The sequence below is a fragment of the Mustela erminea genome, chromosome 7, assembly GCF_009829155.1.
Source record: "Mustela erminea isolate mMusErm1 chromosome 7, mMusErm1.Pri, whole genome shotgun sequence".
NCBI lineage: Eukaryota > Metazoa > Chordata > Mammalia > Carnivora > Mustelidae > Mustela > Mustela erminea.
In genome coordinates this window covers 21286672-21429495 of record NC_045620.1, presented here as the reverse complement: position 1 = coordinate 21429495, position 142824 = coordinate 21286672, and the positions used below count along the sequence as shown (strand labels likewise).

Genomic DNA, 142824 nt, shown 5'->3' with positions numbered 1-142824 from the left:
TCTGGCAGGCCGAGAGCAGGGATGGAGAGTGTGGAGCTGCAGGGCCATGGGAGTCCCGGCACCCTGTGTCACTCTGGGGCCTTCCTTGGGCTTTGTCCTCACCCCTTGGGTTGCCCCATTCATGTGTCCACCGCAATGCACGCGAGCATCTCGTGTCTGGGAGCCAGGGCCCATTGGCTCCATCTGAGGGGAAGCGTGTGTGCCCCCCACCCCAGCCCCTGCTCCCTGAGGGCTCCGCTCCCCTTGACTTCTTAAACTTCCCTTTGACGTACCACCCCCTCCTCCTGCCTCCGGCTTCCTCTCCCTCTACCACGCTTCTCGCTCTCCAGAGGCGCCTTATTGAATTGTACTCTGTGCGTCATTCCTGCTGCGTGTTATTCGTGTTTGTGCGTGACTGCTGCCTGGTCCTCACCTTTCTCTCCTGTTTCTGAGGCTTATAGCTTTTCTTTCTCTGTGCCTTACTCTGTGTGTGTGTGTGTGTGTGTGTGTGTAAACTTGTGTGTTCATGATTATAGTTGGTTTCCACCTCATCTGTCTCTCCGGCTGTTTGTCTGTCCATTATTTTTCCCTCTTTCCATCCCTTCACCCACACATCCCTCTGTGGAGGGTCTGGGCCACGATCTGTCTGTGTGACCTGTTTCTCTTCCTGTTCTTAACTATGTTTCCTCCTCCATCTACTTCACACCTGGGCAGGGGGCGGGGTGTCTCTGGTCGCTTCCTGTGTGCTCCCCCTACTCTGCACATGTCCTCGGGACCCCCTTGCCGATGCCGGCCACACCCTCCCACTCTGCTCCTGGAGATCTGACCCTCTCTGAGCCAAGACCGGCTGAGACCCGCCCTGGTGCCTTGAACCCAGAGCACCACCACATCATGTTGGGACCCCAGTTGGGTATCTCCTTCTGTTCTTACTAGTGCTGAATGTCACTCCCCTCCTCGGAGCCCGACGTCATCCCTGACTCCCCCTCCTCCTGCTCATGACCCATCTGTCCCCACTTCCTACCAAGTGACCCTCAGAGAGGCTGCTCAGGATGCCTGCCTAACTCCTTAGCCCAGCCCCGGCAAGGACCCGGGGTCTGTACCTTGATGACGTCCATCCACCCACCCATCCCCCTGGCAGACATCTGGCACATGCGAGCGGAATGCCCCCTGTGTGCTCGCCTAAGGGCAAGGAGCCCAAAGTCCCAAGCTGTGAACTGAAGAGACAGAGCAGGAGAAGATGAGGAGGCTGATGAAGGCTCCCCAGGGTGCGGTCTCTAAGCATCACACTTAGGGGGGTGTGTGTGTGTGTGTGTGTGTGTGACCTTTCTGCATTGCCCACCTCTCTAGACCTTCTCCCTCCTCATCCCTCCAGTATCGGTTGTGTTCTCCTCTTTCCGCTCCTCTCCACTGACAAACCCCTTGGCCATGCTGCTCGCAGGTGGGGCTCTGAGACCCCCTTCCCTCAGGTCTGTGTCCGCCCAGGCCCTCCTGTTTACACCGCAGGCCCATGTATCTAACATGCTTCCTCTCTACCTGGACATCCCACCAATGCCAGGGCTTGGGACATTCACACCTTGGCCACATCCAACTGTGTCTGTGGCCCAGCCTCTTCCTGCTGAGCTGGGGCCCCCACAACCATCCTGCCGGGGTGGTTCCTTGGCATGGCCACCACAGACATCCTCCCTTCCCCTCTCATCCCCTGCCCAGAAGACCTGTGTCCTCCCAACCGAGGTCCCTGCTGCTCCCCGAAGAAAGCACCCCCATGGGTGCCTGGAAAACTTGGGCACGTTCAAGTTTGCGTCTCTCTGAGTTTCTTGGGGCCAGATCTGCATGCCTGGGGTCTCAGCCAGAGGGGCTGGCCAACAGCTCTGGCTGGAGGAGAGGATGAACAGACGGACAGACAGAAGCTGGGTCTGTCTACGCGGTCTCTCTGCTTCCTTCACTTCGCTTGTCCTTTCTGCCCTTGCTGCCTCCCCTCCTTTTCTTTAATTTTATGTTTTTAAAATTTTATTTTATTTTTTAAAGATTTTTATTTATTTATTTGACAGACAAAGAGCACAAGTAGGCAGAGAGGCAGGCGGGGGGTGGGGCAAGCAGACTCCCCGCTGAGCAGAGAGCCCGATGCGGGGCTCGATCCCAGGATCTTGGGGTCATGACCTGAGCTGAAGGCAGAGGTTTAACCCACTGAGCCACCCAGACGCCCCTCTCCCCTCCTTTTAAAATTAACATTTGACTACACAAATGACATGTGAACACATCATTTTTGTACAAAGTATAGCATCGCAGATACAGTGAGGGGCTTCCCTTGGACCGTCTTCCTGTCTGTTCTCAGGCTACTTCCTCGGGGGGGAACCACAGTAAATGCTTCAGCAGGACCGTCCCGCACTGGATGCTTACACTTAGATACACACATACAGACCCTCATACATATGCATAGAAACTATAACATATGTACATATAGGTGTACTTTTTCCAGTGGAAATATAAAGTGTTTTTAGTAAGTTTTGATTTACAGTGTTTCCCCCTAGACATTATATGGAGCTATGAGACCTTCTCAAAGGTTGTGCAGAGGGATTTTTGACTGGTTTTTCGAGATCTCTTTCCATCTCAATACTTAAGGATGTACAGTATCAGGTTTGTTTGTTTGTTTGTTTGTTTTTATCAGCTGGGTGGTATTCCGTGAAGAGCAATCACAGTTTATTTCGCTTTCTTCCAGTAACAGACACGTAGATGATTTCTACTCTCTTGCTATTCAAACAAGGTTGCCGTAGATTCCTGTGTCTCTGCAGCCTTCCATCCGTGGGTTCCTCTGCCATCTCCCCGGCTGGGACTCCGAACTAGTCTGTCTTTTCTTCCTTTTCTCCTCCCCTCTCAGCTTTTCATTGTCCTGTTCTTTCTAGATGTGGTTGTCATTCAGTGTGTATGTGTGTATGTGTGTGTGTGTGTGTGTTAGTCAGGGCCCCAACAGGAAAGACATGGAACCATTCAAATTGGGAACATTTGGGAGTATTTCCCTCAAAGGCACTATATTGCAAGGTGTGGAGTAGAAAAACCCGGAGGGATTTCGCAGAAATATGGGGCTAATAGTGGGGAGCTTGTGACCACCTCTGCTACCTAAGGGATGGGGGGGTGGTGGCAGTAACTACCAGATCCTGGAGTCACAGAAGGGCTTTGCCCTGAGAGGAGCTGTAACCGTCCGTTGAAGGACCATCCAGCCAAAGTGGACCCAGGGGTCACTCTCCTTCCCCACCTATCTCCTGCCAGGGCATCCCATTGGCCAAACCCAACCGGAAACCAGAGGGCAGGGAGCCTACTGATGGTACTCCATGTAGTCAGGCTTTTGGCACAGGGAGGTGTGGAGGGAGACCTAGAGGAGCAAGAAAAAGGCATCCAGAATATTCTCTGCCTGGGCTCTCTATCAGGTTTTGTTTCCAGCTCTGGGTTGTTTTATCCGTCTACCCATCGAACCCCTTCCACACATCCATGCATCCACACATCCAGCCAGCCAGCCGATTGCACAAGCTTCTCCCAGGTGCCCTGTGCGGGGGTGGGCGCCTGCTGAGGGATGTGTGTGCACACACGTGAGCCCGCGCCTCGGTCTCTGCTTGCCTCCCACCTGTCTGCCTGTGGGTCTGTCCGCCCCTGCTTCTTTTCAACTTACTTATTGACATGTAATCCCCCTTCCCTTCCTGTATCTGACTGTGTCTTGCTCATCTCTGCTCTTTCCCTCTCTCCAGAGGAGAGTTATTGAATTTTGCTCTGAGGCTGTGCGTCATTCCTGCTGTGTATGTGCGAGTGTGTGTGTGTGTGTGTGTGTGTGCTTGGGCTGTCTGCCCTCCCCCCGTAATGCTCTCTTTTCTGGGGGCTTGCAGAGTTTGATTCTACAGCCCTGAAACTCTCTTTTATTCCCCTGATCCTGGTTCCCACAGCTTTTCCCCATAGGACATCTCAGGGAGGTGACCAGCAAAGTAGTCACACATGAGTCTTTCTCTTTCTGGTTCTGTTAACCAAATTTATTCTTTTTCCTTGAGTTTTCTACCCATCCATCCATCCATCCATCCATCCACCCACCCACCCACCATCCACCTGTCCTCCCTCCACAACCACACAACAGTCCCTGGGTGCCAGAACCCGTGTCTTTTCTTTGTTCCCTCTCATCGTATGAATACATGTGGCTCACGTCTTTTCCTCCAAGGTGTGACTAGAGCTGGTTCCCACCCCCCTCACTCTCCTTGCCTGTTTCCCTGCTTCCTCTTCTCTTCTGCATGTCCATAAACTGCTTAATTAGTTCAATGTCTGCCCTGTCTCTCCTCCTTTCCTTCCCCAACTCTGCTCTTTCTGTTGTCCCGGGTTCTCTGCTCACTATAAACACATTTCCTGGTCACGCTTGTCCACTGCCCTCTGTGCTGATGCCCACATGTGCCTCCTGAAGCCCAGACCCTCTTTCCTCCAGCCACAGACTGGAACTTGAGGCCACCCTTACCCAGCTCCCCAGTCCTCTTGAACTATTTCTGTACCTGCTGCATGTCTTTCTGTCACCATTCTCGTCAGTGCTTACATCCCTGGTCCCCACTGGCTCCACGGACAGGAGCCCCTAGTCATCTCTGGACACTCTTACTCCCACCTCCGTGGCTGATCCATTCTCCTTCCTGCCAAGTCTTCCTCCAAGGCACAGGTCAGGACCCTCTCTAGCCTTTCAGTCCCTACATCAGCTCGGACTTATGCTTGCACCAAATATATCCACCTGTCTGCCCATCTGACGAACATGCGCCGAGCCCCTACCGGGTGCTTGAGACACACACCCCACCGCCCAGGCTACAACCTGGTGGAGCTGAGTCCATAGGGAAGTGGTTAATGAGACTATGGGGGTAAGTACATCCTATGTTTTTCTTTTTCTCTGAGCAACACATTGTGTATGTCAAAGAGGGAGATTCTCCTAGTTCTCTAGGCTCCCTGGCTGAAGCACCATGTGTCTTACCAGGCACCCCACAGAGGACCCAATAGCATCACAGACTCACCAAGTCCATGTCCAGCTCTGTGTTTCCCCCAGTTCCCAACACCAGAGCTGAAAACATAGATTAGCTTCTTTCCCTGGGTCCCACTTCCAACTTACGGCTGGTTCTTCCCTCCAAGTCCTATCTTCTCCCTACTCCCAGTCCACGTGGTTGCCTTAGCAACAGGGGTCCCCTTCTTTCTCCCTCCCCTGGGCTCTGTCAGCAGCTGGAAGTGCCCACCTCCCTCCCACCTGAAGAGCTGAGTTCTCCCTTGGCCTTTGGTTCCTGTCTTCCTCCTGTCCTCTCTCTTCCCATCCGCAGAGCAGCTGGGGTGGGACTCAGCAAGGTCAGCGTCTACCCACTCCTTCCCCAACCCACTGTCCTGCGCGGCTCTCCACGGCAGCCATTCCAAGCCCACCAGGGTGGCTGGACGAGGCTTCCAGACCCCGCGGCCCATGTCTCTCCTTCATGTCTCATCCGTCAGGGGCTTCTGATGCCAGGGGGTCCACCCGTGGGACTGGACTCTCTTACTTCCTCGACTCCCCTTTCTTGGGACATCTCTCTATTTCCTTTGTGCTCACCCACCGGGGGCTTCCTCTTCCCTCTTCCTACTGCTCTCTCTGCTACCCTGCATGGTCTCCCCTGAGAGCCTGGGCAACCTGCGTTCCCCATCCGGACCATCCCACCCCCCAACAGGCTGTGGGTTCCTTGAGGGCAGGGTCCACAACGGATTTCTTTCTACTTTTCAGCACAGAGCAAAGAGGGGGGAACACTCTGGCTGAGGCAAGGATGGATGGACAGACAGAAGAAAGGACTGGCGACCTCTTCCTTCCCCTCCTCACTCTCATTCTGCTCCCTTTCCCCTACAGGTCCCCCCCCCCCCGATTTAAAAGAATGGTTTTAAATTATACACATGACGTACGAGGACATTCTTCTTGCAAAAACTTGCAGCGTGACAGAAAAGACTCAAGTGTGTTCACCCCTCCCCCCATTCCTCTTTCCAACCCCTCCCCCACGCCAGGGAACCACTGGGACCGGTTCTGTGCGAACCTGTCCACACCGTCTGTACATGTCTTCTCATCTAGGTAAATACACTTGCTTTTTGCGGGGAGCGGAGGGATTTATGTTAAAATGTAAATGCTGTTTACTAGGCACAGGTTTTGCCAACAGGCTTTTTGGCCCAATGGTGAGTGTTAGAGCTCTTTTCACGAGCAAGTCCACACGTGGCCATTGCCAATCACCGGCTTCTCTGCCCAACTCCATCCACTGAGGCTGCACGGGGAGCTCGGAATTGGCCTTGGTGGTAGTATTTATGCCACAGAAGTAGGCAAAAGATATAAATTGGGATGTTTCCCCCACTCAGAGAGCCCATTTGCCAGCACACTGGCAGGACGCACCCTGTGTTAAAAATCAGCTCCAGAGTATATTCTAGAATATAGTTGCGTGTCTTTCTGCGGGCGCACACATAGACTGTTTTCTCTTTTTCATTGTGACAGGTAAAGGTACGTCAAATATCCATGCCCAGCCTCGCCCTTCTTCCTTTTTCTCTTCCGAATTCTGGGGAGGCCTCCAGAATGTGTCCACAGCGTGGAGGTTCTCTTCCGTCTGTCTGTCTGTCTGTTCAAGATTTGCAAAGGCTGTCCCTCCAGAGCTCTGAGGGCTGCCTGCTGCCCCCTTCAACCTGCCTGGTCTCCTCCCTTCTTGCTCCTTGCCCCCAGAGTCATGATGGATGTCTGCCTCTGTGTGGACAGGCTCTTCTTCAGGTTTCTGCCTCCCCTGCCTCCCCCTGCCTCCCCCTGCCTCCCCCTGCCTCCCCTTGCCTCCCTAGGCCTCCCTCCCCACCCTCCTGAGTATGTGCACATGCGCATGCGTGCCGGCATCTCTGCATCTGCCTGCCTCTGCCTCCCCGAGGGTCCCTCCTTCCCATCTTTGTTTTATTTTTTAACTTTATTATTGATGTCCCCCCCCCCGCCCCCACCTCTGTCTTCATCTCGCTCCGCCGCGCTAGCTCCCGCTCTCCGCTCTCCAGAGGAGCTTTATTGAATTCTGCTTCGGTCCATGCGTCATTCCTGCTGTGCGTGTCTGTGTGCGCGCGTGCCCGGGCGCCTGTGTGCCTCCAGCTTCCCTCTCCGTCTCCTTCCCTCTCTTCCTGGGGCTTGAGGAGTTTTGCTCGTTCCCTGGGTCTCTGGGCGTGTGCACGTGCATGCGTGTGCTCGTGTGTGTGCGCTGTGTCTCTCCGAGGCATGGCCGCGGCTGGTTCCCGCCCTCTCTATCACTGTTGCCCTCGCTTCATCTGTGGGTTCATCCACTTCCCTGTCCACAGAAGGCCTGGTGGGCTCTGGACAAGGGTCTGTCTGTCCTGTCTCTCCTCCTTTCCTTTCCTGATGCTGCACCTGCTCCTTGCAGGAATTTCCTTGCTGCCCTCCTGAGAGCGTGCCCAATCTTCTCCTCCACCCTAGAACCCAAACCAGCTCATTGTCTCCTGAACCGAAGCTTGGAGCCCATGTTGACCTGCCCCCTCCACCGAAGCCTGATGCCTCCAGACTCATCTCGTTGTCTCCACACCCGGGACCAACCCCTTTCCTCTTCTCACTAACCCAGAGCATCCCTGCCTTGTCCGCTGTGGTCCTGCACCCGGGAGCCCTCAATTATTTCTGACTATTCCTGCTTGGCCATCCATAGCTCATCTGTTCTCCTTCTTGCCAACTCTTCCTTCAAGGGGCTCTAGAACCTCCCACCCCCTCGGCCACTGCTGTGTGGTGATGGATGAACACACAGCCATACCACGCACCCAGCCACCAACCAGGAGACATCTGCAGGGTTCCTGAGTGCTCTACTGAGGAGAGGGGCTCCAAAGCCGCCGGCTGAGTTCTAAGGAGTCCAGGGGAAGAAAGACCAATTATCACCCAGTTACCACAGAGTGAGGGGCTTCTGAAGACTCCAGAAGTCTCTGAGTCACCCTCGGCATCACTGCGTGTGCATGTGTGCAAGTGTGTGGTCTGTCTTGCCTATCTCTTCAGAACCTTCTCTCTCCTGCTCTTCCTTAGCAGAGCCCCCCAGGGCTGTGTCCTCATTCCTGTGACTCCTCTTGCTCCATACGTTCTCTCAGGCCACGCTGGCCACCCCAGGACTTCAGGAACGCCCTCTGCGCGAAGGCCCCGCTAGTTTCTCTTCTGGCCTCCGCCTCCCACAACCTTCTTAAGCACCCCCAACCCTGCTGTCCTCTTGCTCAACCCCACTCAGTGGCACCACCAGCATCACAGACTCACTGAGCTAGACCCAGCATTGCCCTCTCTACTCCTGGTCTGTGCTCCCCGTGCTCCCTCCCCAGGGCCAGCCTCACTCCCCGCCTCTGGTCTCTGTGCCACTTCTTCCTCCAAAGTCTTTCATTGTCTCTTTGTTCCCGTGGTCGGTCAGTCTGGTTGCTTTGGCAACAGCTATCCTTTTCCCTTTTCTGGGGTCCGTTTCTCCAGACACACAGTCTTTCTCCCTCTGTCTCCGCCTGCCTCTGTCGGTCCACAGAAGAGCTGGGAAGGGAACTCTGAGCTTTGGTTGTCTTCCTTCTCTCTCCCACCCACCACATCCTTTGCAACTTACTGACCACATCCACCCTGAGTCTGCTATGGTTCTTGAACTAGACCTCCACTGATCTTCTGCTTGCCATATCCTAGGGCTGCTTTTGCCCTCTCACCCCTACTGGCCATCAGAGGCCTGACTGTGGTGCCCATCCTTGCTTCCAGATACCCTGTCTTCCCTTAGTACACCGGGTGCCCCTGGCTTTTCTCCTATCCCTTGGATGGTTCCTCTTGATCTCTGTCGCAGTGCTGTCACTCCCCAGGGCCCAGCCCTTCTCTTCCCCCCCTGCCTACTGCCCTAGGGTGGCTCCCTTCCCTCCAGGACATCTATTGCCATCACTGCCCTTGTTGGGCATAGAGCTCTTTCCTGAACTGGGATCTGTGTGTCCATATATTAGAGCTGGGGACTAGGGATCAGTTGTCTATCCCTTCCACAATGGTTTTCCCTACCCACCTCTCACCTACCGCCCAGCTCCTTGTCCCTGGTGCAGGTGGACCAAGCTCCAGGCATCTTCTTGACTCTTTCTGGCCACACCCAGTCCCACCCAGGGCTGTCAGGTCCCCTCCAGGACCCCTAGGAACCCTCCTCTGCCTCCAGCAGACCACCACCGTCCCATCTGGACTTGACTGCTAGTCCCCAGTCTGTATCCTCCACACCTAAGAGGTGTGGGATGCTGCCCACACCTCCTCTCCAAGTCTCCCATCTGGTAGCTCACTCCGCTCGGCCTCCTGGTAAAATTGTCCCACAGTCCCCCGAGATTTGATCCTCACACTGTGTCAGGGTTATGTCTGTGTGGGTTCCTTTTTATCTTTTTCATCAGTCTAATTCACATCCGCTGGGGGACTTCGACACATCCGCTGTCCCTCCTGATCATTCCCCTGCCGTAGACACTGAGCATCTCCCACGTGTTGGAGCTGAGGTTGGCTTACGTGTGTGGGTCTATGTGTGTGCCTCTCCCCATGTGCTGTATCAGTCTCTGCCCATCTGGGTGTCTGTCCCTCAGAGTCCACTTCCTGTCCTCCCCTCCTCTGGCTTTCTCTGTCTTCATCTCACTCTGCCATGCTTCTTCCCGCTCTCCAGAGGAGCCTTATTGAATATGCTGTTTGTGCATCATTCCCAAGTGTGTGTGTGTGTGTGTGTGTGTGTGTGTGCATGCACGCACGTGTGTGTGTGTATGTGGACATGCCTACCGACCTTCCCTTCACTCCTTGTCTCTCTCTGGGGCTTGTGGACTTTTCTCTGTGTGCTCCAGTGTGTGCGTCCGGGTATGTGTGCACCTGTGTACATGCACGTGGGCCACCTTCCTCCGAGGCACCGTCTGCAGTGGCTCCCACTTTCTCTGTCACTCTCACTCTCATGGACTCTTTTTCTGTCTGCCCAGCCATTCATCTGTCCACAGTGTTGGCAGCGTCTGTCTGTCTGTCCTGTCTCTCCTCTTTCCTTCCTCTCTTCTCACTACCCACACACTCCCCAGACAAGCTCACCCCTACCCTCTGTGCTCACACCTCCTCAACTGTTTCTGCAGCCAAGACCCCCTCTTTTGTTTCCTTTCCCTCCAGCCATAGATTTTGAGCCAGCATTGGCTGGATCTGTCCACAGGTGTCTCAAACCCACAGCATCGTCCTCATAGCCTGAAATGTGTTTCTATTCCATCTATCACTGAGCATCACTGCATGCCTGGGGCTATGGCCCAGGACCCCAGTCATCCCTGACTCATCTTGTCCCATTGCCCATGGGCTATCTGTCCCTACTTTCTTCCCAGTCTGCCTCATAAGGGCTGCTCTGAGACCCCTCTAATCCCAATCCCTTCAGCCTGGAGCCTCTGGCCGGGGCCCAGCATCATGTCTGGTTCACTGCAGAGGCCTCCCCCGGTCCTCTGACCACCCTTTCATCCTTCATTAATTTCCAGGAGGATCATGAATCTCCTTTGCTCAAATCTTCCTGTGGCTCCTGTGTCATTCAGAGTCAAGACTAATGTCCTCAGCATGGCCCACAGGCCTTCCATAGTCTAGCTCCCTGTTACCTCTCTGCCTTCATCTCCAACTCCTTTCCCCAGGCTCATGCTTCTCTGGTCTCCTTAGTGTTCTTCAAACAGCCCATATGAGGGCTGGAGACCATGGTTGCTTTGGCAACCTGCCTAAGGGTACCCCGCTGAGGGGGTGAGCAAAGGTCAAATCCAGTCCTTATTCTATTCTCCTAGGCATGAGCTCTGGTTTGGAATTACTTTTGCCTAGAAGACAGATTGCCTTTTTCTTTTAAATACACAGATACAAAAGCCCCTTTAACATTCATGCCTTCTTTGTACACCATCTCTGTTGTTTTTCAATCTGTTTCTGTCTACTGATTATTCTTCTAGTGGTGGGTCATATTCTTCTGTCTCTTAGCCTGTCTAGAAATTTTCTGTTGGGTGCTGGATATTGTGAATGTTATACTATTGCTGGTCTGGGTTTTGTGTTTTCTCCTTTGAGAAGCAACATGCAAGTAAATTACTTGCTAATAACGTTGATCTTTTCAAGGCTCATTTTTAAAAAGAATTATTTATTTATTTTGAAGAGAGAAGGTATATGCAAGTGGGGGGTGACGGGCAAAAGGAGAGGGAGAGAGAATCTCGAACAGGTTCTGCACTGAGCACAGAGCTTGACATGGGGCTCCATTTTACGACCTTGAGATCTTGACCTGAGATGAAATCAAGAGTCAGACACTCAACTGACTGAGCTGCCCAGGTGCTTCTTGAGGCTCATTTTTAAAGCTCTCTTAGGGTGAGTTCACAGTGGCCTTCACTCATGAGATAGTTTATCCCTCCTGCTAATAGATGATTGAATGACCCAGATTATCATCAAGGAGTCAAGCTCTAGCTATTCAACACTTATAGGCATCCTTATCCTCTGTGCACTCTGGGAATTGTTCAGCTTAAAACTCCCCAGTCTTTCTTTGCACAGCCTTGTGGGGTTTCATCCTACATGTGTACAACTCTGCATTTACTAATGACTCAAGGGAACCTCCCTCTAGGTTTCTGGAACTATTTTTTCTGCATAGCTTCTTTCATTCAGGTTCTCTGCCCCTCAACTTATGGCCCCTTCAGCCTACCTGAACTTTGATTTTGGTCTCAAAGATCAGTTCACCTCAGGGCTCTTGTCTTGACTGTTCCCTCTATTGGGAACACTGTTTTCCCTGATATCCTTGTGGCTAACTTGCTCACTTCCCACATGTTCACTCAAATGTTACATTCTCAGTGAATTCTAAGTAGATGGCTGCCTACTTAGAATCACAGCCACCCCATTTTAGGCCAAAGACTATAATAAGAGACAAGGAAAGACACTATATCATACTCAAAGGGTCTGTCCAACAAGAAGATCTAACAATTTTAAATATCTATGCCCCTAAAATGGGAGCAGCCAACTATATAAGCCAAATAATAACAAAATCAAAGAAACACATCAACAATAATACAATAATAGTAGGGGACTTTAACACTCCCCTCACTGAAATGGACAAATAATCCAAGCAAAAGATCAATAAGGAAATAAAGGCCTTAAATGACACAGTGGACCAGATGGACATCACAGATATATTCAGAACATTCCATCCCAAAGCAACAGAATACATATTCCTCTCTAGTGCACATGGAACATTCTCCAGAATAGATCACATCCTGGGTCATAAATCAGGTCTCAAATGATATTGAAAGATTGGGATCATTCCGTGCATATTTTCAGACCAAAATGCTCTGAAGCTAGAACTCAATCACAAGAGGGAATTTGGAAAGAACCCCAATACATGGAGACTAAACATCATCCTTCTAAATAATGAATGGGTCAACCAGGAAATTAAAGAAGAATTGAAAAAAAATTCATGGAAACAAATGATAATGAAAACACAATGGTTTAAAATCTGTGGGACAAAGGCAGTCCTGAGAGGAAAATATATAGTGATATGAGTCTTTCTCAAGAAACAAGAAAGGGCTCAAATACACAACCTAACCCTACACCTAAAGAAGCTGGAGAAAGAACAACAAAGAAAGCCTAAACCCAGCAGGAGAAGAGAAATCATGAAAGATCAGAGCAGAAATCAATGAAATAGAAACCAAAAAAACAAAAACAAATCAACGAAACTAAGAGCTGGTTCTTTGAAAGAATTAATAAGACTGATAACCCCCTGGCCAGACTTATCAAAAAGAAAAGAGAAAGGACCCAAATAAATAAAATCATGAATGAGAGAGGAGGGACCACAACCAACACCAAAGAAATAGAAACAATTATAAGAACATATTATGAGCAACTCTACGCCAACAAATTTGACAATCTGGAAGAAATGGATGCATTTCTAGAGACATATAAACTACCACAACTGAACCAGGAAGAGATAGAGAACAGTCATCAAAAATCTCCGAACAAACAAAAGCCCAGGGCCAGGTGGCTTCCCAGGGGAATTCTACCAAACATTTGAAGAAGAATTAACTTCTATTCTCCTGAAACTGTTCCAAAAAATAGAAATGGAAGGAAAACTTCCAAACTCATTTTATGAGGCCAGCATCACCTTGATCCCAAAACCAAATAAGGATCCCATCAAAAAGAGAATTACAGACCAATATCCTTGATGAACACAGATGCAAAAGTTCTCACCAAAATACTAGCCAATAGGATCCAACAGTACATTAAAAGGATTATTCACCACAACCACGTGGGATTTATTCCAGGGCTGCAAGTTTGGTTCAACACCCGCAAATCAATGTGATACAATACATTAGTAAAAGAAAGAACGAGAACAATATGATACTCTCAGTAGACACTGAAAAAGCATTTGACAAAGTACAGCATCGCTTCTTGGTCAAAACTCTTCAAAGTGTAGGGATAGAGGGCACATAGCTCAATATCATCAAAGCCATCTATGAAAAACCCACTGCAAATATCATTTTCAATGGGGGAAAACTGAGAGCTTTTCCCCTAACATCAGGAACATGGCAGGGATGTCCACTATCACCACCACTATTCAACATAGTACTAGAAGTCCTAGCCTCAGCAATCAAACAACAAAAAGAAATTAAAGGCATCCAAATCAGCGAAGAGGAAGTCAAACAATCACTCTTTGCAGATGATATAATACTATATGTGGAAAACCCAAAAGACTCCATTCCAAATCTACTAGAACTTGTACAAGAATTCAGTAAAGTGTCAGGATATAAAATAAATGCACAGAAATCAGTTGCATTTCTTTACACCAAAAACAAGACAGAAGAAAGAGAAGTTAAGGAGTCAGTCCCATTTACAATTGTACCCCAAACCATAAGACACCAAGGAATAAACCTAACCAAAGAGGCAAAGAATTTATACTCAGAAAACTATAAAGTACTCATGAATGAAATTGAGGAAGACACAAAGAAATGGAAAAATGTTCCATGCTCCTGTATTGGAAGAACAAATATTGTGAAAATGTCTATGCTACCTAAAGCAATCTACACATTTAATTCAATCCCTATCAAAATCCCATCCATTTTTTTAAAGAAATGGAACCAATAATCCTAAAATTTATATGGAACCAGAAGTGACCTCAAATAGCCAAAAGAATATTGAAAAAGAAAACCAAAGTTGGTGGCATCACAATTCAAGCTCTTTTACAAAGCTGTCATCATCCAGACAGTATGGTACTGGCACAAAAACAGACACATAGATCAATGGAACAGAATAGAGAGCCCAGAAATAGACCCTCAACTCTATGGTCAACTAATTTTCAACAAAGCAGGAAAGAATGTCCAATGGAAAAAAGACAGTCTCTTCAACAAATGGTGTCGGGAAAATTGGACAGCCACACACAGAAGAATGAAATTGGACCATTTCCTTACACCACATATGAAAAGAGACTCAGAATGGATGAAGGACCTCCATGAGAGAAAGGAATCCATCAAAATCCTTGAGGAGAATACAGGCAGCAACCTCTTCGACCTCAGCCACAGCAACTTCTTCCTAGGAAAGTTGCCAAAGGCAAGGGAAGCAAGAGCAAAAATGAGCTATTGGGACTTCATCAAGATCAAAAGCTTTTGCCTAGCAAAGGAAACAGTTAGCAAAACCAAAAGACAACTGACAGAATGGGAGAAGATATTTGCAAATGACATATCAGATAAAGGGCTAGTATCCAAAATCTTTAAAGAGCTTAGCAAACTCAACACCCAAAGAACAAAGAATCCAGTCAAGAAATGGGCAGAGGACATGAACAGACATTTCTGCAAAGAAGACATCCAGATGGCTAACAGACCTGAAAAAGTGCTCCACATCACTCAGCATCAGGGAAATACAAATCAAAACCACAATGAGATACCACCTCACACCAGTCAGAATGGCTAAAATTAACACGTCAGGAAATGACGGATACTGGTGAGTTTGCAGAGAAAGGGGAACCCTCCTACACTGTTGGTGGGAATGCAAGCTGGCACAACCACTCTGGAAAACAGCATGGAGGTTCCCCAGAAAGTTGAAAATAGAGCTAACTTACGACCCAGCAGTTGTACTGCTGGGTATTTACCCTAAAGATACAAACGTAGTGATCTGAAGGGGTGTGTGCACCTGAATGTTTATAGTAGCAGTGTGCACAATAGGCAAACTATGGATAGAACCTAGATGTCTATCAACAGATGAATGGATAAAGAAGATGTGGTGTATATATACAATGGAATACTGCAGCCATAAAAAAAAAAAATGAAATCTCACCATTTGCAACGACATGGATGGAGCTAGAAGGTATTATGCTTAGTGAAATAAGTCAGTTGGAGAAAGACAACTATCATATGATTTCCCTGATATGAGGAAGTGGAGATGCAACGTGGGGGGTTTGGGGTGGAGGAAAAGAAAAAATGGAACAAGATGGGCTTGGGAGGGAGACAAACCGTAAGAGACTCTTAATGTCACAAAACAAACTGAGGGTGGCTGGGGGGAGGGGCATAGGGAGAGGGTAGTGGGGTTATGGACATTGGGGAGGGTGTGTGCTATGTTGAGTGCTGTGAAGTATGTAAACCTGGCAATTCACAGACCTGTACCACTGGAGCTAATAATACATTATATGTTTATTAAAAAATTAATAAAAAAAGAATCACAGCCACTCCAATTTATAATCCTCATAACCTTGTGCATCTCTCTCCATGATATATTTATTTTTTAATTTGCTCATTACCACTCTCTTTCCACTAACATCGGAACTAGACGAGAGCAGGAAATTTTGTTTACTTTTCCCCGCTGCAGCCCCAGTGGTGATGGGAGAGCACAACTATGGGGCTCGTAGGAGATTTAAGTTGAGCTGAGTTTGTGAGAGTGTCCAGCACATCCCAGAGCAACAACTGGTGCTGGTCAAGGTGAGGGTGGGAAGGGGTGTTAAGGCCTGACCAGGCCCTAAGTATCTCACTGTCCACACCTGTGCTAACGATCTCATTTTCCATCTGTACCCACTGTCCCTGACACTTGGCAACATCTGCCCTCCTTGGCTTAGCACATGCTGTTTCCTCTGGCCAGAGTGGGATTCCCTGACTCAGCCACCTGGCACAGAGACCAAGCTCCAGAGTCTCTGCCTCTGTCTAATGTTCTCTGGACCCCGTGACTTCCAATCCCTTTTCCACTGTGGGACCAAGAGACTCCTTCCAATGCTCAGCCCTTTCCATGTCACTCCCTTTCTCTAACACCTTTCAGAACTCCTCAATGCCCTTAGGAGAAATTCCAAACTTCTTAATTTGGTGTCATATCTTTTACTACATAATAAATTACCTCCAAACTAAGCAGTATAAAACAACAAGTATTTGTTCTTTCACAGTTTCTGGGTGTCAGAAATCCAGGAGCAGCCTGGTTGAGTGGTTCTGGTTTAGGTTCTCTCAGGAGGTGTGGTCAAACTAATGGCTGGGACTCTGGTGAACTGAATGTTTGGCTGGAGCTGGAGGATCTGCTTCCAAGATGGCGCACTGCTTTTGGCAGGAGGGCCCAGTTCCTCACCATGTGGACTCTCCAGAGGGCTCCTGAAGTGTCTCAGGACACAGCAGCTGGTTTGCCCCAGAGGAAGTGATGGGAGAGAAGGAGAAAGGGAGAGAGAGAGAAAGAGAGGGAGAGAGAAGAGCTGTAGTGTCTTTTATGACCTAGTCCTCAAAATCCTACACATCATCTCTACTTTATTCTATTGTAAGAGCTGAGTAGCTAAGTCCAGTTCACACTCAGAAGAGGGGAATTAGGCTCTGCTTCTCGAAGGGAGGATGTGAAAGAATTTATAGATATATCTTAAAACCACTATACTTGGCATTCAAGACCCTCAGGTATTTGGCCCTGACTAGCCTTCCTGGGTTGGATCAAGGTCTTCAGAGGCTCCAAGATTATGGCTCTTCTACTTCAACAATAAATAAAAACAATTGACAAACCTTAAAGTAAGTATAAGGGAAGTCCACAAAGTTCTAGTTTTTCTCATGATGACAATTGTAATAATATTTAAAAATTATCATAGTGTAACTTATAGTGAAATGCACCCACTCTAAGTGTACATATTGATGAGTTTTGACAACCTCCACAGCAATGTAACCACCACTACCATCAAGATATAGAACATCCCATTTCCCCCAGAAACTTCCCTCCACATCTCTTTATAAGCAATCTCCATCCATTCCCTGCCCGAAGTAACCAGGAATCTCTTTTCCATCATTGTGGATTAGATTTGCATTTTCTTGAGTTTCATATAAATGAAATCACATAGTACACATTGTTTTGCTTCTGGCTAATTTTGCTCAGTATCATGTTTTTGAGTTTTTAATCCATGTTGTTGCATGTATCAGTAGCTTGTTTTTTTTTTTTAATTGCTGAGTACTGTTCTATAGTGTAAATATATAAAAATTTATTTATCATTGGTGAACATTGGATTTTATCCCCCATTTTTTAGGCAGTTGTGAATAAAGTTGCTATGATGTTTGAGAGCTGCTCTTCATGGGAACATACGCTTTCATTTATCCTGGGAGAATGTAGAGGAGTGGGATGGCTGGACTGAATGGTTAGTGCATGTTTAACTTTATAAGAAACTTCCAAGATGTTTTCCAAAGTGGTTGCACCATTATATACTCCCATTAGCAATGTATGAGCGATGCAGTTGCTATACAGTATTTCCAACATTTGATATTGTCAGTCTTTTTAATTTTAGCCATTCTGGTGGGTGTACAGTAGTACCTCATTATGGTTTTAATTTGCATCTCCTAAATAACTAACGATGTTGAGCATCTTTCCATATGTTAATGCCATTCCTACATCTTCTATGGTGAAGTATTTGTTCATACATTTGCCAGTTAAAAAAAAAAAAGTCAGGTTGAGTATTGAGCCCAGCATTGACCCCTTCTTTATATGTTCTGGATACCGTGTGAGGTCAGTAAGAGTTCAAATTCACTTTTTTCCCTATGGGTTTCCCATTGTTCCGGCATCATTTGAGGAAAATTATCCTTTCTCCGTTGAATTGCCCAGGCACCCTCGTCAAAACTCAACTGACCATAGATGTGTGGTTCTATTTTTGGACTCCATATCATGTTCCATCTCTCCGCAGGCCAAAACCACATTGTCTTGCTTACTGTAGGTTTTAGTAAGTCTTGAAATTAGATAGTGCAAGTCCTCCTACTTTGTTCTTCTTTCTCAAAACTGTCTTGGCTCTTCTAGTTCTTTGCCTCCCTTTTCCCCTTTTCGAGTCAGTCAGTTCTACAAAGAGTCTACTAGGATTTTGACTGCAATTGTGTTGAATCTCCACATCAATCTGGGGAGAACTGACATCTTTACAGAGCTGTGTGACCCTGAACCAGTCATGAGCCATCTCTGAGCCTCTTTTTCCTCCTGGTCCCTCTTGGAGAGGTTTTAGTGAGCAGGCAAGCTGAGCAATTCTGAGAACACAAGGCAATGGGCTCCATAAGTATTTGGGTTGGGGGGCAAGGGGGCTGCCATAATGCTCTTGACCAGTGTGTGCTGGCAAAAGTTTGCAGGTCCAAGGGGGCTTCCCAGGAAGAAAGTTCGGTTGCCACTGACTTGTCGCAATGCCTGGGCATGTGGTTTCCCTCCCTGGGCCTCAGTTTCCTCATCTGTGAGAGGAGGCCAGCTTTGCCGGGCAGCCCAAATGAGGTGGTGGAGGAACAGGAGCTCGGCAAACCATCTGTTTTCTCCATTCTGCCTCTGGGCTGCCAAGGGCAGCAGGCAAAAATCCCATCACCACGCTGATTGGCGCCAACACAGATTAATTTCCTTCAACCTCAGCTGGATCTTAAATGCAGCTAAGCAACCCCTCCAGTGGTCCCCAAACTCTTTCCCATACCATCCTACAGCAGCTGTTCCGCCTGAGCCCCCTTCACCCCCTGTTCCCCTGGGCCAGGCAGGCGACCTGGACCCTGCTCAGTAGAGAAAACAGAGGCCTTTGTGGGACACTGGCTTCTGCCCCTGCCCGCCTCCCAGCTCCGCAGTGATCTGCCAGCCCCTTCTCACGTCTAAGGCCAGCTGTCCCTTGCCTGTCTCCTCGTGGGCCTCCCCCCCCTTCTTCTCCTTCGTCTGATTTCTCCTTCTCCGCTGGCTCTTTTTCCTCTGCCCATAACAATTTCAGCTACTCCCAACCCACCACATCTGCCTCGACCTCCCTCTATTCTCCTCCCTGGGCTAGCTTCTCGGTCAAGCTATCCCCCTTTCCCCAACCCTGCCCCCATCCTCACTCTCCATGCCCCAAGCTGGCTTCCAAAAGGCTCCCAGAGTCTCGCCTGCCCACTCGCCCTCTTGGGGACTTACAACATTGGCCACAGTTGAGTTGAACAACGGCTGGGAACCCCGGGGCAGGAAGCAACCCGCCCTCTCCAGGAACGTTTGGGACCCCATGAGGTTCGCCCAGGACACGGGGATACAGTTACCCGCTGAGGACTTAATTAATTCACCTCAGGCAGCTGAGCCCAACACTGAGGTATTGTTTAAATCTAATCCTTCCACTCGGCCTGGAACCTGTCAACGTGGGCCTCCCCACCCCAGCCTGTTTCTTCTTTCTTAAAATACCCTCCCTTCCTCCTCCGCCCCTCTGCCCACAGTCCTCCTCCTTCCCAGGCCTGTCTCTGGCTGCCCCTCCTGGTCTTGGTCCAGGCCCTCTGGGCAGCCGCAGCATCCCTGGCCGAGGACATCCGGGTGTTCCATGGGTCACTGCCAGGAGCTCTAGCCTGAAGGAGTCAGGGATCACCGAGCGCCTTTCTTCCTCAAATACATTTCTCCCGGTTCCCTCCCTGTCTCTGGGCACCTTCTCCTCACCTTTGGTGACTCCTCTTCCCTGGGCCCTAAGCCTCTGAGATTTCCCCTCCCACCTCCTCCCTCTTCTCTTTACCCGACCTCCGGGGTCCCTCTCCTGGGCGCCAGGCCTGTCACCCATCACCACCTCAGAGTCATCAGGCCCCAAACCCAACTCGATCTTTCCTACTGAACTGGCTCTTCTCGTGTGTCCTGCCTCAGTGGCTTCTGCCACTCCTTGCATCACCAAGGACTTAAGGGACATCTGCTAGGTGTCAGGCACTGTTCTAGGTGCTCAAGACAGTGCTGGTCGTGGCTCACGTGAATGCTCTGTGTTCGTCCTTTCAGCTCCTTTTTGGCCAGTTTTCTCTGCTCCCCCAACCCCATTTTTGTTCTGTTTAGTTTCCTACAACCAGCGCCTGCAGCTGTTTTATGGAGGACTATTCTTGCACTCCAGAACCTTCTTTTCCGGCAGGTTTTGGGAGCGAGAAGTGCGTGGGGGGTTAATATCACCCCCCTCCAACCCCAAGATGTGCCCCTAGACACTTTTGCCGATGTTGGCTCGTGCAGGAGTGTGCAAGCCCAGCTTCCTTGCTTCTAGGAAGAACAACTCAGAGGGGCCTGACCCTCCAGAGCTCCTTGTGGAATCAGGCTGGCGCTACCCCCTGCAGGACCTTGTCCACCTCCTCCTTCTTTCCTGTCTGGCTTCCCCATTCCCTGACCTGTTTGTTTTGGAGTCACTTCTTTAATAAATCTACCACCTGCACCTCAGTTCTTGTCCCACAGACTGGCCCTGTAGACCCCAACCTAAGTCAGCAGTGAACACAACAGCCAAGCCTTACCAGCTCCTCCTGAACACCTTTGGAACCCCACCCTATTCAGATTCTCTCACTTGCGTCCTCAGGTCCGCCCCTGGAGTAGCCTTGTCACAATGCACCAAGTTCTTCTCAGATCCCAGGGTCCAGGCTCATCCACTCCGGTACCCTCTTCCCTGGCTCCGCCCCAGCCAGCCCTTGGACATACATCTGATTGTGCCCTTTCTCGACTCAAAACCCTTCCAGCTGCCCTGACAAAACAAGAGCATAGTAGCTGAACTGCTACATACTCACGAGAGTGGCTAAAATAAAAACAAAATAAAATGCTATGAAGTGCTGTCAGGGACGAGGAGCTACTGGAACGCTCGTCTGTTGCTGGTGGGAGTGCCAAACAGCAGAGCCTTTAAAGCTGTTGGACAGTTCCTTGTAGTGTTAGACCGTAGAACACACAATCCCCTCTTGGGCATTCAACTAGAGAAACAAAAACTTTCGTCCACGCACACATCACTACGTGGATGTTTAGAGCGATTTTATCCACAGTTGCCCCAAACTGGAAACAATTCAAATATCCTTCAATTAATGTAGAGGAAAAGTGCCAACCCAAAAAGGTGGCCCAGCCTCACGGCAGAGCAGCTCTTGGCAATAGAAAGGAACGAATACCGAAACCCACAACAGCGTGGGTGAGTCTCAAATGTGTGATGATAAGTAAAAGAAGCTGGACCTCAAACACTCTGTGATTCCCCTGATATGACATTTTGGAAAAAGTGGAAATGTAGGGACAGGGAACAGAGTGGTGGTGGTCGGTGGTGCCCGAGGGAAGGTTTTGCAGTGATAGAAACATTTTCTACCTCAATTATGGAGAGAGTCATGCTACGATATGCCTTTGTCAAAACTGCCCACACCAGAAAGAGTGAAGGGGATGCCTGGTTGGCTCAGTCGGTTAAGTGGTTGCCTTTGGCTCAGGTCATGATCCCAGGGTCCTGGGATCGAGTTCCACATCGGTCACCCTGCTCAGCGGGGAGTTTGTCTCTCTCTCACCATCTCCCTCTGTGGTCTCCCTCCCTGCCCCCTTCCCTCTCTCCCTCTCAAATAAATAAAATCTAAAAACAAAACAAAACAAAACAAAAAAACCCGCAAATGTCCTCCTATGTAGATTATACATCAATGAACATGACTTTTCAGAAAACTTACCCTATTGGGTGTAAATGGATACAATCACCTTGGAAAACTGTTGGGCATATCTACAAAGGTGAAGCAGACACCTGCCCTCTGACCCAGATGGTCTACTATGAGGAATACCAGAGTGGGAGGTAGTGTGTGGGTTCCCCTACAGATGTGCACAGAATGCTCACAGCATCTTTCTCTGTCATCACGGAAAACCAGAAACAACTCAAAGGTCCATCAACAGGAGAACAGACAAATAGATCCAATGATGGCATATTCCTATAAAGGAACACTCCATGGCAATGAGAAAGAATGAAGTCAGTCTACTTGCACCAACGTGGGTAAATCTCATAGACCTATGTTTAGTGAAGGAAGCCAGAGGCAAGGAATACACCGATTCCGTTCAGATGAAGTTCAAGAACAAGCAAAACCACTCGTGGGTGATGCACGTCAGGGTAGTAATCACTTCTGGAGGCTGGGTGCCAAGGAGCTTCCAGGGGATGAAATTGCTGAGTGTCTTGATCTGGGGGGCGGTGACTTTGGTACGTGCGTCGTTAAATCATCCTGGAGCTGCACACTCCAGACCTGCGCATTGTGCTGCTGGCATACCAGGCTTTAATGCAAAGCTAAGTATACTCAGCACTCATCAGTTTCCCTCAGCATGGCAGGTGAGGGTAGAAGATGAGCAAGGATCCCCATCCCAGGCTAGAGGCAAGACAGAACTCGTACCCACCTGGATTTCTATCACCCATGGAGGGGAATGCAGGGGAGTTCAAGTTACTCAGGAGAGGTAGGCAGTTTAATTACATCTTGTTTAGCCTAACATGCGTCTGTCTGCACCCTTGGCCCCATCCGGTCACTAGTTGTCACACCTGCCCTTGCTCCACGACGTCCCTGCTGCATCCGCTCAGAACACCAGCATCGCCGGATCTGGCACTGGAGAGTGAGTCTCATCCTCCCTGCCTCCCTTCTCTGTCTCCTTCCCCTCCCCTCGCAAGCAGTTGGCCCGGGCACTTCTTGCATGGAGGGTGCTGATGGCTTTCCAGCCGCCAAGCCTCACCTCCATCCCAGCCTTTGCCATTCACAGCCCACAGGTGACGGCTCCCACCTTCTGGACACCCTTAGTCCTTCTGCGGGTGGAAGTCCTCTCCTGCTCTCTGGCTTTCTTGCACGTCTCCTCCTCAGTCCTCAAAGCTTGTCCTGTTTCCCACTGCATGCTTGCTGGGTCTCCTCCCTTCTCTGGTTCAGAGGACCGCCACATCCATGTTCGCTCTGTGCTGGTTACTTCCCACGCAGCAGCCAGAAAGATCTTTACGGACGGAAGTCCTATCTCAGACTCACAGTGCTCCCCACCGCACATGGAGCAAATGCCACCCAGGCCCTGTGTGAGGCGCCCACCTGTCCTACCTCCATCATACCGCTCCCTGCCCCTCGTTCTGTCTTGTACCCACATAGGCCTCTTTTACTGTTCCTGGAACACACCAGGCTTGTTCCTACCACCGGCCTTTCCTCTAGAGGCTCTCCATTATGGGCTATATTTCCTCAAATTCATATACTGAAGTCATCACCCCAGTAGCTCTGAATGTGTTTCTTTGGAATGTTTCTTTGGAATGTTTCTTTGAATGGTTCTTTGGAAAGAGGGTCGCTGCAGATGTACTTAGTTCGGTTAATATGGGGTCTTGTTGGAGCAGGGCGGACCATTAACCTGATAAACCCAGTGTCCTTATAAGAAGGAGAAATTCAGACACACGCTCACACAGGAAGGACATGGGAAGATGAAGGTGAAGATCAGGGGTTGCATCGACAGGCCAAGGGAGGCTGAAGATTGCCGGCAACCCACGGAAGTTAGGAGAGAGGCCTGGGACAGATTCTCCGAATGGCCCTCAGAGAGCACCAACCTGGTCAGCGACTTGATCTTGGGCTTCTGGCCTCCAGAGCTGTGAGCCAATGAATTTCCATTGTTCACTTTTGTGACACCTGTTACAGCAGCCCGAGAAAAAGAATATCCTCCTTCTGCCTGGCAGGCCTCTTGCCCCCGTCCTCACTTAACTCACTCCCTCGAGTCACTTAGGTCTCTGATAGAAGGTCTTCTCTGACTGTCCTGTCTAAGGAACCTGGCCTGCCTCCTCCCCATGGCAAGGAGAGGCTCTGGTCACCCTTAAGCCCTTTGCCCTCCCCCTGCATTTCTGTCATCCCACTCCCAAGCCCTGAAAGATGAGGATGGAATTATCTGTGCACCTGCGGGTTGTCTGTCTTATGAGCTCCACACAGGCTAGGGCTTTCGGCATCCTCTCCTGTATCCCTAGTGCCTGGGGCTCGGGTTCTGTCACTTAGTATCTCTGCCTAGATGCTTTTAGCCCATCAACACATACTTAGTGAGAATCCTTGATGAGGACCCAACAGTGGCAGTCCCTGTCTCACATAGCATCCCATTTGCAGGTGAAAGGCCCATATCTATCAACAAGCAATGTCCCCCCAAAAAATAAGCTACAAGGGAGACAGACCTGGTGCTGGCTAGGAGAGTGTAATGGTCTTCAACGAAGACTGCTCTGAGGAGAGATGTTTGGGCAAGATCAAATGGCAGTAGGCAGTTTGAAGAAGAGGGACGCATGTGCAAGCAGGAAGCATGCTCAAACACGTGCAAAGAGAGGTCAGGCTGCACGTGCAAAGGCCCAGAGGCAGGAAGAAGATAATGTGGGAGGGATGGTGGGACTTGTGTGGTTGGAGTATCGTGAGTGGAGGGCAGAGTGGGAAGTGATGAGGTTAGAAAAGAGGGAAGAGGTCAGAATTATGCAGTATGGATTTTATTCTAAGGGCTGTGGGGAGCCACTGATGAATCCAAGAGGTGGAGCTTGTTTTAAGCAAGAGTGGACCTGGGAAGAAGAGGCCCATCGTCCTGGGCAGAGTGAGAATAGCCCCCGGACCAGGGAGGCAGAGGGAGATGGAAATGGGTCTGAGAAGTATCAACAAGACCAAACACATGCGCTGTGGTTCCGACTCTTGGGAGAGGCGAGAGAAAACAACCACATTTTAGCTTGAGCAAGATGGCGAGCTGCTGGGTGAGCACAGCCATGAGGATGCAGAGCCCAGGGCCAGGCAGAATGTTTGGAGGTCAGAGGCAGCAGCGCACAGATGGCACCTGCAGTGTGGGTGGAGAGGGTGTGCGTAAGCAGAGGCGAGGGTTCTGGGGGCACAGCGAGCCCATGAGGGCTGGGCAGAAATCCCGGTAAGGGCCATGGGAGAGCAGCCGAGAGGCAGGGTGGCGAGGGAAACAGGAGAGGGTGGCGTCAGGGACTGAGATGAGGCTGTAGATGGGGCAGTGGTCGACGGTCCTGGGTGCAAGGAGATGCGGACTAAGCGCTGAGAGATGGCACTGCGTTTGCCAGAACCTGGCTGAGAAGGGGCTCACAGTCCCAGGGGCACTGGACCTGGCTTGCAGTGTGGGGAGCCAAAGGGGAATTCGCCACAATGTTGAGAGAGGCAGGAGCTGGCAGAACGTGGGGTCCAGGGAGCATGACCTCAAGCAGGTTTGGGTGGGCATGGGGTCCTTTGCTGAGCATGTGAGGCCTTGGAGACCCAGCCAAGGGGAAGGGTGAGCTCAGGGAAGGCCGGAGGCAGGCGGAGCTGAAGCTTCTGGAAATACAGGCTTGCTGGTTTGGGGTAGAGGGGTGGTTCCCACTTCGGAGTGGATGGTGAGATGTGCCTGGCCCGTCTGCTGTGCCAGACAACTTCCTGCCTGACCTCTGGGCCTCCCAATGGCCAACGTGTCCCAACCCAGCAAGTTGTCTCCCACCGAGAATGTTCTTTACAGATTGCTGTTGTGGGAACCCTGTGAACACTCACCAGCTCTCCCGGGTGGGAGCCTGGGCTCAAGCACCCCATTGGTCCCCGGCCTGCCACCCCCACGTCTGATGGGTAGACTCTCCTGTGCACCCCCAGTCCCTCTCCTCCACCCAGGCCCCCAAAGGCCTCAAGGATTCATAACAGCCGGGTGACAGGTGTCCTCTCAGGAAGGAGACTGGGCCCCTTACCCCAAATTGTCAATTAAAATGTCCACAAAGAGTTTAATGCCTTGGAGCAGTCCCGGGAAGCCCCTTCTCTGGGGTCACAGCACTTCACAAGGCTGTTGAAGGCCACTTTCCAAAAAGCAGCAGGGACAAGGGCTGGGTGCTGTGAGGGCGGTGGCAACTGCGCAGGCCAGAGCTCTCCCTGTGCGTGGAGCTGTGTACTGCTGACCTGTGAGCTGGTGACCTCCCCCTGGCTCCCCAAGGATGTACCACCGAGGCTCAGGGGGACCCTAGGGCCCAGGTCGCACTCCTCCAACTGGCTAGAAGCTTGTCTTCAGGTGTACCACTGACCTCACAAGCCCCTGCTCTGGACCCATGACGCCAGTGCGTGCCAGGCAGTGGGATCCCTTCAGGCCGGTGGATGGCGAACGGGGTCTGGGGTGGCTGCAGGGGCATCACGACAGATAAGGAAGGTGGGTCATATGTCCCAAGAGTCCACTGAGGTCAAGCCCCAAAATGGCGCAAGCAAGGACAGGTCGTCCCCTGCAAACTCTACCTGAAACCGTTTCATTCATGTCTACAGACAAAGGGACCCAGGCCCAGAGAGAAGGGCCGGTCGGCCTGGAGTCACAGAATGAGGCAGGGGAAAGGCACAGGGGAACACGGTGACCCTGACCATAAGCCCAGCCCACAACGCCTTGGGCTTATTCTTCAGTCCAGCCCCTGCCTCCTTGCGGGGGTCAGGGAATGAGGCAAGAGGGGGGGCAAGCTCCCCTGACCAGTGGTGAGGGGGCCCCCAGCTTCCCTGGGAAGGATGGCAGCTTCTCTTCCCCAGGCCGCAGACCCCAGAGCTCAGGGGCCCTTTGCCCAGTCTCTGCCACCCTTCCCTCCACCCTGGAGCCTCCATTCCTGTTACCTCGACGCTCCCGTTGGTTTCAATAACTAAAAATAAAAAATAAAAGACGGAGCTGCCTTTTAGACATTTCGTGTCAGGAGACCCTTCCTCAGCAGCCACTGGGATCGATGTGGTGGCCGGGAGTGGAGGGTGATTCAAAGGCCACTGGGTCCAGCTGTGGGACAGGTCAGAGTCCCCAGCATGTGAGCTGTCACCGTGGCCTGGCGGCCGAGGGGGCCCAGCACACTGAACTCACCATACTTGGGACTTGGTAGCAGGGGGACAATATACTTTTATTCCACACAATGAAACACCAGTTCTTGTCTACAACTAATGTCCCACCTCCCCTGGGGACCCCCTGTGCCTCCAGCTTGCGTGTCCTGTTCCATCACTGGCTCTGTGAGGGCTTCTTCCCCAAAGAGCTTCAATGTTCTGAAATTTATTTTCTGTGCATTTACAGAAATCAGAATTCCACATTGTCAATTTGTATTTTCTGACTCTGGGAGGATGCGCTGGTTGCCTTCAAGAAAGGGACTTAGGGGGCGCCTGGGTGGCTCAGTGGGTTAAAGCCTCTGCCTTCAGCTCAGGTCACGATCCCAGGGTCCTGGGATCGAGTCCCGCATCGGGCTCTCTGCTCAGCAGGGAGCCTGCTTCCTCCTCTCTCTCTCTCTGCCTGCCTCTCTGCCTACTTGTGATCTCTGTCAAATAAATAAATAAAATCTTTAAAAAAAAAAAAAAGAAAAAAGAAGGGGACTTAGGGCACGGGGTTGATGGGGGCAGGGAAGGGCAGGAGGGAGACTTTGTGCTGGACGTTCTTCTGTAGGTTTTGAATTTTGAACCATGGGAGTGCATTTTTTGATTAAAATTTCTTATTTAAAAAGATAGTTTCCATTTAAAAATAGTACCTTTCTGGACCCTGTTCTCCCCCTTAGCACTTCTCCTCCCTTTTCCCTATATAGCCAGACTCTTGACTGCCTCCTTTTGGGGTTCTTATCTCTTCCCCTGAGGCTGCTCTGGTGCATGGGCAGTCACTCTCCTGCCCCAACCTCTTAGGACAAGCTCTACTATCAGCTGCCTCCTGGAGTGACAGCTCCCCCCACCCCCATCAGCCCTCTGGCCCTGTCTTTCCCATCTCCCTGGTGGGCCACCCTGAATGCTGGAGTGGTCTGGGCCTTCGCCTGGATCCTCTCCCACACTGTCTCTTGTCCGTGAAGCCCCAACACCATCCTAGACCCAGTGACACCCAGCGTGTCCCCCCCACTGGGTTGAGTCAAGGTGAGGTCCTTCCCTGCATGGCAATGGCTCTTACACCTCCAGCCAGGACCTCCCTACCAAGCCCTGGAGCCTGGATCCACCTGCCCCTGATACCCCTTGTTTGTCTTGGGGACCTCACTCCATCATGTCTGGTTTGCCTGGTTTCAAACCTGTATTCCGTTCCTTCTTTGCTCTGAGCAGGTTTCTCTTTGTTTCTTTATGCGTAAATGGTGGTAAATGTGGTAGTAGCTACCTTACAGGATAATTACAAGGATACATGAATTAATAGTAGAAAGTTCTTGGAACAATATCAAGCACAGTGTTAAAACCAAAATATGATTATAGGTAAAAACGTCCCAAACAGAACCCTTTATCTTCCTCTTGCAAACCCGATCCTTCTCCAGTGTTCCTCACTGTCATCCTGTCCTTCTGAACACCAGAAAACCTGGGGGTCTTGCTTAACATTGCCCTCCTCTTCCTCCCCTTCCTCCTCCTCCAATATGCACCCCATCACCAACTCTGGTGCATTTTACCTCCTAAATGTCTCTCCATCTCCACCCCCCTTGCTGGTCCACGAGCTCCTAAAATTGCTCTTGTTAAGCTCATCAATGTTCTACTAATTGGCAAATCAAAAGAAAATTTTCAGCCTTCATCAGTTTGGAATTTTCTGCTACATTTGGTCCTGCTGATCCCCCTCTCCTAGAAATGCTTCGCTAGCTCAGTTTCCATGACAACCTGCTCTCGGCTCTGCTCACGTGGCCACGTGGCGCTGACATTTCCTTCCCGCTGCTGCTTCTGTAGGTGCCCCAGGCTCTGCCAGCCCCTGAAATGGTGGGTTGGAGGTCCTTGGACTTCGGCGGGACTCTCTCTACTTCTGTCTTCACAAGCCATGGCCGTGGACAGGGTGACCACTCCAGCTCTGTGTCTCCAGGAGAGATGTCCTCCTGAGGACCAGAGTCCTTCCTGGCTCTGCCTCCCTGCTGGTCATCACTTCCAGGTGTCCGCAGGCCCTTCAAAGTCAGCCCCCCAACTGTGGTAATGACTCCTCCCTAGTTCTAGTTTGTTCTAGTTCAAGTTTTGTTTGACGGAGATCTCTCTAAGTCCCAGAGAGATCTCCATCAAACAAAAATCTTCCCATGGCACCTGAGTGCTCAAAACTTTTCTATGGCTCACTGTCACCAACAAGGTTAAGTCCAGACTCTTTAATACAGCAAGAGCTGCTCCCTGCTGTTTTTTTCCAGTCTGTTTCCCTGTTTCCCAGACTGTTTCCCAGTCCCTGTCTCAACCCAAATTCTAGGAACACCTAGCTGCCTCCAAGCATACACTTCACATCCTGTCTCCTGCCTTCCATGGCTTTGTTCATGCTGTTCCCTCTGCCTGGAAATCTCTGCGGTCTTTTCTACCCTGGTCCCTACTCCTTGAGACATCAACTGAAGTGTCACCTTCTTGGGGCACCCAACCTTTCCTGGGAGCCTCCCCCTCTCCCCACACTGACCAATTCTGAGTCCCCAAGGTGAGGTTACAAACCCCTTCTTGTGTTCTGATTACACTCTAGGCATTATCTCTATGCTAGCCCGGAATGTTTCTGGTCGCAAGCAACAGAAACCACGTTTGAAACAACTTGGGCAAAAGGAAGGGCAGGGATTCCTCTGGGTTCCTGGGAAACTGAATGCAGAGATGAGAGCTGTGGGAAATTCCCTGGTCCTCACTTATACCAGTATAATTCCTATTTTGTTATTTATTTATGTAACAGCTTTATTGAAGTGTAATTGACATACAAATAAACTGCACAAATATAAATTGCAATGTGGTGAGTTTTGACATATGGATATGCCACTGAACCATCGCCAGGTAAGATAATCAACATACCCATTAACTCCAAAGATTTCTTGTGTCCTTTTGTCATCGCCTCTTCTCTTCCCTTTCTAACTACCCCTCTCCCTCCATTCTCCAGGCAACCCCTGTTCTGCTGTCTTCGCTCTACATTAGTTTGTAATCCCTAGAATTTTGTACAAATAGAGCCATCCCATATCCCATTTTGTCTGGCTTTTTCTCATTGAGCGTAATTATTTTAAGATTCACCCATGTTGTATATTGATAATTTATCCCTTTCTAAAGCTGAGTAGTATCCCATTGTTTGGGTGAACCATAGTTTAGTCATCCTTTCACCTCTTGATGGACAGTGGGGCTATTTCCAGTTCATCGATATCACAAATGAAGCTGACTTTGTATGGCCACATGCTTTCATTTCCTTTGGGTAAATATCTAGAAGGATGGCTGGGTCCTATGATAGGTGTCTAGGCAACTTTCTAAGAAATGGCCAAATTCTTTTCCAAAGTGTTTGTGCCATTTTATATTTTCATCTGTGATGTGTTGCTCCACACCCTCACCAACATTTGTTCTGGTCGGTTTTTTAATGACTTTTAAAAATTTATTTGAGAGAGAGAGAGCAAGGGGCAGGGTGGAGGGGCAGAGGGAGAGAAATCTTCAGCGGACTCCCCCGCTGAGCACGGAACCTGATGTGGGCTCCATTCCAGAACTCAAGCTCTTGAACAGAGCCAGTATCAAGAGTCTGACGCTTAACTGACTGTGCCACCCAGGCGCCCCCAGCGGTCTTCTTAACTTTAAACATTCTAATAGATATGCAGTGGTATCCTATTGTGTGTTCATTTGCATTTCCTCAAATGACTAACGATGCTGAGCATTTTCACGTGATTATGTGCCATTTGCAGGTCTTTCTTGATGAAGTGTCCTCCCTTCAAATCCTTTGCTCATTTTTAAAAATTGAGTTGTTTGGTTTTTTATTATTGAGTTTTGACACTTCTTCATATATTCTAGGTACAAGTCTTTTGTCAGATACATGACTTGCAGATATTTTCTCCTAGTTCGTGGTTGGTCTTTCCATTCACTCATCAATGTCTTTCAAAAACCACATTTTTTTAACTTTGATGAAATCTAACTTATCAATGTCTTCTTTTTTTTTTTTTTCAAAGATTTTACTTATTTATTTGACAGAGAGAGAGAGAGAGTGCACAAGCAGGGGGAGCAGGAGAGGCAGGGAGCCTGATGTGGGGCTCTATGACAGGACCCTGGGATCACGACCTGAGCTGAGGGCAGACACCCAACTGACTGAGCCACCCAGGCACCCCATCCGTTTATTCTTTCATGGATCATGTTTTTGTTGTTGCATCTAAGAAATCTTTGCCTACACTAAGGTCACAGAGGTTTTCTCATATGTTTTATTCTAGAAGTTTTATAGTTTGAGATTTTACCCTTTAACTTTTTTACTTTTATATTTTTAAAGATTTATTTATTTGGGGGAGATAGAGAGAGCACGTGCACAAGTGTGAGAGACAGAATCTCAAGTAGACTCCACACACTGAACGCAGAGCCTGACATGGGGCTCGATCTCACAACCCCAAGATCCTGACCTGAGCTGGAACCAAGAGTCACATGTTCAACCAACTGTGCCACCCAGGTGCCTGTTGTTACGTTTTTATTTTTATGCCTGAGTTAGTTCTCAGTTCAAAAACTGGGTTTTTAGTATTGCAAAGAGAGTTCCTGCTAATATTGTAATCTATCTAGAAGGAAAGCTTAAAAGTCTTCAGTGTTCCTCACTGACCTTGGGGTAAAATCCTAATCTCCCCGGCAATGCTCAAAAAGGTCTTCATGAGCTGCCCAACCTGATTTCCCACCCATCCTTCTTTGTTCTTTGCTCTGTGTGTAATGAACAAATTCTTGATCTTGATGCCCAAGGCGATTCTTCAAGCTTTAAGCAGGCTGAACCTCTCCTTCTTTCTCTCCTTCAGCTATAAAGTTCTTTGAATTTGAGATGATCCAGGACCCCACTGGTCATCTTCTAGGACTTGACCATTTATTTCCCTGTCCTCTTCAAAGCTTATTTGTCTGGAACCCCGTCCCTACCCTTAGGTTCAGGGATCCAGCATGTATCTTTTCATTTAAAAAAAAAATTCTCTTGTTTCTTTGTTTCCATATCTGAGATAATATCCAGCATACTATCTGCACCCTTGTTTCTCACCTGCTTTCCCATTTTGATATTGCAAGAATTTTTCAGAGTTTTAAAAAAAATCACAATTACTTGATGAATAATAGTCCATTTGAGTGGATATAAAATAATTTGTTTAACATTTTCCCGATAATTGGTTATTTTGGTTGTTTCAATGTTTCTGTTGTTGTTGTTGTTATAAACAAGGCCACACTGTATCTCTTTGTACATAAATCTTTGTCAATTTGAGGTTATTTCCTTTTGCTGGAGTGCCCTAAGTGTAATTGCTAGGTCAAAGGCTGTAGTAATTTACATTCCAATCAGCAGTGTTTATTTCTTCGCACCCTAGCTAGCATGGGATATTCTCATTAAAAATTTTTTCTTCACTCTGTACTGGGCAGAAGTGTTATCTCATTGTTGTTTTAATTTACTTTTTAAAAAATAATTAGATATTGGGAAATAGGTTCAACCTATGAGCCATAAAAACATTAATCTTCTGTTAATTGAGTGCTCCTATCCCTTCCCATTTATCCAGCAGTGATTTGAATTTTTGAAACTCAATTTGTATAGATTCTTAATCACCAAGGATATTAACCCTCTATATGACATCCTCAAAGTTTTCAATTTTCATATGGAGCCAAAAATTTACAACCTTTTTTAAATTGATCTTTTCTTTTTGAATGCTTCCCTTGCTTTTAAGCTGAGAAGGTAACACTCGTACAGAGTTTTGAATGGATATGCACGTCTACTTTATTCAAGTGTGATTTTTTAATTTAAATCTTTAATCCATCTGAACTCGATGTGGATGTATGACATGGAGTGAAGAATGAAGTGGATTTGCTTTTCCAAACAGATTAGTGATCAGTCCTGCACCTTTGATTGACTAATCCCTCCTTTCCTTACTGCTTCAGGGTGCCCCCTTTTTAACCGTGTAAGGTCTGGTGATATTTTTCTTTTACACTGTATGTGGGTGGAATTCCTTCTACCTCACTCCCTGCCCCACTAGCCAAGTTTCCTGGATGATCTTGGGGGTAATGACATTATACAGAGTCCCTAGCTTGGCCTCTGGTTCCTGTGTGGGCTTCTAGGAATTGATAGCACAGATAGTTATCCAGACTTCTGTCCACAGGGGAGCCTACAGAATGAGAGCTGTGGCTTTTTAGGGCAAGAGTCGGGGCTTGAGAAAGAAAAGATTCTGGATGCCGCAAAGCTTGGAGTCAAAGGGAAGGGAAGGGGCAAATTGTTTATGCAAGGACAGTAGATTGAAAAGATAATTCACAATGCTGTCCAAGCTTGGGCCTCATGAAGGGGCTAAATGTTCAACCTGTGAGTAGAAGGAGAGAAATCCAAGGGGATCGACTAGAACTTTGATATTGCCTGGGTCCCCAGCAGAATATCATGCCCCAGCCGCTAAGCTGGGTCCCAAGGAGGAATATGACGGGGTCCCAGGCAAGTTTGGGGGATCTCAGAACAGAAGTCTTGAGTCGATCCTGATGCTGATGTGAAGGAGGACACAGGCAGACTCCCTGTAGAGGCCTGGTGGGGGCTGGGGCATATCCGAGGGTGCCCTTGGGGCCCACCACTGCCTGCCGGGGGCTGAGTGAGCTGGCAGATCCAGGGAAGCTAAGGAAAACTGTGAGGGGTGCCGAGCTTGTGGGAACAGTGGTTGTGGCTGTTGGCACATGAGGATGGGTTCAGAAGAGGCAAGGTTCAAGGTTCTGCCCAGGATAGCTGAGCAGCTTGCATGTCCTGCCTGTGACCATGTGCCGGTCTGAATCTTGTGGGCCTGGACACATACTTGGCACTGGGGCCTCATTTGGAGTTATATATATATATATATATATATATATATATATATATATATATAATTTTTTTTAAAACAATTTATTTGACACAGAGAGAGAGAGAGTCTACAAGCAGGGCACGGGGCAGAGGGAGAAGGAGAAGCAGACTCCCCACTGAGCAGGGACCCTGACATGGGGCTTGATCCTAGGACCTGGGCTGGAGGCAGACCACCAGCTGACTGAGCCACCCAGGTGCCCCTTGAGCTATATTTTGATGTCCAGGAGGGCTGGACCACCCCAAGCCCCAGGAAGCCCTCTGACGAATGTCTTCTCTCGGAGACGCGCACACTGCTTTCATCTTTCATAACTTTTACTTCTGGTTCTGGCCTTGGTTTACTGCAGCAGTCAACTTCAGAATACAAGTTTCTTGGGGGACTCATCCTGGGGCACAGAGGGGCTGGGTCACCGGAGCCGGAGGTCAGGGAGGGGGCCATTAACACACTCCAGGTTCTTCCAAACCTGGGGCCCCACATGGACTCAGCTTCCTCTTCTGCTCATCTGGAAAATGGGCTGCCCACCCCTGCCGGCCTCACGGGGTCTGTAATGGCCACATAAGACCATGGCTATGACCTCACTGTGTAAACTGTAAAGACCCAAGCCCAGGCTGGGATGTGTTGTCCTGGTTCTGTGTCCCAGGGTACACTTCCTTTCCCCATATCCCTTCGGCCCTGAACGGCTAGGGTGTCCACCACCTGGTCCATCTCCACCCCGCCCCCCCTGCCCCCACAACTCTCCAAACCCTCACTCATTCTCCCCTGCACGATTCAGCACACACTACAAAATGTGTTTGTCTGATTGTTCTATTGATCACGAACTCTTTTTGGCTAAGAATTTTGACCTTCCATTTCTGACACTTTATTTTAAGCCACAGAATATATTTATTCTGCTCCTGGTTGGCTGCCCCGGGCTGGGGATGATTCCAAAATGAATAAGCCAAAGCCCCAGCCATGGGCAGGATGCAATTCCTGCTAGAGTGAAACTCGGTTGTCACAAAGGTCACAGACAAATTCCCTGAAAGAAAGTTACTTGCACAGAGTTTACCCGGTAAAAGGCTTAGTATTGAATTCTCTCTCGGGAGTCTGGCTGTGTTATTGCCCAGGACGGATCCCTCTCGCCCACGTGGCCTCATTCCCTCTGAGGCCTCATTTAGCTAATTGCCCTTGTGCTGCAACAGCTCATATCCCACAGGTGCCTTCCTCTGGGAAAATTAATATGTGAATATTGCTCTTTTACTAAAACCAAAACCAAATGAAAAATTCTGCACCGTTTATGGGCTTTCCTCCCTTCACAGGTAGGTAGGCCCTGGATCACCCTTGTTCCTCATCTACCCCCCTGCAAAAAGCGGGCAAAGGGCCCTGCAGGCCAAGTCCAAGGAAGCCGATCAGCCTTCAACACCCCTGAATGCTTGACGCCCTTGCCCCTGGCCAGGGGCCACTCTGTCCTTTTGGAAACTCTTCTCTCTGCGCTCCTGGGGAATGCCCCTCTTGCCTTCCCCACTCTGGACCTTCCTTCTCAGCCTCTTTTTTCCTACATTCCCCAGCCCCCCAAATGCAGAACCCCCTGTCCTCTGCTCTTCCTTCCATACTCTATTCCTTAATATCACCCATCCCCTGAGCTGCTTCAAGACACCCCCCCCCCCCACCACTGCCTCCTTTTGAGCCCTGCCTGTGCCTGAAGCTGCCCTCATGCCCGTCTCTAGCTGGAGCTCTCCTCCGGGCTCCAGAACCCAGGAGCCCAAAGGTGCCTCATACTCAACACACTCAGCACACAACTCTTCTTGTCCAAAATCCAGTCCTTCACTAGACTCCCGTATATCTTGGAAGGACGCCAGCCAAACGCCCAGGGTCTTGCCCCTCAGCTCACTTGCACTAACCCCCATCCACAGTCCAGGCTCCAGCCTTGGAGACTTGACTCCCAATGGCTCCTGGGTCCTCCCAATTGACTTCAACTCCACCATTGACAGCCTAGCCCAAGCCAAACCAATAGCCCTGGTCTGAACAACCATCTCCAGGCAGCCCTCCTGCACCCCTACCATCCTTGTCTCACTGGCAGCCAGAGAGACACCTTTAACATGCACATGGGAATAAGCTTTGCCATTTGCAAACAACTCCAAAGACCACCGCACCCCCCCCCCCATCATTCTCTGAAGACAGTCCCACACCTTCCCGGTCTGTCCATCTCTTCAACTCATTTCCAGCCCTGCTTTCCCCTCATCCATCAGCCCAAGGCTCCCTGGTCTTCTTTTCCTCTTTCCAGAACCGGCTCTGCCCCCACGCATGCCCATGGCAGGGCCCCGAGGGGCCTGTGCTTCTCCCTCTGTCCACAAGCTCTTAGCCCGCTGGAGGCTCATCTTTCAGCTCTCCCCATCGGAAGCATTAACAGATCCTCTCCTCCCTGACCCGGCCCCCTGGCTGCTCTCAGCCCCATCCACCTCCCCTTTGTGATTACCTTTGTTAATTACCCATGTCATTGACATGTGATTTTTTCACGTGTGCTTCTGCACTCAGACCATCAGCTCGATGCAGGCAGGGATGCATCTGTCTTGTTCTCACCAGCTCCCTGACGGTCAGCTGGCACAGGGCACGTGCTCGAGAAATATCTGTTGAACTGAGTTGGAAACTTTCTCTTGACTCCTTACCACTTCAGTCTCTAGCTTCCAGACAATCTTTCTCGAAACTTTTCTAATTATCTAAACTTAATTATCCAAGCTTCCATAAAAGGGGCTTCTTTGCTGACTATCTCTCACCCTCAGGCCCTGTGGTTGGGGTTCTGCTCTGTCTCACCCCAGAAGCCGCTCTCGCCGAGGGCTCCGATAACCTCCTAATTACCAGCTGCGGTGGGTGTTTTTCCATCCCTGGCTTATTGGAATTCTCTGCAGGGTTTGATATCGGTGATCACTCTCGCTTTCTTGAAACGCTTGGCTCTCTTGGTTTCCATGACAACACCGTCTCCTTGTTTTTAACCCGTCTCTATGACGACTTTGCCTTCCCAGTCTCATTAATCAGAGGCTCTGACTCAACCACCCTTGAAATGTTAGGGTCCTGAAGACTCGATATTGTTGAAGATGTCAATTCTCTCCAAATTAATGGACAAATTCAATGCCTTCTGAATCACAGTCCCACCGGGATTTTTAAGTGGAACTTAATAAGCTGATTCAAAAGGTCATATGGAAGAGAAGATAGGCAAGAACTGCCAGGATAATTTTGAGAAAGAAAAACAAGCGGTGGGAGCATAGTAGGAGTCAAAGGACTGGATTCGCCCTACTAGGTAGCATCTGATGAAGCAACAGTGATTCAATAGAATGGTCGGTCAGGAATAGACACACCAACCCATACAACTCAAGAGTTCAGAATCAAATTCACGTCCAAAGAGAACCTACCATATTTTAGAAAGGGTATTTCAAACGAAGAGCATCAGTCACCTGGAGCACAAAAGTCTCCATAGCTCAGTCCTTTGAAGGGGCCCGCTGGGGCAGCCTTCCTGAGGCTGGACCTTTTTCTTTCCTTGCCAGCCCATCCCTGTGCTCCACCTTCAAAACTTGACCAATGTGGGTTTTAGTCCCTTAAGACCTGCCTCTTTTTTTTCCTTGCTTTTCCTACTATGAAAGTAATACAAGGATATTGTGTATTGTGTTCATTATACTATTCTTGATCTCTTGTGTTCTTTTCAAATATGTTCCCATAACACAGCGATACCGGAACATTACAGAAAATTTGGAGTATAACTAAAGAATGAGGCACAGAAAAGTCTTGACGAGAATCCCAGCACCTACAGCTGTGCTACGTGCAAATTCATGTGAAGAGTGCATTCCATCATAGTCTTTTTTTAAAAAAATGCATTTGCTTACAGTAAATGCTTTTATTATATACGTAATTTTGTGCCACCCCTTTACGCTGATTATATGCTAAGCATTTCCCCATGTTAGTCAACATTCTTTGTAATTATTACGTTTAATGGCTGTCTAATAATACACTTAATGAATGAAACCTAATTTGGTGAACCACTCTCCTGGGGTTGGAGATTCTGAGAGTTTTCTTTTCTTTTCCTTTCTTTTCTTTTCTTTTCTTTTCTTTTCTTTCTCCACCCCTCCCCTCTGTTCTCTTATTTGCTTTTATAAATCAAACCTTAGTACACATCTTTCTGCACCCGTCTTGGGGCATTGTTTTAGATCATTTTCTTGGGACCAGCTTCCTATAAGTGGAATTCCCAAGTCAAACAGCATGAACCTTGTCGAGGCTCTTCACGCGTCTTAAGCAAATTGCCTTCCAGAAAGGTTTTGCCGCTTCACAGCCCTGCCAGCTGTGTACGAGAGGTCCCACACCGCCAGGACCGAGCCAGCACGGCTAGCCTCTTGTTCTGCAGTACTCCTTCGATGGGCCCAGAGTGCTAGCTCTCCATCTGAATTTACGTTTATTGTATTATGACTAAGTTCAACATTTGCAACTGAATTTGCCTTTTGAACGTCATCTTTCATAAATGGACTCTTACCGCCTTTTATTGCCCCAACATTTCATTATGAAAATTCTTACTGCCTCTGTGAATGTTTTATTTATGAGAATTTTCAACACAGAAAAGCTTTACATTTCCTATAGTCAATTATGTTTGTATTTTCCATTATAATTCTCTCTATTGCTGTGAAGGCTACAATGGCCTCCCTCAATCACAGTTTGAATAATCAATCATTTCCATTTTTTTCTAGCTAGTAGTATGCTTCCCCTCCCCCGCTTTTAACTCTTTAACTCACCTGGCATTGATTTTTTTTTTTAATTTACTTAAATTCCAGTTAGTTAACATACAGTGTGATAATAGTTTCAGGTGTACGATAGGGTGATTCAACATTTCCGTACGACACGCAGTGCTCATCGCAACAAGTGTGGGCCTTAATCACCTGGCATCAATTTTGGTGTTAGTATAAAGGGAGGTAAAAATTGTTTTTTGTTTCCTGGATAAAAATCATTTTCTAGTTGCACTTAATGAAATAAACTCCTCTATAAAACCCTTCCACTCCCCATTGGTTTGTGATGTCTCTGCTCTCAGAAGCCACAATGGGAAATGTTGCAGGGATCTACGTCTGGGCTTTCTAATCTATTCTGAGATGTCTGTTTTTAACCCACAACAACAGCAAAACGTGTTATTTTGTTTGATATTATGCTGCAATATCTGTTGGGGTTAGAGCCCTGGGCAGCTCTCTTTCACATCAGCTCAGTTACCCAAGTGTCTGACGCCCACGTCGAACTTCCTAGAGGGCATCTCATCTTGGGTTTCCCATGGCCCCATTTTTTCATCCATGTACCCATTTTTCTAGCTATTTCTACTCCCTGGAAGTCCAACTGTATCCTTGTGCTCCCCATGTTAGTCAACATGGGAGAAGCGAGTGGAAGAGATGGTCTCTAAGAAATGGACTTCAGGGAACTTCCAGGAGAGTGACTAAGGGTAAGGGCTCTTTTAGGGGAGAGCTCTTTAAAACACAGGGAAAAAGGCAACTCCAAAGAAATTACGACAGGGCCTCCAAGGGGAAAGAACAGAATGTTGAGAAAGGGATGGGCAGAGGCCCTGCTCTGGACAGGGTGCTGGGGAGGGCCTCTCTGAGGGGTATGTAAACCCAGAAGGCTGAGAGGAGGGAGTTCGGCGAGAGCCTTCCTAGGATGAGGAACAAGGTTGGCAAAGGCTCTAAGAGAGGAACAAGCTGGTCCATTTGAGGAACTGAAGGAATTCGCTCGTGGTGGGAGGGCAGTGGTTGGAGCACACCAGGGGGACTGACAGATTGCAGGGCAGAGCCGGTGGGCTGTGACAAAGATAGGATTTGGTTCTAAGGACCATGGGAAATCCTGGAAGCCTGCGGGTATGCAGGATACTGATGTGATCCTACTCGGGGTTTAAGAAGTCTGCTTTGACTTCTGTGGGACAAGCAGAGGGCTGACAGGGGAGAGAATACTGCCAGGCCATTGCCAAGAGAAAATGGAAGAGGGGAGGTGGCAGGAACCAGGTGGTGGCAGTGGGTGTTGGGAAGGGTCAGACAGAGGATGACTCTGGAGACCGAACTGCCAAGGGTCGCTGGGACTGGGTAGGAGCCAAGGGCGGGGAAGTGTCAAGGATGACTCGCAAGGGCCAGCTTTGGGAAATTGGGTTGAAGGTTGGGCCCGTGTAGAAAAGGGGAAGACAAGGGAAGAGAGAGGTTCTGAGGAGAACTGAGCACTCTGATTGCCTGTGGCAAGCTTGGGGGGATGTCATGAAAGACATCCTTGTAGAGTTGTTGGCTGGGTAGTTAGGCATGCCAGTCTGGAGAGCGCAGGCAGGGCATAAAAATTGGTCATTAGTGGGGCGCCTGGGTCGCTCAGTGGGTTAAAGCCTCTGCCTTCGGCTCAGGTCGTGGTCTCAGGGTCCTGGGATCGAGCCCCTCATCTGGCTCTTTGCTCCGCAGTGAACCTGCTTCCCCCTCTCTCTGCCTGCCTCTCTGCCTACTTGTGATCTCTCTCTCTCTCTCAGTCTCTCTGTCAAATAAATAAATAAATATTTAAAAAAATTGGTCATTAGTGACCTCCCAGAGTGAGAACATAGAGGGAGATGGAAAGCGCTCACCCGTGAGTCTTGAGGGAACCCAGCACTTAGATGGTGGGTGGAGGAGGTTGAGGAGGAGTGGCCGGTGAGGGTGGAGGTTAATTGGGCCATCTGGTGTCACCATGGTGTCATGGAGGCAAGGAGAGGAGATTTCAGGAGGGAGTGGTCAGCTCTGTCAGAGGTGGCCCTGAGGCCGAGTGAGTCCGAGAAGGGTGTCTGCCAGGTTGGGCAATGGAGGTCACTGAAAAGAATGGTGGTGTGAACAGGGGGGACCGAGGCCCGGCCAGGGGGTCGCGGTGCCTCCTGGGAAGAGCAGGGCCCGCGCTGGGAAGAGTCCCAACCCTTCGTCCTGTGCCACCCTCCCGGCATATCTCCTGTCTCCAGCCATCCAGCTCACCTGGTGACTTTTCAATCCCCCGGACATCCATCCCCCGCACACCCTCCAACAGCCCCTTTCACCTGTAATCTCACTCCTTCAGAGTTCCCATGTCTTTGTGCTGAAAAGAACATTTTCTGAACTTCCCTTTCAGACATTTGATTTCAAGCGAAAAATAATGAGTCTGCCTCTACCTCGCTCGCTGCCTGTTGCTAGGTGCCGAAAGGTACAAAAACCAAGGAAGACATGGCCCCAGACACAGGCAGGATGAAACCACTGCTAATTAGAGCTGTAGTCGCTACCCAGAGGGCAGAGCAAAAGCCTCCAGAAGAACATGGAGATCAGCTTACCTTGTAAAATGTACAGGATTTAATTTTGCCCCTTTCCACCAACACGGCTAATCCGTTCCCGTCTACACTGAATCCCACCGCTCTGGGGCCCCTTGCATGACCCGTTGCTGCCCTTCCAACTTGGCTCCCATAGCCCTCTTCTGTCCAAATATCAGTGGGTAAGACACAGCACCTTCCTGAGCCCTGCTGTTCCCCCAGCTCCCCCTCTTTCCTCCTGCTTTCTCAGCCAGACTCCAGATCATCCCCTAGCTGGCGGGCTCCTGGTCCCTCCCCCGAAGTTGTTGTGGCAAAGGTGCCCAAGACTAGGTCTGGGGGATGCCCTCATCTCCCCTGATCTCTGTGTATTTGGCCCACCAGTGGTCACCCTGACCTGTGGGATTCCGAGATCCCCTCTTTTTTTTGTCTTCCCCTCTTTTTCAGACACCCCTTCCCATGTCCATGGGTCTCTGGACTTCTCTTTCACTGTGCACCTTTCTCCTCGATCTCCTGCATCCCTAAAGCTCTACCTGGCCTCCAGGGCTGATTTCCCAAACTGATAGTCCAGGCCAAGTCACCTTTGAGCTGCATTCCTGTCCTTCTCTTTAATGATCGCTCTTCCATTTGCAGTCCTGAACTCTACTCCAAGCTCCAGAACCCGATAGCCAACCATCCACCAATGGCTGATATCTCAACAGCAGGACCCAAATGAAACTCCGGTCTGTTTTTCTTCTTGATTATCTTTTTTTATTAAAATACTTAATCTTTCTTCACCAAATTTGTTCTCAACTGGAGTTTCCTATTTTGAGGAGCTAATACCACTGCTCTGGTGGGATATACTTGACAGTCACCCCAGAATATCCATTTCACCCCATCTTGAGGCTTAATGCCCCCATCCACAGCAGCAATAGCATAATCCAAGCCACTATCTCTCGCTGCAGTCACGATTGGTCTCTCCAAATCTACTCTTCCCTCCAGTCACTCAACTCCCACCAAGCTGCCCAAGTGGCTGTTCCAGAAGACACATCTTTTTTTACGCCTCCTATTAACACCATTCAATGGTCTTAAAGAAGGTCAACTCTGATTTCTCCAGCCTCATTACACACCATGCCCTCCTCCCCTCAATAGTCATTCTCCCTGGTTCTTGCTAACAGAAGCCACACTCCATGTGACATAGATTGACTTATGTCAGTCACACTGGCCAGGTCTACTTCTCTTGACAGTGATTGGTTTATAAGTGGGTATTTGTTGCAAAGCGGACCAATGAGAGGTGGTGATGGGGTCTTCTGGGAGAAGTTTCTTAGTCTTTAAAAAGAAGTATTAAGGAAGAACCACTTTCTTTCATCCATCTACGGACATCAGTATGATGACTACAATGCCTGGAGTGGAAGCAGCCATCTTGTGACCATGGGAACAGAAGTGCACGTACTGGGAGAAGGACAGAAACTGGGACCTTAATTTCAGTAGAGCTGCCTTCTTTGGAGCTTCTCATTATGCGTGGCAACAAATCTTTTATTGTTTAAATGCTTTTGAGTTGAGTTTTTCTGTCGCTTGTTTCAAAATCATTCTTACCAATAAGTGCCACAGCCATGATGGCCTTCTGGTTTCTGGAATGTACCACCCACCCACCATGGAGTTTGTGCACACTGTTTCCCTATGAGCAACACTCTCCCCCTTCCTAATGAACTTCCATTCCTCAGATCAAATGTTACTTCTCTGATCTAGAAAGATTTCTCCATGGCACCTATCAGAGTTTGAAATTACGGAGATCTTTATTTACCTGATTAGTATCTGGTTCCCTTGATGGATTGCCAGCATATGCGGGCTGAGACTAGCTCTGTCCTTACTCAACATCGTGCACTCTTCTTCATGTGTGTCCCAGCGTTTAGACATATCAGATTCACCAGTTCATTCAGGGTCCTGGTAGAAAAGAGAGTGATGTGCTCAAAAGGATTTGACTGAAACCAATGGAGTGCGAGGACTATTCACAGACCGGCAGGGCTCAGGTTTCTAGCAATGATAAAGGACTCATGGATGAGAAAAAGTTGGAAACCATCACCACTTCTAGGCCTGAAGAGATAAGAAGAGGGTGTGGGTTTTTAGAAGACGTAGAGAAAGTGTGACTTTAAGAAAGGGACCCTACTTGTGGCCATAAGTAAAGGAAAGCAGTCACTGCCAACCCAAAGTCCATAGGAAGTCAGTCAGGGCAAACTTCCTCCTCCCTCCCTCCACTCTCCCCACTGGTTCCTCCACTGGTCAAAGTCATTGAGAAGCCAGAGAGCGCAAGGAGCCTAGAGGGTGTAGAGGTCAGCCTCCCCGAGCACAGAACAGGATGGAGAAAGAGAAAGGCTTGAGGGGCCCGTGGAGAATATTCAGATCAGTGACCTCCTAGCTATCTATATATCACCAAGAGACCTCCTAGCTACTTCAAGTGCAACTTTTCCCTTTCTTATTAGTCTTGACCACCCTGTGGAACTGGCCAGTGTAGACCACCTTCCCTCCAAGTTTTCAGGATTGGAAAGGGCACACAAGGGAGTCTTTCCAGGTTTGCCCTCTTCTCCTGAGACATCTCCAATCATACCCACTTGTTTCCTTTCAGCTGGGCTCAGAGGATGGATCCCAGCTCACGGATTGTTCCTCTTTTCACCCTCTCCCTCTTTGCTGGTGTCTTCTTTTAAGATGAAAAAATTCTAGGGTCTCATGTTTTGAAAAATCCTCCTGTGATCACCCACAGTCTTCTCATTGCCACCCAACTCCTGCCCTAGCCATCCAGCCTTCTCTAAGGGCAGGGGTCAGGTCTGCATATCTTCTACCCATTCCCTCCATTGCCCCTGTAAACTAGCTATTACCCTCACTCCTGCCAAGGTTCACAATAGCCTCCGACTGCTAAATTCAAAGGATTTTTTCTGAGACTTGGGCCATATAGCAGGTTGATTAGTTTCTCCCCGAAACTCTTTACTACCTTGGGTGCCATGGCAACACCTCTCCTAGCTGTCACAGCTCCCAGGTCTCTTTCTCCTTTATTGCCCGCCTACACCTCTGGGGCCCCTCAAATGTCACTGTAGCTCACAATTCTGCCATGGGCCCTCACTTATTCTCTCCCTACACTCTTTCCCTGGCAATCTCATGAGTTCTTGAGTTTCCCATTACCCACTGTCCCTGCGTTGGCCCCTCCAGTTGAATTTCTTCTTGAGCCTCTGATTTTGGGATCCAGCTGCCCGATGGGCCCCACCTGGCTGTGTCCCCAGGCCCTCAGCTCTACCTGAGACTGAACCCATTGTTGCACCACTCAAACTGGCCCCCAAACCATGCTCCCCATTCCAAGAACTTCTCTACCATCGCCACCTAGGACACACGGGAGTCACCCCCTTCACTCTACCCTTGCTCTCACCCCTATAGCCAACAATCATCCTGCATTTCTGACTTTATTTTCTAAAGGTTTCTGGGCTCCATCCACCCCCGCTCCCCCACTGCCATGGTTCTAGGCTCATCTTATCTTACCTTGACCATGATCACAGTCTAATTCATCTCCCTACCTAGAGACTGTCACTCTCTAAATCCAGGCTTCACGCTGGCTACCACAGTGATTGTCCCAAACCACAAATCTGAAATTGTCACTGGTGTAAAGACATGCAGTTGTACCCACGGACTGCAGGATGATGTCCAAATTCCTTGATGTGGGGCACCCAAGGCCTTACAGGACCTGATCTCTTTCCACTTCCTGTCTCACTCTTCCCGTCCCCTCCTGCTCTCATAGCCCAGGAACACCAGATGTCCAGCTAGATGCCTGCAAGCTCACCCTTGGTACTTCTCACTTGTGGGGCTTTGCTTGTGCTGCTTCCCTTGCTGGGAATGTCCTTCCTGTTCCTTCTACCTTGCTCATCCTGCTCATCTTTAGGAAGTCAGGCCAGTTGTCACCTCTGCTGGAAAGCTCTGTGCATATCTGTGTTCCATTACTGCATGTACCATACTGTATAATGGTCTGTTTAAGTGCTGTGTAGTAGGATTTACATCCTACTACATCCTATGTAAGAGTTACATAACTCTTCAACATGTTTTCCTCCCATTTCCTTGCCTGTCACTGTTTTGCATGACAAATGACCCCAAACTCTAGTGGCTTAAAAAATACAATTTATTATTTCTCATGGCTCTGGGGGTTGACAGGACTCAGTTGGGTGGTTCTTGCTTCAAGTCTCACCGTGGTTGCAGTGGATGGTAGCCAGACTGGAGTCCTCGAGGCTCAGGGGGGCTCACTGTGCAGGAAGGCTCCCTCACACGGTTGACAGGGGCTATGGACTGGGGTGCCCTCATGTGGATTCATCACCCGGGTTGGGCTTCTCGTAGCATGGCAGGTGGGTGGCAAGAGGGAGTGTCTCAAGACCAAGTATTTCAAAAGTCCTCTGTGGAAGCTATACAGCTTCTGATGACCTGGTCTCCCAAGTCTCAGAACATCCTTCTGCTACATTCTATTGGTCAAAAAAGTCACCAAAGCCAGCCCAGGTTCATAGGCAGCAAAAGTGGACTTCATCCCTTGATGTGAGGAACAGTGTGTATATATAGGGAAGGCAGGAAATAATGGTGGTCATGGTCAATTTCTCTTGCTACAGTTGGAGTTTTGGTGGGGGACAGGGGGTGCTATAGTAGGAATGTGGTAAGACAGTCAAGGGTTTCAAATAGTCTCTTGAAACCTACAGCAGAGCCAGGGCATTTGGTAGTCTTTTTGTGAGGAGAAAAGAACCCGAGGGGCTCAGAACTTGACACTGATGTCACCAACAGCAAGTAGGGAAGAATGTGGAAGCTGTCTTTCTGCCTGAAGAGAAATAAAAGTTTGGCTAGCTAGTGAGGGGAGTCGTATGGACACATCATTAATGGTAGATACTAGATCTCCCAAAAGCAGTAAAAGAGTAGAAAGTCTTGTTGCCTGGCTCTTTATGGTGTTGCCCAGAAGACCAACCTCCCCAGCCCCCCAAAGCTTGGGCTGGAGAAGTTGAGAGCTTTGGGGTTAGGCCCTGACAGATGGGTCTGGGGGTATTCCCCTGGGTCCTGTGTATCCCCATAGCAATGTGAGGATGGTGAGGGTACAGGGAAGTGGGGGACTGCTTTGTGGTTGGGACAATGACTCAGCGGGGCTGTCTTGGCTCAGGGGATGGCCGCGGAGAGATTCTGGTCTTCCAGGATCAGATGCACCCCCCAGTACCAAGGCAAAATAGGGGATCCCAGAACAAAGACCACTCTCAGGGAGAAGGGAAGGAGTAGTGGGAAGCAGAAAAGCTGGAAGTAGACCAAGAATTTGCTTAAGAGAGACTTACGTCAAGTCCTGAAGTAATTGCATTTACCTTGAACTAAGAGTAAGTTTTTGCTGCTGATCAGAAAGGGGCGGGGTGGTAGAGGGAACTTGAGTCCTGGAGAAATAAAGCTATACTCTGGCCAGGCTCTGTCTGTGGCAGTTTCTGGGTCAGCAGCCCAGGGCACCCTTCAACCTCTCGTTCTCTCCCACCGCTCGTGTTCCGTTGGCACCAGGCTCCCTAGTTCTACCTCCACAACCTCTCTTGAATCCACCCGCTCTCCAGCCACACCTTAGCTCAGGCCTGCAATGCTTCTCAGGGACAACAACAACGTGGTGGCCTCCTCTTAGGTATCCTCCCTCCCTCCAGGCTTACGGGGCCCGAGTCAAACCCTTTTCTGCAGACACCAGAGAGATTGACAGGATACATCCATTGGTTTCTTTCCCTAGACCATCACCCTCTCTGCTGGTTAGTCACTCTGCACTCCAACCTCTCTGTGTGGAATGGGATTCCCCTTATTGGCCATCACTGATTAGCCAGGGGTGACTGAGCCCCTAACTTAGGCTGAGCCAATCAGGGCCTATTCCAGATTGTTTAACTTGGGAGCAGAGACAGCTCCTAACATTTATGGAGGATTCATTCTACGCCAGGCCCCGGCTAAGCCCTTCACAGGCATCATCTTCTATCATCTTCTTTGACCCTCCCAATGTTCTGGTGCTGATAAGGCGGGTGCTGTTATTATGAATGTGGGCCTCCACAGACAAGGGCGCTGAGGACAGAGCAACTGGACAAAAGAGAGAGTAGCCAGAAGCACTGACTCAAGTGAGTCCTCTTTTTTTTTTTTTTTTTTTTAATAAAGATTTAATTCATCCATTTGGGAGAGAGAGAGTGAGAGCGCGAGATAGAGCATGTGGGGAGGGATACAGGGAGAGGGAAAAGCAGGCTCCCCACTGAGCAGGGAGCTCCACGTGGGGCTCCATCCCAGGACCCTGGGATCCTGATCTGGGCTGAAGGCAGACGCTTAACCCACTGAGCCAGCCAGGCGCCCTCGAGGGAGACCTTCGAACCAAACTTCTGCACTTCCGCCTGGGTCTCGTTTTGGTCAGGACCTGAAGGAAGGGAGACATGCAGAGCATGTGGAAGCAGCAGATCCCAGAGAAGGAGGTTGGCAGGCCATGGGATGCGGCAGCCCAGAGACAAGACAGAGGGGCTGATGGCCCAGTCCCTGGCTCCAGGGGGCCTAGAGGCCCAGCCTGGTCTGTGGTTTGGTTATAGAAGCCAACTGAGTTCTCCCTGTGCCTGAGCACTTTTGAGTTGAGCTTTCCTCCCTGGCACAAAAGAAAGGAGGACATGAGAAGGGGCTCACCGCTGTCTCCCTGCTTCAGGGAGAATGGCATCTGCTACCCCCTACTTCTAGTTCATGAGCTTCGGTGATGTCCTATGTGGCAGAGTAGGCTTTACGACACTTGGAAAATACTCCCTTCCATCCCTGCTTTCTTCCAACACAGTTTTGAAGTACCTCCACTGGTTATCTTTTCAATTTTTAAGAAATCCGCTTGCTCCTTCACTCCTTGTGCTACTGCATGCCCACAGAAGGCTGCCTCCCCTCATCACCCCTGTCAGGCCCCCGCCGCACAGAGGGCTGTCTCCTGACTTCTACATCTTTCTTTTCACATTGTGACAGGTGATAATACTGACATTTTATTCCGTAACCATAATAAAATCCAGGTCACGACAAAAATTGAATATCAATGAAAACTGGAAAGGGGAAGACAAAATGCTCATGATTTGAGACAACTCTAACATATATTTCCTGTGGGTACCTATCTGTGAATTTAGAAGTTTCCAGAAAGCCTAGCAAAGTGCACAGTGAACCCATTACAGTGGTTACCTCTGGAGAGGAGGGAGGTAATGGGATGGCAGTGGGTGGCCAAAAGGGACTTCAGCATCATCTGCAATGTTCTATTTTTTAAAAAGGAGAATGTATTCATGTTCCGCTTGTGTCATTAAACTTTAATTTGAAAAAAATTCCCATTCATTTTCAGCCAATTATGCCAGCTCTGTGTGTTTGGCAGTGCCCGCGTGTTTGTGTCCAGGGAGTAAGAACGTTTACTTTGTGTGTGTCTGTGAATGAAGTGCAGTGATTAGGAAGTAGATTTTTTAAAAATGTAGCAAGCCAAAGCAAACCAAAAAAGGGAGTGCAGAGAGAACTCCCTCACAGCAATAAAAATACAGGAATAAACCCATTAGGAAATGGGTAGTTTCCTGATCGAGAAAAGTATGTAACTGGAGAAACACAAGGCGATCAGAATAAATGTACTCGCAGATGAAAAGGCTCAGTATTGTATTGATGTCAATTTTCCTCCAAATTAATCTCAAAATTCACAGAACATGAGAGCAATTTTAAAAATTCATGTGGGGGAGTTAACATGCAGTAATAGTTCGTGTAGATAATTGAAAAGGAAGCATAGGAAATGGGGCATTTTACTTAAAAGATATCAAAAGGTGGCATAAAGCTCTAGCGGATAAAATAGTCTGGTACGGACAGGAAGGTACAGACGAATGGGACAGAATAGGGGCCTCACACGACCTAGACACTATGACTCAGGGAGCGAGGAAGCTTTACTTCGATCATCGGAGAAAGGGTGAGTGGTCAGTCACCTGCGTGACAACAGTCAGTTGTATGTTGGGGAGAGGTTAGATCATACCTCATTTCAACCATAAAACTGTATTGCAGATGCATGAAAGACCCACATAAAGGCAAATTTATTAGAAAAGAATACATGGGGCGCCTGGGTGGCTCAGTGGGTTAAAGCCTCTGCCTTCGGCTCAGGTCATGATCCCAGGGTCCTGGGATCGAGCCCTGCGTCGGGCTCTCTGCTCAGCGGGGAGCCTGCTTCCCCCTCTCTCTCTCTGCCTGCCTCTCTGCCTACTTGTGATCTCTCTCTCTCTCTCTCTCTGTCAAATAAATAAATAAATAAATTTTTGAAAAAGGAAAAAGAATACACAATATGTTTAAATGTAGGAGTGAGAAAGGCACAAGTGTGATATATATGTAAAAGGAATAAAGGAAAAGACTGATACATTTGATTAGGTCAAACTTCTGTCTAAAGGAGCCTACAAAGAGTTAAAGGCCACAGAGGAGCTGGAAGAAAATATTTGCTGTGTATATACAAGAGATTACTATCCAGATTAGATTAGGAAATTCCACAAATCAATACGATAAAGACAAACCATCTAATTTTTTTAATGAGCAAAACCAAACAGATAATTCAGAAAAGGGAAAACACAAACAGCAGTGTCCAGGAAAATCTCACTTGCAAACAGGTGTACAGAAATATTAAAAAAAAAAAAAAGCTTCCGTTTTTCGTCCATCAGATGGGCAAATATTTAAAACAGCTGCTTATGGTGTGGGGATTTGCGTCCTCGCCTATCCTCTTACTGCAAGTTTAAATGGTACAGAAATTAAGGAGGACACATCGGTAGTGTCTGTTAAAACTACAAATAGTTTTGTGGACTAAGTTTTGTGGACACCTTGAGACCCCAAAGTCCATTCTCAATCCTAGAGAAAAATTACAGAGCCGGCACGTGCAAGGCTGTTCTCTGCAGCGCTTCTTATGACGGAGGAACGAAATGGAGGCGACCTCATTTGTGCCTGGATCTTCGAGGAGAGAGAATGAGCTATCATCAGAGGAGTGAGTAACAATACAGCTATTAAAAGGAACTGGCAAGAGCCATTTACATCGGTTTCAGTATATCCTAAAAATATACGATTGAGTGAGAAAATGCAGCTTACAGTAAAATCCTTATAAAGTGAGATGATTCATTCAAAATATCTACATTAGTACTATATATTTCTATGAAAGGAGATGCATAAAGTTGTGGAGGGGGTAGGAAACTCTGCGTTTTCGGAGGGTGGCCAAGGAAAACTTTGGCTGTATTCATATTCTACTTTTAAAAAGGAGAATGTATTCATGCTTTGTGTGGTTAATTAAAGTGTAATTTGAAAAGATTCTCGTTTGTTTGCAGCCTATTATGCCAGCTCCGTGTGTTTGGCTACGCTCATAGGTTTGTGCCCAGGGAGGAAGAGCGTTTACTCCGTGTGTGTGTCTGCAAACCAAGCCCAGTGATTAGGAGACAGGTTGAATTGGAATAAGGAGAAACGGGTGCCAAATAAAGGAAGAGGCGATCCCATTCTCAGGGGACCGCCAAACCTAAACTAAATCCAGGAATCAACCCATCAAGAACGATGCGAGACTTCGGCTGCAGGAAAATGTAAAACTTCCCCGGAAGACGTAAGAGACGACCAGAGCCGAGAGAGGTGCGTGCAGGCTTCGTGTGCCGGGAGGAAGACCCAGTGTGCCACAGATGCCACTTTTCTCCTAACTTATCCAGAAACTCCAAGTAATCCCAATTCAATTTTTCCTGAAATTTGGCAGGCTGGTTTTAAAATTCATGTGGCAGGACCAATATGCAAGGATGACGAAGGCAATTTTGCAGAAACAACAAAGAGAGCGGGATTTGTCCCGCTGGTTGGCAAAGCACATTATCGAGCTCGGGAGTAGACAAATAGATCAGTGGACCAGCAAGAGCTCTGACATAGACCCGCCCTGGAATTTAGAGTCTGGTGAAGGTTGCAATCTTAAATCAGTGGAGAATGCCAGATTATCCAGTAAATAGATTGAAAAACACTGGTTTTCAGTTTTGAAATTTATTAAGCACCAACATCACACTAAAGATAAGCTTTATATACAGCAAAGTCTTAAAATTGCAAAATAATGTAAAATATACACGGGAGGAAGAAAACTCTAAAAGCTTTAGAAAAAAGTGAGGAAAAATGGTTGTGATCTTTGTGTAAAAGAGGGTCTTCTTAAGGCGAGATTATAAATTCGACATAGAAATGAAAAGCTGTGTAATAAGAGCTGCACTACAGTTAAAAGACAAAGGTCAGAATGATAAAGAATTCTACATAATGCATAGGGCAGACAGGAACGTACTATTAGGAATATATAAAGAATTCCCATAAATCAATCCAAGAGAGATGTTTGCTTGATTTCCCATAAATCACTATGGAAGATGAACAAGTTGTGGGGGCGCATACAATTTCTCCAATGTGATACAACATCAACGGCCAGGAGACCCCACGAAGAGACTACAGCATGACTAATTGCTCAGGAAAACACAAATTAAACCAAGAAGAAACCATTTTGCACCCATTAGATCTGGAAACTTTACAAGTTGTCAGTGGCCTGGAAAAACAAGGATTTACACCCACTTGTGGAGGGAGTTTACATTGTCATAGCCACTCCAGACGCCAACTTGGGTCATGTCTCTTAAAACCCCAATAGTGGACAGATGCCAGAGTTCCACTCTCAGTACCCACCCTACAGAAGCATTTCAGAATGCAGCAAGTACCGAGATGTTTCCAGCGGCATTCTTGGTTTTTGTTTTGTTTTAAGATTTCATTTGTTTATATGACAGAGAGAGAGAGAGATCACAAGTAGGCAGAGAGACAGGCAGAGAGAGAAGGGGAAACAGGCTTCCCGCTGAGGAGGGAGCCTGACGTGGGGCTCAATCCCAGGACCCTGAGATCCTGACTGAGCTGAAAGCAGACGCTTAACGGACTAAGCCACACAGGCGCCCCTCTTGCTTTGTTTTTTAAAGGATTTTATTTATTTCTTTGAGAGAGAGAATGCACTCAAGAGAGCACATGCTGGGGGCAGGGGTGGTGAAGGGTGGGGCAGGCAGAGGACAAGGGGCTCGATTCCAGAACCCCGGGATCGTGACCCGAGCAGAAGGAAGACACTTAACCAACTGAGTCGCCCAGGTGCCCCTCCCAGCAGCATTCTTCATAATAGGGGGGAAACCCTGTCAGGGTCTTGGACACTAGAATAGAGGAAACATGGTCCAGGCACGTGAAGGAGTATCACATAGCTGTTCAAAGGATGACAAGAGCTGGTATGTCAACAACATGCGTAGATCTCAGTAACGTAAGACTGTAATTAAATGAATGTAATGAAAAATGCAGGATACAGTATAATCCCTATGATGTGGTATAATTAATTCAAAATGCCTCCACTAATACTACATATTCACTACGGAAGGCAATATGTAAAACTGGGAACTGTAGCCACCTCCATGGAGGGGGAAGGGACCAGGATTGCAGGTGGCCAAGGGAAACTTTAGCTGTATTTGTATGGTTCTACTTTTAAAAAGGAGAATGTATTCATGCTTTGTGTGGTTAATTAAAGTGTAATTTGAAAAGATTCTCGTTTGTTTGCAGCCTATTATGCCAGCTCCGTGTGTTTGGCTACGCTCATAGGTTTGTGCCCAGGGAGGAAGAGCGTTTACTCCGTGTGTGTGTCTGCAAACCAAGCCCAGTGATTAGGAGACAGGTTGAAGTGGAATAAGGAGAAACGGGTGCCAAATAAAGGAAGAGGCGATCCCATTCTCAGGGGACCGCCAAACCTAAACTAAATCCAGGAATCAACCCATCAAGAACGATGCGAGACTTCGGCTGCAGGAAAATGTAAAACTTCCCCGGAAGACATAAGAGACGACCAGAGCCGAGAGAGGTGCGTGCAGGCTTCGTGTGCCGGGAGGAAGACCCAGTGTGCCACAGATGCCACTTTTCTCCTAACTTATCCAGAAACTCCAAGTAATCCCAATTCAATTTTTCCTGAAATTTGGCAGGCTGGTTTTAAAATTCATGTGGCAGGACCAATATGCAAGGATGACGAAGGCAATTTTGCAGAAACAACAAAGAGAGCGGGATTTGTCCCGCCGGTTGGCAAAGCATATTATCGAGCTCGGGAGTAGACAAATAGATCAGTGGACCAGCAAGAGCTCTGACATAGACCCGCCCTGGAATTTAGAGTCTGGTGAAGGTTGCAATCTTAAATCAGCGGAGAAATGATATATTATTACATAAATGGTGTTGGGACAATTACCTATCTATTTGGGGATGGGGGGTTTAAAGTCAGAGCCTAAGATTCATGTGCATGGAATTTATTTCTTGTATATAGCATAAAGGCTTAAATATATATGTATATGTAAACTATAAATTTTAGAGAAGAAAATATAGAAAAGGCTTATGACCTTCATATAGTAAAGGTTTTCATAAATAAGGCTGTAAAAAAGACATAAAAGATTGATAAATTTGATTGTATTAAATTTAAAGTTTTTCTAGGACAAAAGATACCATATAATTAAATGACAAGAATCACAATGTAGAAAACATTTGCAATATACACAACAAAGTATTAGTATTCAAAGTACATAAAGAACTCTGAAAAATCAATAGCAAAAAGACAAAAAAAAAAAAACCTTAAAAAAAAATAGGCAAAGGATATAGACAAGCAATCCAGAGGAGGAAATATAAATGGACAGTAAACACATGAAGACTTCAGCCTTGTATGTAGTTCACAAAGATTCGGACTAAAACAAAATACTATTTTTCACTCATCAGACTGGTTAAAAATGTAAAACTTGGAAATGGTCTGGGGAAACGGAGGCTCCTGTGCTGCTGGCAGGAGATTACATTAGTAAGACACTCTGCTCTATTAGAAGTTAAGATGTATATACTCTATGACCCATCAATTTCATTTTTAAGTATCCGTCCCAGAAAAACACCTGTACAGGCACAAAACAGGCAATGTACAAGGATGCGCTGGGAGGTTTGTCTTAATGGAATGGCACTGGTAACATTTTAGCAGTCAATAAATAGGCAACAAGGAACTCACACGTGGTGTAATCGGTTATGTCCTCCAGTCGCCGGCTTCAATAAGCTATACCTCCGGTGTGAACACACCATGTCTGTGCAAACAAACGCACACGGAAAGAGAACAGAAGTTGTGTTTCAATGAGCATCAGAAAACATTTTAAATAAACAGCAAAAAGCCTAAGAGCAGCAGCTACCTCTAGAGGAGGGGAGGGGCCTGAGGCAGAGATGAGGGAGGGGAGTCCAGCAGAGACTTTATCTGTACACTCTAATTTTATTTAAAGGAATATGTATGTATTCATGTATTTCTTAAATAATTCAAATTTAATTCAAAAATTCTAAATCGTTTCTAGCCAATGAGCTCTGCTTTACATGTGTGCTGTGTTCTCATTTATGTGCCCAGGGACAAAGCACATTTACTCTTGAGTGTGTCTGTGAATGAAGCATAGTGATTAGAAAATTCACTAAAATTTGGAAAGCCAAAGGAGAAAAAGGAAAACTTTTTCCACTTGCAGAAGCAACAGAATTGATAAGGTACTCAGGAATAAACCTATTAAAAAATGTGAAAAACCTTTATGGCAAAAGTGACCGAACTTTATTTAAAAGGCATTAAAAATCAAACCCAAGAGATAAGGCCTTGATTAAATGGAGACAGATGCCATGTTCACAGATGAGAACTGGTAACCTAGAGGTGTTCCTTTTTCCCTTCAGTGCAATCCCACTCAAAATTCCAATAAGATATTTTTCATGGAACTTTGATAAGTTGATTCTAAAATGTATATGAAAAAGTAAATGTGCAATATGACAGAGGTAATTTTTTAAAAAGAAGGAAAGGCTAGGGAGGGAGGGGTACTCACCTTATCAGGCAGTTAGAGAAAGCTCTGCTCATTCAAGTCTGGTATTGGCCCAGAAGTAGATGAACAGATCAACAGATCTGAATAGAGTCTAGACATAGGGAACTGGGAGAAAAGATGGTGTTGGGACAATAAATAGTGCTTAGCAAGCTGGTTATCCATCTGGAAAAAGATCAGATCAGATCTCTGTGTCACACCATACGCAAAAACACATTTCAGATGGATTAAAGACTTAAGTTTTTAAGAATACGGAAGCTTGAGATGCAAATAGAGAATGTACACATCATTCATGCGGTGGGGAGGTTTAAACAACAACGCTCCTCGCTCTTGTTCTCACACTGTAGATTTCATCACTGCAGTTGGATTTGATGCTTTAATATCCGGTAGGTCTGGAGTTGGACTGCGCGTCCACCCCTCTGCACGTACCCGTGGAGCATCTCCACCTCCGGCTCCTGGACCCCCTCTCTCTCCCTCTTTCTCTCTGGCTCAGCTTGGTCGTGGGAAGGACTGTTACACTAGCTGCTCTGAGTTCTGAATCGAGCCCCCGCTGCTTGTGCTCTGTGTCAGTAAGGCACTTCCTCTTCTGCGTCTGTTTCCTCCTCTCTGAAATTGGGTCATGCTTTATCTTGTGGGGGGATGTGAGGTTCAGTTGGGATGAGGAATGCGAATATACACAAATGGCACAGAGCTTACAAGGATGAGGGGACTGGTACCTCCGCTCTCCCCTCCATTCACCCAAACCCCATGACTTCATGCCCCAGTTCTTTCCTGCATTGTAACTTCTGGAGAATTGTCACATAGTCTCTTTGGTCAGAGAGTTTGAGTGTTGACTTCAGATATTTGATTCCAAGGCAGAAAATACTGGTTTGGCACCCAAAGAGCTTACTGCCTGTCGTTAGGTGCTGAGAAACAAGAAAACGAAGACACAAACCCAGCCACAAGACAGGATAAAACTGACCTAATTAGCACTGTAGTCAGTACACAGGTCAGATTAAAGCTCCCAAAAGAACATGGAGATCAAGTCACTCTCTAAAAGGTAAATAATTTCATTTTGCCCCATTCGGTCCAATACACATTACGGCCCCCAGTGAATTTCTCCACCTCTGGACTTGATCCCGGCCCCTTCGGGAGCTCATTTCACGCTAATTGTCTCCGCTCTTAATCGCTTCATCACTCAGGCTTGCTTTGCTCAGAATATTCATACACCAGCATTGCTCTCCTTTAAGATTAAAATGAAAAGGACTTAGACTTTGTTCCCTCTTCCTTAATGGACCCCCACCCAAGCTGCCTTGGTCGAAGTCCCCAAAAGGTCTCAGAGCACGGGCCCTGGTGGGTGCTGATCATCAGGGCCACCATGGCAACTGGGCAGTTGGACATGAGAGGGGCCCACAGATCAGCCACACATACCCCCCACCTGACCTCTCTGCTGACCACGTCATCCTTCTGGTTTGAAAGGCCTCCCTGGTCCTTTCTCTTCAGTGTCCTAGGATTCTTCTTCTTTCCTTTTACAGCTCCCAAGTGTTGGTGCTTCTTGGGCTCTATTTCATGCCTCTTCTTCCTCAGCCACCTTTCATAGCCTCAGAATGTTCCAGAAACCTGACACTGCTTTAATTCACATTTGGGATCCCTCGGGAGCTCTGAGCCCATCTCTGTAATTTCTCACTCTATGCTCTGGATATAGGTGTTCAGCCACTTCCTTCCCATCTCCACTTGGATGTCTTAGCTGTGTACTACCAGAGTTGGGGTCGGCCTCACAGACCCTGTCCCTTTTTAGGAGTTTCCAATTCTGAGAATGGCACTGCCACCTCATCCATACGACAAGCCAGAAATGCAGGGGTCATTCTGAATCCCTCCTCCTTTCCTTGCCCTACTCCTACTTCATTCCATCAGCACCAAGACTAATCAGATTATGCTGACTACCCAAATTCTGTCTACCATGACCCAGACACTTCTTAACTGGTCTCCCTAAGTCTCCTTGTGCTCCTTCTGATTTCTCCATAGCATAACCAGTCTCAGGTGGCAGTGACATACCAGAGCAGGTCTCAGTCCTGGCTTCCAAGAGCCTGCTCAACCAGCACTGCCTGCCTTTCTGGTCTCACCTCTTCTCCTTTTGCACAGGCTGTTCCCTCTGCCCAGAATGCTTTTCCCCAGTTTACTCTGTCCATTTAACTCCTTTCCCTTCTGAACAGCTTGGTTCAAGTGTCACCTCCACAGGGAAGGCTCCTGGAGTCAGCCTAGGACAGGTCCCCTTGTTGGACACCCTCCAGCACTTAGTTCCTCTCCTTCAGAGTGCCCATTCATGTTGCGTATCAGTGTGTGCCCGTTATTTCATTCCTGTCTTTTTCCTCTCCTACCGCGCAACTTCCATGGGAACAGGGATTCTAATTCATTTACCAAATATCCACGCTGCTAGGCAATCTGCCAGGCACATAATAGGCATTAAATTAGAATGTGTAGAATGAAAAAATTATGTCACTCAACAATGCTTGTTGCATCTGGGAGCTGATGTCTGCCTATAAACTTGCTCATATCTTTCCCACGCTCAAACTCTCTGCCCCTAATCCTTCACCTCTCCAAGTCTTCCTTCCAGACTCCTCAAAGGGCTCTTAGTGACAGAATCACCTCCCCCTCACATCTGAACCTTAGTTCAGTTTATGCCCTATTACTCCCCCAAAATGCTTTTATTAAGGTCAATAAAAACTTACTAATAATGAGATCAAAGGAAACAAAAAGTCCGTCTTTTTTGGAATTCTCTGCCGTGTTCGACAATGTTGATTACTTTCTCCCTGGAATGCCTCGCTACCTTGGTTGCCCCGGCAACCCTCCTCGTAGCTGTTTGTCCTCATCTCTGAGGTCCTTCCTTCTCTTTGCCTTTGTCACCTGCTCACACCTTGACTGATTCCTCACAGGTCACTGTAACTCATGATTCTACCCTGGGCCCTGTCCCATTCTGTCTCTGGTGATCTCACTCATTCTCGGGCTTCCCATTACTCTCTGAGTAGCCATGGTCCTGGGCCAGTACTTCCAGTCCAATCTCTTCCTGAGCTCCAGACCCCGGATCCAAGTGCCTGCTGGGCTCCACTTGGCTGTGACCCTGACCCCTTGGCTGTATCTGAGTCCACTGTCCTGCCCCTCACACTGGCTCTCCATGCTGTGTTCCTCATACACAGGGGCCTTCCCCCCACTTACCCAGGGCCCACCCAGACACACGGGAGTCACCCTCATCTTTGCCCTCTCTTACCTGAGAGTGAATCCTACACCAATTATTTCTGGGTTTTAGCTACTGTGAGTTTCTGATCTATTTCTGTCCATCTTCACTGGTCCAGTTCAGGCCCCTCTGTCTCTCATCTGGACCACGGCTTTCTATCAGATCTGTCTCTCTGTCTCTGGGCTGGTTACTTCATGTAATGGATGTCTCGGGGTTTGGGCTTTCTGGCGTCCCTCATTCCTCCTCACTCCCCTTGTTACAGTATGTAGGGAAATGTTCTGTTCTCTAGTTTATGTGGCTGTGGTGGGACCTGGTCTGCTCCTGTACACAAAAGCCAGGTGTTGTCAGTGGTGGAACTAGGCCAGAGCTCAGCTGGTTAGAGCAAAGCTCTGTTTGATTTTTGACTCCTGTTCAAATATGAAGGAAAGAGAATGACTCCATGTCTAGGAGATACAACCACTGCGTGCTGGTGGGCTGTGCATGTAGCGTGGAGGATTGTGCCCAGTCTCCATCCACGTCACTGCCCATCACTCTCTCCTTCCAACCTGCCTCTCTCCGTCTCAATTTCCTAAGTGACATGGGGCTAATGGCAGCGGTGTGCCTCACCAGGGGTGGGAGGACAGGGTTGCGATGACCAAAGGAGACAAATGTAATGATCCACCATGTAAACTGCAAAGAGCTGTGCCCACAGAGGAGTACAGCTTGCATTTACTGGGACGCAGACAGTCTCACATCCATGACAGCCTCAACCTTGAACTATATTTCCTTGTTCACGGATTCCCTGGGAATTGTCACAAAATCTCTGTGATGAAACAGAATTCTGAACCTCAATTTCAGACGTTTGATTTCAAGCGGAAAATAATGATTCTGCCTCTACCTCGCTCGCTGCCTGTTGCTAGGTGCCGAAAGGTACAAAAACTGAGGAAGACATGGCCCCAGACACAGGCAGGATGAAACCACTGCTAATTAGAGCTGTAGTCGCTACCCAGAGGGCAGAGCAAAAGCCTCCAGAAGAACATGGAGATCAGCTTACCTCGTAAAATGTACATGATTTAATTTTGCTCCTTTCCACCAACACGGCTAATCCTTTCCCATCTACACTTAATCCCGCCGCTCTGGGGCCCCTTGCATGCCCTCCAAACTCGTTGCTGCCCTTCAAACTCAGTTCCCATAGCCCTCTTCTGTCCAAATGACAGCGGGTAAGGCACAGCACCTTCCTGAGACCTGCTGCACCCCACCCCAGGGTGAGGCAGGAGACCCCCCCCCAGGTCCCTTTCCTTCCTCCCACTTTCTCAGCCAGACTCCAGATCATCCCCCAGCTGGCGGGCTCCTGGTCCCTCCCCCCGAAGTTGCTGTGGCAAAAGTGCCCAAGACCAGGTCTGGGGGATGCCCTCATCTCCCCTGACCTCTGTGCATCTGGTCCACCAGTAGCCACCCTGACCTGTGGGAACTCTCAGCTCCCTGGGCTTCTGGGACCATTACTTTTCTGGTCTTCTCCTTTAGCCCCTCCTGCTCAGTCTCCTTGGCAGGTCCTCGGCCTGCATCCATTCCTAAAGGGTCAGTCACAGCTCAGTGTCCGGCCCTGCCCTGTGAACTCTGCACCTCCTTCCAGCTCATCCCGAGTTCTCCATCTGTCCCTCCCAGGACATGCCCACACTTCCTCTGTGGGCTCCCAGCTGGCATATATATCCTCCTACTTGACAGCAGCTCTAGTCAAGGTCACCAGTGGACCTTTTTCTTCCCTACTGACCTTGTCCTTAGATCTCACCTCTGATTGCTACCGACAGAAGCGCATTAGGCGACAGCCCTTTCCACCTCTCTTCTGTCGTATCTATCCTTATTTCCTCTCGGCCCAGCTCCGAGATTCTCCTTAACCCAAATCGTAACTCGAGTACTTCTTCCCAGCATCCCAGACTTCTCCAGACAGAGGGCCATGCTGGCGCCTTTTCCTTCCTCTTTCATTTTATTCCGCTCTCCTTGCGGGGCTTCTGCCCCGTTTCTCACAGGAAACTGCCCCTGTGAGGATCCAGCAGCCCGCAGTCACTCCATGCCGTGGGCTCTCAGTCCTTATCTAACTGGCTTTTCTCTGTTGTCTGTTGAGTGTTCCCTCCTGGAAATACTCCACATCCCTGAGTTGGCATGTCAACCAGGTGCTTCTTCTACCTTTTTCTGACTTTTTGCCTTCGTGGGCTCATCTTTCTCTCTGCCCACCCCTTACATGGGGAATAGGTTCTCTGCCTGGATCCCTTTCTCTTCTTAGCTGCCATTTCTCCAAGGCCCAGCTCACCAAAGCCCGCGGCTACAGTCACAATCAGTTATAAACCAAATCTTCTGTTAAATCTCCTGCTGGATCCAAACCTTCTGCCTAGCCCCTCATAGGCTACCTCCACCGGGACGCCCACCTTTCACTCAACCTGTCCAAAACTGAGCTCGACAGCCTTCCTCCAGCCCCTAAGTCTGTCCTTTCTCTGGGGTATTCTCCCATCCATGCAGTTTCTCAAGACAGAAATGGGGAAGGCATCCTTGACTCTCCTTCTTTAACTCAGCCACCATCAGTCAGCAGGTTTCTCTAATTCTACCTTCTCTCCATCCTCTTGGCCCAGCCCTAATTCAGGTCTTGCCCTCTCGACTTGGACCAAGGCGATCATCCCCTCATTAGCCTTTGCCCCTCCAAATGTCTCCAGGCAATCAGAGTAACCACCTTAAAACAGAAATCTGACCATGGCACCGGCCTGCTCAAAATGCTTCAGAGGCCCCCTCTTGTCAAGAGGAAAAAGAACCAAGTCTTCAGTTAGACAGTTAGACAGACACGGCACTGTGCGATCCGGTCCCACCTTCTCCATCCCGTTCCTTACTCTCATGCTCTGGTGACCCTGAACTGTCCATGAGCTCGTCCATGATGCTTACTTCTGCTCTGCCCTCTGACTAACTCCTGTTCATCTGGGCAGCTCTTCTAGGAACCCCCCAGATACTCCCAGAAAGCCTCACATACATACCACCCATCCCAGCTGCTCCCTGCTTTGCCCACGTTTCAAGCACACCTCTGGCCTTCTTATTACACATCATTTTAGTATCTGTGTGTCTTAACCCTTTGACCATATGCCCAAGATATGCCATATCTTATTTATCTTCGTATTTTAATACCTAGCACCATGCCTGAAGACAATTGAAGACAAAGAAGACAATACATGTTGTATAAATACATAGGCTACTTGCCCTTTCTTGAAATGTTCACCTCTCTCCTTCTCTTTGACTATTGTACTACTTTTCAAATAGGTTACACCAATTCACAGTCCCCTTAGCACTGAATAATAGTGCCCGTTCTACTGTGTTCTCGTCAGCACTGGGTGTTCTTAAACCTTCCCCCTTGATTTGCTGGGGGGAAACTCATATTTCCTTATTATGTTATTCTTTTGAGAGAGAGAGAGAGAGGACGTGAGCAAGGGAGGAGGAGAGAGAGAGAGAGAATCTTAGGCCAGCTCCGTGCCCAGCAGAGCCTGATGCAGGGCTCAACTCCACGACCCTGAGATCATAACCTAAGCTAAAACCAAGAGTTGGAGGCTTAACCAACTGAGCCACTCAGGTGCCCCTCCTTATGTTTTTTATTGTTGATCTTCAGTTATTAGTGGATTGAAAATTTTTTCAAAAAATTTTGTCAGTTCTTCTATTTCTTCTTCTGTAAAGTCGATTTAGGTGAGTTATATACTTTCTTGTTGCATTTTTACCATTAAGGTTTTGCTTGTATTCTTTTACCCATTAGGGATCTGCAGGTCGTTTACCTGTTGCTTTCTGGTTCTCTTTGTGATATTGTTTGATCCTGAAAATATTTAGTTTTGATGTAGTCGGATTGGTTGGTCTTTGCCTTCTTGATGTCATTTTGTTGCTTTTGGGGTTCCCCATTCAGACACTCGTTAATTATCCAATTCCTTTATTCCTTGATTTTTAATGGGCTTGTATCTCCTTTCTGACCTTTTAAAATAGGATATGAACTTGGGTGTGTGCTCTTAGGTGACACTGGAAATGGATTAATATTTTTCTTTCAATAGAGCTGCAATTTTGGACAAGTCTTTCTCTCATGGTTCTGCCTCTGAGCTAAGCCATTCCTGGCTGGTTACGGTATCGGGGCCACAGTCTTCTCACAGAACATGCCACCTGGATGGGGAGCTGGAAGGCTATGGGAAGGTATAATTCCAGGCATAGACAATGAAATACAGAGAGGACTTCAAGGAATGGGAGCAGAAAACTTTCTGGAAGCCCCGGCAGGACACTGTGTGAAAAGATGGTTCACCTGCTTTGCCAGTATGAATGGCTGAATCTCGCTGGCACCCACCAGTCCTGAAGGCTTCTGATCCTGCAGACAACCATTACTTAGGGATCACAAGAGAACGGACAGCCCAACCCTGCCCCTCACCTGCATCAACCTACCTGCACAGACTCTGCCAGGACACGTCACCAGCGGTGGAGCAATCTCCTAGCCCGTTCTGCCAAGCTCATCTTCTGGCAGCTGCAGCCATCACCATGATTCTTCCATGCTCCAAGACATGGACTTGACCCAGATCCCAGAGTCACCACGTCCCCTGTCTAATGACACCCTAGGCACCAGGACATCTGAGGGTGATGCTAGAGCTGGAAAGGAACTTGAGGTTATCCAAACGCCTCATTTTACAAATGGGGAGACTGAGGCTCAGGGAAGACAGGTGACCCATAGTCACCTGTTCCCAGAGGGAGGATGCCAGGCTGTGGAACCATTTACAAGGTTCTTCTTGCGTATCTGAGAAATAGTAGTCTCTTGGACATCTGTGTGTGAAATACTAGTTTGGAGGCTGGAAAATATTGTCACTTCAGAGTTGCTGAGAAGAGACCGGGAGGCAAACTGAATTTTCTTACTTGTAGAAGGACTGGGCCACCTAAGTCCTTAGAAAGTCCAAGAGGTTGACTGATCGGGGTCATCCCTCCAGCCACCCCTCTAGCCAGCAAGTCAGCAGGTTCCCTGCCAGGTCTGGTTAGGCCTGTGCCTGGTCAAGGGACAAAGCCCAAGCACCCACCCTCAAGGGTTATACAGGGTGTTGGTGGCCAAGCTAAGGAGTTGCGAGCACAGGCAGCAGGGAGCCACTGAGCGGCTTTGTCTGTCTTCCTCCCTCAGAGACCTTCCCGAGTGTGCCCTGACTCTAAGACTCTGCACCCAACAGATTTGACGTTTATTCTTTAATGCAGAAAGTCCTTTAATTAAACACTTGCTTATTGTAACACACTTTCTTTTACTCTCTAAGAAGTAACAGGGGTACTGAAATAACCAGGGTGAAGTTCACTGATGGCTTTGGAAATGTTCAAGACTTCTAGTCCTGTCCCCAACTTGGCATACACATGGCTTGAGAAAGAGTGAACGGAGGACAGCGAAGTCACATGGGAAATGAGCTGGGTGGAGATTGGGGCCCCTTAGAGAGCTGCAACTACCAGTGTGGGGCAGGGAATTGGCTGAGGGTCTAGCTTTGGAAGAATTGGTGAGCCGGCCAAGTGTAGACTCCCAACTGCCCAGGAAAGGAGGTGAGAGGCCAGACATGGTCCTGCAGTGATCTGCAGGGGTGCCGCCCTCCCGCTGAGTTGAGCTCAAGGACAGTGTGGTCTTGCTCTGCATCAGCTTCTCAGAGCTTGGCACAGGGTCTGGCCAATGCTCCTGGCATGAACGATTGAGCAGGAGAGCTGGATGATCAGATCACATCCTTAAGAGGCTTGAGCCCAGTAAGGATGGGAGGTAGAGGCCAGAAGAGAGGGACTATTTGTGAAGACGACATCTTGAGTCAGGCTACAGTAGATGTTATGATGTGCATTCTACAGATGAGGAAACAGGCTCTGGGAGGTGTGGTCACAAAGGTGGAAGCACAGGACCTGGGGCTCCCCAAAGCCTCACCTCTCAAGGTTTGTTGGTTCTATGCCGTTCCCCAAGTCTACTCCCACCGTTTTGAGTCCCAGCATCCCAAAGGAGACCAAGGGCTTCCATAGGAAGCCTTTAGCTGTTGCTTGGCCAGGTTTCTCCCTTCTCCAAGCCCACTCTATTATCAAAGTTTTTCTCAAGATACTGCCTTCTCTGTCTGAAGCTTGGCAGACCAAACCGCCCCTCTTCTGGCTTTTGGGAAGACAGCGGGGAGGCAGGGTGCTGGGCGGAGGCTGGACCATCCCCTCTGGAGTCAGGATCACCTTCCACCATTTGCTGAGGAGAGCACTTCGTAGTTCTTCCCTTTTCCAGAGTGTGACCCTTCTACCCATCATGGGATGGGTTGGGGGTGAGGGGCAAGTTTTGCGCTGGATGTGGGGGATTGGACACAGGTGACAACCCTTCTCTGGCCTCCTTTCCTGCAGCGGTTCAATGGGAGGCAGCTTTCCTTCTATCACTTTTCTCCATTCTCCTCCCTCCCTGGTTCCTGCCCTCACCTCCCCAACCCACCAGCACGCCTGAGATCTCCTTCTCCCTGTTCCCAAGGAGCTGGACAGGGCTATGGCCTTCTGGACAGCCCTGTCACTTTTACTGCTCGAATGCTAGCTGTCCTGTCCCTTGCTAAAAGAATCCAGATTGGATTGGGTTATCCCCTATTCCCACCAGTTCCTCATCTGTGATGGTTCTAGTCAGCTGGAAGCTGAAGAGTTCTCAGGACTGTTTGGGGGCCTGCGAGCAGCAGGTCAGTCTTAGGTCCCTCAGTATCTCCCAGTATAGTCCTTGAAGCTTCGACAGCCTAACCTCTGTTGCCAAAAGCCATCTGAGCTCTGATTCTAGGACAGCCACATACTGGTGGCCCTTCATTTTACTTTCAGTCCGATTTCTGTATCTGCAAGAACAGAGATTGCTTGATGAGATGCTGAGAAATAACATCTCAAGCACTGTTCAAACATTCAAATTTGTCCTCAGGTCTCAGCCTGAACATCAGTCCCCTCCGGCCTGCATCAGATCCCCTTTTAGACTCCTATTATAGCATCTGCCACAATTCATAGTTTTACATGTCTCGGTGGGATTATCTGCCCAATGTCATGCCCTTTCCCATCAGCCTGGATGACTCCCTCCCTGATGGCAGGGATATTCATTCCGTGTGGCTCCAGGCCTAGTCCTACTCGGATTCTGGTAAGCGCACCCCTGACTAACAGTGCAGATCCCACTGAGGGGTGGGAGAACCCAGTCGCTATGAAGAGGAAGGGACAAAGTTCAGGAAGGCTTCCTGACAGAGGCGTATCTGGGTTCACATGGTATACTGACTAAAGGAGAAAGCATACACTGGCTGTCCTGCAAGGGCACTGCCCCCTTCCTGGAGCTCAGTCATCTTTCTCAAGTTTATCCAGGAGCACCTTAAGATCCTAGGAAGAAGGATTCCTGGTATTTAGGGCTAGGAACTGTTTGCTCCCAAGACCACATTTTACCTATAAGGAAACCAAGGTCCAGAGCAGGGTACAGACCAGTTCTGACAGAAGCCCAGCCTAAGGCCTCATGGGGTCCTGTGGTTAGCAGGTACCTCGTTAGCACCCGTCTCACACCAGGAGCCAGAGCAACCAGAGGGATGGCAGAGCATGATTTTCTAAGGCCCGGTGCCCTTGCTCTTTTCCAGAAGAGGTATCTACTTTTCATTTTCCTGAAAGACATTTCAGGAAGAGGAGGCAGGGTGCATGCCAAGGTGGAAAGCAGCACATACGGCAGATGGAATGCTGATTTGGCAGTCACCTTGGGTTTGGGGGAGAGGGGGCTGCAGGCTCCCTGCCGGCAAGGGCCACACATCTTTCAGAGGGAGGCCTGTTTGTAACTCTTAAGCAGGCCTGACCTACGACAGAAAGCTGCTTTCTGAGGGAGAGCAAAATAAACAACAATCTTGGCTTCATTTATCACCCAGGTGCCTCCACGGGAGAGTGGGGCCACAAAAGCCTTTTTTGTTTGCTTGTTTTGTTTTTGGAATTTGCAATTGTCTATTTTCTTAAGTCTTCCCCACTAGGCTAGAATCATGCGCTCCTGGTGGGTCAGGCCTGGGTCTTGCCCCTGAAATCCCCAGCAAGCCTCATACAGGGGCTATGTGTGCTGAATAAACCCTCCTTCCCACATGCAGGATTCTTCTTCTTGTCAAGACTTTGCTGAACCATGAAATAAATCCAGAAACCCAGAAAAGAAGAATTCAGAGGTAAAGGCACAAAAGGATCAGGCAGAAAATACTCAGCAGATATAATCAATACAAGTTCAGTTCTTTGAAAGTACCTTTAAAATGGATAAATCTTTGGCAAGTTTTGGTCAAGAAAAGAAAAGCGTGGACAAGCAAAGCTAGGAATGAAAAAAGAGACAACTGACAATGTTGAGATTTAAAAAGGGCAAGAGAAAATAACACAAAACTTTACAGCAATAAATTAAAAGTCTAGAAAAGACATGTGACCTCCTCTGAAATTACCAAAGCCCTTTTGCAACAGTTACCTCCAGAAACCCTTACACAGCACTGTGCTTTGGACAGCAGTGCTCCAGTTAGGTTTTCTAGAAGGAAAAGAGACTGAGAGGTGGACACCCAGCCCAGGTCCCTGGCAAGCCACGCGCTTTGTCTCAAAGGTCACAGCCACAGGAGCATGTGCCCATCAACGACAGGGACCTGCCACACTCTTGCACTTCTAGCCATCACCTTAAGCCTCCTGGTTGGAGGCCAGCCTTATTTATTTTTCCACTTGAAATGCCATAGGAGTTTCACTTTATTTTTACTTCAAAAGCAGCACCATAAAAATCCTTGATGATTAGAGCTCCAGCTGTCCTAAGTTGTTTGTCAAGGGATCGGTTACTCAAATCTCCTATGGAGGGAAACAGTTTCAGGCGAGAGGCCATGGGAGCTGAGAAACACGAATGTCTCATCTCTAAAAACTTTCAGACTCCCTCCTGTTCACCGCCTGGCCTGCTCCCTCCTCCCTTCCCCCAACCCCACCATCTGCTCTCTAGAGAGCAGATCAAATTTTCGGGCTAAGGTATCTGGCGCCAAAGACTCAGTCCCTCCAAGCTACCCCCTGCCCCCCACCAACGCAGAAATCCAACACCACGACCCAAATGGACTACAGCCACATGAAACCACAAAGTAAAGTTTATAAAGCTTTATTAAACATTTCAAACAGCTGTGCAACGAACACACCAAAAATAAAAGCTCCGGAATAGCAGTCCACATGTTCCCCAAGTGTGGCCTCACAGTCCCATTCCCTAGATGGACTGCCTCCAGTTCTGTCCTCTGCCTGGCCCACTGCCCTTCCCGCTCAGGCAAGAGAAAGATGGATGATTGAGACTGGACGGACAACCATGCTGGTCCCCAGTGGGCAGGGGCCAGGAGAAAGTCTCGTTTGCCAACACTTGTTACAGAAGCGCAGAAAAAGCAAAAAGCAAGTGACAGTCACAAAGTCTTCCTGTGTATTCTTCATAAGGTACAGTCTCTATGCGCAGGACTGAAGGAACTCCTGGCACAAGGACGATGGCCACCGCTCCCCTCTGTCTTGTCTGAACCATCTCGGAGTCCAGTGTGCTGGTCACCCTGCAGTCCCCATGCTAAATAAAAACTGTAGCGGCACCTACTATAGCTAGCTACTGCTAAACCTCCAAGTCAGAACACGCTCGATAAAGCTTCTTTAAAAGGAATATACACATGTATTTGTATACACACGCGCACACACGCACGTACACACACACTCACGGCACGCCAAAAAATATCCAAACACCTATTACAGGGATCATGGCTGTTATGAAACACACAAGTACTCTCCCATTCACTCGGCTGGGGACTGCTAGATCTACAGGGACACGCCACACCTCAATCCTGCAGAGCATGCACGGGAGACACGGTGAGGCCCCCCTCCTTGGGACAATTGAGAAAGGCAGGAGGAAGGGCAAAGAAAGTGAGGCTGGGCTGGTAAGCATGAGCCCAGACACCCAAGTGAAAGAGCAACAGGTCTCTGTTACTTCTTTCTTAAAAATGAGTGGAGAAAATACTGGAGATTTGAGAACAACAAACAGTCAAGACACGTTTTTGTCTGGGCTGCTGACCAGGGAAAGAAGGATGAAAAAGCGAGGCTCTCGGGCGTCAGCAATCTCTTTAAATTCGAGATAAGTGCAAAAATGAGCCCTGTCTTAGACAGGTACTCCCCCAAAAAGGAAAGGGGTAGAAGAGAACTAAAGGGAAACCAGGACAGGGACTGAGGGGATGGTAACATTCTGGGAAAGGAAGAGACCCTGAAAAGGATGGGGTCACAGAGGTGACAAGACTGGCATTTTATCTGCCCAGGTCATGCTGGGACGGTGGACCAGGATGGGCACAGACTCCTCGCAGGAATGAGGCGACGGGGGTGACCATCCTGCCAGCCTGGGGGGTAGGGGGGGAACCGAGATGGGGACAGAACACACACAATCACAAGACCACCCACAACTACAGGACTCTACAATAAAAGCACCGGTCAGTGCCATTATTCACATTATAAGGATAAAACATCACAGGCCAAGAAAGGCGCCGTCAGGAATGTGGCACCCGCGGGGCTGCGGGATTTGAAACTCCAATGCTTTATGACCTATGTCAATGCCTCCCCTCCCATCTTCTGCTTCCTTGGAAAGCTAACTGGGCAGGCTGTTAGGTGCCCACAACGCCGGGGTCGTGCGCCGATTCCGGAAGCGGGGAATCAGAACAGTGGTACAGGAAACAGTTTCCCCAGCAGCTATAGCAGATGAGGAAAAGGGCTGCCAGGAAAACCAAGGCACAGATTGTGCAAGGCTTCCGCTCCAGGAGGAAGCTGAGCAGGTAGAAGCCCATGAACATGGAGTGGCTGAACCACAGGGCGGGGTTGAGGGGCTTGGGGATGAGGAGGACGGGCAGCAGCCACTGGAGGCAATACATGATCTCTGCTGGGCAGGGCCTTCGCCAAGGCCACCGGGCACCGCTGCAGGAACCGACCTAATGGGAGCCAGCGGGCGCAGGCAGCTGCCCTCCGCTTTCTTCAACCCTCACTCTCCAGGAGCTGAGCCGCTGTGCTCTCTGGCTGTCAGCCCGGGATCACCAAGGCAGCAGGGATCCTGAAGAGAAAAGTCAACACAACAAACAAACAGACAAAAAACACACCCACACACACACAGACACCAAAAAAAAAAAAAAAAAAAAAAAAAAAACAGGAACAGAATGTAGACTTATTTGGGAAAATGGATCATGGTTAACAACAGCAAATGTGAATGCCCTTTCCTCCCTGCCCACCCATTGGAAGTCTATTCCGCTCCACATCACCATCTCAGGAAGCTCCTTGAGTATCTCCCCCGGGCCTGTCGGGGAGGTGGGCCAGAGGGCTCCTCGGGCAGGTCCGGCACAGTGGACTGGCTTTGCCTGGGCCCTGCCCAGCAGAGATCATGTATCGCCTCCTGGGGCTGCAGCCCGTCCTCAAGGGCCCCAGACCTCACAATACCGCCCTGTGGTTGCCACCGGATGGCCATGGGCTCCATGCTGTGCCCCCACAAAATAAGAACAAGGTTCGGTTCTGTATCTAGTCTGTCACAGCAGATGCTCGGTAAAGAGTTAAAGCACCTCACTGCCAGCCGGAGCTCGCTGGTAATGGATCCTTGCATGCCCTGTGAGGCCAAGGGGCAGGCGTGGGGGTGGGGGTGCAGTACTACCGAATATTTTGTTTTAAGATGGCAGCCTGGCATCATTTTGCCAAAACCAGCCAACTTCTTAGAAAGTCAATGTAGGAAAAATCACCATGCTACCTCATCCAAACTGACTTTGCTTGGATCACTTACACTTTCCATCTGCTGCTGGCACTGTATAGAACCTGACCTCTGTGAGCTTTTAATCAAAATTAATTTTCTATCCACAGAGGGGCAAATGCCATTTGGCCCCTGTGCTAGATAGCTTGCTGAAGAGGCGCTCTCCAGTGGCGGGCCCCCAGGGCTTTGAGGCTGAGCTCGCAACCCGCAACCCGTGTCTGGGTCTTCCCCGCTGTGCCTGGAAATGGACCTGCGGTGGCCACAACCCTCTGGTAGCAAAACCCCATTCCGACCTCCAGCTGCCCAGCACAATGGGTACAAAGAACCTCGCTGGCTGTGTGAAGTCCTACCAGGGCCTGGGGGGGGAGGGGAGCATAAGAGAGAGATTGAAAAGACCTGTCTGGCAGAAATGATCCCGGAGCATTTTCCGACCACTTTTTGAAAAGCTCATCCCACCCCTTCCGCGCACACAAAGGCACCAATCCCTCCCGCATCCCTCCCACAGGGTAGGTAGACCCAGGGACTACTGCTTGTGCGCCTAGAGCTCAGTGCTCTGGCTCTATTTCTTTCAATAGTCACCGTGGTAGTAACTCTAAGAAGCTGGACGCAAAGAATGAGAGAAAGCTCCGTGCTCAGGGACTCTCGGGAAGCAGAGGACACGGGCTTAGAGCACATCAAATACCAGAATGAGTACCAACCAGGGGCCTCTGAAGCCAAGGCTCCGGGAAGGGGCACCTCTTCCCCCCCCCCCCCCCGCTCTGTGGGGCAGATGAGGTCTTCCTAGTTTTCCACCCGTGCCCAAGGTGGGGTACTGGTGTGTCACGGACACTGGGATAGAAATTGCAGGCCACCGCTCAGAGAAGGAGTTCCGTGCCAAAAGGCATGCATCCCCTACTCCAGCCCTTTGCGCTACTCAAGAGTTGCAGTTCCTCTCCATTTTACACTAAAATCTAAAAGCGGGCACAGCGGAATCTTCTGGAAAGGGGCTAAGATGGAACTCAGGAGGCGGGGGTCGGTGTGGAAAGAGCAAATGAATTATTTTTTCCTCTCCTGGCGAATGAGGAGCGCCCCCGGCCACCCCTCCTCAATGGAACCCACCCCAGACGCGCATGCGCACTTGGGTGGCGGGCGGATACTTAAGGCGCGGCCACCGCGGCTGCGGCAGTGCGCCCAACAGCGAACTCCAAGAAATCGGTGGACCTTGGCGAACCGCGCTTGCTCTCGACCACTCACCCACCACTCTCGGAACCATGGCGGCAGTGGCGGCAGCCTCGGCTGAGCTGCTCATCATTGGCTGGTACATTTTCCGCGTGCTGCTGCAGGTAAGTGTGCCCAGGTACCGGGTGGGAAAGGGGTCCCGATGGGCGCCCCCTTAACCGGCAGGCCCACGTCGCAATTGCCGCCTCCCGGACCCATCCTATCCTTATTGCCGCGAACCCTGCTTGCCAGAGTGCCGCGGTTGGCACCGCGTGCCCCCACGCGTTCCCTGCGCCCTCCTCCTCGCGCAGACCCTTCCCAGTGCGCCCGCGCCCGGCCGGGAACAAAGAGTTGGGGCGCGGCGGGCGCCAGCCGCTGACGATCGCCGAGGCTCTTAGCGACCAACGCGGTAAGAAAAACCCGCTATACCCAGACTCGACCCCAGGAGGGAGGCGGGGCACTTGTGTTTTGCGAAGAGACTTTACGCTCGTATAGCAAAATTTTCCGCCTTAAAAAATTGCGCATTGCGGGGAAATTTCTTAAAAAAAAATATATATAGCGCTTGCGAAGGTGGAACCAAAAATAAGTTAGAAAAAGGCACTTCTCAGGCCAAAAAAAAAAAAAAAAAGCTCTTCATAAAAACCCACAACGAATTGGAGAAAAGTAATTCGCGGGAAAAAATGAATTAGAGAAAATGCGCATTGCAGGAAAAATTAATCAGGCAAAAGCACTTGGCAGAAATAAATGCATTAGATAAAAAGCGCACTGCAGAAAAAAAAAAATCAGACAAAGGAGCTAACAGAAAAAACATGAATCAGATAAAAAGCGCTTTGAAGCAAACAATTAGAAAAGGTTCTTTGCAGGAAAAATGGGAGAGAAAAAAAGCGCTTCCAAAAGGACAATTCGCTTTATTAAAATAAAAAATCAAATAGAGGCAAAGTGCTTTGTAAAAATAAATCAGAAGAAAGCACTTTGCCCATAAAATCATTTACCCTAAAAGCACCCCTTGCAGGAAGAATTCCCTACTAAGGGAATCCTTTGCCAAAGGAATCGCATATTTCCTTTAAGGTGTTCCTGGAATGCTGCATTTACTGGGTAGGATTCGCTTTTCGAAATCCTCCAGGGACACAGCCCATTGCGAGAAGTGAGGTATACCTAAGTTGTGGGTCCAATCAGCTTGCTGCCATGCAGCCTTCAGCACAGTTGGAAAAGCTCCAGCTGCCCTGACTCGTGGACAAGCTGCGCCCGCGCCTGCCTCTAAGTCCAACCGGCGGGCGGGCGGGCGGGGCAGGGGGTGGGGCGGGGGCGGGCACGGCAGCGCTGCAGACGGGCTGCGGGTGCCTGCCTCTAAGGGCAGATCCCGGGTCTCTTGCTGCAGGTGTTCAGGTACTCCCTGCAGAAGCTGGCATACACGGTATCGAGGACCGGGCGGCAGGTGCTGGGAGAGCGCCGGCAGCGAGCCCCCAACTGAGGTCCCAGCCCCCAGCCCTGGGCGGCCTTGTCACCAGGTGCTCCTGTGCTTCTCGGCGAGCATGGGAGCCAGTGCCGCGCAGGAATGGGGGGTCCCCTGTGCTCTCTCGCCAGAGGAGCATTTGCCAAGGTCAGTGAGGGGCCGGTAGGCTCCTGGAGAAGCAGCACCGACAATGACGACAATACCAGATCCCTTCCAAGCCCCTTTGCACCCCTCTGACTGCTGGGTGGGGTAGAGGGAGGAGGGGGCGTGGGGGGGGAGCTTACCCCCAAGATCTGGGCACAGGCAATGCATTCTGATCTGGACCAAGTCGGGACAGCGCCATCCCAGCCCCGCAGCCATGGCCATGCTAACAGGCCCACCACAGAGATCCAGACAACCACACCAGCCAGCAGAATGGACATTCCAGCATCACCAGCCAAAGCCCTGAATCTCCATGCAGCAGACAAGGCACCAGCTGCATGCCTGTGTGGCGGGACTTGAGGGCGAGAGGGAGGGAGGGAGGGAGGAGGATTAAGAAATGGAGGGGGGCCCTCTCAATGTCCCTTGCCTACAACACGTGCATTCCAGCCTTGCTGCCTTTGCTCCCTCAATTCCCTTCCCCCACTCCCTGCCTCCTAAACCCACCCCAAAAGAAATGTGTCACTCAATTTGGACCTATTCAACCAGTAAATGAATTCCATCTTTACTAAAACACCTTCTCTGAGCTCCCAGCCCCTCACTGATCTTGCTTTCCCTGGTCTCACGCAGTTGTGGTCAATATTGTGGTAATCGCTAACTGTACTGACTGTATAAGTGTGCATTAGTTGTGTCTCCCCAGCTAGATTGTAAGCTCCTGGAGGACAGGGACCACCTCTACAAAAAAATAAAAAACCAGTACCTCCCCCATCTCGCACAGTGTCCCAGGACCCTGCGGGGTGGTGGAGGTGCACCAAAAAGTTGTCTCTCTTGTGACTTCTTTTACGGCTTCAACACATACTCCTTAAGACTGAACTGATGTACCACTGCGGGGGGGGGGGGGCACACTACTTGAGAGAGGGAGGGTGGGGGAGGCAACAAAGGCAGAATAAGCTGGGACCCTTGCAAACCCAGTTCCATCTTCACTTAACACTGTTCTGAGATAAAGGAACACTTCCCCCACCCCAAAGAGAAAGGTCTACATCCTTAATTGTGGTCTCAGAATAAAGGACCACTTACCTTCCCCAGAGGGGTGGATGCCTTCACTTGTCCTGGAATAATGGGCCTTGGCAGGTAACTACTGGGGAAGATGGGAGGCAAGAAAGGTGGGACTAGCCTTCAAGATGGGGTACTAGAGACCAAGGGGGTGATCAGGACTTAAGAACATAAAGTATTATCTCCATCCAGGAACCTGAAGGAAGTGAACACTGGGCACAGTGGGCACTGGCTTGGACAATGAGTATCAGATAAGAGGTGTGGTATGGTGCCTCCTTGGCCCACCTTATCCCTCCAGGCCCTATAACCCCTACAGGGACCACTATAAGGACATTCTACTCTGCTGTGCTACTCTCCAGGTCTAACCGACACCCAGGAAACTCTCTAGCTCTCCCCATTAGTGGGTTCTCCACTTCTGGCATTAGCTTCCATATTCTTAGGGACTTACCAGGTCCCTGGCCCTGGGCTCTCTCCTGCCATGTCAGAGTAGATGAGCGGGTGGCCTGGCTGTTTGGATCCTGGCTTCTTTCTCTCCTCTTTCACTCTTGAGTGAGTCAGGACTCCTTTCACATGGTCAGCTGACTGCCTCACCAAATGGCCCTGCCGCCTGTTCAGCCTTGTCTCTGGCTTAATGTGTCCCTGTCACTGCACACCTGTTCCTGGGTCAACACCAAGGGAGGATTTGGAGCGGTAAATCTCCCTCTCTGCCACTTCCTCAAATCCCTTAGTCACAGTTGTCACAAACACTTCTGGAGCACTAAGCACCTCGCCCCTTGAGCCTGATAATATCTCCCCTCCTCTAAGCAACCCCTTTCTAAACCCCACTGCCAGCACCTCTAGAGGCACCTGTAACTTTAGTACAGCATCAGAGAATTATGGGAGTAGAGGGTACAAACCTCAGTTTTGGTACTAGCCTTTGTCATCAATTAGCCCAGGGAAACTGGCCAGGTCGCATCCTACCCCTCACCATCAGCTCCCCTCTGTACCAAGGCTGCTAAGATCCAGGTGAACTCCAAGATACTAGCAACATTCTGCCTTCAAAGTGGCAATCAGGACCCACGGGGACTGGGGTGGGGTTGTGTAATCAGAGACTCCCATCTCCCTTAGGCCGGGTGACTCCAGCTTCTACTGTAGCCTGCAGGTGGGGTGAATCTCCTCTTGCCCCAGGCTGACTCATCAGCAGGCAGTGCCCACACCTCCCTTCTGAAGTTGTATCTTGGCAGGCCTCAAGAATGGGAGTTGCTGTGGTTTTCCACACTAAGCCCACAGAACCGTGGACATTTCAAAATGTGTTCTCAGTGAAGACTGCCTCACCTCAGAGCCTTCAAGGGGTAGGCCCACAGCCCCACTGTCCCACATGCTCTAACCTCAGCCCAGTTAGAAGGTAACTGGGTTCAGACAGACAGGCATGGAAGGGTCTGGCTGTTCTGGACAGAGCATGCTCCCCTTAGCCTCCTGTACCCCCTTTAAAAGGCTGGAAGCTGCTGGCAGCCTCAGTCTTTCCAGATAATCTTGGCAAAGCCCACTTGTGGGGCTTCTCCATCCATCCATCCGAGTGGCATGGTGAGATGACAGACTTCCAGGCAAGCGCTGTCCTGGTGGCCTGTATCCACGTGGGTGGGCTTGAGTGTGCAATTTCCACTCTCCCACTTTCATCCCTCATCCCCAAACCCTCATGTTCTGGCAGCAAACAACCCACTGGAGAAGGCAGAAGGGATGTGTCCACTTTCTGTTCCTGTGTGGTACCTAGAAGTCTGGTTCAAACACACCTTGTTTATAAAAATTTTTCCAGAAGCAGTACCAATAAAGCATTTTATTCTGATAGAGAGTAGAAGTTAAAAACGACTACAGTTTCATTGCAGGGCCCTTAGTCCACAGGCCTCCCTTTTCCCCCAAACTATCTCCACCACCCCTAAAAGGCTCTGTCCCTGTAAGACCAAGGATACAGCAGATGATTTGTGAGGGGATTGGAATGGCTTTGGAATGGCTTTAGAAAGGCAAGACTCTTGGCACGAATACCCCAAGAAGGATGTCAGCGTCAGCCTAACCAGGTAAGCTGGGGGTGGGGCGGGTAGGGTTAGGTACCATGACTTTCAGAGTTGTGGGGTCTATGTGACACAGCTATTTCTACCTGTGGAGTATTTGGATTGTGACTGAAGAAGGGGTCGGGGACAAGCTTCTTAAGCTTTAGCTGTGGGACAGCAACAGCTTATTACACCTGCATTGGATGAGGGAGCAGGCTTGCGGTGAGCCATTTGCTACGGATCTATTTTCAAACTTGTATCTACTCGGGAGCCAGCACCCTAAAGTGAGATTCTGAATTTGCAGTTAGTTTTACCCCCCGAGATTTAAACGTGCACAAACGCGCACACAACACACAAAACATTAGCCTAACCAACAGTCTCTTTTTCCCTGGTGACCTCTGACTTCCTCTGTAAGCCCCAGAGTCATGTCACCATCTTCTCTGGGAAAGATACTGTTCACCCTCCCCTCCACCCCCTCTCCCTCCCACAGGGCCCAAACCCCAGCAGGGTCCAGATTCCTGAGCATTCCCAGAGCAGGAAGTCAAAGAGGAAGGCAACACATGGTCCTTGGTACAGCACACAGTGACAGGCTTGGAATGGAATGCATATGTTTCAAAGAGAAGAGAACAACAAAAAAGACAGCCAAACCCAGACTTCCAGATTCCTCTTTGAAACAACATATTACAGATAAAAGGTTAAACCGTTTTTGGCAGCAATTCTAACAAGACCAATTACAGATCCGGAATTGATCTGGTCACTGGAAACTGACCAGGGCTCTGAATCTTTTAAAGATGTGCTTGACATTAATGAGTCTCTGATTTAAAATAAACAAATAAACAAGATCTAACACTTGGCATTAGCACTTAAGCTGGAACTTTTTTTTTTTGTCCTGGCTTTGGTGTTGCTGTCCAGAAGGCTGAGGGGATGGCTGGACCATGTCAGGCAGGGCAAACAGAAGCTGTTCCCAACACACCAGCTCCCTGAAAGGGATAAAACACGATCCGAACCTATGAACAGAAAGATCATTCGCTCCCTAGGGCAGATCCCAGTCTGTCCCAACATTTAGCGTTGCCCAACACTTAGCGTTGAAAAGGGACACAGAGGCCTGGAAGGAATTTACAGAAGGTCTGGAAGGGGTAAGCAAAAAGAGCTGTTCCCCATCCCCCATTCTTTCAGGCCATTGGTGTGCCAGGCATTCCGTTCCTTCAGCTGCCCTTGAGGGCCACTCCCCATATATACTGGAGGAAAGGAAATGGTGTCCAGACTTGATGTAAAGTTATGAGATAGGTAAGAAGCACCCGCGACTCAAAGCCGAGCGTCAACCTATTACCCCATCACCTTAGACACCAAAGCGGGTGCCTTGGGGCGGGAGACCCCCTTACGCCCCTCTCACCCACGCCCCTTCTGATTTAAAAAAAATAAGACTGAAGGGTCGGGGACAGAATAACAGGACTCTCAGAAGCTGGGCCCCCTGCCATGGGCCCCTGGGACGAAGAGGCGGTAGTCGCGCCCCTCAGCCCCGCGCTCCCCGACTCTGCCTGTCCCGTCCCGGGAATAGACAGGCGAGCACTGACCTTGGAGGCCAGACCGAGACCCAGGGGTCCGGTCACTCGGCCTCGGCCCGGGAAAGGACTCCCGAGGCCCAGGTTAGGGCCACACAGGGCAATCACGTGACACGGACAGGGGTGGCCCCCTGGGTGCGCGGAAGGAAAACCCTAGAAAAGGACGGGGAGACGCCTTAAGGTGACCCCAAAGGGACAACATGGCGGCGCCGCCGCACTGAGGGCCTCTCATCCCGTCCCCAGGGGGCCGACGCCACGGTACCTGCGAGCCCTGCCATGGCGCCGCCGCCACTGTCGCCTTCGCTGCCGCAGCCTGCCTCCACCTCAGCTCGCCACCGACGCCGCAGGAAGCCGGGGAGACGCCCCCTTCGTCTTCGAGTGGAGCAGTCCAAGGACCCCTCCTGGCATTGGGCTGTCTCCAGAAGACGCCTGATCATAAACCCCAAGTTGCGATCATCTTCGCCCGATATCCCCCCAAGATTCACCTCATATGAGCCTTTGAAAACTTTCTATGTACGTGTGAGGAACTGACAGAGCTCTCACGTCTTCAAGTCCGAAGAACTTTTAGTCAGGCGCATCTCGGGTAGTCCCGAATCAGGGCCTCATGGTCCCCTCATGCATATGCAGCAGATTGTGATTCTTACACAGTGAGAGCCCGAGGGGGCGTACCTTAGTCTCGGTAGGTGAGCTCTGGGTTCCTCGTCCGTGCGTAGGTTACCCTGGTCATCTGGGGCAAACCTTCTCGTGGCTCAAAGTCCGCCCTCTCCCTGGCCCTTTCACCAAGGGGCCAAAGTTCAGGAGCGGGAAAATCGGGTTCAGAAATTAGGACCTGACTTGGGTCAGGACCTGACTCCTCCCCTTTCCCCATACACGTTGGGGCATCTTGCCCACCGCGACTCTCAGCTTCCCTAGGTGCGATGAAATGCTTACCTCACAGAGTTGTTATGGGGGTTGAATGAGTCAGGATTCGTTTATTAGCTAATTAAGCGCATTCCTTGAGCGCTTACTATCTGTAAGTGCAGTGCCAAAGGCAAGAGGGTTGAGTGGAAGGTGGAGTGGAGAGCCGTAGACACTGCTCTAACCTCAAGGCTCTGCCAGCGCAGTGTGGGCAAGTGTAGGGGCGGGCGGGGGGCGGGGGAGACGACAGTCAGCAAACAATGACTGTGTTAATAATATTAATCAAATCAACGTACAATTATGCGGCGTGGGAAGTGTCGTGGGGGAACGTAAGGAGGATTCTGAAAAATGAATGGGGTCCTAACATGGGGTAAGGGGTGTGAAGGTGGATACGCCCTGAGAAGCTGGCATTTAGACTGAGAAACTAAGGACAGTTAGGAGTTGTGCAGGGCTAGAGCGAAAGGAGAAATACTATAGGCAAAAGAACCACTTGTCCCAGATGAGGTTGGAAGGAGCAGGGTGGGGGTAAGTGCTGAGAAAGGAGTAGTGCAGGTAGAACTACCAAATGAATTTGGATTTTATCTTGAGAGCAATAAGCCATTTTTTATCAGAGGAATGACAACAAATTTGTTTTCCAAAAGGCTACCCTGGTTGCATGGCTTGGAGGACACTTGGGAGCAGATGTAGGGGGACCAGTTAGAAGGCTTTTGGAACTTTCTAGCTACGAAGTGATGATGACTCAGGGTGATGGTTTGGAAAGGTGGAGAAATAAAGGATGAAAGAGTGGATGCGTGCTAAGGTAATGGCAAGAACATCTAGGTTTTTGTCTTGAGTATGAAGGAGTCAAGAGCCCTTCACTATAGTGGTGAAGCTTGAAGAGGGATCAGTTGAGGGGAAGATACAGAGTTTGGCCTTGAGAAGGCAAGTTTTTGAAATGCTTGGGCAAAGTCTAGGTGGAGAGGTTCAATAGGCATTTCTATATGAGACAAGCTCAGAAGAGAGGTCTGGGCCGGGGATTCATATCTGGGTAGCATTGGCACACAGGTGATGGATGAAATCATGGTGCTGGATGAGATTCCAAGGGAGGGGAGGTACATTTTTAAAAAACACAGACGAGGAGGAGGAGCCAAGAAAGGAGGCTGAGAAACTGAACAGAGGGATAGGAGGAGGACCAGGTGTGCACGGGATCCCAGAAAGAAGGTTTCAAGAAGGAGAAAGTGCTTAGTGGGGCTGACTGCTGTAGAGGACAGAAGTGGTACCATTTGGTTGGGTTACAAGGGGGGCTCACGGACTGTATCTTTTATGTTGTAAGTCCACAGAACCCAAAAAAACCCAAAATCAACTGGCTTAAAAAATAAGTAGGCTGCCACCCAATGGCAGATTAATTGAGTTGCTTGGCAGTGTCATCAAAGACATTCTATCTCCCAGGTTGATTTCGTCTCTGCTCTGCTGTCCTTATGATGGTTTCATGCTCATGGTCATAAGATGGCCATCTCAGTTCCTAGAGTCACCGTCATGTCAAGATGCCTGTTCCGCCCCCAGCTAAGAAACAGGCTGGATGTGGCCTCTGTCTTGCTGCTTGTGGGCTGGGGGATCAATGTATCCATGCCAGACACACCCGATATCTAACACTGGAAGAAAAGAAGAGTCTTGTAGTGGAGGCAAGGGCATGAAGCAATTGAAATTCTTACCTGTAGCTGGTGAGAGGAGGACTTGGTACAGCCATTTCTGAAAACCTGCAGTTTCTACTAAATCTGAACATACACCTAAGCTGTGACCTAGAATTTTAACTCCTAGGTATTCATTCCAAGAGAAATGAGTGCCTATGTCTACAAGAAAGATTCTTGCAAGAATTTTCGTAGCAGATTTGTTTATTGCTTAAACTGGAAATAGCTTAGTGTCCATTAACAGGAAAACTGATAGGGGTGCCTGAGGGGCTCAGTCAGTTAAGTTTCTGCCTTTGGCTTAGGTCGAGATCCCGAGGTCCTGGGATCGAGCCCCGCATTGGGCTCCCTGCTCAGAGGATTTGGTTCCCCCTCTCCCTCTGTGCTTTCCCTCTCTCTCAAGTAAATAAATAAATAAAAATCTTAAAAAAAAAAAAACCCAGGAGAACTGATAAATTATGGCACATTCATTCAACAGAATACTATGTTATAGATACAAAAGTACAATATACTGACATGTGCTAAATGAATTAATGTCACATACAGTATGTGGACTAAAAGAATCCAGAAAAAAATTAGTACATGTTGTATGATTCCATTCATATATAAAGTTCAAGGGTAGGCAACACTGATCTGAGGTGATAGAAATCAGAATAGTAGTTACCTGGATTGGTTGGAGGGGACTAGAGATGGGAAAGGAGTGAGAGGGAATTTTCTGGGAGACGGGAAGAGGTCTATATCTTAATCTGCTTGGTGATTACATTGGCACAAATTCATCAAGCTATACCTTAAGATGAGGGGACTTTCTGTACCTTATATATGTTATACCTCAAGAAAATCAAACTAATAGTGAAAGGTGTCCTGCCAATGCATACTATGTGATTGAGCAGAATCACAGAAGAATCAGAAGGTACTTTTTAGAGAGACTCTGCTTTCCAGTAACCTTCATGCTAGGTCTGGGCATTGACAAGGCCTCTGTGGCCAACCCACTTCCCCTTGGGACTCCAGAAAACTGGAGATGAGGCAGGACTTCTCACATGTGGCTTGCCCCTGCCCAGCTGTCTTGCTTCCTCTGTACCCACAAGACTGCTCTACCCTCCAGGCTCAGTTGCAGGTGGTAGAAATGACACCAAAATGGGGCTCTGACTTGAGGAACCTGGAAGGTCTTTCTGCCCTAAAATTTTCTCAGCAGACCTCAACTTCCTACCAACACCTCTCCAACTGGCCCTACTACACCAGACACCTGAAGTCACCCATGACCCCTGCTCTGTCCTGCTTCACACTCCCCAAGCCTTTTCCATCCTTTCTGGGTCCTCCATCAGGGCTCTTCTGTCTCTGCCTCCAAAGCCTTGGTCCAGACCACCAACCACTCACCCCTGGACCCTGAACCAGCCTCTCACTTGTCTACCTGCCCCTCATCTCACCCCAAACCATCGTCCTCCACACAGAAGCCAAGATGATCTTCCTAAAAATGACCCTGTCATTCTTCCTGTTGGAGAGAGTGTACCCTCTCCTCTGTTTTCACTTTCAAGAGCTCTCTAATTGTCGAAGTCCCAGATCAAATGCTGCCTTCTCGATAAAGACTATATTCATTCAGCAAACATTTATCGAGTACCTAAAGTGCTGGGCACCATGTTAGGAATGGAGGATAGAGGAGGGAATAGACAAATAGCATCTGTAGAGTCTAGGGAGGTGGGCAATAAAGCAGTGCCATTGTGTGTGTACTTCCTGTCTGTCAACTCTCACTAGACTCTGAGCTCTTTGAGGGAAGGGTGAATGGGGGCGTGGGGTCATTACTTAGCTTCAGATCCTAGTACAGAGCCTGACAGGGAGGAGGAGGCAGGCACTGTGGACTGAATGAGCGGGTGAAGGACTGAGTAAATGGATGAAAGACATCTCCAAGCTCCTTCCTTTCTCATTCATCCTCCAAGCCTCTAACTGACCTGGGAGCCAGGTCCATGGAATTCTGTTGGTACTGGATGGCAAACTTGGGGGTTAAATGATAAAGAATCAGCAAAAGTTATGTTTTATAGAGCAATGTTTTGTGAAACCACAGTAACTATTTTCCTACATCATCACTCCATTTAACATTACTTTTTCCCAAAATCAATGTTATTTCTTTATCAAGACTTCAGTTCAGGAAAGGTAACCTGTAATGGAACAACAGTGATTTGTTAAATCATCAAAGAAGCTATGTGGTATCAAAAGATTAAAAATATAATAAGACACATTATCTCCAAGTTGACCAAAGAAGTAAGCTCTGGGATGGCCCAGACTGCAGCAGAATGCCAGGGTTTTAATCCTGCTGCATTTTCTAGCTGTGTGTCCTTGAGCACCTTACTTACCCTCCCTGTGCCTCACACTTCCCACCCATAAAATGAGGGAAACATCAGAATCTACCCCTTACGGTTGTTTCTGCCAATTCAATGAGTTCATGTTGTAAAACACTTAGAACGCTGCCTGTCACATAATTAAAACCTATGGTTTCCTATTCAAGTGGATAACACTGGCTGTCTCAGGGGCAGGATGAGCTGTGAGAAGCTTGCTGGGAAGTTTGCCATCCTTAAGGGGGCAGGACCAGTGGATTCAAATTCTGGACCTGCTTTCATGACTTTAAGCGATCCCTGCTGGTTTTGTCCTCAGTTTCTCCAACTCCAAGTTCTTTTTGCTCCAGACTTAGGGCTTCTACGCTTGGGAAACTGATGTTACTATTTTAGCCAGGTCTGTGGTGACATCCTGTGGTAATTATGGGTAAATGCCCAATGTTCTTGCTATTAACCCATTGATGACAGGAACAATAAAGGTATAATGTGCCAGAAAATGAGTTTTATACGAACTTGGTTAATATTCAGTGTAATTTTTATAAAGAACATTGTGTTATCTTTATTTTAAAGATAAGGAAAAGAAGATTCAGGGAGATGAAATCATTTGCCTAAGGCTACACAGTTACAGGTGACAGAGGCCACAGGGACACGAAGGCTGTATTTTTAACCCCTCTGTGTCAGGCTCGTGGATGAATACTGAGAAAACATGAAAAATTCATATTCCTAACTCTATGTAATATAACTATAATCCATAACTATTTTTGGCAGAATAAATGAGGCTTAATCTCTGGTGCTTGGGTAAGCTATAAAATGTCTCCCTAGTATCCCTTGGAGAATTTAAGTCCTAAAGAGCTTTACTTTCTCAAGAGACCAATTTCATCCCAGAAGATCATGGGATCCTGCCACAGACTAGCTGTGAAGGATTACAAAATCCCACCTGCCATTCATTCATTCATTCATTCATTCCTCCCTACAGCAAACACTTACTGAGTACCTAGTATGAGCCAGGCTTCACTCTAGGCTCTAGGGATACCATGGTGAGGAAGAGAGTCCCTGATTTTGATGAGCTCACAGTCCAATGACAAAGGAGCCAGACATTGAACACAGATTATAAGCATGCCACTGTATGACTGAGGAGAAGCATAAACAAGGGGCTGGCTACATTAGTCTTGGAGTAGCCGAGGAGGTCTTCCTGAGGTGAGAACATTTAACTTGAACCCTGAGGATAAAGATGGAGTTTTCTGGATCATGAATAAGGGTGACTGGATTAGAGATAAAGAGAATAGAATCTGAGACAGCCGGGAGGTGAGAGGTCAAGGCTATTCAACAGACCAGAAACAGGTCAATATGGCTGGATCTCTGAGAGTGAGAGGGGAGTGATCTGGGTCATGGTCATATCACACAAGGTCTTAAAGGCCAAGGAGAGGAGCTCAAATTATCCTAAAACAATGTGAGAGCCCTTGGCGGCTTCAAGCAGAAGATTTGCATCTTTAAAAGATCACTCACTCTAGCTGCTAAAGTAAATGGACTATAGAACAAGTAGGGGAAGAGGGGAAACAGTGGGGGACAAGGGTAAGTGTCTGGGTGGTAGTGACTTGCCCAGGGTGGAGACAGTGGTGCTGCAAGGAGGAGGGCTACTTTGTGATGTATTTTGGAGACACGGCTCTCAGCACTTGTTGATTATTTAAATGTGAAGGGGTAAGGAAAAGAACTGAGGATGATTCCTGGGATTTCAGTTTTAAACATAGATTCATTTACTGAAATGAGTAAGACTGAGGTAGAGAAGATTTGGGGAGACTACCTTGGGTTCAAATCTACTTCAGAGGGTGGAGATTCTTTATTCCTTCTTTTTGGCTCAGGAGATTACTCCTGGCATGGGGATGGGAGGAGTAATGGATACCTGAGTGTTACTGGAAAACTCTGCTGGGCTCTACTATCCTGGCATTGTGTAGATTAGTGTCAGTGCCTTGTTCTGAAGACTCAACAACAAAACAAAACATGGAAATCAGATTGCTGTTCACTCCTTAGTTGCACAAAAGGATACTCTTAACTTCCTCGGAGAAACCAGATGGGCCCACATATATTTTAGCACAGGACTCATTTCTGGCCAGTGAGTCCATTGAGGTGGGAGTTGGTCTTAAGAGCCTTGGGTTGGCATGACCAAGCACAGTGTAGACTGTAGCCCCAAACTCCTGCCTAAAGTACAAAGTATATATTCCTTTGGTGGAGAGCAGTAGAATTTCAGTGAATTAAAATAAAAAGGAAATGTATCAGTAGGATCTCTGGGCTCAGAGAACTGAGAGGCATTTGAAGAAACAAGCTTGGAAAATGCAGAAAACCAGGAGACACCCCCCCAACCGCCCTTTCCCCAGGGCCTTTGCACATGCTGTTCCTTCTGCTGGATCATCTTGCCTTTCTTCACCAGGCCCATTCAGACTCCTTCTTAAGGTCTTAGATTTACTGTTGCTTCCTCAGGAGCTTTCCCTAGTTTTCCAGATGAAGTCGGGTATCCAACTGCTGTCCCAGGACCAAGTGCTTCTCTTTTGTAGCCCTTAATGGGATTGCGACTAAAGAATTACTCATTTGGTCAGCATCTGTCTTCCCAAGTCTACTGAGCTCCATGACAGCAGGGACTAAGTCTGCCTTGGTTCCTGTTGTACTTCCAGAACAAAGGATGAGGGTTGTAGGCAGGACATGCTACAGTGAGAAACCAGTCCAAAGCCTCCGCGGCTGATGACCCCAAAAGTTTATTTCTCGTTCAAGCTACATGTTGTTTTTCTCTGGGACTCAGTCTGGCAGGGACCGGGTCTCACTCCTCTGTGTACCAAGCCCCTAGCTGAGGACCAGACAAAAGGTTGGTGCAACTTGAACTTGATTGATTAAGCAGAATGGCGCCAAATGGCAGTAAATGGTGGTTGTCCTAGGACTCAGCTGAGGGGGAACGGTGGAGACTTTTCCTTTAGAATCTTGGTCATGCATCAACATGTCACTTAGATCCTTCCAGTAGTAAAGCTGTGTTTTAGAGAGTTGAAGCAATTTGCTCAAGGTAACAGCTAGCGAGCAGCATGGAGCAGAGAAGAGTGGTTGGGGACATAGGCTCTGGATCAGACAGACCTAAGGTCACAACCTGCCTCTGTGACAATAAAATATCAGCACATATAATGACAATAATGCATTATTTCTCAATGAATAAGGTAAGAATCCAGGATGGGGAGTCTGCTGCTCCCTCTCCCTTGGCCCATCCCCTTCTCCATGCTCTCGCCCTCTTGCGCATGCTCTTTCTCTCTCAAATAAATACGAACTTCCGTTTAAAAACTTCCTTTTCAAAAGAAGTTATGTGATCAGAAAGCAAGGCAAAGCATTTCTTCTCCCTATGCCTCAGTGTCCTCATCTGTAAAATGGGGCTGATACATCTGACCTCTTGGCGTGGCAGAAGATGCATGAAAAATATTGAGCATCAAGCTGGCACATAGTAAATGCTTGAGAAATGCCAGCTTAAAAAAGCTGGTGAAGGAGGGACAGCAGTAAGGTGGTGGCATGGGAGGTCTTCCACGTGTACCCCCTTCAGCAACAATAACTCCCAGCTGTCCATGGCCAAAAGTCCCTTTGCTGAAGCTTTGGGTTCTAGGCAGGAGTCTGTGAAGACCCAGTCATGGCAAATTGTAAAAGAACTGCTTTCTAATTAGATACGAACAGGACACCTGTGAGAGAGAAATCCACAAGAATTCTGTCTGCGGGTCCCTTCCCAAAAGTCTTAAGTGGCCATTTCCCTTTCAAGACACTAAAATCGGAAATTCTCCATGTAGAGATAATGAACTGGAATGCCCATCAGTGGACTCCTCAAAGGAAAGGTCTTGGACCGATAGCAAAAGATTAGAGAGCAAATATGCATTTATATGTTTTTAAAAAATAATATTTTGTTTATTTGACAGAGAGATATCACAAGTAGGCAGAGAGGCAGGCAGAGAGAGAGAGAGAGGAGGAAGCAGGCTCTCCACTGAGCAGAGAGTCTGATGCGGGGCTCGATCCCAGGACTCTTAGACCATGACCTGAGCTGAAGGCAGAGGCTTAAACCACTGAGTCACCCAGGTGCCCTGCATTTATATGTTTTAAGTTAAAATAAAAATTTAAGGGCACCTGGGTGGCTCAGTGGGTTAAGCCTCTGACTTCGGCTCAGGTCATGATCCCAGGGTCCTGGGATCGAGCCCCACATTGGGCTCTCTGCTTGGCAGGGAGCCCGCTTCCTCCTCTCTCTCTGCCTGCCTCTCTGCCCACTTGTGATCTCTCTGTCAAATAAATAAATAAAATCTTAAATAAATAAATAAATAAGTAAATAAATAACTTAAGCTTTGTACGTAATATTTTAACACTTTTTTTTTTTTTTAAATTAACAGACCAACCTCTATCCCCTATCACATCTTTGTGTGAATCAGAAAAATCACCGCTTCCGCTGGGTGGATTGGGCTCCACAGGCAGGGGGGCGAGGGCTGGATGTCAGCCTGTCTTCGGCTGGGCGCTGCTGCGCAGTCTGCAACCCGCTTGGCGGTTAATGGCATCCCGTAAAGGAATCTCCAGGCCCAAAGACAAACAGTTCAAAGGGCTGTGCTGGTAACCGCTGCATCCACTAAATCTGAGGGGCGTCTCACCTGCAACAGAAAGGTCCCTATCGGAATGCCACCTCCCCCATCTTCCCTGAGCCCTACCTACGCTAATTCCACGATCACCTTGACCTCCTCTTTCCGTCTGTCACATCCTATTAAAGCGGCTGGAGATGGGGTGGTGGGGGGAGCAGGGGGAGGGGATCTCAAGGATTATCAGTCTGGAAGAAGATAATTTTTCAGGCAGACAAATTGTTAATGACATCCCATGGGCCCCCACACCCTACTTTTACTCTGCCTATGGTCGTCAGAAGTGGGTGAAAGGGCATTCTAGGTGGTGCAGGGAAGGTCTGCAGAATGAAGGGAGACAAGGTCAGGGACTGTGATGTCCTCTTTGTCTGATGATTCGCGTCTTCCCACACACATCTAGCTGGAGCTTCCCTGCCTCTACGCCTCCCTCCCTCCATGGGGGCTACAGACATGGGCATGGGCATGGATCCTGCAGCCAGGCCCAGGAGGTCCGAGTGGTTCCAAGGCCCGGAGTGCTGGGTGGCCCAGCCTTCAGCCACAGCTCGGAGAGGGAAGCTGGAGCCTCCAAACCCCCTGAGCCGGAATCGGCCCTAATGGAGCTGTCCCAGCAGACCTCAGCTGCTTCAAGGACATCTCTAGGGTCCCTCGAGGCATTCTATGTGAACTTGGGCAAGTCACTATATCTCTTGGAGCCTTAGGTTCCCTCGTCTCCAGGTATAATCATAGTACTTCCCTCCCAGCGTGGTTGTGACCCCTGAGTGTGTTTGTGTGACACAGCAATGGGCACAGCATGTGACATATGCAGTAAGCTCTGGGGAAGCAGCAGCTGCCCCATGACCTCTGGGAACCCACACAAGCCCCTGTTCCCTAGGAGGGAGATCACTAATCCCACAGTCTGTCAACTCTAAGACAAATGCTGAGAATCTTTTTTGGGGTCTCCATAGCCTGTTCATAAACTCAGCTGAAGAACTCACTAGAAGTATTTTGCACCCGATGAAGAGACACAAAAATTGAATTAAAAGATCACTGTGAGTATTTTCCTAAGCTGGGAAGCAGCTGTGAGTGGCTAAGAACCCTTCTCCCATCACTCTGCAGACACTGATAAATAACTTGACACACTCCGTGGAAGAAGAGAGTCTGGAGATTGCTTTAGATGGCTTCCAGAAACAAAAGTTTGTTGTACAAAAGTAATGACATCATTTTGATAAGGAATTACTTTTCACTGTCCAACCCTACTGGAGAGGGGGTTTGTGTCACTCTTCTGAACTTCACAAAAATGCCCAACTGATTTTTTTTTTTTTTAAAGATTTTATTTATTTATTTGACAGAGAGAGATCACAAGTAGGCAGAGAGGCAGGCAGAGAGAGAGGAGGAAGCAGGCTCCCTGCTGAGCAGGGAGCCCGATGTGGGCCTCGATCCCAGGACCCTGAGATCATGACCTGAGCTGAAGGCAGCGGCTTAACCCACTGAGCCACCCAGGCGCCCCCCAACTGATTTTTGATGAAGATGTAAAGGCAATTCAGTGAAGTCAAGATAACCTTTTCAATACACAGCGTGGCACCATTCAGCCTCCCTGGGCAATGGAAGGAAGGAAGGAAAAAAGAACATCAACCGAAATCTCCCATAACTCAAAACGGGTCACAGACTTAAATATTAAATGTGAAAATATAAAACTTTTAGCAAAAAAACAAAGAGAGAGAGAGAGAGAGAAAGAAAGAGGAAGGAAGTAGAAGGAAAGAAGGGAGGGTGGGGGCAGGGCGGGAAAGGAAAGAAGAGGAACTCTTCAAGGTCTGAAGCTAGGCAGAGCTCTTGGGTTTGGCAGCAAAAGCACGATTCATAAAAGGAAAAATTGACCTCATCAATTTGACCTCATCATGAATTTTTTCCATGAAAGACTATGTGAAGGGATAAAAAGACCAAGTATAGACTGAAGGAAATAACTTAAGAGACTAGTGTCCAAACTCAAAAGTTAAAAAAAAAATTTCACTTAGAAACTAGACAAAAGGTAGGGCACCTGGGTGGCTCAGTCAGTTAAGCATCTGCCTTGGGCTCAGGTCATGATCCCAGGGTCCTGGGATCGAGCCCCTCCCCCCCACCCCATAGGGCTCCCTGCTCAGCGGGGAGTCTGCTTCTCTCTCTACTTCTGACCGTCCCCCAACTCGTGTTCTCTTCTGCTCACTCTGATTTCTCTCCCTCAAATAAATAATCTTAAAAAGAGAGAGAGAAACTAGACAAAAGACATGAACTGACATTTCAGCAAAGAGGATATACAAATGGCAAAGAAGCACAAGCAAAGACGTTCAAAATCATTAGCCATTAGGGAAATGCAAATAAAGCCACAATGGAAAATGCACTGTACACCTGTCTGAAAGCCTAAAATAAAAAAACAGTGACAACACCAAATGCTCACTCATACATTGCTGGTAGGAAAGTTTAACTGTACGACCACTCTGGTAAATGTGTTTGGCAGGGTTGTTTTGGGTTTTTTTTTTTTTAAGATTTTATTTATTTTTTTTTAACTAATCTTTACACCCAGTCTGGGGCTTGAACTCACAACCCTGAGATCAAGAGTCACGTGCTCTACTGACTGAGCCATCCAGGTACCCCCATGTTTGGCAGTTAAAACAAAACAAAACAAAACAAAACAAAACACCAGGCGTGCACTTACCATATATCCAACAATTGCACTCTTACGTATTTACCCTAGAGAAATGGAAACTTACGCTCATTGAAAAATCTATACATAACAGCTTTATGAGTAAGAGCCCCAAACTGAAAATAATCCAGACATCCTTCAATGGGTTACTGTTAAACAAATGGAATCCCAAACCATAGAATACGATTTGGCAATAAAAAAGAACTAACTGGATACATGCAACTTGGATGAATCTTGGCAGAATTTAGCCAAGTGATAAAGCCAATCCCTAAAGGCTATATATTATATAATTTCATGTATATAAAGTTTTTGAAATGGCAAAACTATAGACATTGAGAACAGACCGTTGGTTGCCAGGAATTAAGGGTGAGGTAGGAGGATGGAGGGGTGAGAGTGGGTAGGTTATTGTTTTATTTTATTTTATTTAAATTTTAAAGATTTTATTTATTTATTTGTCAGAGAGCATACAAGCACGGGGAGCAGCAGAGGCAGAGGGAGAAGCAAGCTTCCCGCTGAGCAAGGAGCCCGATGTGGGGCTCGATCCCAGGATGCTGGAATCATGACCTGAGTAGAAGGCGGACGCTTAACTGACTGACCCACTCAGCATCCCATCGTGGGTAGGTTTTTAAAAGAATAATGCAAGTGATTCTTGTAATGATGCAACTGTTCTGCATCTTGACTGTGTTGGTGGATACGGGTACATTAACCTCCATGTGTGATAAACTTGCAAAGCCCTCCCCGCCCCCCTCCCACAAAAGAGTAAAGCAAAACTAAGGAAATCTGAAAAGATCCCATGGATTGTATCCATGTCAATATCTTGGTTGTGATATTTTACTGTAGTTTACTATAGTTTGGGGCCAAAACTGGGTAAAAGGACCGTGGGATTTCTCTGCATTATTTCTTACAGCTGCATGTTGAATCTATAATTATCTCCACATAAAATAATTGAATAATTAAATAAGGTGACATTGCTGTATTTTCCACGATTATTTATTACTGGGACATAAATGAACAAGTCTTAACTGTACACATTCAAATGGTCACCAGCCACACCAAGACATGGTAAGTGTTCATCCCAGAAAGCTGTCCCCATGCCCTCCGCCTACTCCGTCTATACCCATCCCCTCCAGGAGGTAACCACTAGTCTGATTCTTGTCACCACAGATTCCTTTTGCCGGTTCTAGAACTTTAATGAATGGAATCCCATCAAATGTTATCTCTTGTGTGACATTTTTCGTTTGCCATAATGTTTTTGAGATTCATGCATGTGACCAAATGTGGCAACAGTTCCTACCTTTTCATTGCTGAGCAGTATTTCACTATATAAACGCACCACTGTTTATCAAGTCGGCTTGTCGATGGACGTTTGAATTCTTTCCAGTGTGGGGCTATTGCAGAGAAAGCTGCTATGAACATTTCTGTACAAGTCATTTCATGGATATTTGTTTCTGTGTCCCTTGGGTAAATACCTAGAACAGAAGTGGCTGCATCACGTGGTTTAACTTTATTAGAAACTGCCAAAATGTTTTCCAAACTGGCATCATTTGATAGTCCCACCTGCTAGGTAGGACGATTCCTGTTGTTCCTCATCTTTCCTGAAATTCGATACGGTCAACTTTCTATACTTTGACCATTCCGGTGGGTATGTAGTCATAATTAATTTGAATAACAAAAAGTATTAAATAAATTAGAATGATAAGTAGTACACGAACATATTAAAAAAAAAAATTCAGTGGCCCAGAAGTTTGACATCTTAAGGAGCCCAGCTCAAAGTAACTCCTGTGTGGTCAGTCCCAATTTCCCGCCAGTCTGTTCCCAAATGTCCACGCCCCCTGCTCTGCTCATGACATACCCAGGGCCCCAGCCCAGTGCCAATACCAACCTCCTTCCTGCCCTCCCCACCTCCAACCTTACCCCTGACCCTGACCCTCCCCTGCTCTAAGCAGATCACGTCCACACACTTGGGTCTGGCATCTGAGCGCCACCCCCCCACCTGCCCCAGCCTCATTTTCCATTATTGAAGTTCTGTCTGGCCCTTTGCAGCCTCTGAAAAGTTTCTGAGAAGCAGTGCCCTCTCGTGCTCACCGCAGCTCATCTCTCCCTGCAGACAGAAAGTAAATGAGAGGTTGCTGGGCGCTGGGGCTCGTGGGAGAAGTGAGATAAGGAATGACTAAGGGGTACAGGGTTTCTTTGGGGGGTGATGAAAAGGTTCTGGAATCTGAGAAGACGTGATTGTGATGGTTGCACAATTTTATGAATATATTAAAAACCACTGAATTGTACACTTGATGGGGGTGAACTTTATGGCATGTGAGTCACCTCTCCACAAGGTGGTGATAGAAATATTGAAGCAGGCCCTCCCTCTCAGGAGCTGACTCTACATTTGCACAACCCCGGCGGGGGTGGGAGGCCTTCTGTACGCTGGTCCCGGCCACCGTGGAAGATGGAATGTAGCCTCCAACATTCTGACCCTCAGGGAGCAAGGGACACCCCTGGGCTTTCACTCTCCTGGCTTGTCCCTGACATCCAGGCAAGCTCGGGGCCACGGACAGGTGACTCCCACAGGCACAGAGACACAGGAAGAGGACAGGTGACTCCCGCAGGCCCAGAGGCACAGGAAGTCCTGAGCAGGTGAGGGTCTGATGGCAAGCACTATCAGCTACCACCATTTGGATGGGGCAAGAAGAGAATTTGGATATTATATACTCATTTGTTTGTTTATGTCCGCAGGGTCTGTCTTCCCCAGCAGGCTATAGGATTGAGGAGAGAGGGGTTGGGTCTGCCTTGCTCATGGCTGTATGTGCCATACATTTTGCTGTGTATGGCATTTAGAAGAGACTCAGTAAGTGTTTGTTAGAGGCTTGATGAAGAAGCCCCATGCCCGGCTCTGCTTGTCAGAGCGATCACTCCCAGCCAAGTAGGGAGGGAGGTGTCCGGAGGCATCTGCGTCACCAGATGGGCCTCATCTTTACAGGTAGGTGAGCAGAGGGGTGTGCGAAGCCAGAGAAGGGAGAATTTCATTCTGGGAGCTCAGAGAGGGGACAAAATCTAGATGGCAAGTACCATTTGAGTTGGCTTTTGAAGGATGAATAGGAGTGTATCGGGGATATAAGGATATGGGAAGAAAATATCAGGCAGAGGGAACAGCATAGATAAAATTTGGAAGCAGGTAAGCACTGCTGTGTTGGTGTGTGTGTGTGTGTGTGTGTTTAGGGGGGTAGGATGGGAGTCTGGAGATGAAGGCAGAGCCCTGGCTATGGCAGATTTCTAATACCCAGCTAAGGTTCTGCCTGATGGCATTTCCTTTAGTGTGACATCAGTGTCCCTGGAGGGGTTGGGGGGCTGCCTGGCTGATCTGAAGTGGGACATCAAGCTCATGATTTCACAAGGATTTTGAAATAGTATATGATTTTCATAGTTTGCAGATAAAAATAGGTAAATCAAACTCAAAATCATGGGACGTCAACTCAAAGAAAAATATTAAATAAATAAGAAATACGGGTAGATCCGTGGCCGAAGTTTGGCAAATCCTACCAAGGATGGTGGAGGCCCCAGCAAGGATAGAGCAAGGGAGGGACCTGGCGAGGCCGGCCCCGTGAAGGCTCACTCTGATGGGCCATCTGGATCGCTTGTTGAGTGGGAAGTGGGAACGCAGGAGAGTGGGGCCCAAAGAAGCCACAGGCCTGGGGGTCTGAGTGGATAAGGGGATAAAAGAGGTCAGGAGTTGGGAGAAGATCTGGTTTGGAGTTTAAAGGGACCAGGCTGCACCTCCTTCTAAAAGATCCAGATTCTTACTGCTACGAAACAAAATTTGCAGAACTCTCTACGGCAGAAAGTTTCCTTCTCCAAGTTCCTAGTCAGATCCTATGGGCTGGTACCATTGGGATCCTGCCCATCCTCCGTGCTCAGCCCCTCTTGGAGGTGACCCCCAGCTGGTAGCAATGTCATCTTTCTGGGCATGTCTTCCCTGGAACATTCTCTGGCCAGGGTCGCTCAACCCACACAGGGCAGCCAGACAGGCCAAGGAGTTCATGCCCTCAATCATTGTCCCAGACGGCTGAACAGAGCCCCTGCTGCCCATGGCGTGGAACCCCATCTGCAACCCTGTGTTGGCTTCCTTTCCTTGCCTGACTTGCTCTCCTTCTCTCAAAGTGTGCTTCTTGAGGCCACCCCCACCCCCAAAGAAGCCACTCCCACCCAAACCTTTGCCTCAGGGTCTGCTTTTGTGGGAAGCCCAGAGGGAGACAGAAAAGCAAGAAGTGCCCAAGTTATCCTACCTCCTCAACCTCACCTGGAGCTGTGGTTTCATTTGTCCAATTGAAACCCAGAGCTGGAGTAAGTCTACCACTTAAGGCAGTCTTTGTGGGCATGACCAGAAAAACAGGACTCAGGTGAGGGAGGAGCAAATCCTCTTTTTAATTGTTTTGATGAGGTCAGCAATTAGCAGCCCTGGGGTACTTGCCCTGCACAGGCTTTGTTTCAGTTATTTGGGGCAAGGAGGGAGGTGGCCTCAGGACCTTTGCATTCGCAAGTCCTGTTGCCTGGGACGTTTCCCCATATCTTCAGCTCCAGCTTCTTGTGTTCAAGTCTTGGCTCCACTATCACCCCCACAGAGAGGCATCTCTAACCACATTATTCTAAACCCACCCCTGTCCCTCTTCATCTCACTGGCTTTGGAGCTCTTGGCATTGTATCTTTTTAGAAATCAAATTCATTGAGGTATAAATTACATACAACAAAATATACTCACTGAAAGTGAATTTCAACACATACCTATATCCTGGTACCCACCACCAAATCAACATTTCTATCACCCCCAAAGTTTTGCTCATCCATCTGCTTTTGGTTACTGTGGCCTAGCTGTTCCTTTTCTAAAATTTCTCATACGAGGACTGATTTGCCATGGACTCTTTCGCATTTGATTGCTTTTGCTCAGCACGGTGTTTCTGAGATTCACGCACACTGCTGCAGGTGTCAGTCGTTCACTTGGTTTTAACACTGAGCTGTGCGCAGGGCATGAATGTCCCCGTTCTTCCAGTTTTCATTCTCAGGACTAAGGCTGCTGTGAACTTTCATGTGCAAGTCTTTGTGTGGACATATGGATATCTGTTTTCCTGTCTCTGAAGTATACCTAGCAGTGGGATTGCTGGATTACCAACTTGTATCATCGTTCCCATAGGCCTTTCCTTTGGGGTCCTTCTTCCCCACTAAGCTAGGTGAGGTCAGGGACTTGGTTCCCCAGTGGATCTGCAGGGGTCCCAGCAAGCTTACAGTACCAGGTAGGTGCTCAGAAAGTCTCCACTGAATGAATGAATAAAAAGCCAGCGAGTCTGATTGCCAAATGGAAGGGCTCCAAGCCAGAGAGCAGCTGGCCTTCTAGCTCCTCCTTCCCAGCAGCTGTGATTCCCGGAGGCTCCTGACACTCTCTGAACCCTGCAGAGGAGAAATGGCCACAGGAGTGGGGAGATCTCGACATGGTTGTGCCAGGGGTTTCCAACTTGGCGCCCAGAATCTCCCTAAGCTCTTCCTGTAATGCTGAGACGCAGACAGGGAGTCTTGACCTCGCCTCCTCTCCCTTGGGACTCTGTCTGCCATTTGCAGGTGGCACTTTTCCCACCGCTGGGTGACTGGGTGCCTTTGGCTCGTGGGTGTTTATGTGGGCTCTCCCCCACTCCCTTTCATCGCGAGGGACCTCCAGGACACGTGGATGGACACCCCCCACCTACGTGTCCACGCTCTCTGTCCACACCTCTCCACCAGCCTCGCTGGTCTGGGTTCCTGAGACCATCGGAAGGTCCCGAGTGGTACTGTGTCCATGTTTTGGGGCGCGCCTGGAACGTCTGAGGCCGGCGGGTATTTGTGTCCCCTTCTGTGTGCCTCTGACCCTCTCGCCAGCTGCTGTCCCGGGCCCCTGGCGCGGCTAACCTCCCAGGACAGACGGCACCGGCGGCTGCCCTCCCGCATGGCTCCAGCAGGGGGCGCCAGCGCTCCGCCGAGAAGAGCAGACGCGATCGCTCAGTTGCTGTGGGCGGAAGGCACGCGGCGACCCAGAAACCCGCGCTCCGCCGGGTCTGTGACTCCGGGAGCCTCAAGACCCCAACGGTTGTTCAGAGAGGGAAACTGAGGCACCGAAAAAGGGGAGGAAAGCTACTCAGATCTCCTGAACACCAGTCCCAAGTCCCAGCGCACCACAGCCCCCTCCAGATTTAGTGTGAGGAACAGAGGGGCTATTTGGGAAATAAGGTGGGAGGGCCGTCCTCTAACTGGGATGCTCAAGCTTGCTCCAAGGCAAGGGGATGACCTCGACCTCTCAGTCCCCGCAGGGACTTTCATTAGGTGTTGGGAAGACTGCGACCCCAGGGGTGAGGTCTGGAGGGCAAGACAGGGGGGCACTTGCGGCTTCTGGAAGTTGACCAGTTTGAGGGAGGGGCCAAAGTCCCGTTGACTCATCAGCAAAATGGGTATGTAGGAAACTAGCACTCTCAGGTCTCTCCCGTTCTTTCTGCTTCATCCTCGCTCAGGCTGGAGGCTTAAGAAGTAGCTGGGCCTGCGTCCTGGGGACTCTATCCCATGCACCGTGCAGACACAGCCACCGCCACCGCCATGGCCGAGGAGACTGCCGCTCATTCCTGGACACCGCTCGCTGGTTAACGGGATGGTCGTCTGACCCGAGAGGGTGCATTTTCATTACCTCCACAGCCTGACTCACCATGATGAATTGGGTCAATCAAATATCACCCTCCTGTTCTTCCAGGAATTTATCCAGTGTGCACCAGGCTTGATGCTGGGTCCCAGGGATAGAACGACAAGCAGAAAAACGAGGCCCTGCTCCCTGGGACCTCGCCATCCAGAGGGGGGAGACAGACTGTCAAACGCATAAACAACAAACAAACAAAGAGTTACAAATTGTGATAAACGCTGTGCAGGAAACCAAGCAAGGGCACAGACAGAACTGAGGAGGGAGGCTGCTGTTAGCTGGAGCCGTCAGGGGAGGGTCTCTAATGAGGCAGCATTTAAACCTGGAGCTGAAAGATGAGACGGAGCCAGCCATGCAAAGGCGAGGCAAGTGGAAAGGGTGAAATAGGGCAAGGAAAATGATCAGATTCATATTTTTAAAAGATCCTTCTGGCTGCTGGGTGGAGAGTGGGCTGGGGCAGGGCAGGAGTAGGAGTCAGAGACCACACAGGAAACTTGTAATAATCCAGGGGAGAAACGCTGGTGGTTCAGATGGGGTTGGCTGCTGAGAAGGTGGTGGATTCAAGATTATTTTCAAGTAGGATTGATGGGTCTTCTGTCAGATGAGGGGTAGGGGACGGGGAAGAACCCAGGAGGATGCCTTAAAAAATCAGGCGGCTGGAAGGGGAAAGGTGGGTGGAAAGCAGGCTGAGAGGGTCACAGTGTTTAAGCGCTGCTGGCAGGAACCAAGGGTCCCAGAACAGAGTCCCCGGCCTTTGGAAGGTGACTTGTGGTTTTGAACTTGAGGTTCCTAAACTGCTTGGCCTCAGCATTACCCTGGAGCCCTGGGAAGTAGGATTCCTAGGCCCCAAATCTACGCAGAATCTCTCAGGTGGGGTTAGTTTTGCTGGTCTGGGTCCATTTGTGGGAGTCTCTGTCTCAGGACTCAGAGCTCTTGTTCCCACTGGGACTCTGGTGACTTCTGTTTTCCTTTCCCAGGTGGCCAGAGCCAGGGGAGGGAGGAGGCAGTGGCAGGAGAGTCAGGAGGGAGCCTCTAAGAGACAAATGACCAGAGGCTGTGGAGGGTCAGAGATGCCCAGGAATGCCAGGGAAGAACAAACCAACTTTTTATTTTGACCTTGTTTTTAAATAGTACCCCCTACCAAGGAAGACATGGTTTTGCCTCCCGGGAAGTGGTTGGGGGAACCAAGAGGAATTGGCAAGCCAAACGGGAGGCAGAGGCTAGAGTCCTTGGACCATGCACCTGCAGAGGTGAAGACAGCGAAAGCTGAGTCCCCAGAGGCCACTCGGGCCCTGGGCTCACTCCTAGCCAAGTCTGCCAGCTGTGGGCAGCCCCGTTCATTCTGGACCTTTCCCACTCGTGGCTCTCAAATGGTACCTACTTGGCACTTTATCTATATTCACATACATGATCTGCTTTCACCCAGCAAGGCAGGCCACCCCCCCCCCCGTTTCCTTTTACAGATGGAGACATTGAGGTTCAGAGAGTTTAAGCAGCTTGCCCAAGGTCACACAGCTGGCATGTAGCCGTGAACTTCTGTGGCTGCAGCGGATCCTGGAAACACTGCCCCCACATCCTTTGTTAGTGCAGAGCACCACTTAACAAAGGAAATCTCTGGGTACCCAAAAGGATCAAATGAACCATCTCAAAGGACTCAATAAAAATCAGTGCTGGGTCCAGGCACGAGGTAGGGATGATGTTTAAGACCCCTTGCCCTCCTGGCGATGGGACCCTAGAGGCCAATCTCAGCTGAACGGACCCCTCCCCTTTCCCAAAGTCAGCTGTTTCTCTGTCTCTGGAAATGCCTCTGAAATGTCAATTGTGGGCCACCCTCCCGCCCTCCCCCTCTGCGAGTCATGTAGCAGCTCAAATATATTATACATATTAAAAGAATATATTCTCTGGCAGCCCTGAAGGGGATAATGAAACCTATATATATATATATCTATATATTTATACACAATGGATTGGCTCGAAATGCTCTGAATATCCCTCCAGCTGTGGCAACCCTTTGAAATATGACACTTGAACAACACCTCCCCCACTGGCGGCTGGCGGGAGACATTAAAGATTTAAAAAAAGGGAAGGAAGGAAGGAGAGGAAGGAGAAGAAAAAGAGACAGCCGCTTTTGCCTTTGGCTGTGCGGCAGCAAACTGTGTTTAAATATTAAAACCACCCATCACCCTGCCCAGCTGTCCGCCCCCTCCTGTGGCCTGGGTACGCACCCGGGCCTCCCGTGGCTCAGAATGGTTGGAGCTGCCAGGCCAATCAAATACCCTCCAGCCCCCAGGGATGGGGGGAGGGGATGGAGTTGCGGGGGAGGGGGCTCTGCTTCAGATCGAAGACTTGGGCTGGTCTCAGTTTGGCTGGGAAGAAGGGCCTGGTGTGGGCATGGGGGGTGGGGCGGCGAGGGTGGGCTCTGTTAGATCCGAAGCAGAAGATCCTGACTCTGCCTCTTAGATGCTGTGTGACCTTGACCTTGGGAAGTCTCTTCCATCTCTGGGTTGCCATTTTCTCCTCTATACTATAAGAGACTTGGACTGCATTATGGGACTTTAGGGGGTCCATGAAGGCTTAGAAATTACATGCAGAATTGGGGGGGCGGTCCAGAGGGGTCATCGGGCTCATTAGAGTGACTAGGCTTTCTCTGAGGGTCCAGATCATTATTTCTGTCTCAATGTTGGCACTTTAGGACATCCCAACCAGGCGGGGCCTGATTTCCTCTGTGTCCCAGCTCCTGCAGGGGAGGCCTTCTGAGATGTTTATTAATGATCAGAGAGACACGGGAAAGTAAAACTTGTTCCAAGGGTAGAATTAAAGGTGATCAGAAGGGACGTGGGTTGTCTTGTCAGGTGGTGAGTTCCCTGCCCCTGAAGGAATTCACACAGAGGCCAGATGAGCTCTTTCGGGGCCTACTGTAAGGGAGATGTCAGCATTTTTGACAGGGTCTGGCTGTGAGGGGCCTTCCAACCCCAGATTCCTGTGATTTTAATATTCTATGATTGAAGGCTCTTTAGAACTTGGACTGAAGCAGGGGTGGGCGGGGAGTGAGGGAGAGAGAGCCAACAGTTTGGGGGTTTGCGGATACCATGAGAATGTAAAATGGTTTTGCCTTCCGGGTATTTCTCATGGGGATGTGGGCATGGGCCTCTTGCACCTTGAATGAAATTCTATATTTTACTATACCATACATAGCCCCTAAAGTGACAAGAAATACTTGATATTCTGCTCAGCTGAAAAAGCAGAGATTGTCCCATTCCTGGACGCATTGAGCAACGGATGTCTCCAGCGTGGGGTGTCTCTGAAGGATTCACTGGGGATAGTTGTGTGTCGGGGGGGGGAGAGATTTTGACTGCATCGGGGTAGAATATTTGCCAACCCGCTAATTCTAGAATCAGATCTCCCCGAATACGCTGTGACTCCCCTAATTGGGATCCTCCAAGACCAAGATCCAAGAGTCTAACGGTCAGGATTCCAGAATCTAAAGTTTCTAGAACTCAAGGTGTCAAGGAGTCAACCTATCTAAGATTCTGCAAGGTAAGAAATCTTTAAGAGGAAAGTCAAAATGGGCCTTCCTATGGGAAACGTCTGTTGGGACTTGAGATGCTAAGAAATGGATATGAAGCCTTTCTATTTGTTCTTCCAATGAAGCATCTACCCCCCAGAAAAGAATTGTGTCCTGCATGGTTAGAAGTGAGGACATGCAGAAAGCAAGGTGATTTTGCTTTTTTAACTTGGAAAAAACCAAAATGTTTTATGTATCCTGATAGCACTTGGGGCTGAGTTGGGGGGCTGTTGAAGGGACGGAGTCCGTTGCACACCAATAAACCAGCTCTCCAATAAAAGCCTGATTTGTAGCATTTGTCAGTTTCCATGGTGTAAATATTCCCACTGTGGCCAATGGCTGATCTCGACATAATGTCTGGAGTCTGATGGGAGGAAGCAGAGCTGATTTTCAAACCTCCTCCAGACCGGGGAAGCATGGCGGAGCTGAGTCAGGGATTCCTAGCTGTGGGGATGGGAAGGCAGCTGGGAGGTGGGTAGAACTTGCAGCCCAGACCACGCCTCTGCTAAGGTGAGACATGTCCATTTCTTCACTCAGATAGAGACTGAAGATTTACATAGAGATTTATGTAGATTTATTGTTGTGCCTCTTTTATAGGTGAGGAAATTAAGACCTAGGGAGACGAAGATGTTTGTTTCCAGTTGTCAACAACTAAGATGATAGCAGGTAATATGGATGGTGCCTTAAATCTGAGCCAGGCGCGCATGAAAGAGCTTGCCTTGGTGCTGAGGCCAGCGGCCCCAGAAGCTGGCCTGGGGATAAAGACGCCTGTGCCAGAAGGTGTACCCAGGTAAAGGGACCAGTAAGGGAACATCCTGGTCCCCTGGGGGACCCCTGGATTGTAAAAAGTGGTCCAGAGTCCGTCCGTCCTTGGGAGCCACTAAACTGGGCATTCCTACCCCTGCACCTGTCAGTCACTGGCTGTGGGCCTCTCCAAGAAGACAGATCCTCCCAGGCCCTTCAGGAGGGCTGTCTGAAGTCAAGCCTCTGAAAAGGTCTGCTTATTAGCAACAAACCCATGACACACAGACCAAGTTAAAGGGGTCTGGTCTGGGCATCAGTGGGGGAAAATCTCCACAGGTATTGGCTCACTTATTCCCTACAACAACCTTAGGTGGTATGATCACCCCCACTTTGCACAAGGGGAAAATGAGGCACAATTTGCCCAGCATCACACAGCTAGTGAATGGCAGAGGTGGGCAGAGCCCAGGACAAGCTGAGGCCTGGCCCCAGCTCCCGTGATCTCTTCTGGGAGGAAGGGAAGATGGTGCCTTGTGCGGGGACATGAAGGGTTGTGGGAGGTCGGGGGAGCTGGCAGCAGCAGGGGCCAGTGGCTACAGGACATTTCTCTCCTTCTCTTTCTGGGTGTGTGTAAGGAATACTTGACCATCATTCATTCCTTCCTTTACCCAGTCATTCATTGCTTAAGTGCCCATGCTCTACCTTATGCCTGGGGGTGTGAAGGATGCCCAGACTGACACGGTCTCAAGGCGCTCCCAGCCTAATGGAGATGACAGAGGAAAACAGCACAGGCTCACAGAGCTAGTCATCTCAACCCTACCCAGTGCTTCCAAGGAGGGCATAAAAACAGAGAGCTGAGTTGGACCAGGGCTCAGGGAGGGCTTCCCAGAGAATTGGCATTTGAGCTGAGTAGACAAAGAAAGCAAAGAGTCAAAGAAGAGGGTGGACAAAGAAGGGGATGTGTTCAAGCCAGGAGCAGCAGGTGCCAAGGCCCTGGGGCTGGAGAAATGTGGATCCCAAGAGGCTCTGTGAGGAGGCTGGGGAAAGGGGCAGTGAGCTGAGGTGGGGAAATTGGCAGGGTTTGGTCTTTGCCCCCAAGAGTCCCAGAGTGTGTTTGCAAATGTGTGGGTATATCTGGCATAAACCCAGCAGGCTAGGGTGGCAGAGGGGCTGCGGACCTGGGCAGCAGCCTGATGGGGTAGCCTTAGCATTCTCTCCAGCCCCCAGTCTTGGTAGCTGATTTCCCGACTGAGGGAGAGGGCTAGGGACTGCAGAATCCATCCCACCATCACCATTGTTCTGGGGCATGGGGGCCGGGGGACTCTGGGGAGGTGTCTGACTTGGGGGAACAAGGATGGTGAGTAGAGCTGGGTAGGTCAAGAGGAGGCCAAGTGCACACCGAGGACAAAGCCACCTTCCTGGGCCTCTGTTTCTGTATCTGTGAAATGGGTCCATAAGATGAATTCGGCTGGACACTCCAGACATCTGCTGGGTCAAACCCCACTATATACCCGAGGCCCAGTGAGGGCAATGACCTGAGGAGTGTTGCCCAGCAACTGAGTGACTGTTCAGAGGTCAGAGCTCAGACTCCCTCTGGCCACTTGGGTCAGGGCCTCTTAGGAATCCTGGAATATTAGCCCAGGGCTCTTGTTCTCTGGGCATTACCCAACAGAATATTCCAACCTGAAGTGACAGGACAGAGAAATGATACCTCCTGGTATCCTGAGATCCTCAGGTATACCTCCAAAGCCCGAATGGACATAGGAGTCCCACCACTCCATCTCACAGCCTGTCCATTCTGTAGAAATCCAGGGCTGAGAAACAGTTTTCCACCCACTCATCATTCCACTATTATCAAGTCAGTCCTTTGGCTGTGTGTGTATTTCAGCTGTTGCTTTTTTAAAATGTGGGTCTTTCCAGGGAATGTTCTCTTTTCCATCTTGGTTGTCAAGTAAGATTAGGACCAGGGAGAGGCGTCTGGGTGGCCCAGTTGGTTAAGTGTCTGATTTCGGCTCAGGTCATGGTCTCGGGGTCCTGGGATTGAGCTCCACATCGGGCTCTCTGCTCCGTGAAGAGTCTTCTTCTCCCTCTGCCTCTGCTCCTGCCCCTACTTGGTGCTCTCCCTTTCTCTTTCAAAAAAAAAAAAAAAAAAAAGATTAGGACCAGGGAATTGGCTAGAACTAGTTCAAGGTACAGGCAGGGCACCCTGAGGGCCAGCCTGTCCCTGCACCAGTACTGAGAAGTCCCAGCCTGGTGAGGAGGAGAGAGGGCTATGTAAAGGCAGGCACCAAAGCTGGGGCCAGAGCAGACACCCCATTACAACCCCCTGCGTTGATGTTGAACACCCTAGTTAAAAATGAACCCTCCAGGGGCACCTGGATGGCTCAGTCAGTTAAGTGTCTGCCTTTGTCTCAGGTCATGATCTCAGGGTCCTGGGATCCAGCCCCACATAGGGCTCCCTGCTCAGCAGGGAGTCTACTTCTCCCTCTCCCTTTGCCCCTCCCCCCACTTGTGCTTGCTTTCTCTCTCTCTCTCTTGCTCACTCTCTCAAATAAATTAAAAAAAAAAAAAATGAACCCTCCAGTTAATAGCCAAAACTCCAGTAAATGTCAACCATGCTACTTAACAACCACCCTCGTTGACAGTGAACACTCCATTCAGCAGTGATCACATCCTACTTAACAGTCAACTCTTTCATTATCAGTTAAGACAACCTAGCAACAAGCACCTTTGTGGACAGCCACGTCTTCGGCAGGAACTCAGTGCCAGAGGAGAATCAGGACGAGGTGCTCCCTGAGGGTATGGAGGGAAGGGAGGACTCTCAGCCCCTGGCTCTGCCCGGGAGGCCGGGCCAGCCAGCTCCCAGCCGACCCCTGCAGCAGCGCCCCCACCACCCAGCCCACACCCCCGCTGGCTGCAGCCAAGCTCCTCTCTGGAGCCCGGGCTTACAAAGGGAAAGATGAAACAGGGCTGGAACGTGAAATGCATTATTCAGCCCCGGCCTAAACGGCCCACTCTTCCCGGAGGGGTGCTCAGGCTCCCCTTGTGTCAGAGATGAAAGTGGACTAGGAGCTTGCCATCAGTCGCGGTCTGTTTCTCCCTTTGCCCCCCACTTCCTTTCTGGCTTGTCTCTCTGTGAGCCCCCTCTCTCCTCAGCCCTCTGTCTCCCTGTCAGTCTTTCCATCTGGTTGAGTCTGGCTCACTTCTCCCTACCTTGATGTTTCTGTGCCTCTCTCATATCTGGCCCCTTTTCTCAAACTCTTCCTCTGACTCTGTCTTGCCCACCCTCTGTCTCTCTGGCTCTCTCCTCTCTCCTCCTTCTTTTGTCTCTGCCCCTCTCCCCTCCTGTGTTCCCTCCCTTCTCATCCTCCAGCTCTCAGCCCAAGCACTACCTCCTCCAGGAAGCCCTCCCTGATGCTTCAGGCCCAACTTCTGTCCCTGTGTCCCTTCTAGAGCCATGTTCTCTTCCTTCAGGCTCTTGTCTCTATTTATAATGTATGACTACAAATCAGGGTGATTATTTAAAGTCAGTCTGCCCACCAAAGTAGAAGTTCTGTGTCTGCTTTTGTCTCGCTTGCTGTTATAACCTGGCTGCCTGGATGCAGGGGCCTTTCTCTCAGCCCCTTCCCCTCTCCCTGCTGTGTCCTGGCTGGGTAGTTACTCCAGCAAGAGACTCCTCCTCTTGTCTCTCATTCTGTCCCTCACGCCCCCCTTCCTCACAGCTCCTGGGGGCCTAGGGTGGGCAGTGGCTCTCAGCCTGCTGACCGGGGACCCTCGCAGTTCCCAGCATGGAGACCAGGGCCTGTATGAGGCTCACAAATCCTAAGCCTGACCCAGCCAGCAGGTGTTATTGTACCTTTGATGAAGGAAAGAGTGACACAGAGAAAGGGGTCTGGAATTCTAATTTCCATCATCCCTGCTCAACACCATGTGATCCTGGGCAAGTCAGGTCCATTCTCTGAGTTTTTCCTTCTCCATCTGGAATTGGGAGTGTTCTGGCACATTCCATAGGAGCCTGACCTGTAAACCAAAACCAAAGAGCCTCTCAGATGTTAGTGCAGCATTTCCCCCTCATAGCAGTGCCCTGGGGGGAACGAAAAGTCAGTGGGCCATGCGCAGGGAGCCCAGGCTTGGGGACGTGGAGTGCTGGGGCCTTTCAGTGAGGAGAACTGGGGGGAGGAGGAAATTGAGGTGTTAAACAACACTCACCCATATGTGCATTTATTAAGCACCTACTGTGTGCCAGCCACTGCTCAAGACTGTAGGAGCAACCCAAGCAGAACTCAGCTCCCGGTTTCCCTGGCAGTCATGGCACCATCCAGGCATTTGACAGATGTGCTGTGAGTGCCTACCGGGTGCTGGGTGCACGGCGGACAAGATCAACATGACCAGCCCCCTGGGCGGGGTGGGGGTGCTCACAGTCAGTGTTCTATCTCAGTTCCACGCTGGGCGCCCTTTGCCCTCAGCCCTCCTTCAATCTGGCTGCCCAAACGGAGGAGGGCTTTCTTCTCCCCATTTGTCTGATGAGGAAACTGAGGATCACGGTCACGTGGGCTAGAAAGTGGAGGAGCCAGGTCAAGACCCAGAGCTGTCTGACTCTAGAGCCCTAATTTTCTGGGGACCCTGAAAGTGACCTATCCTCTTTCCAAGCCTCAGTGTCCTTGTCCATATGTTGAGGAGCTGAGCAGGTGACCTTGAGATCCTCCAGCAATGTGGGTCTTTGGGAGGAGAGCTGCGGCCTGGGGAAGGTGTGGGGTGGGGGTTGGTTCAAGGCCCGTCCCCTCAGCCAGGTCAGCTTAGCTTCTGCGGAAGTTTCTCAGCTTTAGAGTCCGGAGGTGGTTCTTATTATTGGCTCCAAATGACTTTTGCATCCATTTATTTGCGGCATTTTGATTTTGCATTCAATTTCCGGTCCATTCACGGTGTCTGCACTACCTAGGGGATGCGAAATTGAGGCAGCCAGGAGCTCGGTTTGGACACGCCTGACAGCCACCGCTGCTCTGCTGGCTGCTCGGAAGGAGGAACGCTTGACCAGCCTGCGCCCTGCGGTGGAGGGGCCGACTGAGCTGGAGGCTGCCCAGCTCCCACCCCCATCCACAGCCCAAATCTGCCCCAGGGGCCTCCTGACTGGAAGCTGGACTCCTCCACTAGCCCCACCCTGACACACATAACTGAGATGGGAACCTTGCCAGGGCTTGGGGCCTTCAGGAAAATCAGGCTCTGGTTGCCACAAAGGGTTTGACATCTTCCTGGAAATGTACAGGGGTTCCCAGCTTGACCCCGCCCTCCCCAACCTCCCCCTCCCACCATCCTTGGAGTCTTTCCAACACTCAGTGTGACCTTGCCACTCTCCTGACAGAGATCCTTCCACTGATTCCCATTACCAGCAATCTAGAAAGTGGCTCAGAGAAGCCAAGCGAATTGCCCACGGTCACACAGCATGGTGCCGGTAGGGGCCTTCCAACTCTGAAAGTCCCTGTGCTCCTAACATCAGAGCCTCAGAAACTGGCTGGGAGAGCTCCTCCTCAGAGCTCCCCACCAGCTACACACACACCGTTATCCATCCCCTTCCCCCCACCCACCATTTCCCATCGGAGACCCCCCCTTCCTCATCTCAGGCACCTGTGTATCCAGGAAGACTTTGATGATTGTATTCTTCCTGGGGGCTTGTGCTTCCATTCTCTGACCGCATCACGAGATGCCCAGGCTCAGCAAGGGCAGTGGCCGCAGGTCCCCAGTGCCCAGTGTGGGGCTTGACACAAAGGATAAACAGAAATGAGGATGATTTTCATCTGGTGCCCTGCAGAGATGGTGGATGGAGCAAAGGGAGCAAGAGCTGTCCACGGTCCTGTGGGGCTCCTGGAGACGGGGCAGGGGGTAGGGAGAGTTATACAGAGAGGGAACATGTGCAGCCTGAGGACACACAGCAAGGATCAGTGACTTCTATACTGCCTTCCCTCCAAAGACAAGGCAGGGACCTCCTCTCCAGAGCAGTCTCTGGAATTGCGCCTTGCCAGCTGGCCCAACCTCATTCCATCCCCCGACCCTCAGCCTGGGGGAGTCTGGGGGAGGAGGAGGGGGCCAGCTGGGGAAGGGGGCTCTGATGGAGGCCATATATCACAGCGGCAGCTGAGGCAGAGAGACGGGAGTGATTTTTCTTCACGGTTTGCAGACAAATGAGGTGGACAGAAAATGGATGGCAACCTTCGGCAGGGAGAGGCCCGGGGCCACGGGAGCAGCTGTGGCTGCCCAGGCAGGAGGGACACATTCCCAGGCCAGGCTTCTCTCCTCAGCAGAGGACAGGAGGCAGATTGGACTGGAGAAGGAGTCGTGTAGGGAGGGGAGGGATGTGTGTGGGAGGGTCTATGCTGCTGTAGGACCAAGACACATCTGGACCTTTCTGGGCCTCTGTTTCCCCTCTGGCAGGTGAGTGGACCAGGGACTCTGTAAGGGAAGGCACTAGAGTTTTGACTGGACCAGGAGCTCTGAGCACTGCCTTGTTGAGACCTGGCAAAATCTTGGGGCAAGAAGAACAGGGGCATCCCCACAGGCCTCCTTATTCTTTAGCGTCCTGAATGAAGGAGCCTGGAGACTCAGGAAAATGGACACAACCTGGCAGAGCCCTCAGGAGCCCCAAAGCTGGATTATCCCTACTTCCAAATTATCCTCGAGCCTTAATGTTTGGAGAGCTTGGACTCTTAGAACCTGGAAAGCTTATTATCTTAGAAAACTAGATTCCTCATCTCTGAGCACAGGGGGTAGAGTTCTCCATAACCTCCCCCCGCACCAGGTGTGCAAGGAACATGGCTTCCTTCCTTCCTTCCCACTATCATTTCCATTTGGAGGCCCCGTTCTGCCACGGTGGGAGAAACCCAGGCAGATTGGGGGCTTGTTTGCATGGGTTAAGAGGACATTTGGGGACTGACTCTGGTCACAGGGGAGATTAGGAGACCCTCAGTGGTCCACTCATCAGACACTCAGCCCCTCTGTTCTGGTCACCACGGTGAGCTGCTGTTTGAGGGGTCCCTCTGGGTGTGGCACGTGTCCCCTACGCTTCTGTACCCCCACCGGGCACAGGGGCCTCTGAGAGGTCATCTCAGGCCTGTGTCCCCAGGCTTTTCTTCTCTGGGCTCAGCCTGGGATGGGGCACAGTTGCCACCGCTGTCAGGTTTTCCAGACCTGGCTGTGGGTCCCATCATCCCCTTAAAGCTAGGGTGAGACCCCCTTCTCAGAAGACTGTAGGAGACCAAAACTTGGTTTCCCTCTGACTCTTCTCCCAAAAATCCAAATCAGGGGATTCTGTTGGAATCTCAGGGCTGACTGAGGGCCTGGTTCCTCCCTACCCCATGGGCCTCCCTCCCACCCCCACTGTTTTCAGTTTTCAGTCCCACTCCTTCCTCTTCCCTTCTGGGCTGTGGCTTTGCAAACTCAAGACCAACAGGACACGAGCTAGAGAGCAGGGATGGAATCAGGCCAAGGAGATGAGAAAATGGATTCATATCTTGGTAAAGGAACATTTGATGACATTGAAATATTAGAATGACCAGATCTGGAGGTCTCAGAATCTCAAAATCACAAAGCCTCTGCATTACTTAATTCCCATCTATGGGAGAATGGTTAGATCAAGGGTGGCAAATGAGAAAATTGAATCTACCTGTATAGATATCTGTGCATTGACATGGATGAATCTCAAAGCTAATATGATGAGTAGGGGGAAAAGAGCAAATTGCAGAAGACTATGTATGACTTGATACTATTTGCATAAATACGAAAAACTTGCCAACACTGCAGATGCATTTATAAGCCATTAAAATCTAAAAACACAGGGGCACCTGCCTGGCTCAGGCAGTAAAGTTTGTGACTCTTGATCTCATGGTTTGAGTTCAAGCCCCATGTTGGGTGTAGAGATTACTCAAAAATTAAATTTTTTAAAAAAGATTTTTATTCATTTATTTGAGAGAGAGAGAGAGAGAATGAGCAGTGGGGAGGGGCAGAGGGAGAGAGAAGTAGGTTCCTTGCTGAGCAGGAAGCCCAACCTGGGACTCTGTCCCAGGACCTGGACATTACGACCTGAGCCGAAGGCAAGACACTTAACCGAATAAGCCACCCAGGTACCCCTAAAATTAAAATCCTAAAAAAAAAAAAAAAATCTAAAAACAGGGATGGGAAAGCTCCACACCTCTCCTTCTGGACTGGGGAGAAAGAGAAAGGAATTGAGTTGGGGACTGATATAGGCAGGGGTCTTCATGGGTGGCTGTAATATTTCATTTCTTTTAAAAGGTATTAACTAGGGACTCCTGGGATCCAGTCCTGCTTCAGACTCCTTGCTCAGCAGGAGGGTCTCTTTCCTCCCTCTGTCTGATGCTCCCCCTGCTTGTGCTCTCTCTCTCTCTGTCTCTCTGACAAATAAATAAATAAAATCTTTAAAAAAAAAACGGTAATTAATAATATGTGTCTATCTAAATAAACTCATACGTACATGTTCGTGTATGTAAGTAGCTCATAAAGCTTTTTAAAGAGTGGCACATCCCATGTAGCCTCCTCTTGCTCACTCTGACATTGCTGGGACTCACATTATTGTTGTTTTCAGCTCTCGTTCATTCATTTGGGCTGCTGGATAGCATGCTGTTGTGTGAAGACGTCAGAAGGTGCAGATCCCCGAGACCTCTCAGGCACTGCTGGTGGAGTGCAAATTGATACACCTACTTCGGAAAACACTCTGGCAGTGTCTCACGGAGCCGGATATTCAGCAATTCCACTCCCAGGTGTATACCCAAGAGAAATTTGCACATAGACAACAGGACACGTGACAAGAATGCTTGTAACTTATCTGCCCACGATAGCAGATGCCTGGAAACAACCCAAAGGCTCACCAACCAGAGAGCGGATGAATGTATTCATTTGCTGATGAAAGAACTTGGAAAAAATAAAAGGTCAGAATTGAAGCAAATCAGGCATCGTTTTGATATCAGTGAAAACTGGGTAGTGAGTACGTTGTCTTCATTGTATTAATCTTTTGGTATTCAAAATAATTTGTAATTAAAAGAAATAATATTTTTTTAAAAATCCTGAATTGTCGAAGACAAAGATCACAGAAGGCCTGTATTCTTTGGTGTCAGGAGGGTTTGAGATGATCTAGTGGGTCTGCACCTGGGAGCTCACCCAGCTAGCTTCCAGCCTCTGTCCGTGTGCTTCCCGCAGTGAAGTGCTGGGACCTGAAGAGAGGATGAACTCCAGTGGTGGATTAGGTCAAGAAACAAACACAACCCTCATCCGTAGAAATTGCTCACAGGGATGGGAGGTGACCACGGATGATACAGGAAGAGCTGATAACGAGGTGGGGGGCGGGGAGCAAGAAGGAGCTCCCAGTGGCTGTTAAAGCTGTGCCCTAGAGAAAGGTTTCTGGAAGGATCTGGATGGGGTCTGCATAGTGGGATAAGGTGTCCCAGAGCAGAGCATGGAATGAGTCCTGCACAACAGAGGTGAGGCATGTAGACCCAGAGCAGCAGGCCTGGAAAACTACACTTCTCTCATACTCCCCCCTCCAGAATTTTGTCCTTTTCACCAGGTCCCTTAGGGTTCAGACCCTTATGGGGCAGTCTTCCAGCCCCTCTGGGAGAGCTGTAGTGCATCTCTCTTTAATATTAACATCATGTTCCAGGATGCACGCACATCTGAACACAGGTGTGAGCCGTGTACCTACAAATGCACGTGTCTGGCCTGCATATGCACGGGGCCCCCAGAGGTAATTAGCTATGGACATGGGCAGCTTTCCCTGGGCCTAGTCCAGGCCATACCATCACTCTTGCTGGATGACTCCCAGCCTCTTCCTGGATTCTCTGTCTCCCATCTCCTTCTCTCTGTGCTCCACCCTGCAAGCAGGAGTGGGGAGATCTATCCAAGCCCAGATAGGTTGCTGTCACTCCCCTACATGAATGAAAAAATAGGTATCACAGATTAAAATGTTTGTGTGTATGGATTCCTGCATCAAAGTGTGTGTACACGTATGTGTTGTGCATATGCCTTTTTGCTTTTATATATTTTTTACTTTTTGATTGGGTAGCACCTAGACACGGTAAAAATGTCATACAATGAGAAAAGATGAAGAGGAAAAGCCAGTGTCCTAAGTGGCTGACTTCTGGAATGGTGGAGGAAGGACTTCCAAAGATTACTCGTGCATAAAAGCAACAAAACACTGGAAAAACTCTCAGACACACTTTTTTTTTTTTTTTTTGGAGTGTTGGAAATTAACTGAAGACTTTCAATAATCCAAGGAGTCTTTATTCAAGAAAAATGGCTGAATCTTGGTAAGAATAGTGAATTTTATGATGTTTTAACTTGGTTTAAACCCATCCTCTCTCCCCAGCTACATGTTAATCTTGAAAAGCAAGGGCCTTGCAACCACAGTAACCATGAACCAGTAGCTTAGCACCCACTAGAGGGAACAGAACAGATCTGGAACTCCTCAAGTGCTCTATCCTCAGGAAATTTTCATTATTTGACCTGTCCAGCAGCTTACTCAAAATCTTCATTTTCAGTACTTGTCTTTATTTGATCTGAATTAGAGCTTTCCCTAAGTGCAAAAGATCTATGTCCAAGGACATTTGTTGACAACAATCAGAGGCGATTGTTTAACATCACAGCTGCCTGAGGCAGGATTACCAGTTGGAGCTAAGAAGAGACTAACCAAAAATCTTAAAATTGGAGCAATGAGTAAGGGATTTTGAAAGCTCTAACATATTCGTAGGAATCTATGAATTTCTAGTCTATGTGCATGTGCATGCTTAGGAAAGACATGAGAAGGCCATAATTTTTCATTCCTGTCTGACTCAAGGCTCTGTGTAAGCAGGAAGTGAAGGCCAAGGCAGAATTTAAATTCCCCCAACATATACACAGAGCCCCTTGGCAAAGGATGTGAGACTTACTGGTTCAGGGCATTTAAGAAAACCTTTGTTCAATCATGAGCGGACCACTGAGCTAACTGAGCAGAGACTTCACTGGCCACAAATGACAAAGAATACTTTACAGAATTAGTCCAGGAAAGTCATTAAGCAAACAAACACAACAGCAGCAGCAGCAACAAACCCTGGGAGGAGAGAAATGATTTCCAGAGTTCTCCATCTAGCAAATCTACCCTTCAATAAAGAAGAAGGAAATAAGACATTCTTAGGTTTAAAAAAAATAGGGAAATTGTCAGTAGCAGACCTGCTTTACAAGAAATACTAAAGAGAGTCCTTTAGGCTGAAATAAAAGGACACTAAGCAATAACACAAGTCTGTATGAAGAAACAAAGAGTGATAAGAGTGATAAGTAAACACAGTTGACCCTGGCACAATGTGGGTTTGAACTTCATGGGCCCATATTATACATGGATTTTTCACAGAACAGTACTATAAATATATTTTCTCTTCCTTATGATTTTCTTAATAACATTTTCTTTTCTCTAGCTTATTGTAAGAACATTATATATATATATGCATACATAGATACATACACGTATATATATGTGCACACACACACACACACACGCACACATATATGACATGCAAAATAGGTGTTAACTACTTATTCTATTGGTAAGGCTTCCAGATAATAATAGGGTACCAGTAGTTAAGTTTTGAGGAGTCAAAAATTATACACAGATTTTTGAATGTGTGGGGGGTCCGCACCCTTAACCCAAATGCTGTTCAAGGGTCAAGTGTATATAACAATATAAACGTAATTTTATCTGTAACTTTTTTCTTTTCTTACCTGATTTAAAGGAAACTGTATAAAGCAATAATTATAAAACTATGTTGATGGGCTTATAATGTATAAAGACATAATTTGTATGACAATAGTACAAAAAAGGAGTGACAGAAGGTAGCTACACTGGAGCAAAGTTTTGTATACCATGGAAATTAAATTGGTATTAATCCAAACTGAATTGTTTTTAAGATGTTAATTGTAATCACCAGGGAACCCACTAAAATTTTTTTAAAAAATGTAATAAAAGAAACAAGTAGAGAATTAAAGTGGCATACTGGAAATTATCTATTTAACACAAAAGAAGGCAGTATTGGAAGAACAGAGGAACAATAAGACATGAGACCTACAGAAAACAAAGCAAAATAGCGGACATATATCCTAGTTTATCAGTAAAAAGAGGAAAAAATATATATAACATGAAAAGAGGAACCAAAAGAGAGCTGGAGAATCTTTCCTAGACAAAATAAACTTTAAGAGAAAAATTGTTACTGGAGACAAAAAAGGATATTTTATAATGGTAAATAGATCAATTTATCAGGAATAGATAAGAATTATAAACACAAATGTACCTAACAGTAGAGTCCCAAAATACACAAAGCAAAAACAGACAGAACTAATGGTAGGAATATACAACTCAGCAGTAACAGATGGAGATTTCTGTACTCTAGTTTCAATAATGGATAGAACAACTGTGTCAAAGATCAACAAGGAAATAAAAGACTTGAACAATTCTGTGAGCTAACGTAACCTAATAGACATTTATAGAATACTGCCCTCCACAACAGCATTTTTTTTCAGATGCACATGGAATAGTATCCAGGAGAGACAATATTATTAGGCCACAAAACAAGTCTCAAATTTAAAAGGTTTTGCATCATACACTGTATGTTTTCTGACCACACAGATTAAAATTAGAAATTAATAATGGGAAAACTTAGGGAAACCACAAATATTTAGAAATTGAACAACACAGTACTAAATAATCAATGGGTCAAAGAATCAATCACAAGAAGACTTAGGAAATATTTTGAGGTAAAGGAAAATGAAACCTCAGCATAACAAAACTTATGGGATGCTGCTAAAGCAGGGCCTAGAGGGAAATTTATAGCTGTAAACACCTATATTGAAAAAGAGACAGCTCACAAATCAAAAACCTAACCTTACACCACAAGAAACTAGAAAAAGAAGAAAAAATAAACCCAAAGCAAGCAAAAGGAAGTAAATAATAAAATTAGAGGAAAAATAAATGAGGTTTCACTTTATACTCATTAGGATGAGTATTATAATAATAATAATAATAATTTTAAAAGAGAAATAAAGGATGTTGACCAGGATTTGCAGAAATTGAAACATTCACACACCATTAATGGGAATGGGAAGCTCAAAAGTTTAAATATAAAGTTACCATATGGCTCAATGATTCCACTTGCAGGTAGATATACAAGACAAATGAAAACATATGCCCATACAAAAACTTGTTCAGGTATGTTCATAGCAATATTATTTATAATAGCAAAAGGGGGAACAACACAAATATCCATTAACTGATTAATGGGTAAACCAAATATTCCATACAGTGGAATATTATTAAGCCATGAAAAAGAATGTGGAGTATTGATACATGTTACAACATGGATGAATCCTAAAAACATTTTGTGCTAAGTGAAATGCCAACACAAAAGCCTATATACCATATGATTACATTTACACTAAATGTCCAGAATAGGCAAATTTATGGAGACAGAAAGCAGATTCGTGGTTGCCTGGAGCTGGGAGCAGAGGGGGACTGGGGAATGGCTGATAATGTGTAGGGGATTTCTTTTGGGGGATGACAAAAGTGTTCTGGAATTAGATAATACTGGTGGTTGCATATCTTTATGAATACATGGAAAACACTGAACATCTACTTTTAAAGAATGAATTTTTACTGCAACCGAACTCTATCTCAAAAAAGATGTTATTAAATACGTTAGTGTCCCTCTTATGCCATTTCCCTAGTTTCTTGTGTATCCTTTCAGAGATGTTCTAGGCACATGGCAGCACGTATGAAGAGATCATATTCCACTAAATATTAAATCTCTATCAAGGATAGCATGTACCCACATTTAATGTACCAGGAAGCAATCTGAACATCTTGCTTCTTTTCACTGGAAGGCATATTCCAATTTCAAGGACATTAACATGCTTTAAATGCACCTCTTGGAATCAGTGCATAAGGTGTATCTTTTTCAAGCTTTTCAATTTTCATTATCTCTTGGTCTTTTCATTTCTCAGGTTTTTTTTTTCATTCTTTTTCAGTTTTATTGAGATATAATTGGCATACATCACCGTATAAGTTTAAGGTGTGTAGCATAATGGCTTGACTTACATAGAGTGTGAAATGATGACCACAATAAGTTTTAGTTAGCATCCTTCAACTCCAAAGGATACAATAAAAAGAGAAAGCAAAAAAAGAAAGAAAGGAAGTTTTTTTCCTTATGAGAACTCAGGATTTAATCTCTACGACTTTCCTATGTGTCATACAGAGTATTAACTGTAGTCGTCGAGCTGTACATCAGGTCCCTAGTGCTTATTTATTTTGTCACTGGAAGTCTACCTTTTGACCATTTTTCTCCAGTTTTCCCCTTCCCCTCCAATGCTCCTGGTAACCACAAATCTGATCTTTTTTTCCTATGATTTTTTTGTTTTGTGTTTTTTCCCCCCACATATAAGTAAGATCATACAGTATTTGTCTTTTTTTTTTTTTAAAGATTTGTTTATTTATTTATTTGACAGACAGAGATCACAAGTAGGCAGAGAGGCAGGCAGAGAGAGAGGAGGAAGCAGGCTCCCTGCCAAGCAGAGAGCCTGATGTGGGGCTCCATCCCAAGACTCTGGGATCATGACCTGAGCCGAAGGCAGAGGCTTTAACCCACTGAGCCACCCAGGCGCCCCAGTATTTGTCTTTTTATTCTGACTTATTTTACTTAGCACAATGCCCTAAAAATCCATCCATGTTGCTGCAAAGGCAGGATTTCCTCTTTTTTCATGGTGGAACAATACTTCATTGTATATATACCACAACTTCCTTACCCAGTCTTCCAATGGTGGACACTCAGGTTGTATCTGGGTCTTGGTTATTGTAAATAACGCTGCGATAAGCATGGGTGGGGGCAGATATCTGTTGGAGTTAGTGTTTTTGTTTCTTTTGGGTATAGTCCCAGAAGTGTAATTGCTGGATCATATGTTACTCTTATTTTTAATTCTTTGAGGATCTTCCATACTGTTTTCTATGGCGGCTGCACAGATTTACATTCCCACCCTTCTCTTTCCAGCCACACCAATAACGCAGGGCTCGAATTCACAATGCTGAGTCAGCCACCCAGGGGCCCCTTTCTTTTCTTTTTGATGATGGCCATTCTAACAGGCAGGAGGTGATATCTCATTGCTTCATGAGATTTGTGGGTTGTGTTTTTTTTTTTTCAATCCCCTTTTGTACATGGTTTTGAGAGCAATCGGGTTGTGTGCTGTGGGTGGCGGACCTTCTAGGTCTCTGCAGACAGCTCTTGTGTATGCTGTGGTTTTCTGCGTCTCATCTAAGGGCGTTTCCTGGGTGTGCTCCACCTAGAAGTGCAGGAGACTTCATGCCCAGGAGCCACACTCAACTAATGAGGGTCATCAGTTTTAGAGCACAGACTCAACTTCCTTGCCCTTCAGCGCAGAACTTCAAAGCTGGGTCCACATAGTCTCTCAGGGCCTTGTCTAGCAGGACTGCGCCCCCTGCAGGTCCCCAGGTGATAACGCAGCCATTAACATACACTCCTCTCCTGTCTTCCTCACTGGGCTTTCTGTGATCCCAAACTACCTGCATCTAAATCCCTGGCTCAGAGTCTTCCTTTGAGAAGAAGACAGATGTAGATGCTGTGTGTACATGTGTGAATATGGGAGTAAGCACATTCGCGTTCCTGACTGTGCAGGAATCAAAGCCTGAATGGGTGTATGTGTGCGCCTATAGGAGCCCTTCTGTTAGAGAACTGATGTGAATGTGCACATCTGGCACCCGTTTGTGCACGCTTGCATTCCGCTGCTGATGCGCGTATTGGGGGCTCGTGCACACCAGTGTCCATGCACAAGTATGTATTTGTCTCATGGTGCACGGATGGACTCTCAGAACTGTGGAAGGGCTTGTCTGTGCACATGCAGGTGCCAGCGAGGTCAAGGGGGCCTGGAGGAAGGGCCTGAAGATCTTGGTGATTAAGAACCTCCTGCTGGGTGCTGCTGGGGAGATGGGCGGGGGGCACATTGTAAGAGCGCCTGTCTCCCTCTCCCTCCACAGTCGCCTGTCTAGAGACAACCTTATCGGTCTGGTCTCAGATGTGTGTTCTCTCTGATGAGAGACAGCTGGAGCAGCTGTCAGGGGCCTTGCCAGCGATAGTGGGAGCTTGCCTGGCACCTGTCGGCAGCGCCTAATCGCTGTCCTGGTGATGGTTGCTAGGAGGAAGGGAGAAGGTGATATGGGGCACTGTTTGGGGAGTCCAGGGCTCTTCCCTCCACTGCTCTTTGACCCCTCTACATGGAAGGGCGAGCCCTAGTTCCCATACATCTGGAAACACAGACCCCGTCCCCACTCCACCTTAGTGAACCGACCTCACTGGATTTGACTTTGACCTCTGCCCCCCACCCCCTGACCCCCCGTAGGTCTCCATTCTGGCTCTCTTTGGAGGAGGGTGCTGATGTTACGTGTTTCATGCCCTTCCTGCTCCCTCATGCTCTTGTCTCCAGGGCTTTGGCTTCCCTCTTCTGCTTACTGAACTCACCCTGACAAGGGCCCCTGGCACCACCCAGCCTGCGCGTGACCCCTCACTCCTTTACTTCCGGGGTGGCACGGACCAAGTCATTTCACCTCTCTCCATACCTCAGTTTTCTGCCCTATAAACGGAATACTAATAGAACCCACCTCATGGAGTTGTTTGTAAGAATGAATTGCCTTAACTTATTTGTTCATTGCTGTGAATGTTAAAAATCAATTACTCTAAAATTTAATTGTTGTAGAGCACCCACCTCAGTGCCTGGTGCATAGTGAACACTCGGTCCTTAGCTGTAATCACTGTCATATTGGACCAACCTTTATCCCAGACACCGAGAGTCGGGAGTGCAAAGTGGGGCATGATCTGGTCCTTAAGCACCCAGACCCCAGCTGGGGACTGGGGGAGGGGTGGGATGGATGCATCTGAGTGTCCCCTGGAAAGTACCAAACATTCCCAGAGGATCAGAAAAAGGCAAGGTGTGTGAGGGCTTCCTTTGACTGATGCTTTGATGACTAGGAATGAAACAACAGGGTAATAATGTTTATTGAAAACTCACTGTGTGCTAGGCACCAGAAGTCTATTGTCTGCATTGTCATTTAAAACTCACAAGAACAGTAGGTTGTAGGGACTATTATACCCATTTCTTGGATAAAGAAACTGAGGCTTAGCAAGATTAAGACACCTGCCAAGATCACTGGAATGGGAATCTGAATTCTCAGTTACTTCAGCTCTGAAGCCCCACAGTCTTCTGCACTCCAAGTAGAGGGATATAAAGTAGCGGAACTAGGAAGAGGGTGGGCACAATGGGGCTGCACACCAGTTCTGAGGGTCTGCCGGAACCTACCCAATCACATGCAATCTTTGCAACTAACTATGCAAGATAACATTTTCTCTCCATTTTGCAGATGAGGCAACTGAGGTTCAAAGCAGCTGAGCATGGTAACCTTGGGGTCTGACTCTGGGTACCCTGATTCCCAAACCTGAGTCATTTCTCTGACACCAGGGTGTGGCCTGGTAACAGAGACCTGATTAGCCAGTGCGGCTGAAGATTTGGATCCTGGAAGGAAACACAGTATAAAGCACTTGGGGCTGGATTGCGGAGGGCTGGATGTCCTCTCATGTTCGTCTTATGGTAGGCAATGGAGAGTCACTAAAGATCATGGGGTAGGGGCATGGCAGGGCCAGAGGGGCAGTTCCCAAAGATAAATCTCACTGTAGCAACTAAGATGGATGGGATAGGGGTGAGAGAGGCGTGGGAGCCCCATCAGGACCCAGCACCCAGTGATGCTGATTTAGATGACAAGTGAAATGGACAGAGTGGCCTTCCGCCAGGGAAGGAAAACAGAGAGCTCAGAGATGAGAAACAGCCAGGGGCAGGGCCATTAGCCTTATCAAAAAGCTGATTGCTCTTAGCAAAGTATTTAATACGATTTCCCCGCTATTAGAGCCCAAACCTGGGCTAGCAAGATTATTAATTCTAAAGATAATCATTAAGCTGGGCAGATCGTATTTTAATATATGGCAACAGGAGAGCTATTGTCATTTTTCCCTTCTATCTTGATTGCGGGTCACCCAATTAGAGCTGGCTTCAAATGCCCCTTCCTGGAGGTAGTGAGATAAGGCCTAACGTCCTCAAACAAGAGCTATCGGCTGTGACGAGAGGCCCATAAATATTAATAAATCTATAATTAGTCCTGTGAAAGGGGGGATCAATCCAGGAGAAGGTTCCACCCATTAATACTAGAAATCACTTTTGCCAAGTTGCTGGGGAAGCAAGGCTCTTCTGTTCCAAATGCCAGACTGTTCTTTGTTCTAAGAGGAGGCATCCTGTTGCGTCTGCTAGCCTGCAATTCTCTCTCCTCTTACTCTGAGATAGTACCCCCAGGGGTGATGCCTGGAGGGCTCAGGGGGGGGAGAAAGACTTTCCCAAGGTGGTGAGAGAAGGCTGGGGCCCTCATGATAATGTCTTTAATTATTTTAATGTTTAACTTAAATTGTCATCTGTAGAAGAAAAGACTTCTCATTTTCCATATAAAATTACAATGGGATTGTGTGCTAAGCAGAGGGGAGCTTGTAGAGCTGTGAAGTGCTCAGAAATATAAATACACATTATTTGCCTATTTAAATATTTTTATTTGGGGCGCCTGGCTGGCTCAGCCAGTAGAACATATAATTCTTGATCATCGGGTCATGAGTTTGAGCCCCATTTTGGGGTTAGAGATTACACAAGAAATAAGTAAGTAAAATAAGATTTAAAAAAAAATACAAACATTTTTTATCGAGGTCTCATATACACCCCGTAGAATACATATACCCTTAAGTGTAGAGCTCAGTGACTTTTTCATAGGTATACTCCCATATAATCAATACCCAGAGCAACGTAATATTTCCACCACTCCAGAAGTTTCCCTTGTGCCCTTCCCAGTCCATATTTCCCCAGGGATAGCTCCTCTTCCTGACCTCTGGTACTATACCGTAGACACAGTTTGTCAATTCTTGAATCTCGTGTGAATGGAATCATACAATATGAACTTCCGGGCTTGCTTTCTTTCACTCATTATTATGTTTCAATATCAGAGGTGAATTATCTGTTCTTAAATAATTGCCTTGTTTTTTCCCTTAAGACAAGTTTAACACTTGCCATTATAGAAATGTTATAAAACACAAATAAACAAAAAAGAAAGCAATAGTTCTCACCTTTGCACCTGAGTACCTCTAAGGGCATCTCTCTCTATTTTTTTGTTCTAATAGAAAGCCCCTTGTGGCAATTTGAAAACAGAAGACCCTTAGTTGCAGTTGAACGAAACCCAGCTTCGGCTGGCTTGAACAAGACTCAATATGTCGGCTCACGTAAATGAGAGAACCAGGGACTCAAACAATGTCTTTCTGTGTTTTTCTTCCCATCTTTCCCAGGTGTGGCTTCACGTATGCAAAAAAGCTCTCTCCCTGGCCAGTAAAATGGCTACCAGCAACACCAGGCATAAGCCCCATTTCAGCATCCCTACAGGGAGAGCCTTTCTCCAGGGGCTCTACAGCAGTCCCAGGGCAAACTCTGATTGGCTTTGCTCAGGCTGCCTGCTGCCCTTGGACCAATCACTGAGGTTGATGGAGGGCTCTGATTGGGCCACCCTGGTCATGGCTGGAGCAGTGGCTTTACTACAGTCCCTCCACAAACTTAGAATTGGGGAGGGAAGTGTTCCCCAAAGGAACCAAAAGAAGGAAGACAAAAAGAGTGCTGGGGAGGGGCACCTGGGTGGCTCAGTGGGTTAAGCCTCTGCCTTTGGCTCAGGTCATGATCTTGAGGTCCTGGGATCAAGGCCCGCATCACTCCCTGCTCAGCGGGGAACCTGCTCCCTCCCCCCACCCCACCCCTCTTGCCTCTCTGCCTACTTGTGATCTCTGTCAAATAAATAAATAAAATCTTTTTTTTTTTTTTTAAGTGCTGGGGAGACCACTCTAGGGGACCCTGTGCATTGCCTTTCTGCTCTGTGGGGCGGGAAATGCTTCAAGGATAGGAGCTGGGATCGCTTTATCTCCCTGGTGCTGTCTTACCCAGTTATCTTATTCCTCCGTTCCCTCTTTGTGCCTCCATCTCATATTTTTCAACATCAAAAAAGATTTGGGGCCTGAAAAAGGAGGCATCATGTGGAGATTACAAACCTTAACAGTCTAGTCAAAACTAGCAGACCATGAACTCCTGCGTATATCAGCCTAGCCGGGCTGAGGCCCCAGCATCCAGCCAGGAGCCCGGCACAAAGAAAGGGCCATTAGACGTTATTTGACTAAATGGATGGAAATGATAACAGCATTTCGCAGGCACTCGCTGTGGGCCAATTCTCTATAATTCTCTAGACATCTTGCTTTATCCTGTTAAATAACAAAGATTCCACCAAGTAAATTTGAAGATCTAATCGGCTTTATTCAAAGATTCATGAATTGGGCTGCATCCCATCTAGCAATAGAAAGGAGCTCCAAAGGGCTACAGAAAGGCAGAAAGGGGTTAAAAAAGCAGGACAAGGAAGTCATAAACACACAAACAAAAAGGATTATTTCAGGTAGGGTCACCTCCATTTGGGGAACAAAAGGGTTTCATTACAGTGGCTTACCTCACCCTTTGCTGGCCAGCAAATGACAGATTGGTTCAGATCACAGTCCTGGGGAAGGCGGAGACTGCATTCAGGCTGGGTATTAGGTCCACTTCCGTGATGTGGGCTAAGCCCCAGTGAGTCCGTTTTGGGTCTGTGGTTTTCTTTTTAGCAATCCCAACAACTGTCTTCCGTGGTATTATTTTGATTCTTATATAACAGATTGGCCCTTTTATTTGTCACCACTCACTATGGAGCATCTAAGGTGTGCAAGACAGGCAAGACACTGGCTCTCTTCTACTGAGCTTGCATCCCGCGGATGGGGAAACTGAGGCTTATAAAGGGCCTGAAAGGAGTGGGGCGTGGGGAGGTGGGCAGGGCTGGGTGGAGGAAGCCCTCCTGGTGTCCATCTTGGAGGAGTCCAAAATAGGGATGAGAGAGGTCCCCGAGCTCTGAACGCTACAGGGAGAAGGGACACTGGAGTACCGACTTCTCCGGGAGTACCAACCGGTTCCAGCCAGTCCGCCCTCCACCACCCCTCCACCCCCTGGCCCCAGGGCTGCTCCAGCTTGGCCCTCGCTTCCCTCATCCCTCTCCCTCTCTCCCCTCCGCTGCCTCCAGAGCAGTGATTGACGGGGTAATTGGCGCGCGTGGGCACCAGGCTAATTGAGGTCGGGCTGCAGATTGCAGCGGCCTCACGGAGGCGGTGGGCGCAGGTGGGGTGGGCTCTGCGCTCGCGCTCCCTCTCTCCCTTTTCTCTTGGGGGGCAGGGGAAAGGAGGGGAAGGGAGAATTCTTCAGGGGCAGGTGTCACGCGGGGGCGCGGGGAGGACCCCTGGGCTCTTTTATTTCTCAGGGATAGGGGACACCAGGCGCGGGGGGGGGGGGGGGCGGATGGGGGCAGTGAGGGGCGGAAAGCCCCGCATCCAGCCCCTGTGAGAATCCTCTCCCTGGTGCCTGAGCTTCTGGGGAGGGAAGGGGCAGGGGAAACAGCCCAGAATGTGCACTGCCCCTAACAGCCTTTGGGGACCTGGCCTCCCCATTTCTCCCCTTTGAGTCCCATTCTCATTGCTCACTCACTCACTCTCAACACCCATTTATTGAGTGCCTTATGTATGTCAGGCACTGGAGATGAAGTTGAAATTGGACCGGCAGGGTCCCATCCTCAGGAAGCTAAGTGGGGAGATAAACCAAGAGACACAAACTACTAGACATGTGCCCAGAGAGACAGGATCTGTGGGAGCTCACGCACGTGGGTGCTGTCTGGGCAAGGGAGGTTAGAACCGAAGTCCGAGGGAAGAGAGCATGCTGGGAGTGGTGATGGTGGTGGGGTGTGCATGTCCCTGTGCACACGGGCAAGGGAAGACCTCTTTTCCAAAGGGAGTGAGCAGAAAAGGCTTGCTGGACAGTGGTCCTTTGTTGTGCACGGCATCCTGAAGCTGGCTGTGTTGGACTCACACATTCCGGAGATGCAGCCTTGTTGATACAGAAGCCACCATTGGACAGGTGATGTCTCATCTGCTGCCCCGCTGGGCTTGGCTAGTTTGGGGTGGAACAAGAGAGCTGGCAGGTCTGGAGGCTCAAAGCAGCTGGCGTGGGGAAGTTAGGGGGAAAAAAAAAGAAAAAAAAAAAAACCAATGTGCTGGAAAGCACTGCAGACAACACCCCCTCCATCCTGCCCTGACACTTACCAGCATATAGACGTCAGGGGAAGGGGGCTTGAGCAGAGAGACAGGAGGTAGACTGAATCCTCACCTTCACCCAAATTCAATGCAGAATGCGATGGAGGTCCTTTTGCTTGTCCCATCTGCAAAATGGGTATATGTGTGAGAATAAGATAAGACCAGTGGTTTTCTGCTGAGCTCTTGTTCTAACTCTGTTTTCTTAGAATCTGATTTTGTCTGTCCGGCATCCATCAGTCACAGAGACAAATGAAAGTCCATAGTCATTTACGTCTACTGTGGGATCCAGAGCCTGTGCTCTGAACCATCTCCTCCATCCGGCTCTCACACAGCAAGCTGGTATTTCCCTTGCCCTAAAGTAGTCCGGGACCAGCTCCCAGACAACCAGCGACAGCCCCTGTGCCCCCAGAGCCTACCGCAAGTACTCAGACTAACCAGTCCTAAGCTGTCTATTCTGGCTTGCCTTGCCTTTCCTGCAGAAACCCCAATAACGACTATGGCCTTCTGCCTTTCCCCCATTCCTGCTTCTGCCTCTTGACCCATCCTGGTGCTTCTTTACATGGCCCTATGTGGCATGGTCTGTTCCCTTCCCTCAGGGGGAATTTATTGCCACAGGCAATAAATTCTTTCAGTGGCATGAACCTCTCTGTGTTGTCACTCAGTCTTTATAAATTAAGACCTGGGCCCAAGTCAGGTGGTTATGGGACGTCCCCTTAGGGGCTCCCAGGAGAGCTGTGGTGAGGAGGGGCCCACTGCTGAGAGAGGCTCCCTGTGTGTGGTCCAGGTCCCCTCCCCAGCCTCAACCAGAGCTGCTTCCTGGGACCCATGCAGCTGCCACATCAGGGAAAAGAGTTTTCCCACATCTTAAAATAACAGCAACAAAAAAACCCAAGCCCAGTCCTAAGGTCTCATCCATCTCAAAGCTTCGTCTCGCTCCCACCCCGGGGCTGTAAGTGACAGAAAGCCTTCCGCTTCTGTCTGATGTCAGCAAAGGGGTTCTTCTGTTATCTGCTTGGATGGATGAGGAGGTCTTGTGGGCCAAGTATTTGCAGAGAGCTCTCAGTCCCTCCTCAGCCTTCTCTACTCTCCTGTTATGGCTGGACTAGAAGCCTGCCAACTACACTCACGAGTGGAGGCCCCTTGGGCCTGTCAAGGGGCAGTCCTAGCAAGAGATTGAACAGAGCAGTGGCAGCCGCAGACGGCTTCAGCTGACTGCTGAGAACTGTGAACTCTAGCAGTGTCAGGTCCTCCAGTAGTGGTGGGGGTGGGGAGGCGAGGGGGTGGGGAGATGGGGGGTGTAGGGAGTGACTCCTACCAGTGGCAGCACTCAGTAACTCAGCAGGGAGAGCTGGCCAGTGAGCCCCACCCCATGTGGTAGCAGCTTCTGGATAACGGGGTCTCCTCTTGCTCCTCTGCTCCCCCACCCCAGAATCTTTGTTATAAATGTCTCACATTCCATTGTTCTCTGCCTGAAATATCTACTTTCTGTTTCTCTGACTGGACAATAACTGATGTGCTGTGCACCTCGTTCTGTTTGGAAAGGTATGAAGAAGACCTCGTGCTCGCCTGCACATGAGTGCCATCTTTGGCTGCATTACTAGGAGTATAGTGTCTGGATCCAGGAGGGTGATGTCTAGATTTCCTCTGTGCCAGTTAGGGTCAACTTGGAGGGTGGTGGCACTGAGCTGGGAAAGGTTCTGGGGTTCTCAGGAATCCTGAGTGGGCAGGTGGACGGGATGGTAGCTGCTTAGAAGGTACAGTTTGAAGTCATTGTTTCTGATCTGGAAGACTGCGTCAGTCTCCTCACAGGTCTGCCTGCCTCCAGCGCCCTCCCCTCCAGTTCATTGCCTACCTGATACACCAGGGGATCTTTTAAAAACCAAACCAGCCAAGCACCTTCCTTTCCTCCCCAAATTAAAACCCCTCCATGGCCCTCTGACTATCCCCTCCCCAGACTATTATGTCTTTTTTTTTTTTTTTTTTTTTAGATTTTTAAAAATTTATTTATTTGACAGAGAGAGAGAGAGATCACAAGTAGGCAAGAGGCAGGCAGAGAGAGAGGGGGAAGCAGGCTCCCTGCTGAGCAGAGAGCCTGAGGCAGGGCTCCGTCCCAGGACCCTGAGATCACGACCTGAGCCGAAGGCAGAGACTTAACCCTCTGAGCCACCCAGGCGCCCCTGTTATGTCTTTCCTTTGTGTTCCTATGACCCGCTGAGCTTCCTCCAGCTCTAAACATGGATCTCTGAGTTGTCACTGTTAATTGACACTGAGAACTCTTGGGGGGTGGGATCATGTCCAGTGTGGGTCTGTGTCTCTAGACTCAACAGTTTCCAACGTGTGAATTCGTTGAATGAATGAATGAACGCCCAAAGGCTAGAAAACCAAGAAACACTTTTTGGAGAAAAGTGACCACAAAGATCTTAAGACGGCACCTAAGTTCTTTCTAAACAAAGAATAGAGGAGGAAGGATAAAACTTCCCTTGCTTTCCAATGTCCCCCACCTTGGCATTCCAGGCACCTCCTGGTCTGGTCCTACTGACCTCTCCGGCCTCGTTAGTGTTTTCTCAACCCAGATCCAGCCCTTTTAGCCAAACAGGAGTTCGGATTTGGGTTCAGCCAGATCTTGGCTAATATGAACTTGGAAAACAACTTCACCTCTCTGTGACTCTAGTTCCTCATTTTTAAAAGAGCTTAGATGGTCTCTGCTTCCCAGGGCTTCTGTGAAAACTCAAAGTGAAAATCCTAGGGAGATTTCAGCAGCAGGGGGGTCATGGGGTTGGACTTGCTCTTCAGGGTTCCAGGGGTATGGGTGGGGGAGGATGACCCAGATGGGGCCACACAGGCACAGTCTGGTGCAGGCTGGTAATTTACACAGCTGTCAAAATCAGATCGTTAGTGCTTTTGGCCAGTGGCTATTATAAAAATTTTAGAGTGAGATATAAAATACAATCTAATCTTCAGAGTAAATTATAAAACACGAAGCAGAAACAAATGAGACAGATGAAACAATCTCATTGAACCAAACCAGAATTTTCCCGGTGACGATGCTGGGCTGAATGAGAAACCCACTTCTGCTGGGTCCTCAGAGCATCGGGGTCAGGCGACTGGAAGAGTCACAAACATATGTGTGGTTTCCAGGGATTTGAGTTACCAGATTCAGTCTCTTTTGTCTGGAAACCAGTTTAGAAATTATTACAAACGTAACATATGCACACGATTAAATATTCAATTATTACTGAAGATAGAAATAGTCTCCCTGCCCTCCCCAGGTTCCCAGTCCCCTTCTCACCGATAACAATTTATCTTACCTGGAAATTTCCATCCCTTTGCGAGTGTAGATTATATACCAATAATTCCTTCCTCCCCATGATATTTGACACCTGCTTTTTCCACTTAATGTTATACCTGGGAGATATTTTCATATCAGTTCTAACAGCTGTATAATAAGCCAGTGTGTGAATGACCATAATGGACCAAAATGCCGACCCCACTGATAACTATTTGGGCTGCTTCTTCAGTGTGTCTGTAGGAGAAAATTCTGGAAGTGAGATCGAAGGTTAAAGAATACTGACATTTTTTTTTAAGTTGATAAGGTTTTCCCAAGCACTCCCCTGTAGAAGACACTATTGGAGCTTCACCATGATCTCATTGGATCGCTTTTCCTGGTTGAGTGTGCGTCTCCCAACTCTGCGTGCTTTGATTTTAATTCTCAGTCCTCTCACCATTTTTGGAGGCCTGTCCTTAGGCTCCTGGCAGTGCCTTACTCATAAAACAAGTCTTAGATGAGACTTACCAAGATAACAGATTCACAGTGAGATGTGCATTTTGGAGCTGCGGTCACAATTTCTCACTTGCCCCTCGGTCGGCACCCCTGCAAACATCCCCCTCTCTGTCCTCACTCGGGTTGGACCTTCCACCTGTCTGTGTCCGTCCTTCCCTGTAACGCCCAGATCCTATATTACACGCCCTCACCCCTATTCCACCAAAAGAAGCACCTCCTGACCTCTCCACCCAGAAGTGACAGACACTTCCCTCCCCCTGAGCTCCATCGGCCCCTCGGGTCCCACCTTCTCCTTATTTCTGCTCCAGTGTCCTCTCCCTGCCCCCTCCGAAGAGTGCACTGCAGGCTGGAACCCACCTCCCAAGTGAGTGCTTGGGACAGACAAACTGTGAAGTTCTTTATGAAGGAGCAAAGGCCTGGGCCTGGCCCAAGAGAGATGTTCGGAGAACCATCCCAAAATCTCTCCCCTCCGTCTGCCCCCAAGACCTGCTCCTTCTCCTCCCTAGAGTCCCTCAGCTGCCTTTCTAGTTCACAGTTGTCTCCTGTGTTGACAGTCGAGGCCCTTCCGGTTCACCTCTGCTTCCCCCTTCCCACTCGTTTCTTGATGCCCCTGCTGGCCCCCATCCTCCATTCTAGACACGCAGAACTATTCTCAGTTCCCCCCAAAATGCTTACAGTTGCCATTTTCTGAGCCATTTACATGCCTGGGTTAAGCATTTACATCTCAGGATGTCTGTGCAGGAAGTATCATTATCAGCCCCCGTTTACAGGCAAGAGAGCCAAGGCACGGAGAGGCCAAGTTCATACAGCTGATGAGTGGGGGAGGCAGGTGCTCTTAGTCCCCAGCCCCACCTTCGACCTGCCTCATGGGGTACCCTGGTGACAGATCCCAAGGGTGCCTTGCCCAAGGGTATTGTCTGTCCTGCTAGAGGGCACTGAACCATCCAGGGTAGGCAGGACAGACAGGGCGTTAAAACCCCAGGGGTAGACCTCAGTCAATGAAGGAAAGGTTCCAGCCTCCCGGCCCCTCCCGGGGATAATATGGAATCCTTCTGGACACTCCGTGGAAGTCTCAGCAGGACTGAGCTCCAGGTGCCCACAGCAGTTACCACTCATGAGCAGGCCCTGTATTGGCTTCCTGCTCCTCTGGGTCTCCCGTCCTCATGCCCCTGCTGTGCTGGGATCATCTCTGGGAGACACCACTTGCACCCAAACCCTTGCCTCAGGATCTGCTTTGAGGAAAACCCACAGGAGGCAACAGCAGAGTAGGATTTGCACTGTCTGCCTGGGGCTACTCACATGGCTGCCTGTTTCACAGCCCCACCCCCTGCCCACCCCACCCCTAAAGCCCTCCCTGGAATATGCTTCACCCCTGCTTACCACACCCTCCTTTCAAAGACCCAGACTAGATTATTTTTATAGGCACATTTGTCTGTCGTCCTCTCCCCCAGCTAGCGTTGGCCACTGCCCTCAGATCTCAGCAGGTGAATTTCTTTCTCAGCGTCCATAATATCCCAGCTCCCTGATCCAAGAGCTTCTGGTTTCTCCTACCACCCTGGGAGGGATCATGTCTTACTCATCTTGGAGACTCTCAGGTCCACCCAAATCTAAGTAACAGAGCAAGGGCTAGTCTGCCTTTAAATTGCCTCGAGGCACAGAAGGCTCCTCTTCCCTTGGCCCCTCTTACCCCCTTCTTCTCCTCCCCCCAACTACTTCACATCATTCCCAAAGAGCACACCAAGGTTTCCATCTCCTTGCCTGCCTCCTTGGGCCAGTCCCATGTCTGCCTCATGGTGCTTCAGCCTCTCCCTCTCTGCTCATGGTCTCTCTCTCTGCAGAATTCCTTATATTTTATCATACTAATTTATTTTCCTATATGACCCTCCCAACTGGATTGTGAGTTCTTTGAGCACCCCCTCCCGTTGTATCTCATTTATGGCTATATCCACGCTATGCACCTTACTTAGTACCTATGTCATAATGGGTACTAATAAACATTTGTTGAGTGGGTGAATAAATTAATTACTTAATATACATATCTCCAGATCCCTGAATGGAAGGATACAGGAACTGGTATAAATTGCTCAGGACTCTTTGTGTTGTGAGAGAAACATATCTCAGGCTGGCTTACGTAAAAGAAGGCATTTACTGACTTAATCATTCAGATGCCCATTGGACTTCAGGCACCGCTAGATCCAGAAACCAAATAAGGTCAGCTGCTAATTCTTGCTTGTTCTCTATTTCCCTCTCTCCCCACTCTCTCTCCCTCTGTTAGTCTCTCTTCCTGTCAACTCTGCTTCTTTTTGAGTTTTGGCCAGCTTCGCCCCTGCCACAGACAAGTGCAATTACAAGACTTAGTCACTTCTCTTTGGGGGCCTCAATTTCTCTCATCTAGACAATGGAGAGGCCATTCAGCCTCGTGATCCCTAAGCCTCTTTTTTAACGGGGATCCAAGATAACTTCTCCATTTTCTAGTTAGGAACACCTGAGACCCAGAGAGGTAATTGATTTGTTCAAGCTTACCCAACAAGTTAAGGATGAAGCCTCTGACCTTCATAGAAAAGAGGACAGTGTCCTTTTGGAGACAGAGAGCCCCAGAAAGCAGGGCTTTGATATTGACTCAGAGTCACTGACCTCCTCCCTCACTTCATCCTGGCCCATGTCACACTCAGGCTCTTGGGCCACTGGAACAATTTATGTCCATGCTTCTACCTCTGTGACCCCAGACCTGGGTTTGCAAATCAGCTCCCCCAGTGTCACCTCTGAGCCTGGGAAGGCATTTTCCCTCCGAGCCCCTGCTCTTTCCATCTGGAACGTGATAACTCTAGGAGGAAACCAGAGCCAGGCTCTCGACACAGGGCCCGGCAGGGAGATAACTCATCCCGGGACTATCCTGGTTTTATTTATTTATTTATGTATGTATTTATTTTTAAGATTTTATTTATTCATTTGACAGACAAGTAGGCAGAGAGGCAGGCAGAGACAGAGAGAGGAGGAAGCAGGCTCCCCGCTGAGTGGAGAGCCCGATGTGGGGCTCGATCCCAGGACCCTGGGATCATGACCTGAGCTGAAGGCAGAGGCTTTAACCCACTAAGCCACCCAGGCGCCTCCATCCTGGTTTTAAAACTGAAAGTCTCACTACTCAGGAACCTGTGGGATCCAGGCAAACTGGATAGTCAGTCACCCTATCAGGCAGCACCCACAACTGCAGCAGGGAGAGAGAAGTATCCTCGGAAGACCCCATAAATCAGGCCCAAACTAACGGGATCTCCCAGGGAGATGGAGCTGTCTCAAGGGGACCCTACTGGGAAGCATTTTCTGGGTCTCCAGGCCCTTTACATACAGTTCAGAGCAATTTGCACAGAAATGGGGCCTGAGATGCTGAAGCAGCCTCTCCAGCCTATTTCTACCACAGTTTCCTAGACTTTCAGGGGCTGTCACAAACTCTGACTCTAAGAACATGTAGCTGACTCCCATGTAGAACATGTAGCTCTGACTCCTGTCCCATCTCACTGAGCAGGCTCCCATTGGACAGATGGGATCCAAGATCCAGAGAGAGAAAAACAGCTGGCCCAAGTCTCATGGCGGGCTCTCTCCAGCCTGGCTGACTTTGCTGATGGGCTCACGGATACTTTCAGTGAGGACACCCTGTGTACACTTGTGCTGGGGTGAGGAGCTGGGCGAGACCGCTGAGTGACATCAGGGTGGCGGTGGAGAATGAGCCCAGCTCTCCAAGCCACGCACTTGCTGAGGAACCCCTCTGGGCCTTTAGGATCCACCTGTGAAATGGAGGTAGTAACCTCGGCAGGTATGTCCCAGGGCTGCGGTCAGGAGAGCACTGGGGAGCACGGGGCCACATGAGTCCTCCTATGGCTGGCAGGACAGAAAGAGCCCCCAAAGTCTGCGCTCATGTTTCCAAAATCTTAAGCACTCCCAGATCACCCTTTAGGTAATATCTGTACTGTCAGTTACTTGATCGTTTTCTTTAAAATAACATGCTTGTAAAAAACTTAAAATTATTTTAAAGGAATTACGTCACATCCCTTGTCTGATGTACTTGTTATATATTTTTCTGATGCTCTTTACATCCAAAACTACACAAAGAGGGGCGCCTGGGTGGCTAGATGGTTTAGTGGCTGCCTTCAGCTCAGGTCATAATCTCCAGGTCCTGGGATCGATCCCCATGTAGGGCTCCTGGCTCAGCGGGGAGTCTGCTTCTCCCTTTCCCTCTGCCCTCTGCCTTTCCCTGCTTGTGCTCTCTCTGTTTTTCTCTCTATGAATAAATTTTTTTAAAAAATCTTAAAAAAATAAACAAAAACAAAAACTACACAAATAAAAAGGTCTGATCCTCAAACATACAAAACCTGGCATACCCTCCCAGCAACATGCACGCAGTCCTTTGTTAAACTCTGCTCTCAGCCCACCTCTGCCTCCCACCCCACCCTCAAGTTCCATGGTGAACTGAGGTCCAGAGAGGACCAAGGACAGAGCCGAAGTCACATAGAGAGAGTTGCTGCAGAACCAGTGCTGGATTCCAAAGTCCAAACCCTCTCCCCATTCCCACTACTGGGGCACAGGAGCCTCTGCCCAAAACAGCCAGAGCCCTCCCTGCTTCTAGCTGTTTGGATAGACGGTGTTCTCACCTGGAAAGCCTCTTCCCTTTGACCTTCCCAGGCCAACTCCTGTTCATCCTTCGAGATTCAAACAAAGAGTCACTTTTTCTGGAGGGTTTGAGGCAGCAGAGTGAGATGATGAGACTCCCTGATACGATGCCCCACCCCAGATTGCAGTGACCTATTTGGGGAGCTCTTTCTCTGCAGACAGTGATGGCCTGGAAGGCAGGGCCCTGTCTGATTCATCTCTGCTGGGAATGGACACCCTGGGGCTGGACACCTGGGAGGCCCTAGCAGTGCTGGTTAATTAGGGCAGGCTGAGGACAGGGGGGGCCCGGGACCCGGGTCCATCTTGTCTGGGCCCCCAGAGGGACAGGGCCGCACCAGGCTGGCAGCTTGTCCCAGGTGATGAAATAGTTCAGCCAGGGCCCCCATCACTCCACCAGATACAATTCAGCAGCTAAGAAAGAAGTTCAAGGGCTCACCTGGGTCCGTTGCTTAGCAACAGGAGGCTGTAAATGACATCGTTCCGACACTTTAACTAACCCCTCCACGGCAGGGAGAGGATAATGAAGGCAAAGGCAGACAGCGAGACGGAATTAAAAACCAGACCCAGGAATGAGAGGCAGGTGCTGGAGAAAGGGGGAGCCTGCAGCAGGTACACATAAGAGAGGTCTCGGAGACACTTGGGGGCTGCTTGGCTCTGGCTCTCGGGAGCCTTGTCCAGGAGTTCTGGGCGGGTTTGCTAGCTTTAAGCGGGGATTTACTGGGCTTGTTTCCAAAAACAGGTTAGAGCTTCCGGGGCGCTGTGCCTGTACTTCCCACAGCTGCCACTAGGGCGGCAGCAACTCCAAGGGTAGCGACTCCCCATAGACCAACTCTGGATAGACCTCTTAGAGAATCTGAGTCAGCGGGGAACCTGGATGAAGGGGAGGGGGCACTTATTAAGAATTCCTTTGCTTTTGTTAACCCATGTGATCCTCATACTAGCTCTATGATTTAGGGAGGCATTTCTATTTGACAGATGAAGAAATTGAAAGCCATCTAGTCCACAGATACTTACTGAGCCCTTCCTGTGGGCCAGGCACTGTTCTAGGCTCTGTGTACACAGCAGTGAGTAAGGCAAACAGAAGCCCCTGCCCTTAGGGAGCTGACGTTAATAAACAGGAGAAATATATAAAGTGTATTAGACGATAAGGTCTCTGGAGGAAATGAGCGTGTGTGTGCCTCTGTGTATACACGCATGTGTGTGTCCGTGTGTGTATCTGGAGATGAGGTTGAATAGACCCAGAAAAGACAGCAACGAAGGTCTGGCCCACCTCTGAATCTGCAGACTCAAACTGGAGGATGTGTCAGCCTGTTTCTAACCATCCTGCCTCTCTAGTCTCTCTAGTCTCTCTGGCTACACCCCACAACCGACCTGACTGCTGGGAAGGCAGATCCCTGGAATACTGGCTGACCTCTTGGGGCAGAACCCCACTGTGGGCTTTGGGGGTCACCCGTTCTCCAACGCAAACGGAGCAGCTGGCTTTTATCTGCCTTTTATGTTTAGCTCCCACAAAACACTTCTTTTGAAGAAAGGCTCACTCATTGCTTAGAGCCTAGAACAACCTAAGAATCCATCAGTAATGGAGAATAGATAAATAAACCGTTGACTACTCATACAGGGGAAGGATACACAGCAGTGAAAATGAATAGAGCCGCTGGGATGAAGCTCACAGCCTAATACTGAATGAAAAAAAAAAAAAAAAGGTTGCAGAAAGGTACCCAGAGGATGCCGCTGTTTATATGAAGTCTACAAATGTAAAATAATACTGTTTGCTGGGTGATGGGCAGGAGGGGCTGTCAGGGGAAACAGAGCAGAGGACTTCCCTGGGTTGGGATGATAGCCTCCCCCAGGTGCCCGGTGGTGGAGCCGACGGGAAAAGCCAAAGTCTGGACGTACTGAAGTCCCAGACACAAGCTGGAGGGAGGGGGCTTTGACAAGGCCAGTGTGGTCCTTGGCCCGTGTCTTGTGCTCATGAAAGCTGGAGACTTCTTTCGGGAATGGCTGAGGGACACACAGGGTACCAAGAGCGACAAGTCCTGGGACTGCCTTGGGTGCTCTGGAGTGTGGAGCTGCACCTTCTTGTCTGGCCATCTAGGGAGTCCCGTCCCGAAAAGCCCCATCCCGGGCACTGAGTCTCCAGAGTGTGCAACAAGGGGCGTTTCTCCCCCTGCTATCCAAGGAGAGATTGTTGGTGTCCCCGCCTCCAATGGCCTCCAAAGTCTCGGGGGCACTGTCTCCTCTCACCATTCCAACTTCTTTGGGATTCTCACTCTTTGCACACATCTCTCCCCCCACCACCCCCCGCTTCTATCAACACTTAAAGGCTTTTCCAAGTGGGTTCCTGACCCCTTCCCTTCCCTGCAGCCCCACCTCTGGTCTGTTTTGTGCCATTTGCCTCCTTTTTTTTTTTTTTTTTTTTTTGCAGAACCTGTCACTGTTTTTGTCAAGGTTTTAAAATCAGCAAAGTCAGTGGCCTTCAAGAAAACAAAAATAAAAACCCAACAACACTATTTGAGCATACCAGGGTCAAAATATGAAAACATGCACACAAATGCTCAACAGCCAATTTTGGATGGCGGTCACCTCTGGGGAGGCCGGGAAGGAGGGCTGGGGTCCAGGAGGAAAACTCAGGGGACCTCAAAGATCTCCATATAATGTTCTATTGTTTAAGCTACACACTTGACACAGGGGCATTCGCTATGTAATTGACTACGTAATTTGTATGGTCAAGATTGGTTTTGGTCATCAGTCTAGAGGAAAGATTTGGGATGTGTTAGGCCTGGGTTTCTGTCAGTCTCCTAGTCTCCTAGTGGTGTGGTTGTGGGCTGCAGACAAGGGCTTTCACTTACTGGGTCACTCTTTAGATCTGTAAAACGGGCACAAAGAACTTTTAACCTCATGGTGTATTTCTTTCCTCTCTCGCTCCCTCCTTTCTTCTTCCTGTCAGCTAATAGTCATTGCATATCTGTTCTGTGGAAGGTCCTGTACAGGTACTAGAGACAGGATCCTTTGTGGAGCTTACAGTCTTATGAGAGAGCAAGATGTGGATCAAAACCGGTAAATTAATACACCATTGCAAACAATGAATAGAACTGTAAAGAAAATAAACAAGCTTCAGTGACAGATTACAACCAGAGACTCAGACAGGGGAGTCTGAGGGAAGGTATTTCAGGGGAGATCCGAAGGCGTCAGCCTTGGAGGGGGCAGCACGGGCAAGGGTCCTATGGTGGGAAGGCACAGAGAGAACTTGGCACATTGGAGTAACAGCAAAGCTAGAGGTCATCAGGCAGGGGAGGGAGGCATGGCACGGGAGCCTGGGGGAGGGTGGTGTGCATAATGAAACACGGGCTTGGAGAGCACGAACACGGCACTTGGCGTGTGCATTCAGGAAATGCAACAGCCTTCCCCACACCTGTTCTTGGGGCTATAGCTGGGGTGACAAAACGGATATCTGAGGCCAGGAAGGGGACCTGGAGCTCCACATGGCCTCCAAAAGCACCTGTGGTAGAATAGATAATGGTTCCAACTCTCTATTACCCTCCCGAGTATGAGCCTAGTTAGATGTCCATATCCTTGGCCGCTTTGCAGTGCCCTCCCACTGTGACTCTCAGCTGTCTGACTCGCTCTGGCCAGTGGGATGCCAGCCGTGGGGTAGCAAGCAGAGGCTTGACAAGTGCTTCTGTGGGCAGGCTCGCCTGCTGTCCACCTGCCATTGCCCCAGGAGCATGCCCAGCTTGGCCTGTCGGTCCCAGGAGGAGGAGGGAGTGGACCAGAGCCACCCCAGCTGACCCATAGATTTGCAAGCTAATTAAATCTCCTTGTTGTTTACCACTGAGATTTTTCGAGCTGTTTGTTATGCAACACCTAGTTCCTTGCTCTAAAGTTGTCCCTGGATGCTGGCCTTTCTGGCCTTTACCCAAGCCCAGGAGTATGGGAAGATAAATGATTGAGCTAACGTCCAGGATTCTGGCCTTGGATCCACTGAGGCCTCCCTCTAGGAACTGAGCAAACCCTTCCCCATGTGGGGCCTTGGTTTTCCCATCCATATAATGAGACATCTCACCCTGATTGCTAAAGCCCTCATAGCCATATAGGCAATGGCCACAGGGACTAGGAGCACAGCTTATCCATGTAGAACCACGTCCTCTCCCGCTTAACCCTCAGTGGCTCCCTGTGGCCTTCAGGAAGGAGTTAGCGCTCTCTAGACTGGCATTGAAGGCCCTGCATTTCCACCCTTGTCTACATGGACAGCTCACCTCCTGCCACTCATTGTTTGTTCTAGTCATGCCTTGTTGTTCCAGTCTCCTTATCACACTGTGCCTGTTCACGCCCCTGGGCCTTTGCACTTATGGTTCCATCTGTTTTCTAAGGCTGTCGCTGCATTTCTTTGTTTTGTGAATGCTAAGCTCTTCGTAAGTATGTTTCAATTTCATCTTCCCAGCAATACCACAGAGAAAGCATTATCATTTCCATTTTAATTATAAATAAACAGAGGCTCAAAGAAGTAAACCAATTGGTTTAAGTTCTAGAGCCAGTAAGTGGTGAAGCCAGGACGCAAATCCAAACATTTTGATTCCCAGCCAATAGATGAATAGACAGTAAGTTTGGACACAGGTCTGTTTCCAGAATCCACACTCTTAGTCATCTCTACAAGCTTCCTCTGCTTGCAGAATTTCTTCACAAATGCATGAACCCTATTCAATCGACCCACAAACATTTATTGAGCACCTGCTGAACGCCAGGCACTGTGCCAGGCCCTTCATGGGCAGTCACTTCCTTAATCATCACACTAGCACTAGGAGGTCAGCATTCTTACTGACCCCATTTTGCAAACAAGGACAACTGAGGCCCAGAGGCCCAGGCAGTCAGAAACCCAGGCCCAAACTTGACCTCTGGGTTACAGTGACTTTCAATTTGCCCAAAACTTCAAGATCCAGTTCAAAAATCACCTCCAGGATGCTGGATGGCTGAATCCCAGGGCATGCATAGATCTGGCCTGTCCCCTAGTCCCATGCCCAGGGGCTTCTGAGCTAAAAATGCAGGACGCGGTATAGTTTGGACAGAAGTCAGGTGCCTGACAACACTGTGGGCGCTGCCCTCCGGTTTTCAGCCTGAGGCACCTACCCCAACCTCCCGCCCCCACCCCCGCCACCTCATCCCCACCCCTTGGGCCTCGGGTTCTGAATCCAAACAAACACAAGCCAAATGACTTTCACTCTGTCCCTTCCAACTCAATGATTTTGGAGGAGAATAAATACTGCAGCCACTGGCATGAATAGAAATTAATATAGAACTGTGCTAACTGCACAGGGATGTTTTTTAAAGAGAAGAAATTCTCAATTTAAAATCTCAACACAAATAGACTCTTATAAGGTCAAATGAAAGATAAATGCCTCTGGAAAGCAAAGAAGTCATCACTAGGGCTGAATTCTCTCTCTTTCTCTCATTTCCTCTGCCTCTGCCTCTGATTCTGTACCTCGTCACATTTCTCTCTACTCCCTCATCTTCGCCTCTCTTCTGATCTGTCGCTTGCTCCCCTTGCCTGGATGTTACCATGTGTCAATCTCTCATTTTCACTTCACTGGGAGAATCCGAACCTCAGGAGAGTAGTATGACCTTGGTCAAGTCATTTTTCAGCATTGTGTTTCGGTTTCCCAATTTTTGTAATAGAAGTATCATTGTTCCTTGCAGAGGGACGCTGCAAGCGTAGCAAGACAACCCCTCGTAATGGAAAAATGATGCTTTCCATCAGTGATGGGCAGCCTCACCAGCCCTCTGGGTTCAGACCTGGAGGGTGGGCAAAGATTAAGAGTAGGCACCATCTGGTCACCAAGTGATGCCAGTAAAGCGACCATGGTGAATGGTCTTCTGACCTTGGCCTCTTTTTTTTTTTTTTTTCCCTTGACCTTGGCCTTTTTCAGTCTGATTCAGCTTAGAGTTATCCTGCGCCGGTTTTAAAAAAAGGAGTAGCTGAGAGATCTGTAGGGCCTGGTGGGGAGTTGGCTCTTTAACAGTGAGATAAGAGCCACACTGGATGGGAAAATAACCATATGACAAGTTGAAGTCAAAGTCAGAGGGATTGTGGTTAGCAGAAGGAAGGGTCCTTAACACCTAAGCGGAAAAAGTCTGTGGGAAAACTCTACTCGTGGGAGGCACTAGGCTATGATCTTTACGCCAAGGATCACATCTTTCTTTCTATTTTTTTAAATTTACTTATTTGTTTGTTTATTCATTCATTCATTCGAAGTGGGCTCGACCCACAACATGGGGCTTGAACTCACGATCCAGAGGACAAGAGTCACACGCCCCACTGACTGAGCCAGCCAGGCGCCCCAAGGGATCACATCTTTTTTGTTCACTGTATCTCTTCAGGGCCCCACAGAGGACTTGGCTTCTTAAATATTGGTTGAACAGCTAACTTCATGAATGAGTGTATCCATTCCTAGGGACCCTAAGAACGACTAGGCATCATTTTCCCCAGAGCACAGAGCCTTATGCACAGCATGTGCTCATCCCCCATTGGCTGAACGTAGACTATGTGGGTTTTCTGGCTGTAGATTTTGCTGCGAGTGTTCAGGTATCTCTTGAGGCCCAAGCAGATATGAAAGGGGGAAGGGGATATCTCTGGGGTGGAACACAAAAGGAGGAGCCCCCCCCCGCCGCCGGGACACCTTGCCAAGGAGCCCAGGCATCTCTGCCCGGTCACTTTGAATTATTCTGATGCCCGGAGGCAGAGAGTTGAACTGAAAACATGACAACAGCCCATGTATCATCTTCTTCCAGCAGCCACCAAGCTAGTGGACTGAGAGAGAAGAGGACAGGGGAGATGCAAAGACTGGAACTAACAGCTTTTTGGTCCAGTAGAGCACTAAACGGGGAGCTAGGGGTCCTGGCTTCTAAATTCAGATCACAGCAAGAACTTCAAGATAACTCCAAGACCCTTCTAACCAAAGGATCCGATCTAGTCATAGCGTGTAGATAGACACAGACAGACGCAGAGAGATCACAGAACCCTCAGATGGGGTTCCCCGGGGGTGGGGTGGGGGAGGCAGCCTCCAAAATGGAAATCAGCCTGCAGGGGGCTTGCTGGGAAGCTGTGAGGGTCAGCACTTGCCTATGGAACTGGGGCTGGGTGGAAGGAAGACCCAGCTGTCATACTGCCTCCATAGAGGCCCCAGCCAGCTCTCTGCAGGCTTCTGAAGCGGGGGTGAGATTTCAGAGTGGCCCAGAGTTGGGGGCCGCCGTATGAATCAAATATTGGATGTGGGCTGCCTACCTTGAGTGAAGTAGCTCTCTTTAGCTGTGGCTGGGACTGACAGCTCCAGCTTGCTGCCAACCCCCAACACGGGATTAACCCCTTCCTTTCTGAAGGGGGGGCGTGGGTGTGTTGCCTCCATGAACACGGGTCCATACCGCAGTCCTGCATGATGGACCTCATTAGTCAGTTTCACAGATGAGAAAACTGAATTTCAGAGTCTCTCACTTACCCCCAGTCACACAACCAGGAACCACCCGTTGTGGAGCTGATTCAAACCCACGTCCTTTGGGGTGTTAAGACCTTATGTTCTCACCACACCTCACCGTCATCAATTCGTTTGCCCTGCCCCAAATGCTATCTATTCATTCCGAAGACATTGACAAACAGCCTCCCCTGCTCCACTTGTAAAAGGAGAAGGTTCAACTACATCTGAGATTCTTAAGCAGGGAGTCTGGGAACCCCATGAAATAATAGGCTAATTTTGGTAGGTATTAGCAAGATTTGGGGTTTGTGTATTTTTCTGAGTTGAGGGTCCTAAAAAGTTTTGAGTCCCCAAAGAGGTTGAGACATACCAGCCCAGATGGTCTGTGGCTCTCTTCAGCACTCACGTGCTAGGATTCTGCACCCTTGGGAGCTGAAGGACCCTGGACAGAGCCAAGACCTGAGGTCTTTGGGGACAAAATCCCACAACTTCTATACTGACCCAAGGAATGGAGGATGGAAGACCTTGGAGCACCCGGAATCGGTGGGATAAGAAGTCAGAGAGTGCCACAGACACAAATGGCTTTCCTCCCCCGCCCCAACTTATTTTGTGAAAGAGTCCCAAATGCTGCAATTGTCCTCACAGTGACATTTCCCCCATCCCGGGGGCCTCCCGGTCCTCTCCCCACCAACAGCGACCAAAAGGGTATCGAGCCGGGCAATGGAGTACCCCAGTGACGGATTAGCACTGCCAACCACCGACACAAAACCATTTGGTGTAGGGAAATGATAGATGCTAACACTCATTTTAAACACAGGCAACTGAATTCCTGCAGACAGGCGCCGCGGCTGGAATTTAGGGCACAGCTGCGAGGTTCAGATAAGGTGCAGAATCAGCCCAGCATACCGCGATGTTACTTAATAATGAAAATGTGGTGATTGATGCTGCTGTCTCCAGGATATAACCTCCCCATTTGGAGGTTTTCAGCTCCCAAATCATCCATTCCACCGGGTTGTTGTTTTTTTTTTTTTCCCTTTCTTTTTTTGGAAAGGCGACGTGGGAGAGGGGATGGAGAAAGGATGGGGGCGGGGTGGGCAGAGTGGGGATGGCACCCAGCAGCAGGAAACTATGATCCTAAGAAATTTGAAGTCCAAAGGGCTGCATTTGGAAGACTTCAACTCCAGCCTGCTCATCTGGGACAGTAAAGTTCAACACCAAAGACTGGGTTAAACCCCTTGCCCTGCTATTTTTAGGATCAAGGTTTTCTTCTGCTCCCCACCCCTTCCATGTCTCGGACATCACAAAGTGCATCAGAGTTTTTGAAACTAACTTCATCTCCCATCCCTGTCCTGAATGGGGAGATGAACCACGTATCCACTGCCTCCTAAACAGTCCCCCTGGGGGACCCTCCAGTTGGGCAGGCCCCAAACTGAACTCCTCATTCTCCTCCCCAACCCACCTGAATTTGCTCTCTTCAGCAGTGGCCCCATCCAAGACAGACACCTGAGCATCCTTACCTCGGACCCCTCCTTCTTCCTGACCTCCCATGTTCAGCCCCCCCAAACCTGCTATTTTTATCTCCTTTATCACTCTCTCGAATGTACCTACTTCTCTTTATATGCCTATAGCCCTAAAATACAATGCTCCTGGACATGAGTGATTTTCTTAAACAGAAAGACACCTGCTTAAAAGCCAACAGGGGCATCCAGCTTCCTATAGGAGCAAGTCCAGATTCCTCACCCGAGCAGTCAAAACTTCTTCCCATCTGATCCCAGCCTACGCCCACAGCACATCCCTGCGTGGACCACACACTTGGCTGGAACCACAAGGAAGACATGCTTCTTTCGCGTCCTTGCTTTTGCACACGCTGTTCCCTCTGTCTCGTGTGCCCTCCCTCTGCTTCACCCACCTGAAGAGCATTCGGACTCAGATGAAGGGGGGAATCTGTCCAAGGGGCATCAACTCTACAGGAGCAGAGGGAGGGGTGTGCCCGCCTGGGGAAGAGGTCTGGATGGGGTGGGGTGCCAACAGGACCTCCCACAGTGTCATAAGAGAATTAATGCTTTCAGGAGGCTGAGTGGTGGTTCTTCATGGAATGATGGCAGAGTCCAGACTTTACAGCTGCCTCAGGTTTCGTTTTTGGTAATTCATGCAGTCATTCAAAAGATATTGATTAAGTATCTCATAGGAGATGTTCTCGTGGCTTTACTAAAGCCCTAGAGATGTACTGGAGAGCAAAAGGTGCCCTTAGGGTTCTTGTAGTCTAGTGCAGGTGACAATGTCCATCAAAAAGTCACACCAAAAGACAGAGGTCCCTGAAGAGAAGGACTCAGTTTTGAGGGTGTATGACAGAGGGACCAGGGTCTACCTGTGGGGTTAAAGAAGGCTTTCTGGAGGAAAGACTCTTGAGGTTAAGAGGTTACCAGTGAAAGACAAGTTCATAGTTAGGTGGAGTAGGGGAGATGTGTGGCTCTATTCCTACTTCTTTCTTACAGTTCTGCTACAGTGTAAGGGAGAATCACTGCCTTAGAGCCATTGTCAGTCATTTACACTTGAGTATGAATGAGATTTTAAATTCTTTTCTGAGAAGAGAGTTCGTTGAAGGGGAATGAAAAGAAACTCTTGGACCGACTGAACTTTGGAGAAAAGTTACTTTAAAAAAGCAGAAAAGGGGAGCCTGGTAGAAAAATAATGTAAGGGTTTTGAGAAAAATATGCTGATTCTGCACCTTGCAGCAGCTGCCTGTCTTCTCTCGTGGCCTCTCTTCCTCTCTCTCACAGGCCTTGGAAGCTGGTGGGAAGAAGCTTGGCTTGGAGCTGCCTGTGCCCAGGGTCTGCCTTTCTGGAAGTCAGAAGTGGCAGCAGTCTATGCAACATGATATGGAAGCCTCCTCTCCGCCCTTTCCAGCTGCCATCATGCCAGTGCCCCAGATTTCCCCCATTAGCATCTCAAAGCCTAGGCTGGGACTCCCAGGAGGTCATTCTGGCTCTCTTCTTCTGACCTTGGGCATGTCCCTGTCCCTTCCTTTCTTGCATACATGAGGGGACTGGACTTGACTCTTCTGAGTTCCCTGCAGTCCTCGATAAGTGTTCCTTCCTCACTCCCTATTCCCCTCCTAGAGTCACAAACGCGAGTTGGTGATCCAGGGATCCCTCAGGAGGCCTGGGGGTCCCTGAACACCTGGAGCCCACTGGAAAAGGCCTCCAGCCCCTGTGACCCTTTCAATGCCGCCAAAAGGACTCCTGCTCCCCAGATTGCTGTCTGAGGCTGTCAGACACGCGTCAAGGTCAGGGGTGTGCATCTGCCCTAGACACAGCAATAATGGCTTCTAATGGACTGTAAACAGGTGAAGTTTGCCGCAAAGATGCTGCCACTGCTGCTGGAACAATAAAAAACTCCTTTTTTTTTTTTAACCCTCTCCTGGATTTCAAGCATGCCATAACCACCTTGATTCTAGACGGCGCCTGATTCCAGACGTTCCTGCCTGGCATCACGTCCACCCTTAGCCACAGATCAAGAGGAAGGATCTGACCATGGCCCCTTGGCAGATGGGGGAAGGACCAGCGAGGGAAAGAGATCTGTCTGTGGTGTCAGGGTCATGCTGTGGCAGTCAGGACCGGGACTTCAGGCTCGTGTGGTCTCACGGCCCACACTGCTACCAGACCCCACTGTACCTGGTAGGCAGCCTGCTCGTGATTTGCACTGGCCTTTGTGGGAGCTGCCAGAGAGGGAAAAAGGCACCTTGGAACCCAGAGTTCTAGAGGGAAAAGTGAAGGTCTTTGCATCAGACCAACTTGAGTCCAAATCCTGATCTGCCTTTTACTTGCTGTGTGACTTTGGGCACATTAACTAACCTCTCTGAGTCTCAGTTTCCTCATTTCTAAAATAAAGCAATAGGATGATTGTGGGGATTGAAGGCAATTATGTGCATGAAGGGCCTGGCACAGAGGTCTCCCTATAGCTCAGGCCCCTCTGCAGCCCCCCAACTTGAGTAAAACTGAGATGTCTGAGGCTTCCTCTTGGAAGTGACCTCAGTTATGAGCACTTGGGCTGACAGATGCAAAGCAGTGACCCAGGTTCCCAAACCTTCTGCCCCTGCTCGGGTCAGTGTCCCCAAGGTCACCAGTCACCAGGCAGGTCTAAGCAGCCCTGCTCTCCCTTCCTCAGGGCCTGGGCTGGAGGGCAGGAGCGCAGGCAG

General features: G+C 48.8%; 2 protein-coding genes and 1 long non-coding RNA gene across 6 annotated transcripts; 1 reads left to right on the top strand and 2 right to left on the bottom strand.

Annotated features, from left to right (window-relative positions):
• Nucleotides 1–47304: 47304 nt before the first annotated feature.
• Nucleotides 47305–61543, bottom strand: LOC116594983. Of its 2 annotated transcripts, none has more exons than XR_004287497.1 (3): nt 54894–61543; nt 54059–54131; nt 47305–47425 (listed from the first exon to the last, which is right to left on the bottom strand). It is a non-coding gene; the product is annotated as an uncharacterized LOC116594983 (long non-coding RNA). The 2 variants fall into 2 exon arrangements; XR_004287496.1 differs by lacking the exon at nt 47305–47425 and adding an exon at nt 49321–49977.
• A 5630-nt stretch (nt 61544–67173) lies between these two features.
• Nucleotides 67174–77649, bottom strand: BLCAP (BLCAP apoptosis inducing factor). Its single transcript, XM_032350709.1, has 2 exons — nt 77513–77649; nt 67174–69142 (listed from the first exon to the last, which is right to left on the bottom strand). The coding sequence occupies exon 2, from the start codon at nt 68964–68966 to the stop codon at nt 68703–68705; it is 264 nt and encodes an 87-aa protein (XP_032206600.1). The 5' UTR covers nt 68967–69142; nt 77513–77649; the 3' UTR covers nt 67174–68702.
• NNAT (neuronatin) lies at nt 70918–73429 on the top strand. 3 transcript variants are annotated; one of them, XM_032350705.1, is made up of 3 exons: nt 70918–71145; nt 72089–72169; nt 72399–73429. In XM_032350705.1, exons 1-3 carry the CDS (start codon nt 70933–70935, stop codon nt 72489–72491), a joined length of 387 nt encoding a protein of 128 aa, XP_032206596.1. In that variant the 5' UTR covers nt 70918–70932; the 3' UTR covers nt 72492–73429. The 3 variants fall into 3 exon arrangements, with proteins under 3 accessions (XP_032206596.1, XP_032206598.1, XP_032206599.1); XM_032350708.1 differs by having other exon boundaries at nt 70957–71145; nt 72089–72164; XM_032350707.1 differs by lacking the exon at nt 72089–72169 and having other exon boundaries at nt 70956–71145.
• Nucleotides 77650–142824: the final 65175 nt, after the last annotated feature.

Coding starts and splice junctions, on each gene's coding strand:
- NNAT (XM_032350705.1), top strand. CDS start 70,933: ATGCGCACTTGGGTGGCGGGCGGATACTTAAGGCGCGGCCACCGCGGC. Junction 71,146..72,088: donor TTTTCCGCGTGCTGCTGCAG/GTAAGTGTGCCC, acceptor ATTTCCTTTAAG/GTGTTCCTGGAATGCTGCAT. Junction 72,170..72,398: donor AGCCCATTGCGAGAAGTGAG/GTATACCTAAGT, acceptor CTCTTGCTGCAG/GTGTTCAGGTACTCCCTGCA.
- BLCAP (XM_032350709.1), bottom strand. CDS start 68,966: ATGTATTGCCTCCAGTGGCTGCTGCCCGTCCTCCTCATCCCCAAGCCC.